Here is a 144,179-nt window from a genome sequence, read left to right as displayed (position 1 = left end):
ATCGTCGGTGAGGCCAGTTGGGGATGTGAGGCGAGGAAGTGCGAGCCCATGGGTCACAGTGAATGCAGCAGCTCATCATAGTGTCATGTGGCAATGTCAGGGAGACCAGGATTGTGGTGCAATGTGGGGCAATGCTCTCTGTAGTGATTTTAGGTCTTGGAGCTGGCAGCGCCGTCATTGATGGCTTAATAGTGTTTTTTCTTATGTTGTAGCACCATCACACAAGTCACAGTGCTCTTGCCATGTGAACTTGACGTCTCTGATGTTCCTGAGACTTCTAACAGAAGGCAAGCTCTGCTTCAAGTCCTTGGAGACACTTACTGAATACGTTGCAGAAAGTTCAGTCCAGTCCTTTCACTGCCCAAGACAGAAGCAGCAACTTAAGGCCAACACAACAAAGCATCACACAGCAAAGGGGCGGTACTCCTCCTGGTAGCTCTTCCAGCTCTTCTTCGTGGCAGGTCCCTTAGTACAAAGTTCTGGAGTTTTCAGTTTAATACTTATTCCCCTTTTTCCCTTTGAAGTCTTTGATCAGAGAGTCTCTCTGGCTCAGCAAAACCAGTTATGCCCTCCTTGGTCCAGGCACACAAGGGGTGGAGCCAGCATTGTGCAGAGCAGCCACAGCCTATTCAGGTATCAGAGACAACTCCTCCCACCACTCCGGCCCAGGATGGCCCATCAGCATATGCACCGCACACCTTAACTCCCTTTTGTGTGAGTGTCTGGAGTGAATGCGCAAACAGCCCCTGTCAGTCTAAAACCAGACAGTAAATCCACAAAAAGACAGGGGGCCTTATTTATGAAGGCCTTGCGTCGCCGGTGCGTCACTTTTTCCCATTTTAAAAGTGACGCACCGGCGGCGCAAAGCCTTCATAAATAAGGCCCAGGATGGTTGCCAATTCTCTAAAAGTGGCATTTTCAAACACACAATTTTAAAAACCATCTTCTCCTAAAGGTGTATTATTAAATTGTGAGTTCAGCGATCCCAAACTCTAACTTTCCACCATCTTCCTTTGGTAATCTGCACTTAAAAGATGTTTCAAGGCAGACCCCATGTTAACCTATGGAAGAGATAGCCTTTCAATAGTGAAAAATAAAATGTATTGTGTTGGACTTGGCCCTTTTGGCAGGTTCACCCCGAAACTTTTTGCATTCTCCTAGCCTTTTTCTGTAACCTGGTGTTGGTGATTTTAGGCCTCTGAGCACTTTAGCACTGTGGCCCAGTGTAAAGTATGTGCGCTCTCTGTGTGCGTGTGGTGAGATTGGCCTGCCCTCCCATAGGAATGCATTGGGGATAAGTGTGTCCGTGGTAATTCCTGGTATGAGAGGAGCGGCAGGGGAGAGATTAGTATGTATGAACTCGTGAGAATAAATGCTGCGCATTGGTGTGTGCAGATTTATGTTGACTGGTGGAGAAATGCCACTTTTAGAAGTTGCCCTCTCTGTGTGCTTTGTGACTGCTTGCCTGATGTGAAATGCATGTCTGGCTTGTGAGTGACAGGGGCTGGGAGGTGTGGATGGCTCCAGAAGGGGCAGAGTGAGTCAGTGCTAGGCTGAGTGGTACTCCTGGGCTAAGAGTAGTGGGAGGGGTAATCCCCTGACTCTGAATAGGATTGTGCCTGCCCTAGTGAATGCTGGCTCCGCCCCCCTGTGGTTTGTCTGATGGCAAGCCCCCACCTGACAAATGGGAAGAGGAGCTTGGAAAACTAAGTGCTCCAATTGCCCCCTGAACCAGTTGCATCTGGTTACCCCATGAAGGTTGTGCAGTTCTTGTGCTGTTCCTGACTGAGGGGCGGGCTGCTGCTGGGGCACAGGAGGAACTGCCATGGGGGCCTACCTCCCTGCTGGAGGGCCCTGTGTGCTGGTCTGGCCCCAGCTTTGCCCCTTCATCCCTCGACTTTGGACTCTAGCGCATTGCTTTCATTTTGAGGAGCGCTTGGCTTATTTGGAAGAGCGCTTTATTTTTATTCTAAGAGGGGCGCGTGGGCTTGGCAGCGCGAAGCTGCAAAGTGTGGGATTCCCCCTACTGCCCTTTATTTTGCGGGAGCCCACCCTGTGTTTCGGTAGCCTTTGGTGCTCATTTTACCCAGCGGGTGCCCACCCCGCAGTATTGCCGTCTTGAATTTAATTTTAAGACTGGCGGTTGCCCACCTTACATTGGTGCCCAGAGAAGAAGAATCCTTGTCGTGGCCCGGGGAGAAGAAGTGCTGCAGATGCGACGTTAGCCAATCCCAAGCGGGGCTCCCGTGAGCTGAGGGAAGCCCCTTGTGTGTTGAAATTGAAGGGGAGAAGTGCTGCCGTCGTTAGCAGAGCTCCCTGGCGTAGAGGGGAGCCCTGCGAGAGGTAGAAGCCTGACAAGAGCCTACCCCGCACTGGCGAGCAGCCAAGAGGAGCCCAAGAGGAGAAGAGCCCGACCGGAGCCGATTTTCCCCAGCGTGAAGGGAAGAGACTGCCAGGTGAGTACAGGCCTGGGTGAAGTCCGGAGACGCCTCAAAAAGCCTACGTCCTTGTGGGAGCCCACCCCGCCTTCCTCGAGAGCCGGGTGAGTGGGGCTCAGTTTCTGGTGGTTGGGGGGGTGTCGGGGCACATTGCTGGTGCCTGTCCCCTGTGACCGTGCCTAGGGCGCCCTGGTGCCCGGCTGATTTTCCAGCTGCCTCACCTGACAGTGGGCAGATGCAATGTTTGGCATACTTTTACTTGGAGTCCCAGTGGGGCTCGTGGGCATAGTGAGTGCCCGCCTAGATGGTGCCTTTACCCAGCTGCTTTGCTTGACAGTGGGCAGCTGCAATGTATGGGGCAAAGCATTTACAGAGTCCCAGTGGGGGCTCAGTAGGCACGTTGGTGCCAGGGTGATTCCTCAGCTGCACCGTGAGAGCACGGGCAGCTGCAATGAAGGGGGTCACTTCTTTTGGATAATTAGGAAGGGGTGAGTGCACTCCATGCCCCAGAGCACTTGCACACTTTTTGTTTGCTGCATTGGCAGCCAGAGGGCCAGTAGACGGTCCTGTAGATCCCTGACACTTCTGGACAATGGGTATTGGAGCTCTAGAAAAGGCCAGTTAGCCTGCGGGTCAGTTTGAGAGGGTTGGTAGGGTGCAAGGCCCTATGGTAATGTCCGTAAAGGTGATTTCTGCACAATGTGATTTAGGCGTATTGTGATGATGCATCCGATGTTTAGGCTGATGGTCTATGCCTAAAATGTTTATTCCTAATGTTATGCCTCTTGTGCTTGCATAATGTGATATATGTGATGTGAGTTATGTGCCATGATTTATTCGCCTCCAATGATGTTTAGGCTCATGAGGTTATTGCATAATGTGTTTATGCTAGTGAGGCCTAATGCGTAATACGTTTATGCTTAGGAGGGTGTCTAACGCTAATGTGGGTCTGCCTAATGCCATGGTATGATGAGTTGGGATGGTGTCTAATGCTAGTGTGATAATGCTTAGGTCATTATGGTACCAGTAGTTACTAGTTGTGTTTTGCATTTACTTACCTGTTCTGTTGGTTCTGACCGTGGCCCAATTGGCCTGGTCCTGTATATAATTCCCTTGTAGATGTTACCTAGTGCCAGGTGGCACAATGTATATTATGTGATTACTATTCTAATGTGTTATGAGAATACAAAGGCTATTTTTTTAAATAACCTTGTGTGGAGGTCCTTTTGTGGTGTGCCTAGTGTGTTGCTGCTGTATGTGTGTGCTGTGCAAACGCTTTACACATTGCCTCTGGGATAAGCCTGACTGCTCGTGCCAAGCTACCAAGGGAGTGAGCAGGGGTTATACTCAGCATGTAGCTCCCTTGCCCTGACTACAGTGGTGGTTTCTGCCTGGCTTTGGCGCAAGCCTTAGCCAACCAGAAATCCCATTTCTAACACATAGTATTTTACTATCCGGACATGTAAAACCCCTCAGCACATGTCTTACTTTTCACATACACTGCACCCTCCCCATGGGGCTACCTTGGCCCTACCTTAGGGGTGACTTATATGTAATTAGAGGGAAGGGTTATGCCTGGCAAGTGGATGCACTTGCCAGGTTGACATGGAAGTTTAAAACTGTGTGCGCAGATACTGCGGCGGCAGGTCTGAGACACCTTTGAAAGTCGACATGTGTGGGTGGAAGAATTAGTGCTGCAGACCCACTAGTAGCATTTGATATACAGGCCCTGGGCACACTTGTGAACTTTACTAGAGATGTATTAGTAAATCAAATACGCCAATCATGGATACACCAATCAATAATGCAATTTACACAGAGAGCATGTGCACTTTAGCACTGATTAGCAGTGGTAAAGTGCCCAGAGTTTGAAAAACAATGAAAAAATAGTCAAAAACAGGAGGCCGAAAAGCAAACAGACTGCGAGTAAGTAAACCCACTAAAAAGGCCAGGTCATACAGATAGATATTTTGAGTTTTGTTCCTTTGGATTCACAATTTAAAATCACAGCTTATGGTAAAGTTGGATTGTAATTTGCAAGACTGAAAATAACACTTTTAGAAAGTTGCCATTTTCTTACTTTACCCATTCTATGCCTTCTGCCTGTCTTTGAATACACGTCTGGGTTGGGTGACAGCTGGGCCTTGTGCATTCCCTCTAGACAGCCAAACCCAATGGGAGATTAAGTGTGTCTTGATGGGCCTTAATGGGCCATTAACTCACTTGATAGTGGGCTGGTGCTAAGCACAGCCCCACTTGTACCTGAATAGTATAGTCTATACACTGTCTCCACACAAGTAGGCCTAACAATGCTGTATTGTCACTCTAGCCAACATGGAGCCAGGTCAGGAGAGGAAGGAGATTCCCTGCACTTCAATGCCACACAAAAGTACCAAAATCCATCAGCAGCCATAAACCCTTGGTGTTGACCAGAAGACACTACTGGGATATTTTCATCAAAGACCACGTTTCCTCAGAATTGATACATCCATGGGCCTAACAAGGCATACCACCCATACATTTCAACAATAACATTCTGCTTCATCATTTCAGCTCTGCATTCCTTTCTACCCTGGCTGAAAGAATTCCAGCCTGGGAACAAAAACCTGCTTGTAATCAAACCAGAAATTATCCTTGGTTTTCAGGCAAGCTACATAACCTGCACTAGAACATTTGAGAGTGAAAAGGGAATGGAGGAGAGACTTCTCCACGTCAGATAAGGAATAATGCCACTGTGTTATGCCCTCATATAAAGCAAAAATTATAGCTGAGAAAATGTTCTTCTTTCCTATAAGGAATCATAAGTTCACATATCTTTGAAAAAAACTCAGTTTTTTTATCTCTTCAAAACCCTGCAGCTATATAAAGAGAAAGTGTTTTTGTTATCTGGGATTCCAACATTAAGTATTTAGTTACCTTGCCAGCTTCACCATTGAAAATATATTTTGCAGACAGGAAGCCATCTACACTCCTTCACACAAATTACACCAGATAATCTCTTATAGACGATAAGTAGCATTAATAGAAATGTCAGGAAGTCAATGTTGCTACTGTACAGAAACATACAAAAACTGAAACATTCCAACCTAACATTAAGTCTAAAATATCAGCAAAGCATGGATACCCTAATTTAAGGTTGGCATCCAAAGGGGAATCAGAGAAAAGCCAGCCTCACCAGGGGCAAACAAAGGGATACAAGTGCTTAACAGTATGCAGGATTAGTTCACAAATAAACAAAGCAGAAATAATGTAGAGGCTGATTCTAGCAATATTATCAGGTTCTAACCTTATCTTAAATTAAATATACACATTAAAAGGACTGGTGGTGTCTGGATGTGAGAGTAACATTCAAACACACTTTTTGGACCCTGCTCCTCAGAGTAAAAGAGGACCAGCATTGAATCCCTTATACAAAGAAAAACAAACAACCCATAAGCTACATACCCATAAGTCCAATTGAGGTTGAGCCGAAGTCCTTCACCAAAGTGCTGCCTTCCAAAGTGGCATTGTGGCTGGTGGAAAGGGGCCTGGTAGTCCCACCAAAATGAGGTTTTAGACCAGGGCTATCAATCACAGAACGGGAGTGTATCCTCCAACCTCCGGTACTAACGTCTTCAGAAACAAAATAATGCTTGTTTATTCTGCCTTCTATAAGTGGCAGATTGTAAGTTGTGAGAAGGATGATATTTCAAAGCTTTCTAGCAGGAGCTGCAGGTTTGTTAGTATACCATACTTGGTGATGATCATAACTTTGTGTAGAAAATAGGGGAATGTAACTCTCTTTCTCAGAGATTTTGAATGAAGAAAGCAGCTGCTAACTACAAAGGGTACATGGAGGTACAGCAAAATGTCATTGTCAACTTGCACTCCTATATTGTGGATAACGTGTGTGGGAGTAGGGCAGGATCCCAAGGATGTAGACCAGGCTAGATAGACCATGGTAACAGGAGAGGCACGAGTGAGCATATGTTGAGATAGATACACTCATACACACACTCATTCAAACTCATATCAAGTTAAGAGCTTAAGTGAGGTTTTCAGTTCCTAATACACTCTCATCTCCAATGTTTCACAAAATCGAATCTGTGTGTGTGCATCATATAAAGAAAGCAGGAAAGAACCAAGCCATGTAACAACACTTTCACAGGCCAAAGATGTAGGTTGTATAGAAGGGCTGAGAGGTCAGTGCCCTCTGGTAAGTTTGACACCTGTCGTCTTGCTTAAAAAGTATAATCAGTTGGACTCCATATATTACAGAAACCCCTCTCCTTCCACCAAAGAAAAAGAGAGGAGGACAAGCTCTAAACTTTTGGCCAGTTTCCCATTGGAAGAATCTTGGGTTCATGAGAATGGCGATTTGTTCCTGAATACAGGGCCCGATTCACAGAACTAACTAAAGGCAAAATCCTAAACTTACTACCATTTTCGTATTCACAGAAGGCACTTACTCATTTTGGTATTCACTCTAGACACTTACCCCTTTCGGTATTCACAGAAGTTAGGAGTCCTAACTTTAGGACTCCTAAATGCCTTCTGTGAATACCGAAAGTCCTAAAGTTAGGATTTTTCTCAGTTTAGGAGTAGTAAAGTTAGGACTCCTAACTTTAGAACTCCTAAATGACTTCTGTGAATACCGAAAGTCTTAAAATTAGGATTTCTCTCCGTTTCGGAGTAATAAAGTTAGGACTACTAACTTTAGGACTCCTAAATGCCTTCTGTGAATACCGAAAGTCTTAAAATTAGGATTTCTCTCCGTTTCGGAGTAGTAAAGTTAGGACTACTAACTTTAGGACTCCTAAATGCCTTCTGTGAATACCGAAAGTCTTAAAATTAGTAGTGCTAACTTTACTATTACTAAATTGAGAAACATCCTAACTTTAAGAATTTCGGTATTCACAGAAGGCCTTTAGGAGTCCTAAAGTTAGGAGTCCTAACTTCTGTGAATACCGAAATGAGTAAGTGCCTTCTGTGAATACCAAAATGAGTAAGTGCCTTCTGTGAATACCAAAATGGTAGTACGTTTAGGATTTTGTCTTAAGTTAGTTCTGTGAATCGGGCCCACAGACATTATAGTGGGTTGCTGTATTTGCTTTCATAGTGATGATTTCACGCAAGTAAACTCTGTGGACTAGATTGGCTGCTTGGACTCTTGAGGGTGGCCACGGTCCACATCTTTTCCTTTTACCAAGCTGAGGTTGTTGCAAGTTGTGACGAGGGGTGTGCAAAATTAGCATAATTTGCTTTCAAATAATCACGCAAAATGTTTGGAAAATTACATAAAATGTGAATACATTATTAAGAGCTATATTCAGTCTAAAAGGTGGCCTCGGACACATTTGTGACACAAAGAAGCATTTTGTACAAAAAAAAAGTGAAAATCAAAATTGCTGTTAGCAACAACCGCTCTATTGTTTGTATTGTTCCTGCACTCCTGTGCTATAATATCAAATGATGGCATAGTTATCTGACATGGCGTAGCGGCATAATTTCTGAAATTTTGCGTAATCAGTGTAACATGAAATTTCCTAAATTATGCAAATTACGGTGTTGTAATTTACATTTCGCCCAGACTTAATAATGACTGCCTACTATGTGTGAAAGGGATGCTTTGCATGACAACATCCTCTTCATTATTACATCTTCTCCTTTCTTTTCAACTTTAAATTCCTCTCTCTCAGCTGTAGCCATCATATTGTAGTGCTGTTCCCACACGATTGCATGTTGATTTTTCTCATGACAGAGTAGACCCCTGGCACCATAGTTCCCACAAATGCACTGTTTTTTAGCAAAATTTACAGTCTGCAATATGGTCCTAAGTGTAAAGAAGCCCCAAACTTGGTAAGAGAGCTTCTTTACAATGCCAAAGCCTGAGGGTGTTGTCGGAGAGCTAGGTGGTTCTATTTGCTTCTCCCTAGAACTGGCTGTGATAGCAGTGGTGATGGATGTTGGTGAAGATTTTAAAAAGTTGAAAGCAGGTGCCATTGATGGTTCTATAGGACTAAGAGCAGGTCAAAAGAAGTGACCTGCACTTCCTCTATGCCATTATTGATATGAACAAATGTGGTTCTGCTTCCTCATTTCCAGTTAGGTTTTTTGAAACCTTCCTTTTCCCTTGACTACCACAGCGTGACAAAGAGGTCCACTCCATTTCAACATCATATGAAGGGAAACTTACAGAAGATGGAGAAGGGGTCTTTGTTTTCCTCTGAGAAAGTGGTGAAGACTATGGGGTCCATTAGGATGGCGGGCGGATTGCCCCCGCCAGGCTGGCGGTAGCCACCGCCAGCCTGGCGGGGGCAATCCGCCCGCCATCCTTCCCTGTATTCCCCCCCGCCATATTAGAATGGCGGGGGGGACCACGGCCGAGCAAAACACCGCCCACCACTTTTCCGCCCCGGTCGCATTGCGGCCGGGGCGGAAAATGATTAATATGGTGGCGGTGTCAAGCAGACACCGCCAGCCATATTATGATAGGCATTTTGGCAAGCCTTTCCGTGGCGGCATTGGCGGCAATGCCGCCAAGGAAAGGCAGGCGGTCATCACTCTGGGGGCCCACTGCGGGCCCCCAGAGTGAAGGCCCAAAGGGGGTGACATACGGGGAGTACCTGTGTTACCCCCCTGCATTTGCATAATCAAAGCCGCAGGCACCGCGCGGTGCCTGCCGCTTTGTTTATGTAAATGATGCAAAGCATTTTTAGTATTGTGGCGGGCGGAGCAGAGAGCTCCGCCCGCCACAATACTATAAATACAGGATGTGCCCGCCACTGTGAGGGGCACATCCTAATGGTGCGTGCGGGACCCCCGCCCTTAGGGAGGGCGGTCCCGATTTCCGATAGGATGGCAGGCGGGCAAAGCCCGCCCGCCATCCTAATGAGCCCCTATGTGTCCAGTGGAAAAGCAATCACAAAATCCTGCTCTGCTCCTCCCTCCAGAAAGTTACTTATATCAGACTCTTGTTGTGTTGAGTTTCTTTGGAAGATTAGGTTTGCTGTGACACTTTGATTTCAGAGTCACTGGCCTCAGCAACAACTGCAGTCACTACAGCAGTGAGAGAAACTTGCTTTTGATTTGATTGTGGTATTATCGTTGATGAGCCTGGGTGATCCTTTTCCCAATGTCTTCCTGCCCAGAAGATGGTGCATCAGGTATGCCATGTTGAACACCGAGGGCGTCAACTGCAAGAACAATAAGGTGATCAATGTAATGCTTGAATTAATGTCAGCCACTGACAATCACTCGAGGCTGCTTCCCGATCCATCGTTTTTTGCCCACCATGCCACCTCAGTTTGGACCTAGCCATGTGCAAATGCATCTTGATCCTGCTCCAATTGGAGCAGTCCAGTCTGAACTGCCAAACTGAGGTAGCATGGTGTGCAAAATAAGGATGGATTGTGATGTGGCACAAGTAATTACCATTGGCTGAGACTAATTCAAGCATTCCAATCATCACTTTTTGTATACTTTAGTACATTGAACACCTAGGCAGGAAAAAGATGAGGTGTTGATGCCCGTTGTGGCAACATACTTTTTTGAAAGGCTGCCTTCTTGGCAAGAGAATCTTTCTTTGGGGTCATTTTCTTTACTTCTTGTTTGTTAGCTACATATGTAGTAGCACTTAGCAGAGATTTCACTGGACTTTGTTATCACTTAATTTACAGACTTCTCTCCATTTGTTTGTTCTTTTTTTTTAAATTGATGAAACTGTATGAATTTCTGTAATACTGTGTAATGGTGCATGTTTTTAATGAATTTTTAATGAATATTATGTTTTGATTTGTTTTGAATTATGATATACAAGGTATAATCAGCAAGCTCTGCTGGTTTTTTTAAACAAAACAATAACTCTAATAAATTGATGACATTTTAACACTCATGTCTGAATACACTTATGTTGATTATTGCTGTTTTATATAAGCCCTGTAAATTTGGTAACTCACGCATAGACCAGATCCAACATTATTGACCCATATTCTGTTTTGAGATAGAGGCCCTTCAGGACCATATCCTTTTGAGCAAAATGCTGGAAAAGGAAATTTGTTGTTTTTGATTATAGACCCATTCCTTTTCCGGGTGAAAGGGTAACTCCCTCCTTATTGTGGTTCTCTCCATCTGAGTCGCAGTCTCATCTTGTGCACCTGCAGGCAATAAAAGATAAGAAGGAAGTCAATGAGTTTGTTTCTAGACAGTACAGTAATACAGCCACATGTAAGCTAACTTTTTTGTTAGACAAGTCACAGCTTCTATTCAGGAAGGCTATAAAATAATATGTGGTGTGCTTCCAGGTTCCTTGGGACTCCACTGGAAGGCATCAAGGCTGGCTAAAAATCAATTAAATTAATAAATGCCTAGTGCATTTCCGAGGCCCAGGAGACCCCAATGAAATACAATTCTGAGTTGATATCTGGCGACCCATATTAAACAACAGCCACTCGCTAGGTTTGTTTGTGTTATTCTTGTGCTCCTGTGATGAGATTTGTACCTGAATGAAAATATAATTTAAGCAGCATGGCATAATGGTGTAATCTTGGGCATTAAGGATCACTTCCGTACTACAAAATGCTGGAGATTAGGCAAAATTACTATGGCGTAAACAAAATTCCTCCAGTACTTATTTGAGCATTACCCGATCATGGCCCATCTCTCTTCTGTATCTTATCAAGATGGAGCAACTTAAGAGGAGCTCCAGTTATGAGCGGGAAAAGTAACATGATCTTAATTATATTCTATTTAACTTGAGTCCAAGGGAAGAATTTAGGTCTCAGTGTCTCACAAAATGTAATTTATGGCTCCAAAAGAGAGATTTGTGGGTTAATGTACATTTCATAGTAATCTAACCCATTTGCAAACAAGGAGAACTCTCAATTTCTATACGCATAATTTAATGCCAAGACAAGTTCTCCTTATCTTGAAATGGGTATGTGCAGAACGCTAGATTGACCTACATGTCGTTCTGACTAAGCATCCTAATTTTTTGGGGGTAAATCATGGGAACCTATTCGGGTAGGAGCAGTTAGATAAAAAAAAACTGTTGACCACGTGACAGCACTATTGAATTGATCCACCATTTAGTTAGGTCATGCAAGGTAATCAATTTTTTTTACATCCGTCACAAATACTTGACATGCCATAAAAAAAGTTTTGTGAATATGGAGGTTTGACAAGATTGATAAGACAGTATTAAATTGATGTGGTTACTCAATAATGTCTTATGGCACAGTAAAGTTGGAATAGCCGAAGCAGGCTTGTAAAAACCTAAATATATAGAACTTTGTTAAAATGGAACTGTGCCAGTTAAAATTGCATTTATAAATCATTGCAGTGGCTAGGTGAAAAGCATAAAGTGGTTACTTAAATGTAACCTGTTCTATGTATAAGACAGAGGAATACGTTTTGCTTTTCCTTCGTTTTTGGGTATTTCTAAGGTTTTAATAAACACCTGTCAAATTTACTAGAGAAATATTAAAGATGGGGAGCATGCATGGTTTTCTGTAGACAGCAGAGTGCAGTGTCACTTTAACTAGCATGCCTGTTTCCCTTCTTACCAGGGGCAAAGCTTGGTCATTAAGACTGGAGGTGTGAGCTTCAGATTTTACGAACATCACACTGGCATATCAAGTTAATCAATACATGAGAAGCAGCGCATGAGGGGGGCTTAACGGCCAGTGGAAAGGGAAAGGAGTGTGGATTGTGAGGGGTACTTAAAACACAGTCTTTTGCAAAATAATATTTTACGGCCTTCAAAATAGAGATAAGAATGAATGTGTGTGTGTTTTTCTCTGAGTGCATATTTAAAAATCCCAGGTGAAATCAGGCAGACACCTTATCATACCCAACTGAAAACTCCTGTACTCAACTATTTATTGAATAATACATTTATTAGGACGGTGTAACACCCCAAACATCCCCCCTGAAGCTATATCCCTACTTCTTACTCTCTTTGCCCGAGCTTGGCTTCGTTTTCATAATAACCCACTAGCCACAGAGTTATGCCCGAGTAGACTGCAGCACTAATCATGAGCAGAGTATTTACCATCTCCAAATTTTCTCAATGAGGGCACAACCTGGGAGCAATGCAGACACTGGCATGGAGAGGTGGCCATTAAAGGTTGGATGGGAAGATTGGGTGAAGGAACTGCTCTCTACGAAAAGGGAAATGTTGTCCGCATCTGTCCCTATGAACTCATATAACTGTTGTAGTAATGAAATGGCTATTTGTTGGCAAACAAATATGAACGTAAAGAGCCATATGTCATTAATGAGCATTGCAATAAACGAATGGATGGCGAATGTCGATTGCTCAATATTCGATTTACACTAACAATAAACTATAGTCAAGAGGACAAAATTGTTGCCTTTGTTTCTCTACATGTATTGTATTACTTTAGAGGCCCCTTTCTATTTTACTAGCCACACCTAAAAACTGTGGGGCATATTCGCAAGGACACATCCTCGATTTAGCGGCCCTTTTCTGCCACGAAAGTGGCAATAGATTTATCGCCCCATTCAGAAGCCTGCACTAACAGCCGACATCGCCAGTTTACCTGTGATAGCTGCCGCTAAAAAACATCACCAAGGCTGGAAGCGACAACTAATGCTAATCATATGCAGAGCAGGCGTTCCCGTCCAAAAACTCATGATAACACCACTTCCTGATATTCTCAAAGACCAGCCAGATCGGTGATGCGGTCCAAAAATAGGCAATAAGGCACGTTAGCAGCAGGGACTTAAGACCTGTTTTTTTCTGGTCTGAAGTCGGACGAAAACCTGCAGTATAAAGGAAGCCCAGCCCAGAGCCACATCTGAAGACCAACAGATGCCTTGGAGCTACTAATCATGCAGCTTGCAGACCCAAGAGGGCCATAACACCCACCGCCACCACCCCCAGGACCACCCCCACCCCCAGGACCACACCCCCCGGAGTACCACAGAGGCAGCGCTGAACAAGACAGCGGACCGTCTGAGTGTGTCTCTGTATCCACCATATCATGGCCATAGAACTACATACACGTGGCCGACCATCTTCAATGGCCAATTTTACACCGGTGACAAGGTGGCTACGTCATAAGCCACCCGGCGTACATCTCAACATCCCCTAAAGGGGCGTGTCTTCCAAGGCGGCACCCCTCACCATGCCACGAGGCTGCCGCTGTGACCGGTTGTGCCTGCGTGATCCTGTGCACCTGCTGGACCCCAGCTCGCTGGGGTCCAGACCCATCGGTGATTGCCCTCCCCTGTGCACCCAGGCCTCACTGCTCACATGCCACCACCGGCGTGTCTCAAAGAGGGCCCGCCACGTGCTGGAGCAATCTTCAAGCCTGAGGCCTGCAAACCTAGCAGCCTCCTCAGCCGATTGCTGGCTTCTGCTCAACAGGCCCCCTGCGCATCTTGTGGCACCACACAGCGGAGTTCTGTGTGTGCTGACTGCTCCCTTCGGCCTACACTGTTGTCCAGCAGGTCTCAGACAAATCCATTCCAGTCTGGCTCAACAGGCCTACTGCATAATTGCAGGCTGCACACCCACTCAGCTCTTCAGGTGGGCCTACCTCAGTGCATCGCAAGTCATCACCACGTGGCGGTAGGCCCATGCCGGACACAGTGCATCCGGTGCCAATACCTCTGTGCACCACAAGTCACTGTCCAACCTCCAGGTCACTAAATCATCGCAGGCTTGACACCCACTCAGCTCTTCCGGTGGCCCTACCTCAGTGCAGCGCAAGTCATCGCCACATGGTGATAGGCCAGTGCCGGACGCAGAGCCTCAGGTGCCACTACCTCTGTGCACCACAAGTCACTATCCAGCCTCCAGTCCACTGCATCCTCACAGGCTGCACACCCGTTCAGCTCTTCAGATGGGACTAACTCATTGCACTGCAAGTCATCGTCCCGTAGGGCTACCCCACAAGTCTGCCTCCAGTAGCCAACAGCAGGCCCTCTATAATGCCAAAGGAGACCTTCACAGTCATGCGGCCACCCCATCCCAGGCAGGCAGCTGGAAAGGTTGGGTGGAACGTCTGGAGACGTACTCCGAAGCGCACAACATCCCAGTGCCGCGGCAGCGGCCCACGCGTAGGCGTGTGAAGTGTATGAAGAAATGGCCCAGGGCTCTGGGCGTGGTTTAGTTCTGGGCTCTGGGCATGGTTCAGTTCTGGGTTGGCCACAAAAATAACTATGGCGTGTGTCTCTGTTATAGTGTCGGCACCACCTGGACCTTAATCGACCATGTTGCAATGTAGCATGCACCCCGAGGGCATGCTCATCCAAATGGAAAAATAAAGGAACGCGAGACCGCTCGGGGTCTTGGCTCATACATGGCAACTGTTGTGTGTCTATCTTCATTGCCGCAGCATAAGCCAAAGCCCTAGCCTCAATCGCATACTTGCTTGATCATAGACATGACACAACTGTGTGAATTAGAATGTTTTAATCACATTCGGTGAAATGTTGTAGCTGGACCAGTACACGGCCATGCAAACCCCACTTTTACATTGTTGGCACATGAAGGACCAGCCAGAGTCCTTTAGGGATTGACAACTTTATCGAAAGATGAAGAGTTCAGTCTGCAGTCTGAATGCTGTGTCATTGTTAACCAAACCAAATATGGCAGGACATGTCGAGGGCAAAGGTGAGTCTCGCAGAGTGTATCAGGGGACACTGGAAGGTGTTATTCCAGGCCATGTAGCAGAGGGTAGAATCAAGCTGAAACAGGCCATATGGCGGAGATGAATGCTACCCCTTCCTTCTCACCAGAATGGCAGAATGATCCACATCATTGTCCTCTGATGTGTGATGTGTCTCACATGTGAGTGGTAGTGTTTTGTCTGCAGTACTGTGTGGCACATCAGGGGCCAGAGGTGGAATGTCTGCTGCACTGTGTGGCAGTGCCACATCAAGGGCAGGAGGTGGAATGTCTGCCAAACTGTGTGGCAGGCCACATCAGGGGCCAGAGGTGGAATGTTTGTCGCACTGTGAGACACTGACACATCAGGGAGCAAAGATGTGGATGGAGTAGTAGCAGCAGAATTCATCTGTGCCAGGCCTTGTGGCAGCAATGCCAGGTTGAGGATGATCAGGGCATGGAAGTTCCCAGCTACATCTTGCTGGTGTGCAGCCTTGGCAGCCATTATTTCCACCTGCATCCGCTCCATGTTCTCCATGATCCTTCGTATGTGTCCCAACTCCCGGGTGACATCGCTGGCGCCACTCTGACTAGACAGTTGTTCTTGTCTCAGAGTCATGACTCCAGCGATGTCAGCCATGGCTTGTTGGAGAGCATGGAACTGACTGTGGGTGTCTGTTAGGGACTGTAAGTGGTCCCTGATGGAACTTAGGCACCCACGTATGGCATCTAGTTTGGCTGCCACAGGGTCGAACCCCACCCGCACCTGATCAGCTATCTCCTTTTGGCCCTCTAACACACGGCGTTGGAATGCCATGTGTTGGTCGTGGGGTCCTGGCAGACAGCCATGGTGGTTGGTGCTTCCTGCTGTGTGGTCTGTGCAGGGGGTGGGGTTTCCTCAATGCAGCTGGGCTGCTCTGCTCCTGGGGCTGGTGTGCTGAGGGTGTCCATGAGCTGTTGGAGGGCATCGGTGTCGATGGTATGGAGGTCCTCTTCATCACCAGTGAAGAGATGTACGGTCAGCTCTGCAGGAGAGGTTGATTCTCCCTCTGCAACGTAAAGGGGAGATGCAGTTTAACAGTGTGTTCCATGTATGTAAACACATTTGACAAATTTAGAACACAGACTGCACGACAATATACATTGTGACTGTTTGGGAGGAGATGCCTATTTGATGCGGGACAGTGGACATTTCTGCACCTTCATGGATCTGAGTTTGTACTTGTGCATTATCATCTCACAGTTTCCCGCTATGCCAAATGTGATTGGACAGTTTCTACACACAAGCGGCAGCAGTTGTGTCCTCTGTTCTGTTGTGAAAGTTTTGTAGTTTTTGCCACATTGTTGTCAATGTTGGTGTGCTCTGATTCTTATGTGTGTGTGCTGCATTGTGGGAGAGTCGCCCTGCAGCTCTGATTTTACGGGCCCTTATCCCTTTCAGGCAGTGAGCCTTTCACTTCTGTGCTCATACAGTGCTGAGATGTTGCAGACTTGGGTAAATTGGGCTCTTGGTTGGAGTTGGGACTCTTGGGCATGGTTTGTCCGCTTGTTGACGTCAGCGGTTGTTTGTGCACGTGGATGTGTCAGGGTGTGACCTGCTCCTTTACGGATGTGGTCAACACTCAGTCACCTCAGTGTCATGGTGTGCAGCATGTCATGATAATTGGACTGCAGCCATGCTAATCGTCATGCAGTGTCACTTGCATTGTCAGTGTGGCTTATGGACCCGCAGCCTTGCTGGGTTCAGGACATGTGCATCGGTTTGTTGTGAAATTAGTAATGTGTGGGGAGGGCCCCCTCTGAGCACATTGTCGACGGGGGCCTACTTGCTGTGTCTATGTGTGCTGCAGTATGCCAAGGAGATCAGGGACATGATCCAGAGTCATTGTGGGTGTGCACTGTGCTCTGCTTAATTGTGCATGTGTGCCATTTTACCCATCTCCCCCGTCAACCCAGTCCCTGTTCGTTACTCACCCTGTTGGTGTTAGGTCAGGTCATGTTGAGCAGTTTCGGGTCCCCCACCTCCTGCCACCGTCTCCCCACTGATGACTGTAGACACCATTTCCTGCAGCTCATCCAGCTCCTGCTGTGGTGCTGGACTCCCACCTCCAGTCTGCATTGCGGCTTTCCGGTTGTTGGCAAGTTTTAGTTTGGTTTCACGCTTCACATCATTCCAGCGCTTCATGCAGTCTTCCACTTCCCTTCTCTTCACTCTAACTGCATTCACCTTGGCCAAGACGGACTGCCATATGGCATTTTTAGTTTCCAATGGCACAGTGGAGGTGATGAACAGTTTTTGGTGGTGTTCAAACACCTCCGTAATCAGGATCTTGTGTTCCTGCGGACAGAATCGTGGGTTTCTCTTCTTCTTCTCCTTGCCCTTCTCCTTCCCCAAGAGCCCTGGCTGGCTCTCCGGGAAGTTTGTGGGGTTCTGGTTGGCCTCTGTAGTTGCTCCAGCTTCCCCCATGGTGCTTCTCAGTGGTTTGGGCTTCTTTTTTTTTCGCAACCTTTATGTTGATTTTTCTCTCCTGACGTGGGAATTGCAAGCCTGGCGATGCTTATCGCTGATGTTTTGAGAGTATGCTGTTAACACGGCGTTAATTTTCCACGATAGACGCCATTATATAAAATTGAGTTAACCTGGGTTGCTGATAATTATCGCCCGTTCTTGAGAATATCCCCCTGTGTGTCAACATTGCTCAATAAATTATGTAGACATTCATTATTTTCCATTGCAATGCAACTCCCTGTACTACAGAGGTGTGGCACTAATGCAAGATAAATGTAGCAGTAAACGAGTGCTATCACGTTTGATAGCTGTACTGTTTTGACAAAAACCATAAAAATACAAGGATTGGCGAAGCCAGTAGGTTTGCCTGCCAGCATTGTGGCTTTTAAGAGCTTGTTTTGTGTGCCATGGTTTTGCAAAACGTTGTTGTTTGGAAAGCCCTCACCAATCTAAAAACAATGAAGCAAAAATGTTTTTTCTGGGGTGTCAAAGAACACACATTGCCGTAGTAATCCCTGGCACAGAAGAGAAGTACTCTGCTTGTGGATGTGCTCCTTGCGACATGGTGGAATGTGGTAACACAGTGAAGTTAGCTAAAGACTAAAGTGGGCTGACCCACTGCTCCATGCTGTATGGCACAGTCGCTGGAAATAAAACGTGAATGATACAACAGACCAATGGATGCAGAAGACTGGCCACATGGAAGTATATTAAACATATCATTTTAGTAAAATCAAAAGCATAGTTTTGCTCATAGGAGTGAAATGAAAATGTACAGGAGAGTTTGTATGTATAAACGGTGGTAAAAATGCTCGCAATACTCATTATAACTTATTCGCTCACAAAAAAAACATTTATGGAAATGCAGAGTAAACAAAAACGTATGTTGTAGCTGTACTGGTGATATATTGAGTAAGTGAATGTCAGTCCTCAGAATTCAGTTCAAGATCATCCACTACTGAGAAGAAAGAACGGATTTATCTCCTACTGGCCTCTTCGCTCCAAGAACAGAAGCCCATCAGTTTCTAGTCTCTTGGCTAGCCTCTTTGTAATAAACGGAGGCTTGGGTCATAATGAAAACCATCTGAGTGGTTCTCGAGGTACATATGCCTTCTTTTCTTCTGATTCCAGCCATGTATGTTCATGCTCCTCATAATCCCCCACAGCTGCCAAAAATCCATCTTATCTTTGCATGAGGTGAAGTTTCCATTAACAGCAATTATGGTAGCCGGGGTCAGATGTCCAATGTCATAGGGGCTGGTAAAAAAAAGAAAAGAAATAAACAGTAATAAAATAGTATGCAAGGCGAAAACACGAGAAAAAAAAGATTTATACTGCTATTATTGAGAATAGTTGTATATGTGCAGTTCCCGGCTGAAATAGATTTCTTACAAAATCATTTTGAAGGCTTTCTCTAATGGAGGTCAGAGGTGGGATGGAAAAACACAGCGAATTTGTACCCATTTCGCTGATTCTAGAGGAATGAAAATGTCTTTTAATTAGGCTTAATCAATCCATTTGCCTGCACGGGCTTCTCAAACTCTAATTGAAGAAAACGTTAAATGTATACATTGTTTGCAGTTTCAACACTCCAGATGAGGTTACTTGGGCCTAGCCATAACAAACTAATAAAAACAAGCACGAGCACCCCGCAGTTCTCAATTACACCGAGGGAAGGCAAAGATGTATCGAAAAAGAAAGAAAACATCATTTGTTGGAGTTTATTTATAAAGGTTCTGCTGTCGCTCCAAGATAACGTTTTATGTGCTGGGGTAAACATGGGATTCCTTCCTGAGATACGCACCACTTATTTAGCTCTACTTTGTAAACAAACACGACAAAAGAGCCATGTAAGGATGAAAAATATAACTTGCATGGTTTTCATTTATCTCCCCCAGTTCTGTTGTCAGTGCGGATAACCTTTTTCAGTGAAACGCTTATCTACTAGCAAAGGCAGTTTAACACTCTCAAATATGTTTTTAGAACGGGCCTGATGTTATTGCCTGTAAAACAAAGCGAGAAATAGCCACCCACGCTGGTGTGCAGTAGAAAAGAGATATCTTCGTGTTTATTATTCACACACGTACTTTCTAAAAACTATGAGGCCAGAATGCCAGGGTGACGGTTTGCATCTGCAAAAAAGTGGGGTTCAGAAGCCCGGAAAATTGTCATGATCTAACTGCGCCGCTAAGTACTTTAATTAAATTCAGCAATCAGTGCGCATTAATTCCTCAATATGATGCTTTGAGATAAATGAAGCGAATATAAATGAAATGCATTCCGTTCCGAGTCAACAAGAGAAACAAAAGCTTTTATTCTAATATGAAGTAAATAAGATTGTATTACTATAGGATTGCCCAACACTGGATGTGGAAGGGATCACTCACGGGCTGAGGACATTGTAAAATTTACAGAGTAACCATTGGCTGTGTAAAGATTTTCCATCAACATATGTTGGTTCCATATTACAAATTGCCAAACAGAAGTTGTTTACACACCGCCTACGCCCATCATACACATCAAGATTAATTCACAAACACTCATATCCACTCAAGTCATACTACTAGAAGGCCAGCATTACAGAAATCCAGCTATTAAGAATCACACTAATTGCAAGCTACTCAGGATTACTGAAAAGAATACTCTCTAATACCACAAATACATGAGTTTTCACATAAAAAAGTAGTGAATGAAAGACATCACAAGCAGGCACAAAAGTGAAATAACACATTCCAAACACATTAACAGTGAACAAACTCTTCCCAAATAATAAAGAAAGTAGTACAAGTTTCAGGACCACCAGCCTTTTCATGGAGATACCACCATGAAAAGGCAGGCAGTGCTAAAACCAAGCTGCATCAGCCTGGGGTTGCAGACAGGGTGCACAACATGTGCCCTCCTGTGTTCATGCACACCAGTTCCTGCATGGCATGTGCTTTACAGTCCATAGCATTTCAGAAACCTGTGTGGCATTCCCATTATGGTGCCTTTTTCAAAGGCACTGCTGCCTATGAAAGAGGCACCACCATGAGAACTGCCATACCACCTGCCTGCCGGACCACAATATGACTATCAATCTGGCAGGTGCACGGCAGTGACTCTTGGTGGTGTGGGGGCATGGCAGTGGCTGGCTGCCCACTCCTGCACCACCAAAAGTCATAATTAGGCCCTTACTGTTCTACCTTTTCTGGCAAGTACGAGATTGAAGAAGACTGCCGACATCAAAAGAGGCATCGTCTTGCCATTTGACTTCAAGTTCAAATGCAAGGAATTGTGGCACCAAAATCTCTAGTAGCTCAGTCAGAGGATCAGCACACTTGAGTTTCAGCAGAGTAAGCAGAATGTGATATGGCAGTTCTTAGCTGCAGCCCATTTTCCAGTTCTTCTAGAATCACCATAATATAGCTTCCAAAAATATAGATCAACACAAATATTCTGTCAAAATAATTGTGAAGTCAAGAATATTGTAGACCAGAATGTTGTGGTAAGAATATTGTTTAAGTACTCTAGATCTTTTAAATGTAGGTGTATATTATTTTGTGAAATGTTTTATTGTGCTTTATTAGTTTATGTGTTATATGTGGTTACTATTTTATTGTTCAATACTTGTGATTCTTTTTTTACATTCTTTATTTTTCTTTGATTTCGCGATATATTTAAAAAAATATTTTAATTTAATGTTTTACTATATTTATTGGTGGGTTATTGGGTTTGTAAGGAAAAAGGGAGGGGAATTATTAGTAATATTTATTTTTAAATTGCCCCTAAATAGTTTATTTCATAACTTTTAATGTGTTACTTAATTCATTATGTAATTGATTTTATTTGTAAATTATTTAATAGATCATTTAGAAATAAAAAGCATCATAATTGTTTTATCAATTGGGTAATGCAATAATTGATTTTGTAAATTATCTAAAACGTAATCAGAATTTATATACTACTTGCTTCATGTTTTAGGTTTTTTAATGTAATAATTAAATGTATAGAATTTTTTAGATTTATTGTGTATGATTATTTCGTTTCTAGTAATATTTTGATTTGTTTTTGTGGCCATTTATATTTATGGTAATAGGATGGTAAGAGTTTTAAATTGATTTTTTAAGGATATTAATTGTTAAAGTGTTTTAATATATTATTAATTTAGTGATTTTGGTATTTGATTATTTATATAAATTATTTAATATTTAATATTTTTTATATTTTTCAAATATATTTTATGTTTATTTTATATTTACATTTTTTCCACTTAGAAGTATGGAAATCGTCTCTGCTGTTGATCACGCTGGCATGAGAATAGTAAATCTTGTTCTTCCAAAGCTAAGCACTTTCCCTACTTTGTCAGGTTGGAGTGGTAATAGTAAATATGACCCATTCAAACTCCTACACTTTCCCTACTGTTGGCTACAATTTAGTTGGACTACTAAAACTGACACCTCCACAAACGTCCAATAAGTTTTGTACTGTTGCTCAAATTGGAGTGGGAATAGAAAATATGACCCCCTTCAAAATCCAAAATTATCCCTACTGTTGCTTATGTTGGAGTAGGAATAGTAAATATGACACCTTCAAAGTCCAACTCTTTCCATACTGGTCAGGTTTGTGCAGGAACAGTAAATCTGACCCCTCCAGAGTCCAACGTTTTCACAATTTTTGCTGACACTGGAGAGGAATAGTAAATATGACCGATGCAAAATCCAACACTTTCTATATTGTTCATTCTGTGATATTGTGAATAGTAAATATGGCCCCTCTAAGAAATTCCTACACTTTCTCTACTTCTGGTTATGTTGGAGTGGGAACAGTAAATGTATCCCCTCCCGTTAGAAATTGTGGTTTCTGGTTATCAGTGGCTTGCACCCTATCTAAGTAGGTACCTTTATTCTAGTCAGGGTAAGGGAGTTACACGCATCCAAGTTAATCCCAGCTCACCCTCTTGCTATCTTGGCACGAGCAGTCAGACTTATCTCTGAGGCAAAGTGCGAAGCATTTGTACATACACAAACAGTAATAACAATGATAAAACTAGAAAAAGTTACTACACCAGATTAGAAAAATAACCAATATTTATCTGAATAAAACAAGACCAAAATGACAAAAATGCAACGCAGAAAAGCAAAGATATCACTTTTAAAAGGTTCTAATTACTTCAGTCCATAGGAAACTATTGATGCGTCACTTTATCACAAAGTAGCTGGGAAAATAAAGAACGAAAACAGGCACAGGGGCGATGAAGTGCCAGAAAACAAATAGATGCATCGATTCCCAACTCACAAGGGAGGTGATGCGCAGATTTCTTACTGTCACAGGAGGTATTTGTTGATTGCTTACTGCCACGCATTGGGAGGTGCTGCATCGATTCCTTTCTACCACGGGAGGTAATGCATCAATTCCTTACTGCTAGGGAAGGTTAATCATCGGTTTCTGGATATGCATCCTAGGCTCCTTAATACTGGCCAACGTAGATGAAGAACTTGCCACACAGGTGCGATGCATCGAAAACACAGACACACTTGGTTGATGCAGCGGTGGTGAAACAGGAGCTGTGTCGATTTTCCAGCTGCTAGCAGGTGATGCATTAATTTCTTCAGCCACACATCAGGGCCTGTGTCAGAGTTGGAGCGGGTGTCTCGGAAGTCAGAGACAAGATGCCCAGGACTCGAGCCGCGGCCATCTTTTCAGCCGCCCGGCAGGTCCAGCGTCGATTCTTTGGCTGCACTGCAGTGATGTGTTGGTTTTTCAACCACACTGCAAGACTGTGGTGTGAAAAATAGACGCTGAAGGATGATGCATACATTTTCAGGATTCATGCAGCAAAATCACCTCCAAGTGCCCAGAACTGGAATTGGCACCACTCTGCAGGTCAGACCTCCCAGCAAAGGAGTCCGGAGGCTGCAGGTGAGGTCTTTGATGTCTCTGAGACTTCTTACAGGAGGCAAGCAAACACAAGCCCTTGGAGAATCTTGGCAAACAGGATACAGAAAGCAAAGTCCAGTCCTTTCACCTTCTAAGACAGAAGTAGCAAGCTGCAGGCCAGTGCAATACAGCAACACGCAGAGTGGCAGTTCCCCTCCTACAGCTTCTGCAGCTATTTTTCGAGGCAGAATCTCCTCTTAGTCCAGACGTGTTCTGACGTTATTGTGTCACAGTTCCAGTGCTTATACCTATATTCTTTGTGGTGCACAAGACCCTGCCTTTTCCTGTCCTGGCTCCAGAGAAACTACTGGGTGGTGGAGACAATGTTGTGTGAGGACAGGCACAGGTCAATTCAGATGTCAGTGACAACTTATCCCACCACTCTGGCTCAGGAACATCCATCAGTCTGGTGATGGGCCATCAGGATACGCAGGGCACACCTCATCTCCCTCTGTGTGACTGTCTAGAGCAGGGCTCTTCAAACTGGGGGGCTGGCCTCAAGTTACTCCAGGGGGGTGCCAGGCTCTGGTCAAAAAAAGCATTATGCTTCTTTGTTTTAGGCAGAGAAAATATGAGCGTCAGTAAGCTGCTCTGTAATGGGCCATCAGGAACATCTTTTGTCATTTTTATCCTAGCTGGGAGTATGTGTCAAAAGGGAAGGGACTACAACTCTTCTTCACAACCCCCACCCCACATCTAATATTCCAAACTGTGGATACTTTTACACATTAGTAAGGCATGTCTAACCAGAATAGTATGTTTAACAATAATGCATTTAATTGCATTTTTAAAACGGTAACATAACTGCACTGTTTAAATAAGACTAGGTATATTTAAACATTGTCAATTTAATAGAATACTTGTGAAAAATTCTGAATCCCCAATGATTTCTTTTTCTACTGGGGGTGTGGGGGGTGGCATTCAAAGGTTTGAAGATCACTGGTCTAGAGTGAAATCACAAATAGCCCAACTGTCACCCTCCCTCAGATGACGTGGATTCCACAGGCAGGCAAAGGCACATAATGGTAAATCAAGAAAATAACCACTATCTAAAAGTGGCATTTTTAAATCCTCAATTTAAAAAACAACTTCATTAAAAATTGTACTTTTATACATTGAGTTTAGGTATCCCAAACTCCAAATCTCTATCTCTTCCCCATTGGAATTGGAACTTCTAAGAGATTGTATTGTAGTTCCAGTAATAACCTATGGAGGAGATACTCCTTGCAATAGTGAACAATGAAATTAGCATTATTTCAGATGCACAAGCACACACAGAACATGGACCTAATAACAATGAAGAGGAGTCTAAAATTCAAAGGGAAGGATTCAGACATGGTGACCCCTCAGTGCATCAGGCAAGCACATCATATGGTCAGAGCTCTTTGACATGGTGAATGCCATAGGGTTGAAAAATCAGATTGGGAGGTTATGTAGAAATGTCACGATAAGAATAAACTAAATAGGGGGGCGGAGCTTGCCGGCGCCGATGGCGGACGTGTGAGAGCTGTGCTCCGCGCCATTGCCCCGACTATCCTGTTAACTAATCCTACATCGCTAGAGCCTACAACCCCCTGGAGCGAGGAATCGCCCGCCGATAATGGCTAGAGTACTCCGGTGAGCAGACAGCGGGAAACTGTGGCGAGCGTAGGAAGCGACTGCTGCCCGAGCCCTTTGGCGGACCAGGCCTCTGACCCCGGGCTTGCCTAGTGGAAGAGCCGGCCTGCGTAACCCTGCGTGCGGCACGGGAGTGGCCGACTGTCCCGGGACCATTGAAGAGCCGCCGGACCCCGAACCAACCCGACGACGTTGAGCGTTGAGGCGGAGAACAGGAGGGGAACGGCCCGGGGCAGCTTCGCGAGCAGGCAGAGGGCTGTGGTCGGCCGCGGATACAGAGGGAGAAGAGCGCGACTCGGGTCGTGGGTTGTGCGCCCGGCATCGTCCACGACATCGGGAGCTCCCTTAATGCTGGAGTTGCGGTACGGGAGGCGGGACGGCAGTGCGGCGCAATACCTGGCAACGATACAGAACTGATAGAACTGCCCTGGTGCTCACACGCATAATATTCCACCGACACTGCGGCCGCCCCTCCCCCCCCATTCCCCCTGAGGGTCTGCAATATTAGGCTGGACTCTGTAGGGTAAAGGAAACGCAGGACTTGATCAGGTGAAGGGTGTACAAACATTGCCCCCCCCCTCTGCTTGACCTTGGGAGGCCTGGAGTAGGGTCAGCCCTTTGAGAGCACACAGCGGTCAGAAATCGGTGAGGAGTGAGTGTGGGGAGTGTGGGCCTTCGCAGTTGGCAGTTGCCCCTCCCCCCACTGCCGCTATCTTGTTGAACAGTTATTTAGCGTTGGGCAGGCCGTCATCAGTGCTTGACTGCTTGACTGCGGTACCACTACTTGGATCACGTCTACTATGGCCCTGACCTGGTACTGAGCTGGGAGGTGCACCCAGGTATGGCACGATCCTGAGAAGACACAGCCACGCTTAGCGAGGTGGCGGTGCCGTTAGGCGAATCCGAGAACACGGCGATCATTACCATATATATACCCCCTGGAGACGGTAGGTGCAGGGTCTGGTGGGGCGGTTGGGAGCTCCAGTGCGGACATACCTGGCCTGTCAAGTCACTTGCACCAACCTTTCTGGAGAAAGCCCTGAACTACTTCGGAGGGAGATCGGCTCGGTGACTCTGCCTTTCCGACGGCATCTGCAGTGCGACAGGTATCGAAGGTATCGAAGGAGTGGGCAGCGCCCCTGCCCTGTGTGGACTGGCCGTCGACCATCCTGGTGGAAGTACAGATGAACAGCAGCGCGGTAGCTGACTGGCCGGGTACAACAGCTGTACCGACCCCTCCTTGAACTGTGCAGCGGTGTGCTATCTGGAAGCTGAGGAGGCAGGATACTAGACTAATTGGGTGACACAGACGGTACTCGTATAGCTATCAGGAAGACACAGCAAAGTAGAGTCCGCGTTGGTACAAGCGAGCAGAGGGTCGCTGGCCTGATAGTCGGAGTGTCTGACCGGAATTAGATATGGCTCTGGTACTGTGAAAGTAGCGACGTCTATGTCCAGCAGCTCCGCCATGGGTAAAGGGGACAGGACTCAGACCAAATTGTCATTCGATCAACGACGGGTGAAGGGGCCTGACGCACCGGCACCGGAGGCATCCCCGCGCCGTGCAACACCTGAGAGCTCATTGTGCGCGGATATTAGAGAAATGCTGGTGCCCATGGAAAAAGGCCTGCAAGATAGTATGGCGTCGATTGGTACCAAGATTGACGCACTCACGTACCGCATGGACCGCATGTCGGAGCGCGTGGATAAGCATGCCGAGCGCCTTGACATGGCAGAACGGAGACTCACGGAGGCGGAAGAAGCACAAACGGAGTGGGATAAAGACCGCAGACAATTCGCCAGACTGCTACAGGTCATACAAGATAAGTCAGAGGACTTGGAAGCCCGCTCGAGGCGTTCGAACATCCGCATAACGGGTGTGGCAGAGACGACGCAAACCGGCAGGATGGAGCTCTTTGTAGAAAAACTTTTGCATACCCTTTTGGGGGAGGATGTTTTCTCTCTAATAATGTTCATTGTGGAAAGAGCACACCGTACGCTGGGGTCTCGTCCAAAACCGGGTGCGCCCCCGAGACCAATTATAGCAAAGCTATTGAACTACAGGGACAGAGACATGGCTCTGCGGGTGGCACGAGAAAAAGGGAAACTGCAATTTGAAGGAATGGATATATCTCTATACCCGGACTTCACCGCAAAAATTCAAGAGGAAAGACGGCATTTTGCACCATACAAGAAGCAATTACGTGAACTAGGCCTGGACTATGCGATGCTGTACCCGGCAAAACTCCGGATCAACAGGCAGGGCCATTCACATTTCTTCACCGACCCAAGGGAACTGCAGAAATCTTTGAAGGAATGGTCCAAGGAACAAAGAAACAGCTCACGAAGCCAACCTGGAGACCTGGCTGATGCTTCACATCTGGATGAGCAGGAATAATAGGCCCGCGGGGGTCCGGCCCTCCTAACTGTTGTATGGCCGGAGAACGATGATGGGGCTGAGAGTGGGGCACGCTTCGACGTTGGCTCCGGGGAGTCGAGATGTCCTGATGCCTGCGGACTGTAAGACCTCACGAGAAAAAACTGTTAACAGGCCACTGGGTGAGATCCTCCCGTTATATATTTGTTAAGCAGCGATTGTATTAATGGTTTTCTTGCTACATTGATGATTGCAGAGTATTTACTATATCTGTCTACTGTTACATGTTGCTGTTGATATGGATGCAACTGGGCGAGACTTCCCCCTCTCTTTTTTAAGCAAAGCTGGTGGCTCACGCTGATAGACTATCTTGGGGCAATGAGGTAGGGGCAAGCCCATAATGCAGGATGTTGATCTGTGGTTCTTTGCTTTTACTGGTAACCTCTGCCCTAGTGCTTTTGGCTCGAAAGGTCCCCAAGGGGACTAGTTTGGGGATTGTTACAGGTGTTTACTATGAAGTGAGGGTGGGGGGTGGTACTGGGAACTGTCTGACCAGGTAGGGGGTGGTCGGCTGTGGGTGGGGGGGAATGGTACTGGGGAATTGTTCAAGTTCTGAAAGGGGGAGCACACACATCACACTAAGCAGCATATCTCCTGGTTTTGGTCTCTACGTCCTGATTAGACACTATGGAGGTCGACAGCGTATGGCACGCTGGATTTGGAAAATTCTGTCTGAAGACTATAAGACTCTGCAGCGGGGATGACAGACCCCAGGGTAACGAATGTAGAATGTGGTCCTGAAACACTGAGAGCGTTGACTTGGAATGTGAGGGGGCTGAATGATTATCGCAAGCTGAGAAAAGTGCTAAATTATTTATACAGACACCACATTGATCTCGCCCTCATACAAGAATCCCACCTCCCCCTTACGAGTAAAATGCTATCTGCTAAAGGCTTAGAAGGTAATAGTATAGCGGCAGGGTTTACTACCCACTCCAGAGGGGTGGTCACATGGGTGAATCCCCGATCCAAATTAAAATTAACGCTGATGGAAGCTGACTCGGAAGGCCGCTACCTAATCACCAGGTGTGTCGGTAAAGGCCACGAACTAGTGGTGGTTAATATATATGGCCCCAACTATGATAACCCTGAGTTCTACGCTGCCCTAGCTGCCCTTTGTAGGACCCAAGTGGATACTAGAATGTTGTGGGGGGGCGACTTTAATTTTATATTTAATCCGGACATAGATCGTTCCTCGGGGCCTGCCCGTCGCCCAGCGGCTGCGGCCTTGCGCATGCAAACAGAATTGATAAAATTAGACTTGGTAGATGTTTGGAGACATGAACACCCTGGGAAAGGAGGATATACACATTACTCGGCATATCATGATGTGCACACTAGAATTGACCACTGGCTACTGTCTCACTCAATGTTCAACGATACTAGGGGGTGTGTGATATTGCCACGTACACTTTCGGACCATTCTCCTCTCCTTTTGATGTTAGACACGCCGGTCAGGAGAATTCCTCCATTTATTTGGCGGTTCCCACCATACTCATTACTGGATGAAGTATTCAGGGGTGAACTGGCTGAGGACATAGATACTTTCTTCAAAAATAACTTGGGTTCCGTTGACAGCTTTCAGAAGGTGTGGGACACGTTCAACGCATACATCCGGGGTATGGCAATGGCTAAGCACTCTAGTGTACTCAAATCCATAAGGCAGAGATTAAAAAGCTTAGAATCACAATTGATGGACATAGAGAAGCAACACCGGAACTCCACTGACCCCGCCATTGAAGCCCAGATCAAAATGTTGGTCTCTGAATTTAATGAGGAGGCTGATAGAGAAGTACAGCACATGGGCAAATACGCCACGGCACGCACATATGGAGAGGGGGAGCACCCGGGCTCATTACTAGCTAGACTAATTCGTATTAACAGGCGACCTCTGGTAATCGATGAACTGGTCACATCTGCAGGGGAGGTGATTACTGGAGAGATGGAGATTCTCGAAGAGTTTAGGGGTTATTACGCTGGGCTTTATACGTCCAAATCTTTCCAGATGGAAGAGGAAATAGATGACTACCTCAGCTATATTAAAATGCCCTTTCTTTCAAACTTCCAGAGGGAATTTCTGATGACGCCCATACAAAAGGAAGAAATTCTGGAGGCGTTGGAGGGGATGCGATCTAGCAGTGCTCCAGGGGCTGATGGACTGACGGTTGCCTTCTATAAGGCGTTTAAGGATAAGCTTATACCACACTTGATGACCCTCTTCGCTGACATATGCGAGGAGGGTAGCATGCCCGATTCGATGAGAGAGGCTCTACTCGTCACCATATTAAAGCCGGGAAAACCCCCTAATATGTGTGGATCTTATAGACCACTCTCCCTGATTAATGTGGACACCAAGTTGTATGCCAAGGTTTTAGCTACGCGTCTGGCGTTGCTCGTCCTGGAACTAGTTGCCCCGGAACAGGCGGGGTTCATACCGGCCAGAAACCTCACGTATAACATTCGACCCGTCCTAGGCACCATGCAACATATGTGTCAGGAAAATAAAGCCTTAGCGATATTCCTTGACATGAAGAAGGCTTTCGACTCTGTGGAGTGGCCCTTCATGCTGAGGGTGTTGAGGAAATTGGGACTGGGTGAACCCTTTTTGCAGATGATAGGTGCATTATATTATAGACAAACAGCAAGACTGAGAATAGGAGATCACGTCACGTGTGCATTTGAAATCAGCAGAGGAACAAGACAAGGCTGCCCCCTGTCACCCCTCTTGTATGCTCTGGTTGCGGAACCCTTAGCCTGCGCAATTCGGGAATACCATAGGTCTGAGGGTATTAATTTTCCCACTTATAAGATTGGTATCTCTACATATGCAGACGATACCCTACTGTATATTCGTGACCCTGAGGCGAACCTCTCATCTGTGCTGAGAGAAGTGGTTAAATTTGGGGCCCTCTCAGGGCTGAAGGTGAACTGGAACAAGTCTGTGGCGTTCCCGTTAACTCCTGTCACCCTGCCCTTTGAAACGGAATTTCCTTTGCAGTGGACGACTGACTCAATCAGGTATTTGTGGATCCAGCTCCACACGGATCCAGACGTACTAATTCGAGAGAACTATGGGGTAGCATACACCAAGCTGGTTGAGGATGTGGATAAGTGGTGCGCGCTTCCCTTATCCCTCATGGGAAGGATAGCCATCATGAAGATGGTGGTTTTACCTTGATTCCTGTTCTTATTCTATAACATTCCGGTGGTGCTCTCCAAGGTCTTTTTTAAACAATTGACTCAAATCCTTATTAAGTTAGCCTGGGGAGGAAAACAACCTAGAATCCAGTGGAAGATTCTAATACTCCCATATGAACTGGGGGGGCTGGGAGCTCCAGACCTAGAAAGATATTACAGAGTAGCGCAGTCGGCTCATTTGCATACATGGATTCATGGAAGCTCTACTGTCCCGCATGTGATCTTAGAACGATTGTTTGCAGAACCGCTCCCCTTGCCTGCCATTGTCTTTAAACAGGTAGACCGCAGAGTAGGTAGGCTGGACTCCCTTAAAGCCACAACACATGCCTGGAATGCGCTGATGCGAGCGCAGGACTGCGAACTACTATACTCCCCGCTAATGAAGATAGAGTGGGCGGTCTGGCTCTCCCCAATGACAGAGAAAGGAGTAACTAACGCACTGTATAAGCTAGGTATCACAAAGATGGGGGACCTATTTTTGGATGGGGTAGCGAAAACGTGGGATCAGATCAACCAGGCGCAACCCGACTGTACTTTATTGCAACGTTTCCAGTTCCATCGGGTTCGTAGCGCTCTATTAGAATTGCTAGGCCCAGAATTGACTGAACCCCCGGATATTCCGGAGCTAACATACGTCATTAAGACGGAGTCATCTTCCAAACTGGTTACACATCTCAATAAAATCGGGAATCAACACAAAAAGCACCAATACTCCAAGGCAAGGACTGAATGGCAACGTGACCTCCAAATCCCAATCACTGATGAGATGTGGGAATACTGTTGTGCTAGTACTAGGACGCTGTCGCTGAATGGACGACATAGATTGATACACTTTAAATATTTGCAACGTGTTTATTACACACCAGAGAGGCTACACAGGTATGGGCTTAGGCACACAACGGAGTGTGAACGCTGTCGCTTTCAAGTAGCTGACTTCATGCATATGGCTTGGCAATGCCCGGGAGTATATAAGTTCTGGACGGAGGTGGTTCAGGAACTGAGCATGATGCTGGAAACGGAGATATCAGCCAGTCCGTCGCTAGCACTGCTGGGATATTCCAAGTCGCTTCAGGCGTCACTACGGCGCCTGGCGGACATAGCCTTGCTAACAGCTCGGAGGGTGCTGGCGACGTGCTGGATGAGGGGACCACTCCCAACTAAGAAGCGGTGGGCCAGGGATATGCTATACTGCAACACGCAATCGGAAATATACAGTGAATTGCTCCCCCCGAAGAGTCGGCCCAAGAATTTCTGGGGGTTATATAGGACATATTTAAATGCAGGGGATACCGAGGGAGCTGACCAGGGTGAAGCACAGGGTGAGGAGCTTGACACACAAGACTTGGTCGAATGGGACGCTGGGCAAGATTAGGTCCTTACAGATCCCCAGCAGAGAAGGCGAACCAGATGGGAGACGGGACAAATGTCTACATACTTAAAGTGCTGAGGCGGGTTGTACTGACTTAGCTCTCATACGAAGAGGTTCCCTACTGGGAGATTGGAATAGTAATACAAGACTGAATCAGGGTTGAATATAGGATTTGCCTGATAGTTGATAGGAAGTGAGGTGTGATGTCAAGTGTGGAAGGAGTGGAGAGGGAGGGTGAGCGGCTGGTGTATAGTGGGTGGGAGGGGGTTGTTGGGGTTAGAGTTCTTGTTTGACACGTCCTAAACACTGCTACAGGTCTACAGCCTGCAGGAGACAACACAACGATTGTAGACCTACACACGAATGTGCGTTACACAGGCGGGGGCGGGGGAAAAGGTGCGTCATCACCATAGCACGTGATCGCGGAAACGCTACTATGAAACCTCCTTGATACGCCGCCGGACCTCCGGGTTGTCGGCTAAATGACTGTGTAAGATGAGACTGGGCAAATCAGCAGAGTTGCAAAGGCCCGCCACCGAACGCCGTGTAGTACGCTGTATATCCTGTGGATTGCCTGATAAGTTAATAAAGGTTTTTGAACTTAAAAAAAAAAAAAAAAAAGAATAAACTAAATAAGGTGAAGAACACTCGGAAACACGTAGCATCTGCAAAAGCTTGCTGGTGAACCTGGATTGCTATTCTGTCTCACCAATATGATGTAGCCTATGATCACTAAAGGAAAACTCTGCAAGTCGCCTGTTTATTCCAAAAATCATGGTTATTGGGCCAGATAAATACCATTACAAACGTCTACTACATTGTACACTGTATTCCATTACATTGCCAAAGCTCCACAGCACTCAATTAACTACACAGTCTGTCATGCCTATGTTCAATTTATTTACTTGAGAAACATGTCTAAAGACTGAACAATTTTTTAACCTGTCACAATGAAATCAGCAGGTTAGAGTATGACTGGTGGTGGGTGAACCAAATTTGTGGAGCTGGACTTCATAAGACCTTAATTCTGCTTAATTATGCTTTTTGTTGTCTGTCTGCTCTAGTGTACTTTATATGGGGTGCAATGATGGAAAGAAGGAGGGAAGTCAGTCAACACAAAAAAAGAGAATATGAAGTTTGTTGGAGTGCTGTGATAGCGTGATTTGCCAAAGGAAGGGAGTCAGACAATGAGAAGAGAAAGTAGTCAATGAAGTCCACCTTTGTGCAGACTAGGCATTGGGAAGAGTAAAGCATACAGAACAAGTGAAGCATGCATAATGGCACTTACATTTCACTGTGAGTCACCGGCACCCAGTACAAGACAAATAAAATATAAAGCTGTCATACATGGGTCCACATACAAAAAGTGCTAACTAATTTGATGCACCCCCTTGCACAGTGGACTTGCACATGTATTGGGTGGCATAAGAAATTAGCCTTATTCACAAAGGTAAACTTGCACTCTTGGACTAAGTTTACTATTTGTTTTCTGTTCACAAACAATGAGTGTAGTTTTACATTTAGTGTCTATAACTTCAGTGACTGTCATATCTATTTTTGTGATGAGTTCTCTGCAGTCGTAAAGATACTACACACAAAACTACACTCATAGATTGTGAATTGTTAAAAAATAGTAAGGGTATACTAAAAGTGTAAGCTTACCATTGTTTATAAGGACCAACAATTGTAATGCAAATACGCTTCCAGCTCAGATGGCTGTGGCACAACATGTGTACACACAATAGCTTCAAGAGCACATAGAAGGAACACTGGCTACAGGAAAAATTGGCTATGCTACAACAGTTCTCTGACTTGCTGGGCCTATGAAATTTTAAGGCACTACTCTGTGTGTTTACAAAGTGAGAGTGATATTAAATAGATGAGGACAAGTGCTAGTTATGCAGTATACAAAAACTATTCTCAGCTATGGACAAAGTTTCATTTTACCTATAAATTAATGGAGCTTGTTGCATGAAGGATTCAATTATTTTGTATTGTCACTGTAAATCAATTATAGTCATTCATACTTGTACACTTATTTAACTATGCCAGTAGAAGAGTCCATGTGACTCATACCTTATAAGAGAGAGGCTCTTCTACACCAAGCATATACAAATAGAACTACGCCAGATTTAGCAATTGCAAATAGTGAAGACTAATGGAAACATGACTGCATGAGAATATAGAAAGTCATATTAAACTTTGGAAGCATAGCATGTGGTTGTCTAGTCTGGTGTCGATTAGTAGAAGCAGAGATCCTTGTACATGTTGTTCAGAGGAGGCTGCTAATCCCATCTAAGACTGAAACCCTGTCAACATTTATATTAGGCACGGACAGAAAACTCCACTCTGCTTGCGGGTTTTTGGGGACTTTGGGCACCCTGCCCTCCTTGGCGGAGTGCGGAGTTCCTGGGTTCCAGCTTCTGTGCCCGATGCAGAGTTTTTGTTTCCGTTCCCGCACTCAACTTTGTTTTGGCACTCGCTTTCGTCATGTTATTCTCAGGCTGCAAGCTAGCATTGCTTCCGGCCATGATGGCGCCAATGTAGTGTCATTCACGAACCCACCACTTGAGTAGCTTTTGTGCTCAAGAAGTAGGTTTTTGAGTGGATTTTCTTCTCCAATGGGCCATTAGAATAGTTTGTTTGTGCACTGGAAATTTCTTTAACTTTTTTTCCAACAGGAAGCAAGTGCCCCAGAGACTCAAGCTTCCTGTTCCTGTCCAGCAGGCTCCTCCCAGTGCTTTGTCCATATCCTGGTAATTTCCCATTTAGATTTGGAGCTGGAAGGAGCACTCTCTTTGTCTGCTGCACATGCACCGTTGGATTTAGGACTTTGAGATTTTACAAGTACGTTTAAAACCTTTTTTATACAAGATCCAAAGCTATGATTTCCTTTTTTGTTTATTTGCATGGCAGTGGTGCGTGCATGTATTACGAAGGATTGGATTAACCCTAATCCCCCGTCATTTACGAGTTGGCAGGCAAGATTACTTGCGATGTATAATTTGGAAACAGCTATATATAAGACTAAAGGGAGAAGGAAGAGTGCAATGGGAGCTAAGATCTGGGCTGCCGTCACTGACTGGATTTAAGGCATAAAAAGCTGAAAGTTCATGTTGATTTTTAGTTATTTTTTTTCTCTTGGATGCCCTCGCCTGCTGCCTTATTTGCATATGTACTCATATTATGTTTATTGACCTTATTTTATCTGTGTTCGTATAAAATGACTACTTATTCCTTGCACAAAATGGGAAAACCAATAAAAATGAATTAAAAAAACTCTTGTATAAGGGTGTTGTTTGTGTCACGGAGGGCATGCACCAGTATTTGTTTGTGTTTAACCAAATGTTTAACTTGTTTGTGGTAGGTGGCCTGCAGTTTCAGTAGAGATCTTGTGATTTTTTGCATTTAATTTAGCTTCTTTTGTAAAGGAACAATGTTGCACAGTTCTGTACATTTTCTCCCTGTCACAGGGAGGTGTAACCACCTCCCATACAGGATTCTGTGTATTGGGGCTGGGTGGGTGTACTCTAAGAGTGCTTTGAAGTCAGCACCGGGGGCACAATTTGTGTCCCTCTACATAGCCCAGTTCAAACCGGTTTCAGGGGCTACCAGCCCCTGCTCTGGTGCAAAACGCGACAAAGGAAATGGGTGTAACCACCCCTCTTTCGAAACCCACCCATAGGTGGGTCCCCAGAGTATATCCAACCCCTTTTCTTAGTGTAAGTAAGGGACCGCTGGCAACAGGACTTTAGATTACACCTGGACGAAACTCTGAAACTGAATCCTGGAACTTTGACGCTCTACTAACGATTAGAGGATGGAAAAATCTCCCTTGGGGTCAAGGAGTGACGCCCCTGTTCAAACATGCACCAACAAAGCATTTGCCAGTCTGCATCTCTGAAGCTTCTGCTGCACTGAAATATTTACTGTGCAGGAAGAATATTTCCAGACTCCTCAAAGGCCGACCCGAGTCCAAAGGCTGAGACCCGCAGCACTCACGAGTGGTGTGGAACCGGAGCTCCTGTAACCGTGCACATTTGCAAGTGCACTGACTTCCCGATCTTTTGGGAAGTTGTGCTTTGGGTTTTTTGTAGCCCAAGCCCCAAGCACCATTTGCACCGAAGATTATGGGCCTACATTCCAGGAGTGTTCAGTGAGCCCGCTTCTTGCATTTACGCTTGAGGTTCCATTGCAAGTCCTGTTCCATTGACTGGTGGGTCCCTTGAAGGTAACTCTACTTTTCCTTGGCTTTCCTGGTTGCTACAGATTTGCCCTGACTCTCCACTGCATAGTAAGATCAGATCTTGCTGGTCAGCACCGAAGCCTATCTCTGCTTTCTGCGTAGGTTGCTGTTGCCAAGGCTTGTTGGGTCCAATACAGGAACCGACACGGCAGCACTTGACATCCTTAGAGGGACAGCTCAAATTTGGAACCTGGTCATCGTCGACACCTCTTGGTCCTTGTGGCTGAAGACAAGCTTCACTTTCTTCACCTGAAATCACCCGACAACAGTGGGCATCCGCCTATCGTTCTCCTGGTCACTGGCAAGTGACCCAGACTCTGTCCCCTCTGCTTTCAGGTTCCTCTCATTGTTTATCCAGGCTTGGATCACACCGGGCACTTTCCACCTGAACGCCAGCAGCACTTTGCAGCAGATCACCATTGAAAACGACGACGAAACCCGACACGGAAAGACACCTATGCGCCCGGCTTCCCAGGGTGAGGTAACTCGAGTACTCCGGTGCTCCCGTGGGTGTTGACTCTAGAACCTCCTAGTTCTAAAGGGGTTTGCTCCAAGTTCTCTTCTAAGTGTCCTTTAACTTTAAAACTCCAACTGTGACTTTCCCCATAGAAGTTAATGGTGATTCGCGGCTGTGTTCACACACTGCACGCATCCCCTGTGGGTTCCCTGTGTCACTACCTTGGGTGGTTCCTGGTGGCCCCAGCGGTTGAGAAGGCTCTAGGCATTGTGTCTATGCAAGTCGTGGTTCTTATACCACTTTCTTAATAAATGGTTTTTGTACGTCTCTATGGCTCAACATATATAGTGCTAATTTACTGTGTGCTATTAAGTTTATTGAATGTACTTTTGCCTCTAGCCTCATAAAGAGACTAGTGGGATGTGTTTAGAATAAATACATATATTTTATATATACCTGGTATGGTTCTCCTTTCATATGGTCATTCACAAGATTATAGACTGGTAAAACAATCTGCTTTACATTCCTTCAAGACATAGCCTGAAGGCTGCTCTCCACAGCTACCACTAGGATAGCTTTCTATTGCGGTTGTCTTTAACCTACCATCAATAGGGGTCATTTGGACTGGTGCAAGTTGCCCACTAGAATAGTGGACAGCATATGCCAGGCCAACTTCTCATAAGGAGCACCATAAACAAATTGCTGAGCGAGGTCATTTTGATGAAGGTGAGAAGAGCCAGGGAACATCAGCTACAAGTTCAATCACGGTGGAAGGTGATGCTGAGGAAGAAGAGGGTGACAGTCTCACACAAAGCAGCCCTGTCCCCAGCAGTGCACCAGCAGAATCACCCGCCTCTGTGACTTCATAATGGCAAAAGAAGACACTGTGTCAGATGGAGACACCACAGCATACAGTGACTGTCCCACCACAATCCACACTGAGTCCACCACCACCTACTTCTCAAAAGTAACCTGCGCCAGTGACCCCACAAAAGATGAAAATCCAAGCCTCTATTATGGACATCTTTAGTCAGGAGGGGTCCTATGACCGCAACCACCTGATGGCAATTTTGTACAAAGGGAAGCTGGCAAAAATGTTGGTGCTGGGCCTCCTCCCTTTTCTTTTATGGAAGGTGTGGGAGTCTTAAAATTTGTGGCAGCCATCTACCCAGAATGTAAGGTTCTAATTCAGACCTATTTTGCCAAAGTTGGAGCAATTGTTTGGACAAGCTTTGCAGCAAAGTGTTGTTCACACTATCTACCTGAAAACAGACATGTAGACCAGTTGTCAGGCAACTGATTGTATGTGCATCGCTGCACACTGGATCTCTTTTGCGGGGGTAAAGCAAAAGCTACCTGTAGGCCTTGGACCTGGAAAAAGTTTTAAGAACATTTGGCAGCATGCAACTGTAGCCATGTTCGACATGGAGAAATTACATACACCTGCAACCATTCTGGGTGAGCTTAACAGCAAGGTGTCTGAATGGCTGCTGCCCAGAGGTCTCAGAATTGGATTTGTAACCACGCACAATGGTATTAACATAGTCAAGGCCATGGCAGGCATTGGCTATTTCAGGGTCCTGTGTTTGGCGTATTGCATCAACCTGGTTGGAGAAGACATAGTCAGCGGCATATTGACCACCAGCAGAAGAATCTGCACCCGTTTCAGCCAGTATTACAAAGTCCAGAAGCAGTTGCAAATTATTCAGCCTGCTAATAGAGTACCAGGTAAAGCCTTGATACATGAGGTGCCAACACATTGGTAGTTGACCTATTATATATTGCAATGTCTGTTTGAGCAGTACAAACAGATCAATGACTATGTCATTCAAAGAGGAGTTGATGCAATTGGGACAGCTATGACCATGGATGCAGACAAATGGGGCTTAGTCAAATGCCTGACTCAGATGCTACTCCCTTTTGAGGTTTTCACACAGGAAGTTAGCAAGGAAGACAGTACAATGAGCCAAGCTATCCTATTGTTTGATATGTTCATACTCGCAGGTGTGAATGAAAACACAGAAGCACATGCCTTGGTTGAGAGCTAAATATTTTGCTTAGCTTGAAGTGCAAGGCTGCAAAATGGCACCATCTTGTTCAAAGAGTATATCTGTGCCACACTACTTGATCCACAGTACAAAATAATTCTACCCACTTTTCTGGCGGGAATGTTTCAAAATACAAGAGGTGGATTGTTGAGCAAGCCAGAGACCTGGAAGAAGAATGGCTGCAACTTAGAGTCCCACTCCACAGTTCTAGTGTGCCTCCCTCAACTTCCAGAGAGGGCAGACTTGTCTCAAGCAGCCAACACCAGCAACCAGAACACCGTTAATAACAGCAACAGAAAGATCGAACTGAACCTCTGCAGGTTCTGGGAGTATTTGGATGATCTAACATAGATCTATGTGGAACAAAACCCATTGATGTATTGTTATGGGAAGATCCACCAATGATCAGAGATCAGCTGGCTGGCAATAAAGTATCTGGGTTGTGCTGTAGCCAGGTGTCTGCTGAGCATGTGTTCAGTGCAGCTGGCATAGTTGTTACAGTGAGAATGGCCAGTACTCGCCTCAAAACGTGGAGCAATTGACTATGATCAAAATGAACCAACATTTCATACCACACGATTACATCAAACCTGTAACAGCACAGGATGAGGATTAGTCAGTATCAAGTCTACTTACCGAACTGAGTATGGCAGTGCCAGTGAGTATGCCAGTTCTACCATGGACCTTTTTAATTACTTCTCATTGAACTTCTTTCTTTGCAAAAAAAACAATGTAGCATTATGTTTGTGTTAGATTTATCCTGACAAACATTTTTTACCGAAAGGGGAAAACAACTGAACCCTACTCACCACGGAAACAGGGTAGTTAGTTTATAAAAGGAAAACAATGGTTCCTGTGGAATAGTATATAACTATATATAATTAAATGTGTGCGCAATCACGATTTAAAGGATTATATTGATGTCATAGAAAGAGGGACCAGACACACTAAGGATTTCGTTTATGCACATATGTTTCTAATATTTACACAATATATATCAACAATTTTAAGCAAAAAAGAAGTAAAACACAGCTGTGAATAGGTGTCCCAAGTGAAGCATGAACCTAACAGTTTAGTGACAAAGAGTGATGGTATTTACAAGGTTCAACATAGTTTTTCACAGAAAACAACCATATTTATAATTTCCTCACTGTACACAATAATAAGTGCTGTGACAGGGGTTCGCTTTCAAAAAAGTGTTGACGGCGTTTCAACCCTCTCTAGAATGTAGGGTCTCATCAGGACCTATGGTACTGGGGACATCTGGGAAAGAGAGTGATGATAGTGTAAGAAAAATACAGGGACCTTATGACAACGCACTAGTAATAACTAGGGGTATTTCCGTTACCTGAAATGTTAACTGCACAGTATACGTGATGAAGAAGAAGTGCCAACCATGAAAAATGAAAGAAGAATTTACTTACAGGGAAACTCAGCTGGATTCTGTGGTGCAAAGAGAATAAATAAAGAATAGTTAGGGATATATGGAAAGAAGAGTGCTCAGATAAATATCCATTCATCGAGTTGTGAGGCACTTACCTCTGTGTAAACAGTAAACTGACGATCTCGATGAGGGTGCGAAATGTAGGTCAAGATCTGGTGCGGATTTCTGTGAGAAAGGGAGGGATAGTAAATGGTCTAGCTATTGTAGCTGGGTTAAAAGCTAATGGTGAATGGCCTATAATCTTACCGAATAGAAGGCCACTCAATCGTGCCTAATGGGGGGAGCAGGACAGCATTGGCAGGATGTCCGCCTAATTGTCTCAAAAATTATCCGAAATGAGAGGAACTAGTTTGGTTAGCTGGAGAAGGGGCCTGTATATGTGAAGAAATGTCTGTAACCACTAGTCAACGCAAACCATGATAGGTGCGTGTTGACGGAAAGGCTGCAAGGTCTGTGTGCCATGGTACAATGACGCTGAACCGGTGTGCACGTGGGCTTTAGTAATGCACAAAACGAAGAGGCGTGCGCAGGCAATTAGAGGATTGCCGCAAATGAGATCATCGATTTTCTGTAATGTTACGGGAAAATGGTGGTCTGCATGATTAGAAGGGGAGGAGGACAAGGTACTGTCCAGGATAGAAAAGTAAAAAGAGAAAAATGAGCTGCTGGCACTTCGGGTGTATAGTTTTGCTGGGAGCACAAATATGTTCACGACAGCTCGAAGGCAAGGGCATGGGTCAATTCACCACGTATAAGGAACCATATTTAGAATGACCAATTCAAGATACAATATGCAAAAATAGCGACGTGTTAAAGGAAATTCAGGTATGCATATGGTGAAATTCAATTACATAATTATCACACCAGTTCAGTCACAATACTGTTCTATACATGTTAGTGATTTACTCAAAATTAGTGCATGAGAAGGCTGTTGAAACATTATTGGTGAACTAGAAAATCATACATGATTACAGTCCTAGATTTATTGCTGTAGGTCGTGGTAACATATAAAGAATTACAGAGAAAGGTTAGTTTTGTACCGGCTCATTGAAGGGGGTATTAAAAGTGGGATTCAATATGATGTTGGGCAATGGGTACAATCAATTTAGTGTTGCGACAAAACCGCGCCACTCCTCCGCGGAGTTCAAACCTTGGTTTATAGAGTCAATTCTATCTATTCAATGGCTTTCTCGTCTTTGCAAAATATGTGTAATGTTCCCACCTCTGTCAGGGACTTTATCAATGTCAATCACCTGCCACCTGATGTCATCTGCTGTATGTTGTTTCTCATTGAAGTGTGACACAAGTGGGGCATTCGCAACTGATCGTCTTATCCGACTGCAATGCTGTCCAATGCGGGCTTTTACTGGTTGTTGTGTTTGATCATTGTATGGTAGTCCTTAAGGACACCAGATGCAGTATACCACATTATGTGTATTGCAATTTGAGAACAATTCCAGGGTATATGTGCAGTTGCAGTGTTTGAAGGAGTTAGTGTTGTCAGTATAGGGGCATGTCACATAATTGCCACATTTGTGATGGCCTTTTAGCTCTGGTAACCCCTAGGCGGATTCAAGGGTATTAGTCTTTCCTTTGCTGGTTTCAGTGGAGGATCTAATAAGATGGTCTTTTATGTTTCTTTCCCGCTTGTATGGACCTCAATTTCAGGGTCAATGCTTTTGATTAAGTTCCAATTTTTTGTAATGAAATTACGAGCTTTATTAGTATGTACACCAAAGGTGGTAACACAGACCAATCTGTTGGGTGGTGCTTTTTTCTAGTGGTGAGAAGCTCTTCTCTTGGGCAGTACCACGCACGTTTCATGGATTTTCTGCTAATCCTATTAGGATACCCTCTAGCTACCAGTTTTGCTTTCAGTACTCCAGCCTCATGCATATAACCCTCTTTGCGGTAACAGTTCCTGAGAACCCTTAAGAACTGTCCCAATGGTAACCCGTACCTGAGTGCCCGAGGGTGATGGCTTTTATATGCTAACAGCGTGTTCCTTTCAGTGGGTTTCCTATGAAGTGATATATAAAGTTTTTCTTCTGAATGTTGGATGTTGAGGTCTAAGAAGGATATTGTGGATTTGTGTATTGTGGCAGTGAAGGTGAGGTATGGTTGGATGTTGTTAAGATACATTACGAAGTCATTGATTTCTGTCTCAGTACCACACCAGATGAGAAAGATGTTGTCTAAATATCTGTTCCAGCATTTAATGTTGGCGCGTTGAGGGTTTGTATTTATTTTTGATAGCATATGTGCGTTCTATGTGATCCATATAGATGTTGGCTAGACTTGGTGCTAAAACTGCTCCCATGCTGGTGCCGGAGCATTGTTGGTAATAATACCCTCCTGACACAAAATAGTTAGACTGTAATGCCACTTTTAATAGAGAGATTATAAACAATGTGGGTAACTGGAAGGGTCTCATTCTGGTTTCTAGTAGCTGCTCCATGACCAGGATACTATCATTTTGAGGGATGTTTGTGTGAAGGGACGTTATGTCTAATGTTGACAGCCAGTCTGTGTTGATGTTATAGGGCATCCCATCTATCAAGTTGATCATGTGCATGGTGTCTCTGATGTAGCTTTCCTGTATGGGCACAAATTATTTCATACAAAAATATACATATCTCCCAATAGGTTCCAAAATAGAACCACATCCTGATAGGATGGGTCTTCCTGGGGGGTGGTAGTGCTTTTATGTACTTTTGGTAAAGTATAAAGTAGTGGAGTTCTGGGATTGTCTGTATTAAGGAATTCAAATTCTTTTTTGGTAGGATAGCCTTCCTCAAGACCTTCCGTCGTTATGCAGAGTATCTCTTCCCTGATCTCTGAGAGTGGATTATGATTCCATTTTTTGTAGTGTTTGATTTCATTGATTTGTTTGTTAATTTCTCTGTCGTAATCTACACATTCTTGGATCACAATACTACACCCTTTACCAGCCGGTTTCAATGTTATTGACTTGTCATTTTTCAAAGCATTGAGGGCATGTTGTTCCTGAAGTGTAGTATTGCATGGTATAAATTGTCTGGTATGTTTAAGGACATCTATGCTGGTAAGAAGTATTTTCTCAAAAGTGAGAAGCTCAAGTGGTATCATACGGTGGTCTAAGGCCTGTCACTGATTCTTGTGTTGTATAGTCTCTGTCCTTAAAGAAAAGTTGTAGGCATATTTTTCTGAAGAACTGGAACAGTTCTGCTTTTAAAGTAAAGACATTTGTTCTCTCTGTGATCATTAAAGATAATCCCTTGCTCATTAGAGATATTTCAGGGGAAGACAGTACATGTTTGGACAGATTGAAAAAGGGATGATCTCCATAGTACATAAGGTGGGTTCTAAAATGGTTGTGGGCCCCACTAATATTACTTGTTTCTCTCCCCTGGATACTGCTACCATGTATTTCTCTTTGCTTTGCCTCCTCGGTCTAAAAAAGGGTGATTATCGAGGTGGCTAGTGCCTTGTTGTAGGTCCAAATCACTTGACCCACCTGAGGATTCAGAAAAGGTAATTGGTTGGTTTCTCCTGAATCTACCTCAGGTATTCTGTCTGTTTTGATATGTAGCTGTCGTGTAACAGTCCTCCCTAAGGTAGTGTCATATAGATATGCTTTGACTACACACTGTGTTAAGTTAGCATGAGCTTATTAGGAGTTTAAATGCCATTTTACCTTTCTGCTGCTTCTGCACACGACACATAATTGTTACTTTAGCTTTGAGCCTAGTAGAATGTTTTGCTTCACACGAGAATAATATGTTGTTGCTCTGATATCAGCTTTGCTTAGTGAGCTGCGTCTGTACAGTGAGTGCCGAGGCCTTCAAGGATATCTCAACACAGTGGTTGTTGTGAGGTCTGATCTTCGCACGTTCTAGACATAACATACATGCAGCTGCAGCCAAATTCTGGCTTTAGGCGCGTTTTATATTGCACTGCACAGAGCATACACACACACTTGATGGTGCTTCGCATGCAGAGAGCTGGTGTGATCCCTTACCACTAGGGCCTGAGGTAAGGGGCCGCCCTGCTAAAACCCAAAGAGACCTTCTTAGATATAATATGATATACTAGCAAGGGAGTATGAGGATTAGGTGTCTTTTTGCCTTCTACTCTCTAGCATTTTAACATGCTTTCACCCTTTGTATTCTATGGACTAGTAACTATGCTGATTACTTTGTTTCTTATAATATGTTTGCTTGTATTAGCTAAGATACTGCGCTTGAGAACACTGCATTAGAAAATAAACATTTCAAATGTGCACACGTCCTCATTTACTCCTTGTTCTGGATTGGAATGATTGTATAGCCAAAGAGTGTTCATGTGTTCCACGTTACCTGAGGTGTTCGAAGTCCATGTTCTGGTTTGTCTAAACATTGGGAGTTTATAAGAACCAATGAGACACTGTTGCTAGTCTGGTAGGGGATTTTGGGTACTAAGGTGAGTTTTGGCACACCCTAATGCACTGAGGTTCCAAGTCTCTATGCACAGTTCTGTATGAGAACTGAATCCCTGCGACATGGCGCCCAACCGTTGGTGGTCTTATTACATGACACTTGAGTAGTGCAGAATTTCGTCCTTAACCCCTTCACTATTGTTTCCGGTTAACTGTGGTGTCGGACAAACTGACCAATATTTACATAGGTCTTTTCAAGCTTGATTCTTTCAAAACGGTTTCCTTGAATTACTACCCAGTTGTGTTCCAGAGTTTACTTTGTACCTCTTTCTGTGTAACTAGGGCCGTGGTGGACATTCCGCAACATAGTCGCATTGCGGTGCGCAATCATTTGCAGACTTATAATGTCCCCGTGGATGGCATGGCCGTACTAATGGTGGTGAGTGCAGAGGTGGCTTACCCATACGAAATGTTTTACTCGTGGGTGACCTTTCCGGCTGTGAACGCAAATACTACTGTGTTCGACACGTACACTGCCACTGCTGTGCCGCAGGAATATGCTCCGTATAGGGCACAGGAAGTTCCTATTGATGCTTGGCAGCACCGAGTTTGGTTTGATGGCGCCCTACCCCACTCATTGACAGCTCCGAGGTTAGGTCCTTTGTCCATTCCGGGCGCGGCTTGGCCTGTTTTGGCAGGATTTACACCACATCCTCAACACGGAGTGTGTAACGTTGCTGACTTAAGATGACTACATGTGGTCGCAATTAGTGTGATTATGTCGTTAGTGCAATACATAACTCGTAATGTCCCTGGCGGGGCCCCAGGTTGTGCGGCGCTTCCTGCAGGACAGGGCGGAATGAAGCTTAGTCCTGTAATGGTCAATGCTGTGATGGGCAAGCGCCCCCAGGATAAGGATGATTTTCCTTTCTGGCTTGGCGAAAAGTTTGACCAACTGGAAGCTGTATTTCCTAACACGACTCCTGGTGAAAAACACAGGATTCGGACAATTAGCATGCCAAAAGACTTGACCCCAGAGATTGGGGACTGTGAGACATGGGGAAAGACCTTTGCGGCAGTAAATGCGAGGTGCTACGGCACTCCGTCTATGACTGTCCTTCCGACGGTCCTTAAATGCGTTCAGGATGAGCATGGGCCTGAGGCTGCTCTTGAATTGGGTATGCGCCTATGTGGCTCCTTTGATGTGGTTTCCGATCTCATACTTGCGAATGTCAAGGGAGATGCGGTGAACTTTCAGGTGTCCAATGCTTTGCAGGCGATTCCCGACAAACCCCGACAGCAAGAATTATTGTGGCGGCTTATAAGACCTTGGGCCGCAATAGTGTGGGTCTCAAGCCATTTTCTACTAAAGAGAAAAAACAACCCCAACGGCAGAAGTCAGAAGCTGACGAACAGCCCAAGACCAAAAAACAAAATTGGCCGAAAAAAACAAAAAACAACAACAGAAACAGGAGTTTCGTCCTGCGTCTCCATTGTCTGCACCTCCAGAACGTATTTATGACTTACGCGATCGCGCGACGATAAAATCACCTGATCGTTTTCAGGTTTCTGATCAACGCTCTCCTCATTCTTTTCAGGACTCATCGGCCTCATCGACCGGTAGTGGAGGTGGCGGCAGGGGTCGGGGTGGCCTTATAAAGGACGCGACCAGCCCCGCCCGAAAGACGGTAAAGGCAAGCGAAAGACTCCAGTTTCAGAAAAAGAAAGTCGCCGCTTTAACAGCGAGATATGCCACAGATAGTGAGAACGCAGCTTCGGAATCAGACATGGGCTCTGACCTTGCTGGACAGTGCAGCGGAGATTACCATAGTGCGAGAGGCCCTGCGTCCGCTACTGAAGGTGACAGCGACTGCATGTTATGTTGTTGTGGAGACAGCTGACACTAGAGTAGCTCCCCCTGATGGACTCTGTGAAATAGTTCTGTTTATTGAAGGTGACATACAACGTACCATTAAAGGGGTAGTTTGGTACAATCTTACGACTACCTATGATATTTTGTTAGCGGAGGCTGACTGGCCACCACCGTTTTGTGCTCGCGGCTCCAAGAGGGGAGTAGGTAATCCTCCCTAGTTTTGCGCACACAGTCTCGAAGGAGCATGCGCTGAATTTTGCAGAAGAGTGGGCTAAAGCCCTTGCGCCGGCTCTGTACCGTATGCACTGTGGTTGGGATACATTTTCCCCACACCACAAGATTCCTTTGCGGTCTAAGCCACAGCCTTAACCACAATATCCCATTAGACGCGAGGCTAAGGCTTCCGTTGCGGAAATCCTTGAACAATTGGAATATCAAGGAGTGATTGAAACATGTATGTCACCGATGAATAACCCTCTTTTTACTGTGACCAAGCCTGACGGATCATATTGGTTGGTATTGGATTACCGGCATTTGAACTCGCATTGCCGTACCTGTGCAGTACAGAATACTCCCGGCTCTGCCTTAGTGGATAGTCTTGTCCGTAAGCGGTTTAAAACCACGCTTGACATATCCAACGGTTTTTATGCCCACCATTTGGATGGTCTAAGTTCCCAATGGACCAGTTTTACATGCAGTGGCGAACAAAAACAGTTCAAACGTTTACCAATGGGCTATAAGAATAGTCCTGGGGTATTTGCTGCCCGCATAGTCTCTCTCTTGGAGAGAGTAGACCCAGATGCTTGTTCGTATGTGGATGACATTTATCTCACGGACGACGAACTTTGGGAGCATCTGTGTCGAGTTGACCGCATAATTTGTAGCTTTGCGAACTTCGGTTACAAATTCAACTTTGCAAAATCGCACATTGCAGAGTATAGAGTGTTGTTCCTGGGCTCCGAGCTCAACAATGAAGGCCGAGGATTGGCTCCTCACTTCTTGGAGAAATGCGCCAACTGCGCGCTCCGACAACTCTGAAAAAATTACAGTCTTTGCTGGGATTTTTGAATTTCGGGAGGACATACATTCCTGAATATGCCCAGCGTATCAAGCCTTTGTATGCTTTGATACAACCTAATTTTACCAAATCGTGCTGGCTGCCAGAACACTCAGCTATTCTGCAATCTTTGCAGGCTGATCTGCTCGAATCTAAATATTTACTGACTCGTGATTACCACACCAACCTGGTGATAAGAATCATCCCTGGGGCGGTGGGTTTCACTTACCTTACTTTTAACGAAGGAGACACAGTACCTATTGCCTACAAGTCACACTTGTACACTTCGGCTGAAATGCGATTTTCCACTGTGGAGAAGGTTTTAACGGCAGTGCAGATGGCGATTCTTAAGGAACGTGCTCTGTCACAGGGAAAACGCATGTTGGTTGTTACCCCGTTTCCTGCATTAGAAGCAGTTACGAAAGCCATTGTACCTAATTCTAAAGCTTTGCACCTTCGGTGGATACAATGGGCAGCATCATTCACATCTCCGGATATCACCTTTATTTTTGATGCCTCCTTACAGTCGCAAGAGTATTTGCAATATGAATTCGTTCATCCTGCACCTTTGGCTATGCGGCCTTTAGAGGATTTCCATTGCATCATATACACTGTTGGTTTGGCGCAGGTTGTGCATGGGTCTAAACACGCCTATGTTTCCGCTTGCGCCATTGTAGTAGGTGCCATGGTGAACGATGAGTTCAAGTCAAGAGTCTTGCACACGCAGACTCTAGGGGACTGCACCGCACAATTGGCAGAGCTTCGTGCTCTGATGCTTGCATTGGAGTACGCTGATCCTAGTGTAACAACTCTTATTGTGAGTGATTCTTACTACTGTGTCCAGTCTTACAATGAAAACGTGTTCTTTTGGATTCAGAATGATTTTCGTGATTCCAAGGGAAGCACATTAAAACATAAAATGATCTCGGTCCGAGTGGCTGAGCTTAAGGAGCAGTTGCCACTCATGTTTGCAATTCATACTCTTGGTCATCAGCGCATGGGAGTCCACGCTGTTGGAAATTCGCTTGCCGATGAGGCAGCAAAATCAGCAGTATCAACATATTTAGTTGCAGCAATTACACGGTCCAAAAGTAAGATTGATGATGATATCTTGGCAGCTGTTGCTGCCACTGAGAAGGGAGGTAAATATCCTAAGGGGTTCCCTTCGAAGTATTCATACCACTTATGTCCCGATAAGGTTCCTTATGTGAAAATACCTGACTTCGGGGAGAGATTGATTCCCAACTCGGATCGCAGAAATACATTGATCCCAGCGGCCCATGAAGGAGTTGGGTCTGCGCGTGCAGGCGTTTCAGCCACTGTGGCTCAGTTACAACATCGTTTTTGGTGGCGGGTACTGTGCAAACATACACGTGATTATTTCCTTCAATGTGACATTTGCCAGCAGATTAAGCCTTCTACTGCTGCGCGTCCACCCCAAACACAGTAGTTCATTTCTAATAAACCACTTGGTTGTGTTTATTTAGATCACTGCGGTCCTTTTTCTTCTGATACTGCGTATAAGTTTATCTTAGTAGCAGTTGATTCATGCACACGCTTTGTGTGGGTATGGCCTCACCGCAGCGCTGATTCACAGACTGTCATAAGGGATTTGCGTGTCTTTGTAGGGATTTTTGCCTGTGGTACCTTCCATTCGGATCAGGGTCCTGCTTTCGCCTCTAAGGCGTATAAGGATGCCATGGCTTCGTTGGGGGTCCAAGTCAAGTTTTTGTCTCCATACAGACCTGAGGGTAATAGTGTTGTGGAACGAATGAACCGTGACTTAAAGCAATCATTGACAGCTCGAGTTATAGGCACTGGCAGGAACTGGCTGGCCCACCTCAATGGCGTGCAGCGTGCTCTTAATAATCTCCCTAGAAGGTCTCTGGGTGGGCGGACCCCATACAAAATGCTCTTTGGTATCAAGATGTATGTTCCGGACCTTGACGGTCTAGACTCAGTGGCTGTTGCTGCCTCCTTTGACGTTGATGAACATTGCAATTTTTTACAGAATCTACAAGAGACGAGAGACAGTCTTGCAAAGGAACATTTGCCCTCCACCTCGGATGATGCGTTGCAGATCCCGGTAGTTGGCTGGCTACCCCAAGTTGGAGAATTGGTTCGAGAGAAGATCGAAAACAAGAAAGAATTTGGCCCCTCTTATTGAGCTCCAGTTCCAGTGCTTGGTGTGAAGGGCACAAGAACAGTCATTTTACCACCACTTCCTGGTCGTAAGGAAAACAGGTATATCTCCATTGACAATGTAAAGATACACAGAGTGGCCGATTCTTCTTAGTATGACAACGGCAGTCTCATGTTCTTCGATTGTGAGAAATTCTGTATTGGCCACGGCTTCGAATCCTGAGCCTGAGGTTGCCATTGAGATGCCTGCAATTTCTAGTCCTTTATTGAGTACATTGCATGGTACTCAACTTGATGAAACTGACTACACTTACCCAACTGACTTATCAATGCCTGATTTACAAACTCGCTTGGCCACAGAATCTAGATTATCATTTGACACTGTTTCACACACATCAAGAAAGCCTTCACGGATTACTGTTTATACACAATTATTTAAAAAAAAAATGTTGATTCACCCTTGGACATATATTTGGCTGGTGCTTTTTTCAAATTACCTTTTCATGTCAATTGGTTTTGTGTTTTATTTTTTCCGTATCGTCAATGGACACTATGTCAAAGAGAGAACATGCATTTGACATCTCAATGGAACATTGGTACCCCATTCCTCCTCGCATACTGCACACAGAAAGAAGAGAGACTTGGCTTTTGTTAACAACACTGCTTGGCCTGTCCTGGATGGGATTGTATGGGATGCTGTTAAATTTCAAATCCATGGCCCCACTGACGTTATCAATGTCCCTAATGTGCTTAGAGTTAACATGGGAGATGTAGTTAAATAAAACATACGTTCTGATGATTGGGATGTTCAGGCCGTAGAAGCATTGTTTTCTGATTTGAAATATTATGCTGCCTTTGATGCTGAAGATTTGTATTTAGAATTTGTTAATTATGGTGATTTATTTTGTTAATAACATTTTGGTAACCACTACCTACATAAAACTAATTCCAGGAGGAGCACTGTGAATTATACACAATGGGAACATTGTCCAGCTCCTGTACAAGGCAGTTCGAGTACCTTTCTGAAAAAGTACACTTATTTTACTGATTTTAATCAGTCCAATTCCACGTCTTTTTATTTTAAGATGACAGAAAATTCCATGTCCAAGGTTAGACTTAGCGATACTAAATTATTGTACTCGAAGTCCTTTCTAGACCAGTTAGTAGTTGGGGGCTACGAGTTGTGGAAGGAAACAGTTGACCTTAAATCTGTTTGGGGTTCTAAAAATTGGCAGGTACAAGGCACTGAGGCTTTGCACCGTGCATGCCTCATCCCGAATCATATGTTGTTTTTTAATTCTACCATTTCACACACAACATGCTTTGGATCGGATACTTCTAAAAAGTTAAATGCTCCTTCTTTTCCTGATTTGGAAGAATATTCAGGTTGGGGTAATACTACAAAATTTTCGATCAGAGAGTTGCAAACTCTGTTGCTATATTCGTCCTTTAACATATCCAGTTTGGATCCCAATGGCTGGTTGCTCTGGCACAGAAGTGCTGACTCGTGCCAACATTGTTTTCTGGGTTTAGCAGAAGGCTTTACACAGGTCAGAGTCGATCGCCGTTTTGAGAGTGACCATTCTGTGACTACCTATTCAGTAGTCGAATTATGTCAGAATTGGCTCAAACATTCTACCTTGGCGTCAGTTAAACTGCATTTATCTAAACTGACTGACGATGTTGATCTGAATGATTTCATAAAAGGCCCGGCTAAAGGTAGATCTAAAAGATGGATATATGCTATTTATGACGAACTCTGGAAAACATCACAGATTGAGGCGGCTACCCGCCTTAGGGCTATAGATCAGGCTAATTTAGAAAAAGTGCTTGCTGTGGTAGATAATAGCATTAACACGCTTTCTTCCCGCATTTACACATTAGATAATATTGTGTCATCTGTTGTTGATATTGTGCAAGATGAAGTGTCTGTATTGTACCATGGTCAAAATCAATTGCGTTTTGTTATGCAGTTTGCTTGGACCCTGCAGACACTCAAGGCCAGAAAAGTTCCATGGCATTACATGAATACCTCTTCTCTATTTGCCCCGTTTAATGTGACTGATAAGCAATATTTACTTTCAATGAAGGGTGCTTCTTTTTCCATGTTACATATTGAACGTTTGGAATCTTTACCATTTTCTGTGGCAGAGGCCACTACTGCAACGTGGCTTATCCACGGATTAATAATTCTACTGTTTGCTCTGTTCGAATTTAAAAATTGTATGAAGTATTTTGCCATTGGTAGGTACAAGCCTCTTGGTAGCTCCTATCTCCATGAAGCCTGGTCGCTTCCTTTTACATATAGATGCCTTAGGGAGGGCAAGTAAGTTTATCTGAAATGTGAAGAATGCACTGAAACACCGGATCACTCATTAATGTATAGACATATCCAATTACACGGCTTTTGTAATCAAAACAAGCCTAATTTAGCCTGTGTTTTGAAAGGTACCCCCGTGCCCGCTATCGTTCCCACATTCACATTACTGGCAAATGGGAGTTATTTACTATTAAACAATGAGGATTGCTGTGGGTTAATAAAAGGCATTGCTTATGTCGTTACAGTCAGTGAGCGTGTGGTTTGCTGTAAAAATTTGATGTATCCACCCATGCATGGGAAACTGGATGTTTCAATCTGGCCGAGGATTCCGACCTTGAAAGCAGAGTTCAATAAGATGAGCCGCATAAGAGCGCTATTGTCCCCAAAAAAGTTGCCCTCACATCTGCTCGTGAAACATTTGTCCTTCCCGTAGCTAACACCCGCACAGAGGTGCATGCTTTATTAAATACTGACCTACCATTGCATTTCGGTGAACTGATTCACACAATCTTCAATGCATCCTCCACAACGGGGCTGGCGCGCTTTTTTAAAGTAGTTAGCAGCGGTATTGTGACTTCATTTCAAAATATATTTGGGGTCATTCCTGCTTTCTTCCATTCGATCTTTTCCAACTTATTTGGTGGATTTCCCGTTTTACTGGCGCTGGCTGCAGGCGTTCTTTTTCTGTTTTGTTTCATTCAAAATGGATGCACATCGTGTGTTCCAAGACGAGCAGTCGAGGCTGGCACTGTTTCGCAACAGGATGCTTGAATACTGTGGAGCGCTGCCGCTCGCCACCTTAAGAGCAGCTTATGGATTTTCGTTTCGATTTTCCTATTTTACATGTGTCCAGCCTGTCTTTCATTGCCTGAGTTGCGATTTCAACTGGGCCTTGGATTTGTGTCTCTGCAATGTGGTGTCTCCTGAAGTGGATTATAACCAGCTCATGAGTCCCTTAGTAGCTCATGAATTGCTTTGTTCTGACGGAGGGATTATGGCCTTTGCAGCGATGCATGGAATTGTCGGTCGTTGGAATATATTCGCAGCGGCGCAAGACTTCTTGGCACACAGCTTCATCGAGAACCCACCGAGCTGTCCTCTGATGATGCTAGAGGCTCCGGTAATTGAAGAGCATGTATGTTCTTTCCCGCTATTGAATTGGATGGCTGAATTATTTTCGGATGCGAACAGTGACTTCCTTTTGGAAGCTGTTGCTGCTTATTTTGTATATTCGGTGCTAGGCTGAGGTCTGTCGATGCCTTTATTGGCATTGAACATTTTTTATTATTTTTTGTATGAGCTATGAAAAACATTTGTAAGCCCCAGACCTATTGACTTTGATTCCGGCGAACACTAAACTATCATGATTATGAGATTTTGTTTTTTTTGGGTGACAACATTATTTTTCCACTTACTCAAATTTGAACTGACTATCGTTCTTGAACTCTGCATTTCAAAATGTGCCCCTTATCTTATCTTATCTTATCTTATCTTATCTTATCCGTGCTCGGAATAATGAAGGGTGTCATATAGATATGCTTTGCCTACACACTGTGTTAAGTTAGCATGAGCTTATTAGGAGTTTTAATGCCATTTTATCTTTCTGCTGCTTCTGCACACGACACATAATTGTTTCTTTAGCTTTGAGCCTACTAGAATGTTTTGCTTCACACAAGAATAATATGTCTTTGCTCTGATATCAGCTTTGCTTAGTGCAGCTGTGTCTGTACAGTGAGTGCCGAGGCCTTCAAGGATATCTCAACACAGTGGTTGTTGTGAGGTTTGATCTTCACACGTTCTAGACATAACATACATGCAGCTGCGGCCAAGTTCTGGCTTTAGGCGCATTTTATATTGCACTGCACAGAGCATACACACACACTTGATGGTGCTTCGCATGCAGAGAGCTGGTGGAAGATGATGTGATCCCTTACCACTAGGATCTGAGGTATGGGGCCGCCCTGCTAAAACCCAAAGATACCTTCTTAGATATAATATAATATACTAGCAAGGGAGGGTCAGGATTAGGTGTCTTTTAGCCTTCTACCCTCTAGCATTTTAACATGCTTTCACCCTTTGTATTCTATGGACTAGTAACTATGCTGATTACTTTGTTTCTTATAATATGTTTGCTTGTATTAGCTAAGATACTGCGCTTGAGAACACAGCATTAGAAAAGAAACATTTCAAATGTGCACGCGTCCTCATTTACTCCTTGTTCTGGATTGAAATGATTGTATAGCGAAAGAGTGTTCATATGTTCCACGTTACCTGAGGTGTTCTAAGTCCATGTTCTGGGTTGCCTAAACATTGGGAGTTTGTAAGAACACTGTTGCTAGTCTGGTAGGGGATTTTGGGTACTAAGGTGAGTTTTGGCACACCCTAATTCACTGAGGTTCCAAGTCTCTATGCACAGTTCTGTATGAGAACGGAATCCTTGCGACAGTAGGGATAAGCTCTTTCCTTTGAAAAGTTCTTTATATCTTTTGATACATTATCAGCTTTCTTTTTTAATTCAAAGGAATTAAATTCTTCCATAGTTTTGTTGAGCTTGTCTAGTAATATTCTAGCCTCTGTTACCCTGTCTCCTCCTAGAAGTTCTTTTCTAAGTCTTCAATTTATTTTAACTCAGCTTTAACGTGCTCTATTGCTGTCTTGACGCCCAACACATTCCAGGGGCATGAGCAAGTAGTTGAGATCCCACCAAAACTCCCTTTAAATTTAGGGTCCTCACGGACAATCCTTGGGACTTTCCTTATTTGTAAGCCTTGATGAATAATCCTCCACTAAAACCAGCAAAGGAAAGACTAATACCCTTGAATCCGCCTGGGGCTTACCAGAGCCTAAAAGGCCATCACAAATGTGGCGGGGCAATTGTGTGGAATGAACCTATACTGACAACACTAACTCATTCAAACACGGCAACTGCACATATACCCTGGAATTTTCTCAAATTGCAATACACGTAATGTGAAATACTGCACTCCACTACAACGTCAGCACCCTCCAAGCACTCAACGCTGGCCGAAACCACACCTGCTTCCAGGCCGCCCCGAAACGGACCCATGGACCCTTCTCCTGCTGCACCTGCAGCTTCACCTGCGACAGAGCCACCAAACCTCCAAGAACTGGACCCAACCACCTCCACTGCATACTCCTTAACACCCGCTCTGCACGCAAACACACCGTCGAGCTCTGGGATCTGCTCAACACCTCCGTCCCAGACGTGGCCTTCCTGACTGAGACCTGGTGGAACGACTCCTCGGGGCCCGACATCGCCATAGCCATCCCGGACGGCTACAAGATCACCCGCAGGGATCGTGCCAACGGAATCGGAGGAGGAATAGCCATCGTCCACCCACGCAGACGACACCCTGAACACCGCCGAACACCTCCACTTCCGGATCCACAACGACCCCAACATCACCCTCAGAGGAGCACTCATCTACAGACCCCCCGGACCCTGGGCTCAGTTCAGCGACTTGATCGACGACCTCGCCAGCACCCACGCACTCGCCTCCACGGACTACATCCTCCTCGGGGACCTGAACTTCCACCTCGAGAACAACAACGACGCCAACTCCGCCTCCCTGATCGACAACCTCACTAACCTTGGCCTTAGACAACTCGTCACCGCACCCACCCACGCCACCGGCCACATGCTGGACCCCGTCTTCTCCACAGGCACCCATGTCGCCTTTGACCACACCACCGAACTCCACTGGACCGACCACCGCTGCATCCATTTCACCTTCAAGAAACCAACCACGCACCACCGCACCCAACAGCTGCCTCATCGCTGCTGGAGCAAAGTCATCGAAGACCAGTTGATCACCACCCTCGCCCAGAACCCACCCGCCGACCCCACCAATCCAGACGCCACAGCCTGCAACCTCAGACAGTAGAACGACGACTGCGCCAACACCCTTGCCCCGCTCAAGAAACCCTCCAACAACCACGCCAGCAAGAGAGCCACCTGGTTCACCGATGAGCTCCAGACCTCCAAACGCGCATGCCGGAAACTGGAGAAGATATGGCTCCACGAACGCACACCGGAAAACCACGCAGCCCACAAGGACTCCACCCGCAGACATCACCACCTCATCAGATTAGCCAAGAGATCCTCCTTCAAAGATCGCTTGGATAACAATGCACACGACAGCAAGGAGCTCTTCAGCATCGTAAAGGAACTCTCCAATCCCAGCACTAACGCCAGCGATATCCCGCCCTCACAAGAACTGTGCGACTAACTAGCCATCTTCTTCCACCGCAAGATTGCTGACATCCACGACAGCTTCAACACCACGACCACCCCGACTATGCCAGACTCCACCTCCCCTGTGAACACTACCAGCGCCAACCGCCTGACCTCCTGGTCCAACGTCAACGATGACGAGACACGCAAGGTCATGAACTCCATCCACTCAGGATCTCCGTCAGACCCATGCCCACACCACGTATTCAACAAAGCAGATGCAGCCATCGCACCCCAACTACGGAAGGTTATCAACATCTCCTTCGAAACAGCGACATTCCCGGAAAGCTGGAAGCACGCCGAAATCAACGCCCTCCTCAAGAAGCCCAATGCGGACCCCAAGGACCTCAAGATCTTCCGGCCCATCTCCCTGCTCCCGTTCCCGGCAAAGGTCATCGAGAAAATCGTCAACATGCAATTGGCCCGCCACCTGGAAGACAACAACATCTTGGACCCGTCCCAGTCCGGATTCAGACGAAACCACAGCACCGAGACAGCCCTCATCGCCGCCACAGACGACATCAGGCGGCAACTAGACAACGGCGAAACATCAGCCCTCATCCTCCTGGACCTGTCAGCCACCTTCGACACGGTCTGCCATCGCACTCTAAAGACAAGCCTCCTAGAAGCCGGAATCCAAGAGAAGGCCCTTGACTGGACCACGTCCTTCCTCTCCGACAGAACCCAGAGCATCCGCCTCCCACCCTTCCGATCTGAAGCCACCAACATCTGCGGCATCCCCCAGGGCTCATCTCTCCGCCTGACGCTGTTAAACATCTACATGGCCCCCCTCACACAAGTGGCCCGCCATCACAACCTCAACATCATCTCCTACGCCGACGACACCCAGCTCATCCTCTCTCTCACCAAGGACCCACACACCGCCAAAACCAACCTCCACAAGGGAATGAAGGCCGTCGCCGACTGGATGAGGAGCAGCCGTCTGAAGCTGAACTCGGACAAGACGGAGGTCCTCTTCCTCGGACCCACCCCCTCAGCCTGGGCTGACTCTTGGTGGCCGACCACACTGGGAACAGCACCAACAGCCCCTGACCATGCACGCAACCTAGGATTCATCCTCGACTCCTCCCTATCCATGTCTAAGCAGGTCAATGCCGTCTCCTCCTCCTGCTACAACACCCTCTGCATGCTTTGCAGGATCTACAAGAGGATCCCGACCGAAACAAGAAGAATGGTGACACAGGCCGTCGTCAGCACAAGACTGGACTACGGCAAAACACTCTACGCAGTAATCCCAGCCAAACACCTACGACGACTACAACGCATCCAAAACGCCTCCGCCCGACTGATCGTCAACATCCCCCACCGCAGACACATCATGCCCCACCTGAGAGACCTACATTGGCTCCCCATCGACAAGAGGATCACCTTCAAGCTCCTCACCCACGCACACAAAGCACTCCACAATGCCGGACCAGCCTACCTGAACAGCAAACTCAGCTTCTACACTCCCACCCGCCAACTCCGCTCTGCCAGCCTTGCCCTCGCCGCTGTCCCCCGCATCCAACGAACGACCTACGGTGGCAGATCCTTCTCCTACCTCACCGCCAAGACCTGGAACACCCTTCCTACCCACATACGGCAGACCCAAGACCTACTCGCCTTCAGAAGACTCCTCAAGACCTCGCTCTTCGAGCAGTAGCAGCACCCCTCTCCCCTCCCCATAGCGCCTTGAGACCCTCACGGGTAAGTAGCGCGCTTTACAAGTACTCTGATTGGTTGATTGATTGATGGCCGTTTTCCCGTAACATTACAGAGAACCGGATAATCTCATTCGCGGACAATCCTCTCATTGCCTGCGCACGCCTCTAGGTTTTGTTCGTTACTAAAACCCACCTGTATGCCGGTTCGGCATCATTGTAATACAGCACACAGACCTTGCAGCCTTGCCGTCAACACGAACTTATCGTGGTTTGCGTTTTCATCATCAACTTAGGTAAGACACTGACCAGTGATTACGGACATTTCTTCATATATATGAGCCCCTTCTCCAGCTAACTAAACCGGTTCCTCTCTGTTCAGATAAGTTCTGAGACAATTCAGCGGACATCCTACCAATGCTGGCCCGCTCCCCCCATTAGGCATGATCGAGTGGTCTCCTATTCGGTAAGATTATAGGCCATTCACCATTAGTTTTTAATCCAGCTACAATAGCACCACCATCCCTCCCTTTCTCACAGAAATCCGCACCTGATCTTGACATACATTTCGCTCCCTCATCGAGACCGTCAATTTTCTGTACACACTGGGGTAAGTGCCCCACAACTCTATGAATGGTTATTTATCTGAGCACTCTTCTTTCCATATATCCCTAACTAATCTTTCTTTGTTCTCCTTACAACACAGAACCTGGCTGGGTTTCCCTGTAAGTAAATTCTTCTTTAATTTTTCAGGGTTGGCACTTCTTCTTCATCACGTATACTGTGCGGTTAACATTCCAGGTAACGGAAATACCCCTAGTTATCATAAGGTCCCCGTATTTTTCTTACACTATTCTAACTCTCTTTCCCAGATGTCCCCAGTACCATAGGTCATGATGAGACCCCACATCCTAGAGAGGGTTGAAACGCCAACAACACTTTTTTGAAAGCGAACCACTGTCACAGCTCTTATTATTGTGTAAAGGTGCTGTATATATTTGAGGAAATTATAAATATGGTCGTTTTCAGTGAAAATCTATGTAAACCTTGTAAATACTGTCACTCTTTGTCACTAAACTGTTATGTTCATGCTTCACTTGGGACACCTATTCACAACTGTGTTTTACTTCTTTTTTGCTTAAAATTGTTGATATATAATGTGTAAATAATACAAACATATCTGTATAAACGAAATCCTTAGTGTGTCTGGTCCCTCTTTCTGTGACATCAATATAATCCTTTAAATCGCGATTGCGCACAAATATAATTATATATAGTTGTACACTATTCCACAAGAACAATTGTTTCCCGGTTATAGACCACTATTCTCACTCTCTTTCCCAGATGTCCCCAGTACCATAGGTCATGATGAGACACCACATCCTAGAGAGGGTTGAAACGCCAACAACACTTTTTTGAAAGCGAACCACTGTCACAGCTCTTATTATTGTGTAAAGGTGCTGTATATATTTGAGGAAATTATAAATATGGTCGTTTTCAGTGAAAAACTTTGTAAACCTTGTAAATACTGTCACTCTTTGTAACTAAACTGTTATGTTCATGCTTCACTTGGGACACCTATTCACAACTGTGTTTTACTTCTTTTTTGCTTAAAATTGTTGATATATAATGTGTAAATAATACAAACATATCTGTATAAACGAAATCCTTAGTGTGTCTGGTCCCTCTTTCTGTGACATCGATTTAATCCTTTAAATCGCGATTGTGCACAAATATAATTATATATAGTTGTACACTATTCCACAAGAACAATTGTTTCCCGGTTATAGACCACCATTTTTTAGTCACATGTATGGCCGGATTGCAGTTGGACCAGTGTAGTGAAGAAAAATCCACAAATCCTTCATGAAATTGGAGACAATTCCTGACTCCCTTACATGCCTATCCTTTTTTGCATCACTTAGCAGGGCTTCCCCAGAAGATCATTGATTTACAAGAGTGCCCATACCAAATCTTTGTTGCCTCAAAGATACAATTGTGCACCTACTACCTGAGCTACGATGAATGGATTGGAAGAGGGAACTACAAATATTGCAACAATAAGTGGGTGTTTGTGAGTGTAGATTAATGCTTTATTTGGTGGCAGACACTGAGGGAGGGTGTTCAATTAATAGTAAACTTGATTTTGCTGAATTACAATGTTTGTTTCCTGATGGGTGATCATTTTTCCTGAAGGTGATTGGCCTTTACAATTTTACTTAGCAAACATTTACCTGTACGGGCGACTCCTATCCTTCTTTCTTTCATCACTTAGAAGGGCTGCTCCAGAAGATCAATTGATTTAGAAGACTGACAAATTCTTTTTTTTTTTAATTCATACATTTCAGGAAAGTTACACTGATTCCAAAGAAATATAATCATACGACTTAGTACAGTGGCTAATACAAAAAGAAAAACAACAGCAAAAAGAAAAGCAAAGAGAAAGAAAAGGGAAAAAAGAAAAAAGAGGGAAAGATCAAAAAAGAGTCAGGAAAAGGGCAAGGAGAAAAAAAAAAAAGGCCAGGGGGAACCAATGGAGACAGCCATTCGTAAGCTCAAAAACAACAAATATTATATCATACATTTTCTTTAAGCTTGATGACGGAGGTCACCCCTACCCTTGCTGCTCCACCAGATGCCCCCAGATTTGCAACCCTTTTTTCCTGGCTCTGCACTTATATAATGCCATCTCCAAATTAAATATATGGAAAAGTCTGGCGTCCCAAGCCTAAAATGTTGGGGGATTTTCATCCTTCCATTTTGAAGCAATCAATATGCGTAGGGTTGCTGTCACCATAAAACAAAAATAAACTTGGGATATTTCTAGCTGCAAGCACTCATCCCAACCAACAATAAATAAAGTTGGAGTTAATAGGGCCACTCGCCCTGTAACCTTATACAAGAAGGTATCAATCCCCTGCTTTATCGCGCCCAGTTTACAACACTCCACAAACATATGGGCCATATCAGCCGGACCTTGCCCACATCTTGGGCATTTATTGGTCTCCCATTTCCCCCATGCACAAAGTTTAGCTGGTGTGAAGTATAATCTGAATATTGTTTTTAAATGTTGAGCCTTTAGGTTGGCAGGTAAGAGAACCTTCTTAGACAGTTCTAAGGTCCTACATGGATCCACATCTTGATTTCCTAGTTTAACTGCCCATCCACTTTCTATTTTAACTATATCGTCATCACTAGATTCCATCATCATAGCATATACTTCCTTCACTTGAGGTTGTTTATGAACTAAGATATCTAAAAGTGGGAAGCGGGACTGGGTAGTGAGTTGTGTAGTAACTGATTTAATTGTTTGCCTAACCTGTAGATATTTAAATAAGCATCAGGGATCTATCCCGAATCGGTCCTGAATCTCTACAAATGGCATGATGCCCTGTGAATTAACAATGTCTCCAACATAGTTAATTCCCGCCTGCTCCTACTTGCTACCAATTTTATCATGCAGGGAGGCTGAGAAGAATGATGAGCGCCATAGTAGCAGGTAGCGTTGGATTTTCGGAATTTTTAACAGTTTACTAGTTCTCTGCCAAACACTCTAAGCTGCTCTAAGAGGTTTAAAATGAGTCTTCTTGTAGTAACTACTCTCCAATTGTCTGAGTAATAACCCTGGTGCTAATTTGCCCAAAGCTAATTCAAAGATGGAAGGTGGTGTCTCCATATCCTGAGCTGTTGCTATTGACTTCAGTCTAAATAAGATAGTCATCTGTTGAAACATAATAGCCCAGTAGTAATATAAAATCTTTGGGACAGCCAACGCCCCTTGGTTTTGTGGTAGGGTCATTAATTTCAGAGATCTCCTAACTTTCTTGTATCCCCAGATAAACTGCAATAAGATCGCCTCATTTAAAAAAAAAAAAGAGATTCGGAGGTTTCTGTGTTATACAACGTAACAAATATAATATTTTAGGGAACATTGTCATTTTTATGACGTTCACCCTACCACTAACAGATAAATGCAGATTGTCCATTCTTTATAAGTCTGCCCCTATTTTACTAACGAGAGGGTCGGAATTAATATTCCAGATTGTCCCGACATCTGCTGCATTAGAGATCCCTAAGTAGGTGGCTACCTCTATCCCCCTAGAATTCTGCCAGGTAACTGACTTAGAGCAAACAATCTTAGTTTTATCGGCATTTAGCCCATACCCAGATTGCTTCCCAAACTCCCGAGCCAAGTTTTCAATTCTTCCTATCGCCATCTGAGGGTCAGGGGTGACAACGGCGATGTCACTGCGTAAGCTAAAACCTTAGTACTGTACCCCCCGACCACAACCGGCTTCATTACCGGATCATTTAATATTGCTCTGATAAGCGGGTCTATATATAGTGCAAAGAGGATAGGGGAGCATGGGCAACCTGCCTTGTCTCCCTGGCGATCTTAACCTGCCCCGACTCCCGCCCCATCAGTTGTATTTTTGCATATGATTGAACATACATAGTTCTTAGGGCGGTTACAATATGTGGTCCAAAACCATTTGACCTTAAGTTCTGCCAAAGATAAACCCACTCCACTTGATCGAACACTTTTCGGGCGTCCAATAATATTAAGGACATCTGTTGCCCTTGAGATTTCTGCAATATTAAATAGTGATATTACCCTATGAATGTGGTCGGCTGTGCCTCTGCCCGGGATAAAACCGTGTTGCCACGGACTTACCAGAGAATGAATTATCTTAGATAGCCTCCGCGCTAGGATTTTAGAATAAAGCTTCTCATCAGCATTTATCAGCGCGATTGGTCTACAGGAGGCTGGTTCTTCCGCAGCCTTCCCCTTCTTCAAGAATATGACTAGACTAGTCTCCTGCCATGGTTTGGGTGGAATCCCTTTCTGCTGTACTGCTAAAAACTGATCTAACAGGAGAGGGGCTAGTTCCCTGTACAAAGCTTTGTATATCTCTATTGGAAACCCATCTGGGCCTTCCGCCTTCCCTGAAGCCTTTAACAATATTGCCTCGTTAACCTCCTCTAATGTAATGTCTGCTTCTAGTTCTTGAGTCAGAGGCGATATTCCGAAACCAGCGCCCGCTGCTGCTGAGGTGCTAAGCTTAGACTTATAAAGGTCTTGATAAAAGTCTTGAAATATTTCAACTATCTCTTGAGGTTCATTAGAAATTGTACCATCCTTCGTTTTCAGCTTCGTGATACAACTTGCAGCTGCCCTTTGTCTAATCCGAAGTGTGAGATGCTCTCCTGTCATTTCTCCATATTCATAATGATCTTGCCGACAAGTTTGAAACCTTTCAGCTAATATTTTATTATACACCCCATTTATTTTAGCCTTAGTACTAATTACTTTTAATTCAACATCCGATTGCAGCTGAGTCTGTTTTTGTGCGATAGTTGCCATATGTTCTGTCTAGTATCTACTCAGCTCCTGCAAAAGTGTACATATAACCTCTTGCTGTTCTTTCCTATGGAACTCTACGAAGCTAATTACCTCCCCCCTAAGCCCTGCTTTATAAGCGTCCCATAGATTTTCACTTGAAGTACTATACCTATTGGCATCAAAAAATTGGGTAGTCCAGCCCCTGATATGATCCATTAGTAGCTAATAGTTTCCTGTTGAAGGTCCATTTTGCAGTGGTTTTTATATACCCCGGAATTTTGATATCCAAAACCAAAGGATTGCGGTTCGAAAGAACCTTAGGTAGCTTCCTGATCTGTGCGTTTTTTACTAGCGAAATGGGAATAAAGAAGTAATCTAGCCTTACATGTTTTCTGTGTGGGCATGAATAATATGTGTATCCTGGGTCTCCAATTTTTTTAATAGGCCATATGTCTACCAGCCCATGACTATCATCTAATACCTGTAAGGCTTGAAAGACTCATGGCTTCCTACCTTGGTACCTACCCCTACCCACCCTGTTTGCATCAATATGAATATTAAAAAACCCGCATATAATCAGTGGGGCTGGCCAGGAGGGGAGCTCAATTTCTAGTTCTGCCAGCAAATCTGCATCATCTAAATTTGACCCATAAATAGTGCAAAGTGTACCAAAGTTGGAAATTAGAGCAATTGCCCACCTGCCCCATTTGTCAGATAATGTCCATTTGATGGGTGGCAGCCGATTAAATATATGAATTGCAACCCCTCTAGTATTAGAGGTCTGTGATGAGCAAATTGCTTGTGTAAAACCTGGAATATTATAATTAAGACCTCTCTTCTGCCAAGGAATATGAGTCTCCTGCTGACATATAAAGTCGGAACCCAAAGTTCGCAATACTTCACCAGTCCTACCTCTCTTCACTCGATCATTCAGCCCTCGATGTTAATCGTGCAAAAGGTTAGCTTACCCATCCTGGCATTTTCCTTGGTACCTACTTTGCCTACTTTGATTCTTAAACCATTCCTTCGGATTACGTGAAGCCCAGATCTTATTTGTAATAACGTGTTTTACTTTCCTGAATTTTTTTATATTTTTTCCTCCCCTGCCCCCCTCCCACTCCCCCTCCCAAATCCACCCTCCCCCCTCTCCCCTCCCTGTGTTGTGAAGCAACAGACCTGACTCGGTCTGTGGGTGATGATTGGTGGTATTTCCTCACTAGGGTGACATATAAACAGAAAAGAAAAAAAAACAAATATTTTCCCCCCACTTCTCTCCACCCTCCCACATTTTATTCCTACACATTTACTAGAACCCCCCACAGCATTTTACAACCCAGTAGTAAAAAGGAAAAAACTTAGACAGTCTTGCGACCAGAGGATGGTGTTCTATGGGGTCCTGGTTAATCTTGATTAGATACTGTCCCCTAGCTTCCGTCAATCCGACACGCATCTTGTCAGCCGACATCCCTCGAGAGTCATCTGCCCCCGCAGTCTAAAAACTCCTTAGCCTTGATCTCTGATGTGAAGACTCTGACACAATCATTCCATACAACTTTCAACCGGGCCGGATTTAGTAAGAAGGCTTGTGCCCCCTTTTCCTGAAACTAAGTAATCGTTTGGCGTAAGCGCCATCTTCGTTCCACTGTGATGTGGCAAAAGTCTGGCCTGGTGAAGAAAGAAAACTCATGAGTCGCCCGTTGTGCATCGGGTCTGGCCTTCTCGAGCACGTTTTGCCTCAAAAGGAAGTTTCCGAAATAAACTAATATTGCCCGAGGTTTGGCATCGGGACGAATTGGCTAACGTATATTGAATGGAACTCGGTGCGTCCTCTGGATTTCCTGGGACCACCTCCAACTTTCTAAATCTGGGAAGGATTTTTGCAACAGCAGTACCATAAATTATCCTACGTCTGATCCCTCCTTCTCTTCCGGGGTCCCGAGGAATCGTAAGTTTTTCCTTCTTTGACGATTCTCACTCTCTTCGAGCTTCCATTGGATGTCTACAATTTTTGCCTCATGCACCTCCACTTGCCCCTTTGATCCAGCGAGATCCACCTCTAACGTACCTGTTCTTGACTCTACTTCGGTCATCCGGTCGAATATGTTATTACAAGTTCTTCTAATTTTTTCTAACAGCCCCCTGAAGTTTCCGTGCTACATTTTGTGCGCGTTTGCTCTCCATTCAGGCTTCCTCCTGGTGTGCTACAACGCACTGTAGAATTGATTACAATGTGGGGGGTGCCTGGGTTACCTCTGCTTCCTTGATTGGTTGTTTTTGGATCCCCACCAGTTGATCCCAGAGGGAATAGTCCCACCTCAGCCCGTACGGTCTAGTATTCTCTACTCTGGGGGCTCTGGAGTTTGTCTTTTGGGTAGCCGGAGTGTTTTGCCTACCACTAGTTCCTTTGTCAGAGCCACTGTCCTCCTCGCTTGATTCTATATTAGATCCCGTATCTGATTCCAGACCTGCCAAGTGGCATCTGACAGGGAGTAAAAATCATTTGCTTCTGAGTCAATGTCCTTCTCCCCTGGCAGCCTATGTACCCTTGTAGACCCTAAAGGTTCTTTCTCCGTCCCTGTCTCAAGCTGGGGACTGAGACCAATGGCTGAGGGTTCGAAGCAAGATGGCGGTCGTGTGAGACATCCGTAGGTGGCTCCCGCAGGGGGTGACATGATTATGGCTTCCTGATTTAACCCCCGCTTTCAACCACCCCAGAATGCAAGCCTCCCAAGCTGGGGAATACTAAGTCCCAGTACCTGGTATCAAGGAGTGGATATCTGCGCTGACAGGGATAGCGGAGGTGCTGATCACAGGCTGCAGGGGGTTTGAGAGAGGGCTGTCTCGGACCGCGATTCGAGGTTTGGCGTGCAGTGGGGTTCAGACCCTCTCTACGATGCCACCTAAATTCAGCACGAGAGGAAGAGGGGCGACTTTACAGACTGGACCGCTCGATTCACCCGGGAGGGATGCAGCTGAGGCAGAGACGACTCCTGTGGCAGCCCAAGAACGCAGACGGAGACCCTGCTCTGAGAATCCCTTGGACGGGAAGGACAGGGGCGGGGGCTTACAGTCCCAGCCACCGCGTCATTGACTTGCTCCAGGGGCCTGGCGCTCAAGCAACGTGGATGGAGGAGCAGCCAGGAACTGGTGGTCAGAGACGAAAGTCATCAGTAAGCCACCATTGGGGCCGGAGGAGGCGGTGAATAATGTTGAGACATTCCGTGGGATACCACAGGGGGCAATACTCAAGACTATGCCTGCATTATCCCCAGAGCCAAAGAGGGATGTGGGAGTCATAGGAGAGATAGGTACCCCAGAAGAAACCCAGGGGAATTCCATAGAGGTTTCCACTGTTGAGCCTGTTATAGGTGAAATTAGTGTTTTTGCCTCAAATGCCTCTAATGCGCTTCATGTAGGGAGCTCTGGGGGCAGTGAGTTACAACAGGTTGGAGCAAATCCATCCCAAGCGGATCCTGCAGCTCTGGGAGACCCCACAAATGAGGGGGAGGCCCTAGGAGATGCCGGGGGAGCCTGATTGAGCAAACTCGTGGGACCAGGCAAAATACTAAAGAGCAAGAGTCAAGGATAGAAGACTGACGAATTTCAATGTATTGCTTACATCAAAGAGGAGATACAATTGTGAACCTACCACCATAATTGGATTGCAACAAGTAACTATTGCACCAATGAGTGATACATTATTGAGTAATTGTGAATAATGATTGATGAATCATGTGGTGGCAGACAGTGAGGGAGGGTCTTCAACTATTTTGTAAACTTGATTTCTAAAGTTTGGGGCCTGATGGGTGATAATTTTTCCTGAAGGTGATTGGCCTGTACAAACTTACTTTGTGAAAAGTTACTTGATGGTCCACTTCTATCCTTCTTATGCAAGGTAAATCAAAAACGTGCTTAGCAAACATTTACCTGTACAGTCGACTCCTATCCTTCTTTCTTTCATCACCTAGAAGGGCTGCCCCAGAAGATCATTTGATTTACAAAACTGCCAAATTCCAATGTGTTGCTTCCATCAAAGATACAATTGTGTTCCTACCACCGTGCTTGGATTGGAACAGGTAACTATGGCTCCAATGAGTGATATATTATTGAGTGATGATTGATGATTCATGGGGTGGCAGACAGTGAGGGAGGGTATTCAACTAATTTGTAAACTTGATTTTCATGCTTTGCAATGTTTGGTGCCTGATGTGTGATCACTGTTCCTAAAGGTGATTCCGTTTCTCTACTTTTTCTTGAACAGCAGTTTACAATACATCTATCTTGCACCGGTCGGACTTGGACAGAGTTATGCAGGGTCAGGAGGAGGATGGAAGGACTCAGGGTGAGACTACCTCATCAACATCTAGAAGAAGGAAGAAATTGATTTCAAACGGAAACCATGACTCTAAGGCCTAGAACTGAGATATGTGGAATGGAGAGAGGTGCGTTTATTTGGGATATGCTGGCCTCACCCTCAAACAAAAAGTATTTAAATCAAATGCATTCGCTTGATAGTAAGGAAGTAAACTTGACTTAGAGACTCAATTTTAGAGTTTGGTAGAGGGGTTACTCCATTAAAAACATGACAGATATACCAAGCACTGAATAATGGTTCATAATGGGCTATGGGTTGTACTTTATATTTGGGATAGACTAACTCTCTCCGCCAAACACTAAAAGTCAGGCTTTCAGACTGCTGCTACAGAGTAAGGTATAAGTAAAAGGCCGCGTAGGTACAGTAGAGGTTTGCTACAGAAAAGTGGGGGGGAGGGGGTTGGTTCACTGAGGATTTAGCTTAGGCAGTCACTGTAGATGAAACTGAAAGTTGATGAATGTCACATTTGAACTGGGGTAAATCCATTAAGGAAGCCAAATGAACCACTTTTTTCGTAACATGTGTCGCATGCCATAAATGTTTTTTTCTAATGTTTCTGGTAGGGTGGGACAGAAGAACTAAGAAATGAATAAAGGAGTACAGTACTAAGAAGTGAGTGACTGAGCGGGCACTGGGAAGGAAGAGAAAGATACCTTGTTTTCATTTCGGTTTGCAATCCATTGTAATCTAGTAAGTGCTACACTAACAGAAGTAAACGCACATTGCACAGCCAACATTGCAGTGCCCGATTGAACCATCCTCCAGCTGGAAAAGTTCATAGCCCATGTGTGGCTACCCGTGAGGTGCCAGCGGCTGGGAGGTCGCTTTGCAAATACAGTGAGTATACTAGTAATTGTCAATAACCAAGCAATGTGGCTTACCATTGCCCATCCTGGCCACCACAGAGACTCCCCCTTCACCTCCTGCTGGCACATTGGTGCTGCAGGCCCCATCACTGGTGGTCTGTGCATCTACAAAAAACATTACACATTTTAGATGCCAGATACACCATCCCCTTAATATTTTTTGAACAAAATACAAAAGCAACACATGACTGAGGTTGAGTTCTCAGTATCTCCTCTCCCATCTAAAATATTACTTTGGGCAATTTGGCATTGAAACTCCTAGGATCCTAAATAATAATACATACAACACAGCACTGGGAGTCACCATAACCATGGCCACTCTCTCGTCATTTGAGCATGAGCAAGAAATAGAAAGCCTTCTCAACAAACAAGAGTAGAAGAGCTTGCTTGGATCTGCAAACTCAGCAATCTTCACAGTATACTACCTAAATTAGTGTCTTAGTCTTCCAGCAGCAGTCCACATGGTATAAAGTTAGGGGAGAGAAGCAGCATAACCAAGCAGAAGATAGCTTAAGCTAAAGATTAGTGCACAGGAAGAAGTCTGCGACAGAAACAAAAAATATAGAAAATAGGATAATGCAGGGAGGAATAAGTACCACAAATAAACATAAAAAATAAAATTAAAGTTAATTACATAAATATTATTAACAAGAACTTACTGGGACCAGCAGAGACATCCGCGCAGCTGTGGCGCTGGTGGTGGTGGTGGAGCTTCGAACCACAAGGGCACTGTTGGTGGCACACTTCTATGCCTTTTTTTCCTTTGGGTGCAGAAGAAGATACCAAAAATAGATTAGTGGTACAGTTAATCTCCTACAACATATTTTTACAAGCAAATGCAGTAACATATTGACTTTATACTTTTCTAAAACAGAATGCCTATATTATACGGATGACCTATTTCTAATTTCCAAAACCTTATCAAAGACCTATTATTAATGTCCTAAACTTATTTAGTAAATACTTGATCTTTGCTTCACGAATCTAACCCCCTGTGATAGGCCAACTCAGTCAGTTTCCCTTTTTAATCCGAAGATGCACATTTTGTATACTACATCACTAGAAGATTTCTTGGAACTGTACATACTAGAACAAAAGAAAGACACAGAGAATGCTAACTCATCAATAATATATTACTACTACCACAGTACCACTATCTTAGTGCCAGGAGGACAAAGGGGCCAGCATGACCTCTTACATAAATCAGCCCAAGCGAGCACCTACAGCAATGAGCAGAATTAGGTATCACTGAGCAAAATTGAGTCGCAAAAAATTCATAATTTTAGGTTGTGTGAACGTAACTTACCTCTGAGTGTGAATAGCATGCTATTTGGAATTAAAATTAGCATTATTGAATACGACACAACAAGTTATTAATAATTAATGACTAGTACTCACCAAGACCCACAGCGGGGAGGCCCAGCAGGTCAGGTAAGCCCCTCTCCCGGTCCAAGATTTCAGCCCAGTAGCGCATCAGCTGTTGCTGGGTTCTTAGAACCCCAGTGCATTGGCGAACGTAACAGCACACCCTCCCCCACAGCAGCTGAAGTTTCCAAAGGCCATACCCACTCACAGCTCTGCTCTGCTGCCAGCATGGAGGGGTGGTGGCTCTAATCCCAAAAACATGAGTGTCTTCACCTCCTCCTTGCTAAACAATGTTGCAAGGTTACACATTCTGGTGGCACTGATGCCCATGGGGGGGGGGGTTCGCTGTACCCCCTGCAATGGTGCTGCCTTTCCCATGCTCTGGCATGGTGCTGGATGATTATGAAAAAAAAGACATGAGGAAGTTAGGGGCAAAGTAATACAGGGGCAAAAAAGTCACAGAAAATAAAAAAAAGAAGCAAAAACTTAAAATACACATAGGGAAATACACACTAAAAAAGTACATGTAAAACAGGGGAAGATAAGTTAAATAAAGTTAGGATGGCAAAGACATTGTTAGGATTCAGAAGAAGGCCCAGAGCCATGCACAAAATAGGAAAATAAAATGGGAGCGCATGCAGGCGACCACAAAATTGCCCTAAATTGTAAATTAAAAGACCAGGACTGACACATCAGAGAAATGTTTTTACTATTACTATGGTTGACAGTAGAAAAATATAGTATTTGATTAGCAAGCAAGTGGAGCAGAGCCATCTAGCGCATTTTGCACAGCCCCTGGGCACCTTCAGCCGCACTTGCACTTTGGTTACGGTCCCTGGCGGAGCCCTTATCACCAGCGACGAGGTCATGAAGCGCGGGAGACCTCCGTGGAGCTGAGCCATCTAGCGCATTTTGCACAGCCCCTGGGCACCTTCAGCCACACTTGCACTTTGGTTACGGCCCCTGGCGGAACCCTTATCACCAGCGACGAGGTCCCGCAGTGTGGGAGACCTCCGTGGAGCGGAGCCATCGAGCGCATTTTGCACAGCCCCTTGGCACCTTCAGCCACACTTGCATTTTGGTTACGGTCCCTGGCGGAGCCCTTATCACCAGCGACAAGGTCCCGCAGCGCTGGAGACCTCCGTGGAGCTGAGCCATCTAGCGCATTTTGCACAGCCCCTGGGCACCTTCAGCCGCACTTGCACTTTGGTTACGGCCCCTGGCGGAACCCTTATCACCAGCGACGAGGTCCCGCAGTGCGGGAGACCTCCGTGGAGCGGAGCCATCGAGCGCATTTTGCACAGCCCCTGGGCACCTTCAGCCGCACTCGCATTTTGGTTACGGTCCCTGGCGGAGCCCTTATCACCAGCGACGAGGTCATGAAGCACGGGAGACCTCCGTGGAGCTGAGCCATCTAGTGCATTTTGCACAGCCCCTGGGCACCTTCAGCCACACTTGCACTTTGGTTACGGCCCCTGGCGGAACCCTTAACACCAGCGACGAGGTCCCGCAGTGCGGGACACGCGTGGGGCATGCCAGGGCTCGGCCAGGGCGAAGACTGGGCCAAGATGGGCCCGTCTTAGCCCGTTGTAGCCAGGAGTAGACTGGACTGGGCCACAGACTTTGGCATTTTAGCTCGACAACTTGGACTGGTGTCCTTTAAGGTACTATTGTTCAAGCATACCAACTCATTTGACATTTGACATTTGATATTTTACTGGAATTGTAGGCCGCGGTGGACTTGTTTGCTTCTGATATTTTTGATTATTGAGTTTAGACTTTATGGTACGGGTTATTGATAACTATCCTGGCAATTGAATAGGCAACACTTGGGCACCACTCAAGTATCAAGAATCCTTTTGAGTGGATTAGTTTTTGCTGTTCACTGTAGCGGTGTTGACCTCAAGTTACTGTGTAAATCTTTACAATGGTGAAAAGAAAGGCATCTAGCTCACAGCCAAAGAAGGCGCCTAAATCGGGGGAGGGTCCCTGTGTTTCTATATTGAATTATTTAACAGGGGCAATGGGCGCCATGGAAGAGCAAATTGTGTCAGTGAAAGAAGCCATCTCCCGCGAAAACATGGCGGTCACCGTTGGCACAGGTGACCTCCCCCCGAACACGACTAAACAAAGAGTATATGATTTAAATGTAGAAAATAATGGATGTGTGTTGAATATTTCAGACCATGTTTCCTTTACCGACCAGGATGTAGAGTTACAACCACCTACTAAACGTACGAGAAATCCTGATCCTGATCAAGATACACGGGTAGGAAACACTGTGAGGGCTAAGGAAGTTACACAGAAGGTACCAAAAAAGAGTACTAAGAAGCCTACCGTGAGTTCGAAAAAACTAATCGAGGAACTGAATTAACTCCTATTCAGGCACCTATACAGAAAGAATTGGAGATTCTAAAAGCCAAAATTGATGTGGTGGACAAATTCCTTAGAGATTCTATATGTAGCATTATGAACAGACTCGGAGTGATTGAAGAGTCATTACTAAACTATTCTAAAACTCTTAAACCTTCTGAGGTTCCAAGATTACTTCGTAGCTCAACTTCTTCCAGGACTAATAATGATCAGATAAAGGTTACATCAAATTTGGGGTTTTCACATGTGAATTCTATGCATACCGGTCATCATGTTTTAACCCCCAGATAATACTATTAATCATATAAATTGTAGGCACACTATGAGGGGTAATCAAATAGATGGCATTGAAGGTATATATCAGAGTAATGTCGATCCAGCCAGAAACCGAGATCAAGAACAGTCCGCCCCTACATTAGACTTACCACCTGCCGCCACCCCATATACAGTGATTTTAACTAACGTACCAAAATTGCGCCTTGGTTCCCATGAACCATGGCACACGCTGAGAAATAAGGCATTAGCTTGGTTAGGGACTAGGACAGGAGAAACGTATAGACTCTTTGCCGAGTTCAAAATGGCAAGAAGTGTTAGTTGGGTGGGGAGAGGTGTAAAAGATGTACCAGGGGATTGCGTGACCTTGAATTTCCAGACACTGCGGCTAGTACACTGGATACTGAGTAAAATGGAATATCATCCCATGACCCCGGGTAGTACTGGTGTGGTCCCTTTGTGTTTTTTTCTATAAACCAAGCACGGTGAAAAAAAGGGCTTTAAAGGGAGGAACATGATTATAGATATTCTGTCCTGACACATAATCGTTATGAGCCTCTACCTTCTCTTGAGGAGGTATATTGACTTAGTAACATGGATAGTATAGGGGGAAATTTAATTTATGCCACTGGGGTGTCATTATATGACAGCAATAATATGACCCATGTGGCAGATATCATAAAAGACTCTACCCTAAATCATATCTATAGTAAGTCTGGGAACAAGCGAATAAGTAAGGTTGTTATTATGCCTCGTCCCTTTAACATATTTGACCAACTCAGTTATAAACAGGTGACTCCATTAATGCCCCTAGAGGTAACTGTAATTAACATCGAACCTTTAGTTCAGCTGGAGTCCCATCTTGTCAGTGTAGATATTATATCAACTACTGGCACAGGTTGTAGACCAATCCCACACATTAATCCTTCCCAGTTGATACCAACATGTATTATAGAGGCCTCATATGGGGGTGAAAATACTGGAACCAGGCCAGAGGGATGTCAAATTGTTTACTGGAATATCGCGGGTCTGGCTTCAAAGGTGTCAAATGGTATATGGTCGGATTTTGTAAGGAACTTCAAAATTCTTTGCTTTCAGGAGACATGGTCAGTGGAGGCTAATCACTTGGAAGGATTTAGAACCTTCCATACTCCAGCAGTTCCTTCTCCCCATGGGAGAGCGAAGGGGGGTATATGTATATACATCTCGAACCTGTCAAACTATGACAAATGTAACTTTTATGATGATCCCTTTTAACAAGTCATATGTTTATCTTGTGATTCTTCTCCAACGTTGATCATAGTTAATTTTTATAATAATGTTCCGCCCTTAGAATTTGAATGTATCCTAAGGTCTTTGACGGGTAGACTAGTTTGGCTACAGGACTCAATGAGCAAGGATGTAGTTACATTGTGGGGGGGAGATTTTAATTGTTCATTATGCCAATATGTAGGAAAGGAGGCCTGTGGCTTAACGTTTGATGACAATAACAATGACGAAGAAGGTGTACCACATTTTGTGCATACTATAGAAGGGGAGCTCCTTAATGACGTGATGCTGACACAGGACATGGGCTTTGGTAATATGCTGAGTACCCCAATGAGCCCATTTTGTCCAACTTTCAACGGCCGAGGAGTTTTCTCCACAATAGATTTTATTTTGTTATCTAACAGACACTCTTCTAGGGCGATGAATTTTCAAACACATGATCTAGTTTTAAGTGACCATTTCCCACTAAGTATGAGTCTGCTGGTGCAACCCCAACACACTAGTAAGAAGGATAGAAATATTAATAATGTTGATAATATTACACTTACCAGGCAAAACGGATACGCTTTAAGCTGGGGTAAGGTGAACCAAGAAGAAGTTATGACTAAATGATCACAGATTGTTATGCTAATATTGTACATTGTCTTACTGAGTCGAATGATCAGAGTGATGTAGTGGATACCTTTGCAGTAATTGCAGCGACTGTAAAGAAGGCACTCTTTGTTGAAGTCAATAGAATAAAGTTCCAAAGTCAGGGTGGTTTGATCATCACTGTACCAAAGCCTACTCAAAATTGAAACTTGTACCCCACGCCAGATATAAAAGCCAGTACTATATCAAAAAAGCAAGGAAGGAGTATAAATTGGCATTGACAAACAGGAAAAAGGAACTAAAAAGGGAGATGTGGTCAGCTTTACATGACGCTGCCGTGTCACGTGACCCTTCAGCTTTTTGGAAAGCCGTGAACGCTCCCTTTCTGGCTGACATAGATAAGGCCAAAATAGAGATAGGAATTCCTGAACATGATTGGATTAGGCACTTTACAAACCTCAATGGTTGTACGACTCCAGAGCCAGAAACACCAGGGTCACCTTTACAGGAGCCACTAGTTCAGGGGACAGAAGGAAAGGATCATTTAGTTTTTGAGCTGCATGAAGTAATCGAAGCCATTCTAGCCAATAACGGGGGAAAGGCTCCGGCGCCGGAAGGCATTCCTGTAGATTTTTTTAAATATAATATTGAGTTTTGGGCAAACCCGGCTTGTTATTGCCCCATTTCCCTGTTAGACTCCACCGTGAAAATAGTTGGAAGAGTCATCCATCACAGGCTACAAGATTGGGCTGAGGATAGGGGAACAATTTGCGATACCCAATACGGTTTTCGCAAGGGTATGGAGACAGTGGACCAGGGTCTTAAATGAAATCTTTTAATTAATAAGTGCACTGAGGCAAAAAGGGGTGATATATTTTTAAATTTTGTCGATTTGTCATCAGCATTTGACTGCGTTGTCCATGCCAAGTTGTGGAAAATTTTAGAGGATCTGGGGGCGGAAACTATAATAATCTCTTTTCTTAAACAGCTGTAGGCAGGGGCTAGGGCAAGGGTACGCTATGGGGCAGGGGGCCAATGTACTACAGATTTTAAGATAGGAAAAGGAGTGAGACAGGGTTGCGTTCTCGCTCCTTTTCTTTTTACTTTATATATTAATAGATAAGTGGGCCAACGAGCTACAAGCCACGGCACCATCTATTAACGCAGATCCCTTGGTAGCTAATGATGAATTCAACAATTGTATAACCAAATCACTGAACATCATACTCCCCGTTAAGAAAACCTTGGTAAAGAGATCTAGGATCCTGGCTCCCTGGTACTCGGAGGAGCTCGGGGATATTAAACGTAAGTGCAAAAGGCTAGAGAGGAAATGGCGTCTGGGTTATACAGACCCAGATAAAACCTTGTATAGAAAATCCATCAGGGACTACAAGAAGGAAATAAAGAAAGCACAAGCCCTGTACTATACACAAAAAATTTCCGAAGCCAGTTCTAACTCTAAGGAGATCTACCTGATTGTAAAAAGTCTCACTAAACTTCCCCAGTCCCCCGTAAATAGTGAAGACTTACAAGCTCGCTGTAATGATCTAGCGGACTTCTTTTATAACAAAGTGGATCTCATCTACTCATCTTTTTCAACCACCACTCCAAACGCTCCAGCAGACATCTTGGCAAACTCTAAGCAGGACACAATATTCAATTTGTCATCTGTGCTGGCTGACTTCCCGTTGCTACACTTGAATCTACTGGCCACTTTAATGACGCAAGTTAAATCAGGCTCTCCATGTGATCCTGCTCCTCCGAGCTCTTTAAAGGCCGTTGGCCACACTATCCTTCCTGTTATGTTGGAGGTACTTAATGCCTCAATCTCCACTAACACGGTCCCACCAGCATGGAAAGAGGCTAGGGTGAGGGCACTCATGAAGAAACCCAACATGGACATTAACAACTTCAGTAACTACCGTCCCATTTCCCTGCTCCCTTGGGTCAGCAAGATATTGGAGAAATACATCAACAGTCTTTTGACTAATTTCTTAGAAAATAATCAGTTGCTTGACCCTTCACAAACGGGTTTCCGCCCCAAACATGGGACGGAATCTGCTTTGCTGGCAGTTCTGGAAGAAACTAGAGGTATCTTAGATCGGGGAGGATCGGTGGCAGTCATCCTCCTCGATCTAAGTGCCGCTTTTGACACTGTAAATCATGAAATCTTATTGCAGCGTCTCTATGATATCGGGATTCAAGGAGGAGTGCTGAAATGGCTCAGGTCATTCCTGAGCGATAGAACCTTTCACGTCTTTGAGGGAAATACCATCTCCACCAGCAGACCTTTGGGCTGTGGAGTCCCGCAGGACTCCTCGCTTAGCCCGACATTGTTTAACGTTTATATGAGGCCGCTGGCGGGGATCGTCCATCCATATGGTATTAAGATCGTTACCTATGCGGACGATACCCAACTGGTGGTCTCTCTGACGCGGGCCGAGGGCTCTGCGGCCATGGTAAACCTGGCGGGCTGCATGAGCGAAGTGAACAGCTGGATGACCCTGTCTTGTCTCAAACTTAATGGGGACAAGACAGAGGTCATGCTGTTGGGACGCTCGGCTCCATCCTCGGTGGGCTCGATTTGGCCAGTCTATCTGGGTCCCCCTCCAACTCCCAAGAATGTCATTAAGAGCTTGGGCATTTGGCTGGATAGGTCCCTAACGTTAGATTACCAGGCTGTAAAGCTATCTGCCACCTGTTTTGGCCTCCTCAGAATGTTAAGGAGGATACTCCCCCTGCCCATTCAAGGCCAAACAAACTGTAGTACAGGGATTGATCCATTCTAGGCTGGATTTTGGAAATGCACTCTATCTTGGAGCCCCTGACTTCACACTGCGGAAACTGCAAGTCATTCAAAACTGTGCGGCCCGCACCCTACTGCAAATTCCCCGTAGGCTCTCTGCCAAACCTGGACTAATAACATTGCACTTGCTCCCTGTCAGGGACAGGATTAGCTTCAAGTCCCTCTGTATTGCCCATCAGTCATTCTGGGAAACTGGTCCAGCAATTAATCGTCCTTTAATCACCCCTTACCTCCCTAGCAGACAGCTGCGTTCCGCTAACGCATTTCTTGCTGTCATGCCCAAGGTTAAACGGACCAGATTGGGAGGCCGTTCTTTCACCCTGAATGTTGCCAGGCTGTGGAACACTCTCCCCCTTCACCTAAGGTCCAATCCCAACCTAACTTCCTTCAGGAAACATTTGAAAACTTTTTTGATCAATAAATAGGTCCTTTTATCCTCCGTGTCATCCGCCCAACTGTAAGAACACCTTTTAGTCACAGCGCTTGGACGCCTCCGGGCAACTATTCGCGCTTTACAAAACGCATTTTCATTTCATTTTCATTTCATTAACGGCCTGGGAAAATACTTAGTACAAAATTGCAGAGATCTACCCCAGATAGACACCACACCTATTCCGGCTCTCTTATATGCCGACGATGCCGTCCTAATGGCTCGTACTCCTATTGCTTTGCAAACGTTAATGACCTTCTTTGAGAACTTTATGTCAAACCTGGGCCTGACCATAAATGTTTCCAAAATATTTGCTATGACCAGTTATAAAAGAAAGAACATGAGGCCAAAAACTCTGTTTGTGTATAATAAGCCAATTGAGTACATTAAAACGTTCTCTTATTTGGGCATATTGTTTGACCAAACCTCTAACTGGCAACAAGCAGTAAAAGCTAGGAGGATTCTGTTTGGTAGGACTCTGCTCTTCGTAACTTTAGCAAGAAATTGAGCAGAAGACCTCCCCTCGATCTACTAAAAAAATACAATGCCAAATGTGTGTCCTGCCTCTTATGGAGCCGGCCTATGGGGGATCACTGATGTTTCATCATTACAGGTCATGGAAAATACATTTTTAAGGTTTTTATTGTCGGTCCCCTACTCCACTTCAACATATATATGTCATGTAGAATTGGGCATTGTTTATTTGGAGGATACTATAAAAAGAATTTGGACCTCGGAAAAATTGTCTTTAAATCGCCTTATCATTTTAATCTTATGAAGTTAGAAGGGGTGTCGAGAATTAGTTGGTTAGCATACATTAAATCCTTTTTTCAGAATTTGGATAATCAGGAGTATGATAATGATCCTACCACCTTATGTACCATCTCGAGAAGAGAACTGAAAAAGTTGTGTATGGGCTATCTAAATGAGAAAAGACTTGAAATTGAATGCAGGAAGACCTCTGTCTAGGCTCATCAGTTGACACTCATTTGCACAACGATTCAACCCTATCTTAAAACTGTACAGGGCGATTTTGAAAGATTTTTGTTAGTTCGTTTCCGCTTGGGAATCATTTATAGATTACTAAGTTATCCGGAACAGAACGATTGGTACAAATCCTTAAGTAATTGCCCATGTGATGAATTATTGACCCAATCTACCTTACATGTTATGTTCTCGTGTAAATTTTATTCTGTTTCTAGGAAAAGGTGGAATCTGTTAGTGCATTTTTAAAGTCTATTTATAAAATTAGGAAATCAATTGTATTGTAATTGTGCTTATTGCTCAATGTATTGTGTCTTTCTGCTTTTATGATTAATCATTTTTTTAATCGAATAAAGCTGTTTCTGATTCTGATTAGCAAATTCTGATGAATAAAAGACATCAATTTTTCTAATGATATTAAGTAATCTAAAAGTAAGGTAAGACTGCATTTAAAAAATAAAATGCAGAGATAAGATCTTTGCTTGGGATGACTTCATGAATTTGTAAGTAGAATGAAAATGTACCCTACCTGAGATTTAGTTTTTTGCATACTACATGTGGTTTGTATAAATATCACGACCTGGTGCATGCACCTAGATTATCTGGGCTTGAGATGGATGAAACAACTGCTAGCCAAGAAATGCAGTGTATCAGGTACATTTGCATTGGAGTGTGTTGTCTGTGTAATTTCATTTAAATGCCTGACTCCAATATGGAATGTTAGAGATTTAAAAAGTAGAATGTGTGAGATCATAGGCATTGCAATGAGGAGACTGCTGTGTCAAAAATTAAGGATCTTTCATGTACATTGTTGTGTAGAGAGTTGTTACTACACTCTTTTGGTGAGCTTACCTGTGACTGGGTAAAGGAATATTTTCCACATGTATTTCGCCATGCTGCCTTCTGTTAGCACAGCTGTTGATCCTGTTGATCTGCTTCTTTCAATACGTCTGTGATTTGCATCAATTACACTGAAAGTGTCTGCCCTTTCGCGTGGTCTGCAGCAAGTTGTTTAAGCACCAGGAGTGTGTGATTTTTGGGCAGAGTGTTGTATAATAGGTTTTGCAGTAATTTGACAGTTAGCTGTTGGGTGCTCAAGAAGGATCCTCCGGCACCTGTTTTGATCGAACGCTAACTGCAGAGACACAAGTAGAAGTCTTGGAGTTCTAAACTTAAAGAGTCAGACATTGCCCCTGAAAGCTAAAGAGGGGAAACATTTAAAATGTTGGGTTATAGTGGTCTTATTTTTAGGTTCATGAAAAGCCATTGGCAAACATTAAATTGCAAAGAAAGGACCAATGGGTTTGGATGGTTAGACTAGTACAAAGAATCTTGCAGTGGTTCTTATGCAAACGTTGAGACCTATTGTGTAAATTTCCAGGTCCTTGTGGGGCAGAAATGAAAAATTGGTCATTGAAAGAGAGGCTCTGGGTGTGTATTTGTGGTCAGGAAGTTTAAGAATTATGTGTGGGATAAACAGTCTACTGTCTTTACTGACCACAAACCATTGTTAGAGGACTGGACATATCAATGAGAATTTGTAAGTGGATTGTTGAGTTGAATGAGTTCAGCTATAAAGTGTGTTAAGTTCCAGGTCAGAGGAACAAAGTCAGTGACTGTCTTTCTAGACTGAGCTCTGTAGTTGAGAAAGGGAGTCAGAATGATGAGGAAGAAGTGAAAGTTTGCAGTTTCACAGGCGGGAAGTATATCTCAGGAAGAATGGGTTGGGGCTGTTGCTGCTGACCCGATTTTGCAGAATGTTTCCAATGCCATGTGTAATGGTTGGAGCTATGACGTGAGGACGAATACTGAGATAGGAAGCTATTGGAAGGTAAGTGAATGGATTTGATGATAGAGCAGAAAATTAGAGAATGTCCAGATTGTATGCAGAGTGATAAGGTGTGTATATTTTGGGATCCCCTGATGAGCTGTAGACAATTTCCATAGAAACCATGGGAAGTAGTGGCAGTTGATATTGTTGGACTGCTGCACTCGAGGGGGTCCTCCAATTATCTGCTGGTGGTGATTGATCAGTTTTCTCGTTGGGCAGAAATTGTCATTGCCAATGGTGTTGAGACCAAGAGAATTCCAAATGTTTTTAGTGCAATCTTTAATTATGAGGTTTTGCCTAATGCCATTTTAACTTACAGCTGTCCCCAATTTGTGTCAGCTGAAATGGAGGAATTCTTACCACAAAGAGGTATTAGATACAGGAAGTGTTCTCTGTATCATGCAGAAGGGAATGGTACTGTGGAAAAATTAAACAGAGCAATAAAGGAATTTTTTCAGTTTGAAGTGAGTGTGGGAAGAAATTGAAATTAAGGACTCAAGAAGTTCCTATGTGCATACTGGTTTTCTCCATCTACCACTACAGGAGAAGTCCCTTTTCAATTGTTCTGAGGGAGAAAGGAGAATACTACGTTATCTCCTGGTGGCTACATTAGGGGAAAAGTGAAAGTGTGTTGTGGGGAACTTTGCAGAATGATGGTGACAATGAGTTGAGATGTGTTGAAAAGCAGAAGGGGAATTATGATATTAGGAAAGGTGTGAAAAATGTGATCTCTCAGTGGGAGACCTAGTAATGAAAAGATAATAAAAACCTGATTTGGCATAAGGGGGGTTTCAAGTTCACAGGTCCTCTTCCATAACAAAATCAAAGTGGAAGACAGAAGAATCTTAACAGGGTAGTGCTATACAAGTGAGACATTCTGGTCTAAGTCAATGCAGTAGTTTTATAAGCTTATTGATGGAACATTTGGTAATTCCCTTTTTACCAGTTTTCTGTTGTACAGATAGTAATTTTCTTTTGATTCATTTGCATTGTTTCTCTGTTTCAAGGAGGGTGGTGTGTGGTAATTAAGCATTGTATTTGTATTAAAAGGAATCTAGAATGTAAGGGCATTCCAGCCCAGCTATGACATATTGGATGTTATATGGTTAGCTGCAACTAAACTTTAGTTGCTGCTTGACCTTTGTGTGAGATGCTCTTCAATTAAGATCCTACCTACACCCAGTAGCGGCCCGTGGTGGGAGGGCTGCTGGGCGCTGACGTGGGGTGGGGTAGGGGTGGGGGGTAGTAAACTACAGATTATGGCCGATTAGAGGTAAGTATACATATAAATAAATAAAACAAATTCCGTTGCACGTGCTGCATTGCCAAATGTGATGCAGTGCACGCAAGTAAATTTGTATCATTTATTTATATGTTTACTTACTTCTAATCGGCCGTAATCCATAGTTTTCTACCTTCCGCCCCACGGCAGCGCCCCGCAGCACTCCCACCACAGGCTGTTACTGCCTAGACCCTATCTGGTATTGAGTGCTTTATTACAAATTGGTATGAAGATTTTTTCCACAATCAATTCATCAGCTGTCTACCACTAGGTTACTCTCCACAAGGAGAGTAAAAAAATATGCTGACTTTATCACCCAGGTTATGTTGTTTCAGTTTAAAAGAATGCCTTTCAGCCTAGCTTCTGCGCTGAGTTTTTTCAAACACTCATCTTTAAATCTTTTTGGAAATATTTAAAATGTAATATTTTTCCAAGATTATCTTTTAGTGAAGGGTAAAAGCAAAGCTGATCATGACCATAGATTCGAGAAAGTTCTTAGCATTCTGAATAAGCATGGATTGACTCATGAATATTCTAAGTGCAAGTTATCACAAGATCAAATCATTTACTTAAGTCTTGAGAATAGTGTTAATGGCATCCAACTTAAGTGAGCGCTCTTAATCAGAGGAGCCTCATATCAGCAAAACAAAGAGGACAAATAATTCCTTCTAGAATTAGAAGACTTTTACACCAAATGTTTAAAGAATTTCTCAGTGACATAAAGGTATTTTCCACTACACTACACTGCTTTTAATCTCAGCGGAAAGGGTATTGTAGCACACTGTAATAGGGTTTTGAAGGGAGCTGTTCAATTAGCATACAAGCACAATTTGAATTGGGAAATGCACGTATTGAAAACTGAGTGGTCTTACAGAATCATTGAAGTAGCAGCCACTGGTTTGTAACCCTTTGAAATTATGAGAGGAAAGAAAACAAGGTTGAATTTGAACCCCTTTTTATTAGGTATTCCCAAAGATGGTAAATGGTTTACAAATATATATAGGAAATTGAATACTGAACAAACATTAACAATAGTAGTATTTTGATAAAAAAACGTAGTGTTAAGATCACCAAAATCAAAATTGGGCACTGAGTCAAAATCAGGAAACCTGGCAAAGTACCTAAAGGTGCTAGTACATTTTTTTAAATCACAATAATTTATTCAAGTGTTAATTAATTTAATGAGAGTTGATGATGGGAGGTGTGACAAATGAGAAGGGTGGCTCATTGTGTCAATTCTTCCTCAAAGCGCAAAGCAAGTAGAAAACTGCAAGGTTGGGATGGGTTAGAAGTATTAATAAAGAGTACATCACCTGAGCTGATTTTCACAAGTCCTACCAGTACATCAGTGGAGTTAACTCCCACAAATTCTACCAGCGGCAATGGAGAGCTCAGTTGCTCTTGTGGCATGAAAAGAAGTAGAGCTTTCTCATCAGATGAAATGGTACCTACATGAGAATAGCAGGTTGCAAGTGAGTAAGCAATAAAGGTTTGGAAGAGTTTGAATGTGATTTATTTCACGTGTTGTCCATCCTTATATTTTTGTTTATTCTTTTGGACATCTCCTAGTGTTTTAGTCATGAAAAAAAATATTCCTACAATTTTTCTTTACAATAAATATATTCACCCACTGTCCTCACATTATTCCTTGTTTATTGATTAGCAGCCAGATTCATCAAGCCAAAATCGGCTCGCAAAGGGCCAGATTCTGAGAATCTGGCCCTTTGCGAGCGCTATTTTTGAATTTGGGATTCATCATCCCAAATGCAAAAATCGCAATTTTAGAAATCACTAAATTGCGAATAATTGCATTTAAGGAATCTCAAATTGAGATTTCTTAAATGCAATTCATGAACCATTTTAAAATTGTGATTTCTCAATCTGGGGCCGCTAGTTACCCCGAAGTCTAACTACGTGGTAAATAGCGAAAACGTAGAAAAATGCACTTTAGTGCATTTTTCTAAGTTGTATGTTAAACACACACATGTCCTTTGGACATGTGTCTGTGCAACACCAGTGTACATTACCATTTCAGGGGTGCTACAGGGCGTTCTTTGGACACCCTGGCACCCTTGAAATCGCTTCCTTATTTGCGATTCGCTAATTGCTAATCGCAAATAAGGAATGACTCCGCATTCATTCCTATGGGCCTTTAGCCCCATAGGAATGAATAGGAAAGCCATTCCTTATTTGCGATTAGCAATTAGCAAATCGCAAATAAGGAAGCAGTAGAAATCGCAAAAAATATTGCGATTTCTACATGCATCCCGTTTTGCGAGTCTTTATAGCGATTCCTTAAAAATCGCTAATAAGGACTCGCAAAACAGGACTTTGATGAATCTGGGGGTAAATGTATTATGTATCTTGTGTTCGATATTAGTCTTGTAAATTTTACAAGCTTCCATGCAACTTACATTTAGCTAGTGCTCTAGGGAAGAAAACTGTATTTTATGTATGATGGGAAAGAAGTAATGCATTGTACACATAATAACATGTCAATGCCTGATTCCAATATGGAATTTTAGAGTTGTCAAATGTAGAATGTGTGGATGTCACCAGACCAGAGGTGTTGTAGTGAGGAGGATAACTGGTCACAAATAATGGAGCTTTGTTATATATTGTGTAGAGAATCATTACTACTCAGTGGTCTATAGGTGATGATGGTTACAGCTTCGACTCTCTTGTCCAGGAGTACTTGTTGAGGGAAGAGATACATCCTTGACTTCTCCTTGTCAGCTATTCCAAAGGATGTGAACTTTTGCACATTCTCTATCTCTTCACCCAATTGTTTCTGATAATCATGACCTTTGCTATGTATCCTACCCTTCACATTTTCTAAATGAGTTTGATTAGTGGGTGGCTTACTAGTGGTTTACACCACTATTTATTTGGGCACTGGCCTGATATGGTGTTTTTCAAATGCCCTGCATCAGCTGCATCCTCGTTTTTTTCCAATTTATACTTCAGTGCTAGCTCTGTGACCTTAATGTCAGAAATGCTTGCAATTTGCATGTTGGTGGTGGCATAATGAGATTTGTACCTATGTGTCAATAATGTTTTTTGCAAAATGTTATTGTGACATTTGACAAGTGTAATGTAGTTACCTTTTGATGACCAGAGTGAACATGACAAGTCACTTCATGTCTGTGTGAGATGTGAATGCATTTTGTTGTTATATGTGTGTAGCACTATACTATTATTTAAATGATGTGATGCTAACACAATTGGTTTCAAGCAATGCTTTGACAATTCAACATTCGGCTTGCTGGCCTTCATTTTCATCTATTCTTTGTGTCACTATCCACCCATGTATCCATTGCCATATGTTTACCTTCTTTGCTATTCCACTAACTGTTCTGTACATGGATTACTTTCAGGATGGATTCATGTAATGAGCAATTGTGTATGTTTTCCACTATGAATCAGCCTACCTTTTTGCTGGTTTCCACATTTATGGGTGTACCACTTGATCTGCATTGCTCTCCCTGAAATACTTTTTCATCTGCACCAGTAACTGGATATCTCATAGGAGCATTTCCAACCATGAAATCACTTATGATTTCAAGAATATGCAAGGTGGTTTTACAGACAGTTGCATCTGTTACTTTAAATCCCTTCAGATCCAAGCTCTGCAAATCTGGTGCAGCCTGGGCACAACATGTGTCTGACTGCTTTCTATCACCACCCTGATCTGGCAGTTTTGCAATAGCTAGGGCATAAATGAATCCCTGCCTTAGCTGACAAACTACATGCCGCCTCATTCCTCTATCATCATAGTACTAAAAAGTTTTATACATGTTAATACTGCCTCTGTAACATAACTTAAAGTGTTGTCAAGTACACTGTGGTCTTCCTAGAATAACATTAGTTCTTGATCAGCATAGTTGACTTGCGGTAGTTGACAACATTTTTAACCTCAAATAACTTTGTCTTCTAGTACTTTCAACTAATTGTTAATAAAGAACAAGGGTATGTGACAGTCCTATCATTTTATGTGCGGAGACTTAGCAGTCGTAAAGATACTTCTAGTAAAATACCTTTGTTAATAGCAAAAAAAAAGGGTACATTTACCTTTGCGAATCAGGCCCACTGAGTCTAGACAATCAGGATGTTGCTTGGTGAACAGCACAGAGACACTGGAACAGAGACACACTTTAAGAGGATTAATGTATCAGTCATGTTTGGAGATGTTAGCAGTGGGATGGCACAACAAGGGCAATGTAATAGAAAGACACACATTGACATGGGAACCAGGACACATATGAACAGTGTTGGTGAAACTCTGACAATGGAAGAAAATGATATAACACAGAGCTTTTTACACAAGGAAATTGGAAACAGATAGAGATCCCACAATCCACCAAATAGACCCACACCAAAGTACAGGAGGTTTCCAAGTGGAAATGCCTTTACTTGTCTCTGCAAACTGTAAATCAATAATGAACGAGAACATGACCCACTGAGTACATTAATACCTGACTGGACTCTCTATGGACCCCTGTCATAGGGAAATCCGCAATGAAAAATGCATCACACTTTGAACATTTAAATAAGTGTACCGAAAGTCATTTTGACCAATTGATGGAGTTCAACTATAGGGAAACCCCTAACTTGCAGACATCTCCTGCTCTCAGGGCACCAAAATAAAGATATGTAAATTACTGTTACCTAACACTAAACCTCTTCTGTCTACTAGTCAATTTAAATATATTTATACTGTACTCAAGGAAATCTTGCGAGCCCTCCTCTAATGTGGAGTGACAAAGCTATTTGACTCTGGGTCAGTGTGATATGATTAATAGTCCTGTTAATGTGATTGCAAATGATTGAAGATAGGGAAGCGCACTCTAGAAAGATCTGGCCACCCTCTCTTCAAGTCTCATTTAATCAATGGATTAGCTACTCTTTCTCGCACTCACTCATACAGGCACTCATGTAGTCACAAATTTACTTCCTCTGATACTTCCTAATTCACTGTTAGTCCTTCATGATGAACAATTGCCTCTGTGATTTGGTTGTGGTGATTCTGAGTTACAATGTAGGAGACAGCCAGTCAGGGGTATTTATAATGACAACATTTTGTATAAATGTACTGCTGAATTGAGGGTGATTGTGGCACGTTGTGTATTTTAGCGTAATATTTTAAAATCGCCGAATTTTGTTTGTTTAAACTGTTGCTCGATAATTGCCCCTCACTTGCACCATAAAAATAATCAACTCCCCGCTGTTTGGCGGGTCCCGTGAATCCCCTTCGAACCTTTAGGAGGCGCCATTTTGGATTGGGCTGGCTGGGTTGATTGGCGGTCGCCATCTTGGGGCAGCATAGGAGGAGGTAGGCGGGCTCCTACGAAGCCTACTTAAACCTGCCTCATGCTAGCGTGCCGCGTTTGCGCGCAGCGCGCGCACAGTGGGCGCGCCGGAGGCTCGCCAGAGGCGAGCCCATCTACGCCCATCCACGCCCTGACGGGACCCGGGGCCAGACCCCCTGGTTCCACCACCAGGTATAGCAGGAAGGAACTGATGGCCCTACATAGAGGTAACCTGCAGCCAGGACATGATTGTTTACAAAGGTTACGAAAGGAGGGGTTGCTGAACCTTTCGTTGACACAGGAGGAGAGGAGAAACAGGAAAACAGAAACAGAAATCCCTTTCGGTCTTCTAAATACTCGGTCACTTCAGAAACATAACCTGGAAGTTTTCACTTTGCTACAGGAGGGTGAGTTAGACATCCTAGGGCTAACGGAGACGTGGTTAGAAGAGTCATCCACGCCAGATGTTGTGGCCTCTCTCCCCCCCAACTACCTGGCTTTTTGCCAGAACCGGCCACAGGACAAGAGAGGTGGAGGGGTGGCGCTTTTGTTTAACAGTCGCTGGAAATCTGAAAGAATCTGCGCCGAGTGTTATGGGGGCGCAGACATCCTAGGGGCTAAATTTGAGCTAGGCACCGAGTGTTTGGTCATCCTGTTGGTCTATCGGCCTCCGCGGGCCACACCAGATTTTATGGATAGCTTTGTTGAGCTGATATAGGACCTTAGATCCCGTTACAAGGATATGTTGGGGATGGGAGATTTTAACTTGCATTGGGAGACCATCCCCAAAGAAGGACAGGCTCTCGTTCTAGAGGAAGCCTTAACTGCGTTGGGGATGATACAACAGGTGGCTGGGCCAACGCATGTAAAGGGCCACACCCTGGACTTGGTATGGTCAACTGAGCCAGGCTCAAGTGTGGTAGTTGGGAGCCCCTGTGCATGGTCCGATCACTACCTTATTAGGGGCCAGAGAGTGGTGTCTAAAGGTGGAGGGAAACCCATGGCTACCTGGAAAATGGTAAGGAAATGGAACTCAATAAATGAGGTGGAATTGGTTACTAATCTACGAAATGCAGAATCCCAACCAGTTCAAGATGCCGTCATAGAAACAGTCTGTCATAAGGTAGTTGATAAATTGAAAGCTGCCATTGAAATGGTGCCACCAGCTAGAAAGGTGAAAATGGTGGGCAAAGGAGCAGGAGTGCCTTGGTTTAACCACTCACTGAGGGCTAGGAAACAAGTTCTTCGGAAGGCGGAGAGGGCCTGGCGAAGGGACTACAATGCGGTGGCACATTTATTGTATGTGCAGGAGCTTGCTATATATAAGAGAGCGATCCTTGTACGCAAGGCAGACTTCTTCGAGACAAGGATTGCAACAGCCCAAAACCCCCAGAAAGAAATTTTTAAAGTGCTCTCTGAACTAAGGAAGAACAGGGAACAGAGGCCCGAGTTTTCTCTTGAGGACTGTCATAAATTCCTTGAATTTTTCACCAACAAAATTGAGGAGCTCTTACTTGAAATCTCGCGCTCCCCTGTGTTAGAATGCCCATTGCAAATTATCCCATGCAGGCCTAAAATTCAGGACCCCATGAATAGTATACCCCTAGTTAAGAAGGAGATGCTATTTAACTTAGTGGGGAAGGTGAAGTCGGGCTCCAAGGTAGACCCTTGTCCCCCTAGCGTGTTTAAGCAAGCCATGCCAGGGATGGAGGAGGATGTGCTAAACCTCTTAAACAAGTCATTGGAAATGGGACGGGTCCCGACCATGCTCAAAGAGGCGCGGTTGATTCCATTGCTTAAGAAGCCCGGAGCGGATGTTAAGATTTTAAAGAACTTCAGGCCCATCTCCCAGTTGCCGTTCTTGGCGAAGGTACTAGAACAGCATGTATTGACACACCTCTCTAGGCACCTGGAGATCAATGATCTGTTAGAGGGAAATCAAGCTGGTTTTAGAGTACATCACAGTACGGAGCTGGTGATGGTTTCCATTTTGGACGAATTGAGATGTAGAGCTGATAAAAAGATCCCCGGGGCCCTGGTGCTGCTTGATCTCTCCGCGGCATTTGACACTGTGTGTCACAGTCAACTGCTGTCGCGTGTGAGAGATCTAGGCATCGGGGGAACCGCACTAGGTTGGCTTACTTCTTTCCTGCAGGATAGATCGCAGAAAGTACAGCTTGCAGACCTAGTATCAGCAGCAGCCGCCATCACCTGTGGAGTGCCGCAAGGGTCGGCGCTCTCTCCGCTTCTTTTTAATATTTATCTCCAGCCTCTGATTTCAGCGCTCAATCAGATGGATTGTCAGATCTATAATTACGCTGACGACACACAGATCATCATTCAAATAGAGGACACTCCTGGAGCTCAGGCACGCTTGCATAACATCCTGAGATACACAGTAAACTGGATGACTGCCAACTCCCTGAAGATCAATCCTGACAAAACAGAGGTGCTGCCAATTACCACCGCTGGCAGCCCCTGGCATGATGGATTTTGGCCCAGGGAGTTGGGCAGGACGCCGGTTCCAGCTACCGTGGTAAAAAGCCTGGCCATCCTCATTGATGGCAATTTGACCATGAGAAAGCAGGTGTCCACAGTGGTGGGTACATGCATAGGCCTCCTTAGGCAACTTAGCAAAATCTCCAATTTACTGTCCTTTTCTACTCTAAGGAGCGCAGTGACAGCCATGATTCTGGGGCGACTGGACTACGGGAATGCGTTGTATTTGGGTCTGCCCCAGCAACAACTGTCGAGGCTTCAAACAGTGATGAACGATGCAGCAAGACTAATCTATAGGAAGCCCAGGAAGGCGCATGCATCTCCTCTTTTGCGCCAGCTGCATTGGCTTCCTGTTAGACAGAGGGCATTGTTCAAAGGCCTGTGTATCTCCCATAAGGCTATTTGTGGCAACGCACCAAACTACATAAAAAGTAGACTATCGAGCTACATTCCAGGTAGGGCACTGAGGTCTTCAGAGGCCACGCTCCTGACTAACCCACGCTATCGTCTGTCGACCCAGGGCGGTCGAGCTTTCTCCACTCTGCTCCCAGCAGCATGGAATAAACTTCCACCAGATCTCCGTAAGGAACCAAAGCTGCTGCCTTTCCGACGGATGCTAAAAACAATACTGTTCCGAGAAGCCTGGGGAGAGTTGTAGGGTAGCTGTCGGTTCTATGGAGTTGTCTGTTTGCCTGGTACAAGCGCTTAGAGACCCCCGGGTGATAATGCGCTATATAAATTGAAATAAATAAAAATAAAATAAAAATAAAATAAATAAATAAACATGCAAAAATAAAACTGTGAGGTGTAGAATGTAAGATGCTGTTAGAAGACTAGGAAACTTACCACCATGTAACTTCATATCTTAGCGTTCAATTATGCGACATATTATAGTAAATGGCTAACTGAAATTAAACAATATATGCTGGAAATGGAACTATGAGATTTCTGCAATAAAGGGGTCCCCAAAAATTATCTGATGTGGTAAGAGACAAAAGGGAAAGCCTCAGTAAATGGGAAAAGCGTGTGTGTGTGCACAACAAAGATAACCACTAAAGCTTAAAAATCTGCCACAGAGTGTAATAGTTCAGAAAGAAGGAATGTTTATTTAAATGCAAATGAGGGGGTGGATGTGGCCTAACGGCTAGAGCGGTGGACCTCAAAGCGGGAGACCGGATTCGAGTCTCGGCAGGGATACTCAACATCCCGTAACTCTGGGCAAATCGCTTCATCTCCCTGTGCCTAACAAAAATGAATGTGTCCATCTGTAATGTAACTGGTGCTCATATAAAACACTCTGATACCTTTGTGCCAAGTTTGAGATATATAAAACTCGCCCCCCCAAACAAAAACAAAGCACAGCAGTCAAATATTGTGGATTAGATGGGTCTTGTGTATTCGCTCCATTGCCAAGATACATTTCAGATCTATACAATGTGCTTAGGGAGGAAATTTTTAAGATATGTAATACTGCCTTTGAATGGCTCTGGTTTCAATAAGCGGATTTTTCATATTTTCTATGACACTCTTAACTTGCTGTTTAGCATGTTTATTTTTAAATGAACCCCTGTAAATTGTGACATAAACAATTGAACGATTTCAACTACTTATTTCTATTGACCGCTGATTAAACAAAAAAAATGAATGTTTTATTTGGCATAACATTCAGTAACTAATTATAGACTAGCTATTGAGTCATGTCAAGTATGTGATTGCTAATGCAATAACGAGGAGATGTTTGAATAGTCTTCCATAGCAAAGAACCACATAAATAACTAAATGTGGTTTATATAGCTGCACCTGATATGCACAACCATCGTATTTTTGGATCTCAGTAATGGCACTAATTCAGTGTAGGGTACTTGGGAGGAGTAAGACTCCAAACATCTGGCTGATAAACAAGATGAGTTATTTAGGGAGATAAAAACAAACAGACCTTAGATTAAGATGGTCCCTTTGTGAAATAATATTTTTTGTTGATAAAAAATTAACAAGTGGATATTACAAGACATACTGATAATGTTTATTGTAATTTCAGAGGCACCTATACATATATGTGAATACGGAAAACCGTTCGAGTCAAACCCCCAGATGCATCAAGAACCCATTTTGCTTTTCCTTAATAGCGAAAAATAACGATTCGCTATTAAGGAATAGCAAAATGCAATGCATGAAGAAATCACTAAAAAAATAGTGATTTCATAAAATTCCTTAATTGCGACTCACAAATTAAGGAATACCTCCCCTTTCATTCCTATGGGCCTAGAGGCCCATAGGAATGAATGGGAAGACATTCTCAATTTTTGAATCGCAATTAACGAATCGGATTGAGAATGCGATTTCAAGGGTGCAGGGGTGTCCAAAGGACACCCTGTTGCACCCCTGAAATTGATCTGTGCACATATGTTGCGCACACACATGCCCTTAGGGCATGTGTGTGCGCAACATGAAACTTTGTGCATTTTTCAAAGTTTTTGCAAATTACCATGAAGTTCAACTTCATGGTAATTTGCGATCCCTATTAGCGAAATCGCTATTTTTTAAACTTTAATGCATTGCATTTAAGGAATCTCAATTTGAGATTCCTTAAATGCAAGTAATCACAATTTTGCGATTTCTTAATTTGCGATTTTTGCATTTGGGATGATGCATCCCAAATGCTAAAATACCGGTCGCAAAGGGGCAGATTCTGAGAATCTGCCCCTTTGCGAGCGCATTTTACCTTGATGCATCTATGCCAAAGTATCGTGAGTTATTCTGATGAAGGCTAAAAACAGAAACTATGTGTCAATAAATGTGGAAATATTGGCTGTGAGAAGAGGGCTTGATATAATAAGAGCACATACTGTAAACAGATTAAAAGGGGAATAACATGCTGCATTTGTGTCAAGAGTTTCCCTTCAACAATTGGAATTCACAGTGAATGAATAGTTACTCTGCTTGGATATGCTTTTGAGTATTTTAAATAATTATTAGATGTATCATCTAAATAAATTAAATATTTCTGATGCCATATTTTTGATAAAGAATAGAGTGTGTTTTTAATTTGTGATTTGTAAAAATAATAAAGACTATTAAGAGATTCTTGTGAGTTTCTTATTTCCCGTTCAATTTCATTTTTGAAACTTGGGTATTCATTTAACTCTACCGGCCACATGCATCAATCTAGGATTTTGCATTTCCTAAATAGCGAAAATTAAGGAATCGCTATTTAGGAAATGCAAAATCCTATGCATCAAGAAATCCCAAAAGTTTTTAGGATTTCTTAATTTTCGGAAATTGCGATTACTTAATTGCGAATCGCAATTAAGGAATGGCATTACATTGATTCCTATGGGCCTAGAGGCCCATAGGAATCAATGCCGTTTTGCATTTTTTTTTTTGCACTCGCAATTTGTTGATGCATTGCAAGGGTGCAGAGGGGGGTCCAAAGGACCCCCCCCTGCACCCCTGAAATGTATTTTAAAGTGCATGTTTCACACACACATGTCCTAAGGACATGTGTGTCTGTAACATGCACATTTAAAAATGCATTTTTTTGCTTTTGTAAAAATTTTCGCAAATTAACACGAGGGTCAACCTCGTGTTAATTTGCACTTCCAATTTCAAAATTCGCAATTTTTAAAAAAAATGATGCATTGCATTTAAGGAATCGCACAAATGCGATTCCTTAATTGCATTTGCATTTTTAAGAAATGCAAAAAATAGCGAATTTTGACACTCAGTTTCATGCATCCCAAAAACGTATTTAGGAAGTGCAAACGGCCGAATTTACCGATTCGCACCGTTTGCACTTCCTAAATAGGTTGATGCATGTGGGGGAAAGTCTGTTATATAGTGCATACACACCTGTACTTCAAAGGCCAACCCTACTTTCATTGGAGATAAGCCTGCAGTATGCCTATCTTGCTCATGAATTTTGTGAGTAAGCAAGCAGTACCACAGCAGTACTACCAGAGTAACTGCACTTACTTCTACAACAACCCTTCTAAGTCAAGCCTTGGGAAGTCAACGTTTAGGAACAGATTCACTAAGAGCTTGCTGTGACTTTCTCTTGTAGTTCTGCTGAAGTCTTGTACTAAGGAAGGAGTATGTCAAGAACTTGTGGCCAGGGCTGGCTTTAGGGTGGTGTGATTGGTGTAGCTACACCTGGTCCTGATTTTGGAGTGGAGGGGGATGCTGTATTTAAAAATAAAATATGGGTTTAAAAGCACGTGAACCTCTTTGTGTGTCCAGCAGTTTCAGGCCACAATAAAAATGTCGAGATAATTCTGGTTCGTAATGTTACCGCTGGTGAGAGATCGGAATTTTGTCTAGTGGCAGTTTTGACTCAGCATAAAACAGCGCAGTGCGATAATACCCCTGCTGCAAAGAAAGTGTACCATGCAGATCACAAAACTAAGGGGCATATTATCAAGAACTGTGATACAATTATCGGCGCTTTAGCGGTAGGAAACATCCGCTAAAACAGCGATAATGAGCTTCATAATATGCCCTTGTGAATTCCCATAGCAGCCAAGGTTAACACCAGAACCTGGGCTGCTATGGGAATTCACAAGAACATATTATCAAGTCTATTATCGCCGTTTTAGCGGCAGTTTCCTGCTGCTAAAGCGGCGATAACTTGATAATATGCCCCTAAGTGTGGGTGAACTATGAGTAGCGCTTTTAAAGAAATTAAATGTTAGAGAGGGACTATGGAGAGATTAGGGGCACTGTTGGAGAGCGGTATTTAGGACATTTGTGGATATTGAGGTAATGGGACGGAGGCACCAAAAAAGACTGTTGCACCGAGTGCCACCAACGCTAAAATCGGTCCTGCTAGTTGCTTCCTCATCAAAGGCATGACTAAGCTAGGAGGACAACAAGAATAAAGCACACTTACTTATACAGTAATCATTGTGAATTTCTTCTGCGGGAAATACATTTTATCATGCTATTTCCAAGAACTGAAATGTGCTTCCATACAAAATTCCTATTATGCAGTCTCCATTTACAGATCATACTGATGAGCCTGAGGGCAGGGAGTGTGAAGTATTTCTTTCCGTCTCAATGGCATTTACTCTCATAATCAAGAATATGTCAGATGTTTGCGTTTTGCAGTTCTCTACATTTTAAGTAAAAATGTTCATATTACTTGGAAAAATGTAATCTGATATTAATAGCTGAAGAATTCTCATTAGCCTAAATATTAACATGCAAAGTTGCATAGACAAAAAAGTGCACTACAATATTTTGTTCCCTTAAAACATTTTTTGCAATCGTTTTTTTTTTACCATTACTAAATGAATGGTATGAGATTAGTTTCAATGCTATCATGCAGTTTAAGTATTGAATGACAGAATATTACTATGCTTGTAGCATATATTTATTTAGCTTTTAAATGCTGGGTTTACAAAGACAATACACTTCTTGTTAGCCACTATAAAGTGCCTAATGAAAGCAGAAAAGGGTTAATAAATTGAAGGTATGGCCTTTCCCAAGTAGAGATTCAGGTCAGAGGGAAGTCAAATTAATAGCCACGATACTGTGAGGGCCAAAACAGTTTAGGGAAGATGCCCCTTAATGGCCCATGCTTCTATCTTCTGCCTCTCAGCCTGCACCAAGATAACCAGTGTCTGAAGCCTTGAGTGGTTACAATAACAGATTGAACCAAAAACACCTCAGGGCATATTCTCAAAGATTTATTGCCTAGTTATCGGCACTTCATCGCAGCCAAAGTGGCAATAAATGTATCGCCCCATTCACCCCTGGTGCCAACAGCCAATATCACCAGTTTACAGCCGCAATAAACATCGCCACAGATGACACCGGAAACTATCGCTAATGAGATTGCAGAGTAAGCGTTCCCGTGCAAAAAACAGCAAACACACCACTTCACAACATTCACAACAACAAGCGAGATCTACGATAAGAACTCAAAACCGGTGATAATGCGCATTAGCAGCAAGAATTTAACACCTGCTCTGAAATGGTGTAAAGTCGGACAGCAACCTGTACGACAAAAAGAAGCCCAGACCAGAGCCACACCAGAAGAACAACAGATGCCATGGAGCCAACGAACATGCAGGTCGGACTCCTAAGAGTGCCACAACATCCATCGCTGATGGAGCACGGACTTGTAGAAAAGAGACTTGCTTGGACGCAATCCTCTCACGTAACTTCTGACCTCATACTAACCCTGTATTGTGTAAATTAATATGCACAACAGAAAATACAAAAGAAAGAGAAGCTTGCCTATGTGTTTTACTAAAGAGTAAATCGAGTGAGATCCTAAAATGGCCGCAAACTGCAAAACTTTAGTGCGCATGCATATACTGCATCTATGTAGTATGATGTGCTGTCGCTTGGAGGGAATTTCTTGTGCTTGTGACGTTGCTAATAAAATGGCTGCTTTGAAACTCACATGCTTGGCATCTGCTTTCGATGAAACTAAACAAGCTATTTTTTTAATGCTAATGCGGGGAAAGCATTATTAACCGCATGCGTGCGGGCGGAATTCCGCCCGTACGCTGAGATTTTCAAAAGCGCATGTTACGTGACGAGCTGGGCTCGTCATGAGCGTGCGAGGAGGCTACCTCATGACGAGCCCAGCTCGTCATCAGCGTCGAAGGGGTTAAATCAATGGGGTTGAAGTAGAGATAGGTGGTATACAGTGAAACCATTTATTTTTGATTTTAACATTTGTCTTTTTGAATCTTTCAATAGTACGTATTATGGGCCTTTTTATGAGAACCATAGTCTGTTCCCTCCTGATTGCTGCACATGCATAGTGCAACTGAGCCGGAAGAAGTGATGTGACTCTTGAACACTGTCCAAGGACGAAAAGGATACATACCCTGGAAAACTGTACTACAGTCCATTGACACGGATGGGAACCCATGAAGTTTATACTTTTGTGTCTAATAAGACGTGAATGCGGGTGGGAATAAAGAATTGTGAATAAAAGTTAAGGGGTGGGAATTTAGAACAAAGATCCGAAAGTCTATATTGAAAAAAAGCATGGTGTAATGATCACCTCGCCTTGCCTGCCCAGAGTTAGTATTTTTGTGAGTTTGAAACATTAATGGGTGGTACATGAATATCGAAGAGTATAATTGAGGTAGTTCTTAGTTAGTTCATTAGATGGAGATTTGTGGAATGCTGCATCGCTCGGGATGCTGTCGGAGTGACAAGAAATGCTGAAGAAGAATCGAATTGCAGAACCATTTACCTTAAGCTAATTAATTTAGAAGAAGATTGGGGAAGAATCTTGAGGAGGAAGAGTGTCAGAGAGGGGTGCTACGCAATTGTCGGTGGTAGAGGGGTCATCTATCCTGGCCTGATAACTGTCCTGAAGCCTTTGTTCGCCAGATCCTTCCTCTGGACACTTCCCAGCTTCTTGGCCAGGGGGTTGGTTTTCACACCATACGTGGTAACAATAATTATATATCTGCGTATGTGCCTATGTTCTTTTGTCTATATCCTATCCTTTCTGAACATAAGTCATTGCGAAGTATAAATGAATGCTTTTAATGATTGTTTAATTGAATCTTCCTTCCTATGAGAGACGGAGACTGTTCTGTACTTTGTAAGTGGTTCACATGAAGTTAATCTTGGAAAAAGATTTAAAATATTTCCAGTCTATGTTATCATTTAACGCTTTGCTGTTTGTGCCTTATCTGTGGATCAACTAATCTCCCTGCTACTGCTCGCGGTACCCGCTCCGCGGGTCCCGCTTCGCAGGGGTGTGCAACGCTGGACTTTTGACTCTGTTTTGGGAGCTGGTGGGTTTCTCGCGTCAGGGAGAAGAACTGTAGGCAGGGCTGCGAGCGTGCAGCGAGCGTGGGACTTCATCTCCCAGGAGCGCTCGCTGACCAGCCCAAATCGCCAGCACCTGGGCCGCTCTCCCCGCCTACGCCTTCCCATCGTCATTTCTAATTTAAACAACCCCAGCCCTTTACCAATGTGGGACGCTTTGCTGTTTGTGCCTTATCTGTGGATCAACTAATCTCCCTGCTACTGCTCGCGGTACCCGCTCCGCGGGTCCCGCTTCGCAGGGGTGTGCAACGCTGGACTTTTGACTCTGTTTTGGGAGCTGGTGGGTTTCTCGCTTCAGGGAGAAGAACTGTAGGCAGGGCTGCGAGCGCGCAGCGAGCGTGGGACTTCATCTCCCAGGAGCGCTCGCTGACCAGCCCAAATCGCCAGCACCTGGGCCGCTCTCCCCGCCTACGCCTTCCCATCGTCATTTCTAATTTAAACAACCCCAGCCCTTTACCAATGTGGGACGCTTTGCTGTTTGTGCCTTATCTGTGGATCAACTAATCTCCCTGCTACTGCTCGCGGTACCCGCTCCGCGGGTCCCGCTTCGCAGGGGTGTGCAACGCTGGACTTTTGACTCTGTTTTGGGAGCTGGTGGGTTTCTCGCTTCAGGGAGAAGAACTGTAGGCAGGGCTGCGAGCGCGCAGCGAGCGTGGGACTTCATCTCCCAGGAGCGCTCGCTGACCAGCCCAAATCGCCAGCACCTGGGCCGCTCTCCCCGCCTACGCCTTCCCATCGTCATTTCTAATTTAAACAAACCCAGCCCTTTACCAATCTGGGACGCTTTGCTGTTTGTGCCTTATCTGTGGATCAACTAATCTCCCTGCTACTGCTCGCGGTACCGCTCCGCGGGTCCCGCTTCGCAGGGGTGTGCAACGCTGGACTTTTGACTCTGTTTTGGGAGCTGGTGGGTTTCTCGCTTCAGGGAGAAGAACTGTAGGCAGGGCTGCGAGCGCGCAGCGAGCATGGGACTTCATCTCCCAGGAGCGCTCGCTGACCAGCCCAAATCGCCAGCACCTGGGCCGCTCTCCCCGCCTACGCCTTCCCATCGTCATTTCTAATTTAAACAACCCCAGCCCTTTACCAATGTGGGACGCTTTGCTGTTTGTGCCTTATCTGTGGATCAACTAATCTCCCTGCTACTGCTCGCGGTACCCGCTCCGCGGGTCCCGCTTCGCAGGGGTGTGCAACACTGGACTTTTGACTCTGTTTTGGGAGCTGGTGGGTTTCTCGCTTCAGGGAGAAGAACTGTAGGCAGGGCTGCGAGCGCGCAGCGAGCGTGGGACTTCATCTCCCAGGAGCGCTCGCTGACCAGCCCAAATCGCCAGCACCTGGGCCGCTCTCCCCGCCTACGCCTTCCCATCGTCATTTCTAATTTAAACAAACCCAGCCCTTTACCAATGTGGGACGCTTTGCTGTTTGTGCCTTATCTGTGGATCAACTAATCTCCCTGCTACTGCTCGCGGTACCCGCTCCGCGGGTCCCGCTTCGCAGGGGTGTGCAACGCTGGACTTTTGACTCTGTTTTGGGAGCTGGTGGGTTTCTCGCTTCAGGGAGAAGAACTGTAGGCAGGGCTGCGAGCATGCAGCGAGCGTGGAACTTCATCTCCCAGGAGCGCTCGCTGACCAGCCCAAATCGCCAGCACCTGGGCCGCTCTCCCCGCCTACACCTTCCCTTTAGCTTAATACCTTAAAAGTCTCCTTCTGGCCCACTGCGTGGGAGCGCGCGGGAGCGACCGGGAGAAGCCCGGGACAAGGGCGGGGCCGTCTGTGGCCATCAGGGGCCGAAGGAGGCCGGGCTGGGACAGGTCTCTGACACTTATTGTTTGTTTACTGTTTTTCGTCGTACCCCTTTGGTGTTGTCATATCGTGGACACATGAATAGACTGTTACTTTCTGTCCAGCCGTTGAGATGTCTAGCTCACTCCCCTTTGGTGTGGGTGGTTCAATCCTTGGGCCTCTTGACAAATATTTCATGAAGGCACACAAGGAGATAGATAAGGAGCTCCTTTTAGCTGAGAGACGCGCTGAGCGTCGTCGTTCTATTGAACATCTTAAGAAATTATCACTGTCCACTCAACCAGATCCAAATAACACGCAGGAGATGGCTGTTCAAGGGGTGACGGCCAGTGAATCGGATATGGTTAGTATGGACCAAATTCCCAGCATATTTCGGGCTCCTAATACTTCCCCTGCACGTTCCATTGTCAATAGTGAGGCCCACATAAATAGCCCTTCTTCTGCTTCTGCTTCTATTAGCCTTATAGATCTTAATACTCCTGTCGCTCAGACTGTGGCTCAGACTATCGTTCCCAACCTGCACCCAACCCTTACTAATCGCTCCTTTGACAGTGCTGGTCCTTGCAAGAACATTCTGTCACATATTAATAATGACACCGGTTCTAAGCCCACTAAAACTAGAAGGGCTGTGTGCTCCCCACCTAGGTAAAAAAGAAAAAAGGGTGGTGTTAAAAGAAAAGGTACTAGTCAACAAATCCCTTCTCCCTTTATAGCTAACCCTATTAACGACTTTATGGTGCTTCCCGTGGTTGAGACCCCCATAGGTACTCCCCATAATCAGACTTTATCTGAGGATGTTGCTACTGGGTTTAATAAGGAGTGTTTCGATATTTTTGAGAAACTCCTAAAATCATATATGTTACCTCTATTGGAGCGTGTAAGGATACTGGGTGAAAAAGTGGATTGCCTTCTGGCTCCCGATGCTATACGCCACCCTACGAGCTCTGATAGGCAGCCTATTCCACCTTCTAAGCCTAGTGTCTCCACTATTGCTTCTAGCAATCATTCTATAAATAAAAACACAAATAATATTAATATTGAAGGCAATACACAACCTAAAGCCTTGGATTTGGCATCCAAACACTCTTGTGTAACTAACTCTGTTAAAGAGAAGCCTATGGTGGTCTTGAACAAGCCATCTTCTGATGGAACAACGCCATCGGCAAAACAAGGGGCTGTTAAATCTGTCAATCCCGCTTACAGACATTCTTTAAATCGTAGGAATATTGTAGAACTCCCCCCTGATTCAGCCAATTTTGTCATCATCATGACGGGTGTGCCCCCAATCTCTAATGGGAACCGGGAAAATAACGCTAATCTAAAAAATAAAGTCATCTTCTGGCTGAAAACTAATAGACCCCTTCCTGCCCATCTAAATGGGGATATTATTTCAGTTAGAAGATGCAAGTGGGTGGGTCTTCGCCCAAACGATATAGAGGGTGATACCGTGATCATTAATTTTAGGGATCATAGAGTCGTTCCCCACCTTACCAATTGGTATGTGGGAAACTATGAGGGTGGGATTTCCACGCGGAATCTTAGCTATTTTTACCCCGAGACCTTGCTCAAACCACCTGGCCAAATCCGTTCCAAAAGAGAACACCAGCCCCTTAAATGGACCAATTTTACTCCTAGTTTTTATGGTCCACCTATAAACCCGGAGACCCTGTTTCGATCCTATGCACAATCTATCTATAATAGCTCTTCATTTACCCCGAACTGGGTTAACCCTAAGCCCCAGTTTTCTGGTTTTCCCTCTACACCAGTTTCTTCACATTTTAGCCAGCCCCAAAGCTTTTATCCTGCCCTAAACAAACAAAGTAAATATATCCAGCCCAATGAGTATTGGAATATCCCGTTGAGGAACTTTTATGAGCCCTTATCGGGGCTGGAGTATAATGATTGACCAGCTATCTTATCCAGGGTTAAAGAGGGTAATACAAATTGTGCGGATATTGTAGATGCCCTAGATAACTCACTTTGTTATGTTAAAACTCCAAAGGGCCAATTAGCCCAAAGTGCTAAGGGGGGCTCTGCTTATCTGTGCGGGACGGGTGATATGGATTTGGTACCTGAAACAGTGTTATTTGTTGATTTATCTGCTGAGAGCGTTATAACGGTGCCAGGTATTCAAGGTGGGCTTCCCTGTACTCATACTGATGACATAAGGAGGGATATTGTTTCTACATTTGGAGACGCCCCTCTGCAAGAAGAAGTCGCTCCTTTCTGTGAGGATGCTCTTTCCACTGCCAAAGTCTTTACTGGTGTTCCAGCAGTCAGAAATGGTACCATCCTGGGTAGTTGGAACATAGCTGGTCTTGAGTCGCGCATGTGCATTCCTGATTGGATCAACTTTATACGTCAAGGTGACGTTTGGTCCTTTCAGGAAACCTGAGCACTCTTACCAATATTCCTCTCTGGCTACCTGAACTTTAGTAAACCAGCTATTAGAGGTCAAAGAGGTCGAGCTATGGGTGGCTTGTCAGTTTGGGTTCGTCAGTATGAGGGTGTGACTGCCGAGGAAGTTTTTATTGATAGCCCTGACATACTAATGGTTAGTATCAAATCTACCAGTGGGTTGAACATTATGTTGATTAATATATATGCTAGGGGTATCCAGGGTGGCAGGGTTTCACCAACCCTCCTCCGTCTGGTTGACTTCTTATATGATGCTCCGGTAGTCAGTCATATGGTTGTAATGGGCGACTTAAACACCTGTTTTGAACCATTGAGTTTGGATGATGGCCTTTTAACTGAGGGCGAGGATTTGGCTTGGGGGATTCCAACACTGGACTTAGCCCCGATTAAAAAATGGTCCCAGGCGGCTATTCTTATTAAGGGTTTGTGTCAGGATCAGGGTCTACGTGCCCTAAATGGTAGAGTGCGCTCTGATAGGTTGGGCAAACACACCTTTAGCAATGGCAGACATAGCAACCGCATTGATTATGTACTAGTGGATGTTAAACTGTGGTCTGTGGTAGTGGATATGGAAGTAAAATCACGCCCGGAAAGTGATCATGATCCATTGGTGGTGGAATTAAGGGATTTCAGCTTCTCTGGGCCAGTCAAATGCGTGTCCAATTTAGTCCAGGATGAAGTTGTACTCACCAATGATATGAGGAGGGTACGTTGGCCAAAGATCTCTGTCGATGTTGAAGCACGTAAAAAGATCAGATCTTTGGTCTCTAATTCCCTGGCTGAAATCTCCAAATGTGATTCACAGGAGGTGATTAACACAATTATTACTGACACACATAACAGTTTGTTTACGTCCTTAAAAAAACTGTTTATAAAGTCCATTTCTAAAAGGGGTAACAGGGGGAATATAAAAACCTCCAACTGGTTTAATGATGAGTGCAGACGGACCCATGTAGAATTGTTTAAAGCTTTAAAACTTAAGAACCCAACTTTAATTAGGTTGTGTAGGAAGGCATTTAATGTTGCCAAATGTTCTGCCAAGGCCAACTGGGATGAAGAACGGTGGTCAACACTAACAGAAGCATGTAGTTCCAGGAACATGCAACGGTTTTGGCATCTTCTTAAATGGGGTTTGCCGCAGGATGACCGTCCAAGCCCAGCCTCGGTGGATCAACAACAATGGGTTCGCTACTTTGAGGAACAATTTAGGTGCCTCAGTAGCATGCAGGATAATATTTGCTGGCCACTGTCGGTTGATTCTCTAGAGTTTACGGTTAGAGATCTTGAATTAGTCTTGAAATCTATTCCAAGGGGAAAGGCACCTGGTCCTGACTGCATTCCAGCGGATTTATTCCAACAAGATCATGATCTTTGGGTACCATACTTAGTCCAGCTGGCTAATGCCTTGGCCACAGTGCTAGGGTTCCCGAGTCCTGGGCAGGTGCAGAAATCCTGCCTATATACAAGAAAGGTGATCGGTCGGTCCCATCCAACTACCGGCCGATCAGCCTCATAGACGCGGTGCAAAAAATCACAGCCCGTCTTGTTCTTGCCAGGATCCAGGAATGGATTGATGAGCACAATATTTTAACCCCTCTTCAAGCTGGTTTTAGGTCTCATGTAAGTACCCTAGACCAGGCCTTCCATTTTATGCTTCTTTACTGGAAGACAGTTCTTTTGGGCAAGGGTAACCTCTACGCAGCCTTCGTGGACTTGAGGTCTGCTTTTGACCTCGTTCCGAGGGCTGGGTTGTGGAAGGGTTTACTAGAACTGGGTATGCCAGCCCCCCTTGTACGCCTTCTGGTGAATTTACATTCACATACCTATGCCCAAGTCCGCTGGGGAAAACCAGGGGAGGTGACGGATAGGTTCCCTGTGACCAAAGGCGTTAGACAGGGGTGTGTTTTAGCCCCCACCCTTTTTTCCCTATACATTAATAAGGTTACTAATTATTTTGATAATTATCCCACAGACGCCCCGTCCTTAGCTGGAATGAAAATCCCCTTGCTCATGTTCGCTGACGACACTCTCCTGATTTCAAAAACCAGACAGGGTCTTCAACAGGCCCTGTCGAGGTTTGAGTTTTTCTGCAGCGAACATGAGCTTGAGGTGAATGTGACCAAGACTAAATTTATGGTCCTAAGAGGACATAATCAGATCACTGCAAGGGTTACTTTGGGGGGTATCCCCCTGGAACAAACCAAGTTTTTCACTTATTTGGGAGTTACATTTAGCAAAACCCTAAGTTGGTCCCACCAGGTTGAGCTTATGGCTTTAAAGCACCTACAGATAGGTGGTGCTTTGATCAAAGAGCACAAAGGCTCTTTTACCCGGCCAATCTCACCACTAGTTAAGATTTATGGTTCAAAGGTTCTACCCTCAGTCCTATACGGGGCGGAATTATGGGGCTTTAGCAAATTGGACCCCTTGAGAACAGCCCAAAATAAATTTCTCAGGGTGGCAACGGGTCTGCCTCAGTCAACTCCGCGGATCCCGCTTTTGTACGACCTCAAGTGCCAACCTGTGGAGGACCAAGCGAGATTCCGTCAATTGGCATTCTGGCGACGTCTGTGGACAACGCCGGAACTCCATTTTTATGCTAGGGCCTGCATGGAGGTCAAATATCTGCCTGGTTCTTTAAACATAGGCTGGTTTAAGGATTTAAGATCAACCCTAATTGCCCTGGGATATGGTGATCTGTGGTCAGATCCCGAATTTGCAATCTTTCCCTCTAAAAAAGATCTAAAATTGCACTATTGGGACTGGGTGGTTCATAATAGACATTTGCGTTTGTGCTCTAGCAATCTTACCAGTCTATTTATCGTCTTTAAAGACGTTCCCAAGCTTGAAAAATACTGGGATATGATAACAAAGCCCCTGGATCGTAAACTATTCCTCTGAGAAAAACAATACCTAGGCAGTATTTCAATATATCAGACAGTATTATAAGGACCAACAATGGCTACAGAACAGTTTCTAAGTCGTAACAATTTTTATTACAGTCACATTAAAAAATTATACATGTATCTAGCATCAATAGTTAAAAATATACCATCCTTAGAAAGTATATATACATAAAAAATACGTGAACATAAATGAATGAGTTGTGTGTCGACGCGTTTCGGCGGCCAGCGCCTTTCTCAAGACAGTTAACAACTACCTGAAAATAAAAACAATAATCAATATATAAAGTATAGTCATACATTATAATTTTAACTACACAGTACAAGCATATTAAAAAATCGCGTATATACATAATTCAATTTCTAACCTAGAAACACATGTTCCGCCAGCCGGGTCCTAAATTAATATAATGTGAACAGAACCAATGATATGACATAATTAGCATAACGTACATGCTCATGATATAACCTCTATTGTAGCTTTCTTATACTAAGAACATTACTTCGATCTCTAAATAACTTTCAGACATAGATATTATAAATGATACAATATGTGGCTGTTTCCTACGTCAATCTTCTGATGGCCACTATTGACCAATGAATTCTTTGCACAACATTGCCACTGTATTGGCTTTGCACTTATCGACCTAGGTCTTTAGATAGCTAAACAGCATAACTGTTATGGATATTACAGACGCTCATATTCTGATGCAAATAATTGAACGTATATCAACCATAAAAGTTAGATACTTGTTTCTGGTGCTGGACTCGCTCTGTCAATCGATTACCAGGTTATTGATGTTCTATTCGTTATAATTCTCATACTAATCTAGGCCTCTAATGAACAATGAATACAGTGATGTCTCCCAATTAGATCCATCTAAACCACCTAGGTTCAGGGAGAGTAGAATGACAGAAAAGGAAGTAAAAAATAGAGTGAGATAGACAGCAGAGGGTCTGTTAATTCCCTACTACATGTGTGCTCGCTTTACTATTGGAAAGGCCAAGCTATTAGGGGTCTCTTATATTATTGCCACATATACAGACACTTCCAGTAATTACTCGAGTCTCATTTTTAGATATTTTTATAGATATGAAGGGTCGTTTTTAATTTGCAGGGATAGATATCTCAGGACATGGTTCCACTTACCTAACAAAGTGAAATAAAACTACGATTCACTCCACAGTGGTTAGCACTTCACACTATGGGGATCCATATGCTGGTTTAAAATAGAATTGCTGCGTCAATTCGTGCACAATTCTATAATCAATAATGACAAAATAATTTTTGTTAGTCCCACATCTCATAGCTGATACTCGTTTTATCTTCCCAACAATTTTTTATTAAATTCAAAGACAATATAATTGACCTAAAATGCTAAATTTGCAATTTGTGTTGTAGTAGACAAATGTGCAAAGGCCTCAGCACTATGGCACTTCGGCTTCTATTGCCCAGATACACGAACTTCCTATATGAAATGAAAAAAAACCTATTATGTATGTACAAAGAAGGCTTATCGGAACCTAAGTACTCCTATGTAAGCTCCTTACCTGCACACGGAGCTTGTAAATTGCGGCGCCTCCACAGACTGATTCAAACTTTCAAGTTAAAAATTATCTGAAATAGGATAAGTGAGATACAGATTTTAGGAAATTAGCCGAGGGGAAGAGCGATAAATTAGCTAGTGCTACCTTCTACGTTCTTACCAGGTAGTTTTGAGAGTCTCAAACGTTTATTGTTGTGGGGTAAACTATTCCACCAGTTCAGATGTAGTTCGTTGCCGTTAAGGGACTTCACTAAAAATTGGGGGTCTGGAGGGACCGGGCACTGTCCAAACTGCCTTGGTCAGGGTGAAAGATTAAACCATTTTTTGTTTGTCTGTCCCTTGTATATTGCCCCTAGAGCCAAGTGGTTAAGTCCGGTCTGTAGAAGCCTAGGTACTCGCTCGGCTGTTGAAGCAAGCAGAATTTTAAAAACTAATCTGTCCCCATTAATTGTTGTGGGTGTAGCAAAATTTTTGGGGTGGGCCTGGATTCTTAGAATCAGGTTCATTAAAAACAATCAACTAGGGGTTCAATAATGTTTGTTTTTTTTTTTTGTTTTTTTTTTAGCTTACCTGTTTATGAGTAGCTCACTACATTTTATGTTTTCTGGTAATTTTTATGTCAATGCTAACTTTGTATTCATTCACAAGAAGCAAGTATAAGTGATTTAATATGGTTTTAGATGTTTTTATCTAGTTTATATAAAATTGTTATTGATGTATATTGTAACGTTTGTCTTTTATGATCCATCAATCGAATAAAGACTTCTTAAAATTGAATTGAGTTATCATTTAATAGTGCAAGTAGATTGATTTAAGTCATTTCACCATCAACTATTTCAACTAATGGTCCATTGACCAGATTATCATTTTGCTGGTAAGCTGCTGGATCACTGCCACCACACCCAAGGGTGCCCTCCCCCCCTGGACCACGACCCCGACCACCACAGAGGCAGCACAGACAAAGACAGCGGACCCTCAGAAAACACACCAGACTCACAGACCTAACAGCAGAGGATGTCATTGCCTACTACAGGTTCAAAAGGACAACCATTCTCCGCATCCTGAACATCATTGCCTACAGGCTGATGGTACCAACACAGCAGACAACTAACGTCACACCTCAGACAAAGCTGCTGGCTGTGCTGCACCTGTTGGCCACTGGTACCTTCCAACCAACAACTGCCTGAGTTGGAGGAGTCTCACAGCCAGCACATCAAAGTTCTACACAACTATCTTGAATGCCAACATCAGCTTGGTAACCCAGCACCTTCACGTCCCACACAATGCGCAGGAACAGCTTGAGACCAAGCAAGGCTTCCACGCCGTAGCTGGCTTCCCGCATGTGTTGGGCCAATAGACTGCACACATATCCTACTTGTGCCCCCTGCCGAAACTGCACCCAATTACCGCAACAGAAAGCACACACATTCCATCAATGTGCAGGTGATAGTGGACCACCGGGGTCTCTTCACGCCTGCCAACTACCCAGGCAGTGTGCATGAATCCACATCTACCCACAGTCCATCTTCAACCAGCGTTTCCATGATGGCACCTATGGAAATGCTCTGCTCATTGGCAAGAACAAAATGAACACACCACACACCCCAACTCCACAATCATGCAATTCACAACTCTGGGAAAGCACATGTTACAAACTCACATACAACATGCCAGACAATATGCCCATCCACCAGACACGACAGCACAACTTACTGTGGTAACCTGGGCTAGCCATGTACATGAGCCATACATGGCATGGCACTGCAGTCACACAATAACAGATTGTGGGGAGAGATGGGAACCAGGCATGTGACCCATGAATGAGAATGTACACAATGCCAAGTGTGGCATGGATGTGCAGGCCAGACTGCAGTATGCAGACCACACACATATCCATGTTGACACAACTGCTGGTGTTTGGAATTCACTGGGCAGTGGTCGCAACCATGTCATCCCAGCCAGTGAGGAAGATTACGGTAATGTAGCATGTTAGGTCCCCCCTGTAAGCGTGTGCGGAGTGGGTTGGCCCGGCGTACGCCAGGCCAGCGTAGAGGTGTGAATAAAAAGCATGTAGCTCTGGGCCAACGTCTCTGCCAGGGTAGCGCCTTTCACCCCGCCACAAGGACAACGCCATGTGTGGTGGTGCCTGCGATCATGTGCGTCTGCTGCACCCCAGGCCGCTGGTCCCGGACCCGTCTTGCCCGCCCCTGCGCATCCAAGCCTCACTGCTCACCTGCCAACACCGGCGTGTGTCAAAGTGGGCCTACCACATGCCGGTGCAAGTTCCAAGCCTGAGGCCCATGACCTTGTCAGCCTCCTCAGACCAACACAGCCTCCGCAACACAGGCCAGCAGTACTCCTCTCTTGCTGACGTACTCCACCGGCAGACACAGCGGACAAGTAGGTCACACATTTGGAACCGAGTCTTAATTATACAATGGACGAGGACACATTTCATGGCTGAGTTTATGTCACTATACTCCCTTCGATGTGGTGCCACCAGGTCTGTGCATAGCATTCCAGCCACACGTGTTTGTGGGCCCTTTCTGACCCCTACTTTCTGCCTAACCTGCGTGCTAGCAGACCCCACACCAATCCGATACAGTCCGTACCAGGCAGGACACACCATTGTCGCTACCAGAGCACCTGCTCAGCTCTGGTGCCTCTGTCTCCGACAACCACAAATCATCTCCACATACCATTCCATCATCATGTGTTAGAGTACCAGTAGGAGCAGGCTGAACAGCGGTTGACCCGCGCTGACTGCTGCCTCCGGCCCACACTGCAGTTGAGTAGGTCACACATTTGGAACTGTGTCTTGATTTCATCATGGCAGAGTTCATATCATTGTATCGGCCTCATCGCAGACTGCATCCCCTCTCAGCCCCGGTGCCACTAAGTCTGTTTCCCGACATCCATGCACACTCTCTGGTTGAACTTCGGTGGCGTCTGAGTCAGTGGACTGGGGGTTGTCTTCGTCCTCATGTAGCTGATATCGACTTGGGGGCAAGAACAAGGCAGTAGCATTCCACTCCTCCATTTGCCACTTCCGATAGCTTCTGCCCTCCACATCATGCCCTGGAGGATACCTTCCACTGTCCCCCACAATCCTCCACCACATTCACCTTCGACAACGATGAGGACCTGCTCAGTCCGCGTGGCCCTACCTCAGTGCACCGCAAGTCACCGTCCCATGACGGTGTGCCTCTGCCGGCCGCAGTGCATCATGGGCCACTAACTCTGTGCAGCTCAAGTCTGGGACTCTGTCTGATGGATATTGGATGGCATCTGGGTCAGTGGCCTTGGCGTCATCAATGCCTTGTGTCTGTGGCCCTGCGATGACCTCTGCCTCCGGCCTCAACTGCGGTCCACTAGGGCACACACATCAAATTGAGTCCTGACCGGCCCGGAAGTACCATAACCGCAAAAGGCACATGTCACCACCACCAGGACCAACTCCATACAACAGTTGCCAGAGTTGAAACATAAGTATTGGCAGACTAACAGAGTTGCTGACACCTGTCGTGGATGCCAGCATCTGCCTGATACCCAGCTCAGCACTCCAGATGCCACTAACTCAGTGCACCACAACCCATGGACCGTTACTGATGGAGTTTTGTGCTGTGGAGAGGTTACGCAGCAATGTCACCTCAGGCAGTGCGGGAGACCTGGGACGATGATGAGGAAGATGATGCAGGTGTAACACACCCCACTGCAGCTGCATCAGAAATCTCAGGAAGGGACACAATCCTAGACAATTCCTACACATGAGCACGCTCAACTCTAGTGCCCCAATCTCAGTGCACTGCAACTCACGGACACTTTAGTTTGCATATTGGGTGACCTCTGTACTTGCTCCGGCTACCACCATGATGCTCCGTGTTTGCTGTTTCAGTGTTAATAGTGTTCACAGTTCAAGTTGTTGCCAGCACCAACCACTCTGTAAGGGCTGGCTTACACTCACCCCACACACATCCAGCACAGGCATCACTGTACATGTGGCCCTGCCAATAAAGAGGCCGGGCGCACGTACCCGTAGCCAGCTCCAAAAACTATCTGTGTGTGTCCGTGTGGTCATAATGTATGCAAGAGGGCCCCGGGCCCTACAACATTACATTGTGCTGTGTACAGTGGACGTAACCATGTCAACTCAGGCAGCAGGTAAGGCCTTGGACATGTAGCTTTGTCATCACCCAATCAATACATTAGAGGAGTAGCCCGGGCAGGTCCAGTGTGGGTGTGTGAATGATAATTGCGGGGCTCTGGGCATGGTTCAGTACAGGACATGTGCAAATGCATGTGCCTCTGTCGCAGTGTGGGTCTCTTTTGTGGAGTGTAGGTGGTCCCTGGTGGGAATTAGACACCCAAAATATGTGATATAGTTTGGCTTCCATTAGCTCTGACCCCACCCGCGCCTGTTCGACCACATCTTTTTGGCATTCTGACACCTGGCATTGGAATGCCATCTGTGCCTCGGTGAAGTGGTGGGAGCCAGAGGCTGGGGTCTCCTCTATGTAGCTTGGCTGCCCTGCTCCTGGCAGTGGGTTGCCTATGATGTCCATGAGCTGGTGTAGGGCATTGGTGTCGAAGGTGTGGTGGTCCTCTCCAGAATCACTCCTAAGTTGTCTGGTCTGCTCTGCTGGCGGTGTTGTGTGTCCCTCTGCAATGTGAAGGGGAGATGCATGTTGACATTGTGTAGACATGTATGTTGGCACATTGTTCTTGGTAAAATGCAGACTGTATGACAATGTACATTGTGACTGTGCTGGATTTTGATGCGGGACGGTGGACATTTGAACTGCATGACGGATGTGAGGTTGTACGTGTACATTTCCATCTCACAGTTTACTGCTATGTTAGATGTAATTGGCCTGTTTCTGTGCATGAGCGGACCCAGTTGTGTCCTCTGTTCTGCAGTGTCGGGGTTGCACATTGTACCACATTGTCGTCTATGTGAATGTGCTGTTATTGCTATGTGTGTGTGCTGCAGTGTGCCAAGGGGTACAGGGACATGATCCAGGGTCATTGTGGGTGTGCAGAGTGCTGCACATTGTTGTGCATGTGTGCCATTGTGTCCATCTCCCCCGTCCCCCAGTCCCTGGTCGTTACTCACCCTGTTGATGTTGTGTCAGGTCCTATTGAGCTGTGTACGGACTCCCAACTCCTTGCACCGTCTGCACACCGATGATTGTGGCCACCATTTCCTCCAGCTCCTCTGGTGGTGCAGGACTCCCACCTCATGTCGCCGTTGCTGCCTTCCTATTGGCAGTGGGTTTGTGCTTGGTTTGGCTTTTCACATCATGCCAGTGCCTCTTGGCCTCCTCCATTGGCCTCCTCGACACTCCAACTGCATTCACGTTTGTCTAATTGTAGTTCAGTTGATGGTAGTGATCTGTCACCTCCGTGACGCTGATCTGGTTTTCCTGCGGACTGCACCCCGTCTTCCTCTCCCTCTTCTCCATGGCTTTCCCCGACCCGTTGTTCCTTGTTGGTCGTCTGTGGGGTTTGTGGGATTCGCATTAACCTCTGCACTCAGTCCGGGTGCATCCATTGTGTTCTGCCATTTCTTTTTGTTTCCTTTTGTTTTTGTTCTGCTTTTATGGTACCTTTTCCCGCTTGACACGTGGAGATTGCAGACCTGTTGCTGGTTTTCACTGCTTTTGTATCCTGATTGGCCTCATTGCGAGTTTTTTTGCGTTTGTGTTTCACATTTTTGCTGCTTTGCGTTGTCTTTATCACGGACATTTGATGCGTTATCGTTAGTCTATTGCATGGGACTGCCGGGTTGAGAATACGACGTTGACAGGTATTTTCCATGATAGACTGCGATGTGATGAGTTGCATTAAGCTAATTTTGTGGTAATTATCACGCGTTCTTGAGAATATGCCCCCAGTTATTTAAAATAGCACTGGAACAGACATACTACAGGTCAAACATTGCTACATCAACCCAAAGTGGACTGCACATGATTGTGAATCCTCATATAAACACAAACCAAAAACTGTTAAAGTGTGCTTAAACAGGCCGCTTCTACTGAGCAAACCTCCAACCAAAAAGGGTCTAGTCCATTATTTTAAGTTCAGGAACACAGGAGAAACAAAATATCAAACATTATTAATGTTGATAAGTTGAGCTGGAATGTTTATTTCATGTTTGAACACCATGATCGTGGTACATTTTTTAATTTATACAGTAGGCTAGAAAAAGTCAGTAAGTCACAATACTTAGAAACCAGAGGCGCAAAAGCAATAAAAAGTCAGCGTCAGCATTCTCTTTTCCAACTAGTCTTTAAATATCAAAAATCTCTGGAATAAACATAGGCTTCTCTTTTTTAAATATTCGTTAAAAAAAATTATTCTTTGAGCAGAAACATAGATATAATGAATGCAATAAATTTGAAAAAAATAAAATAAATATACGTCACTGTATACATATTAAATTAGATACAACTGATATGTATAAAGTGAAGCATGCCGAATTTCGCAATTAAATACGACTATATCAAATTACCGTAAGCTTCTATGTGTGGATCTTTCCATAAAGTGAAACATGCTTATTTATCATTTGAATAAGGTACGAGAGAATTATCCGTGACACAGACTACTGAAGTGCAAGCAGTTACAATTTAATAAAGTGCAGTGCTTTTCAACCCATGTAATACTAAAGTGCGGTCCTTAAGTGCATTTTCTTTCTTTTTAAAAAATGTATTTATTTATTTCCTTTTTTTTTCATTTTAAAAAAAATAAATCTTTTTTTTGGGTTCTGGTTGAAACTTTGTATTACTTTACGGCACTAGTTTTCTGGAATGATCTCCAACCTCTCCATGAATTTCTATACAGTAGTAAATCTTTTAATGGCATCTACTTTCTTAGCATATGTTTCCTCAAAAATTCCTAGTGCTTATCATTTTATTAAACCATTCCTGATAAGTAGGTCCTTTTTGGGGCTGCCAATTCTGAAGTATCAGAGAACGTGCAACAAGGGAAGCAATTGCTATAAATGACTCCTCCCCCCTTAGCGTTGCTAGGTTTTGTCTCTGGCTAGCGATACCAAAAAGTGCTATAGCTTCCTCAGGATCCAGTCTTTTCTGTAATCCACAGGTTAGAGCAGAAAAGATCCTTTCCCAAAATTGTCCTAGCTTTGGGCAGGTGAAAAAAGTGAGGAGCCATCCTCCCTCACCTGCCAACTGTCAGCGAAAACATCTACTCTCAATTTCCGGACGTATCTTATGAAGAGCATTGGGAGTATAATACCCATCCAGCATGACAAAAAAGCCATTCTTTTAAAATTTGCTGCTCTTCAGGCATTACATCCTAATTGTGAAATGGCTTGCCAATCCCTATTTGGGAGCATACATTGTGTCTCCTGAGTCACTTTTTCTAGGAATTTATTAACCACCATTGGCTCCCCTTGGAACCGTAAAAGACAATACCAATTCCCCACCCCTCTTAACTTTCCTCCAAATAGCGCAGCCACTAGTGAAGTTGGGCCAGAAATAGATGGGACACTGCACTTAATTAACAGCTCTATAATCTGTACAAATCCCAAAAAAAGGAGTTGCTCCAGTCTCCACACCTATCTTGGACCTCTAGCCAGGTAATAACTCTGCCACCAACTAAAAAGTGCCCTAACTCCTTCAAACCACAGATGTTTCAAAAACCTTAGATGGCTGCTCTGTATTTGGAGCCCCAAGCTATTACATTCTGCTAGTTTTAAATATTCAAACGCAATGGAACAAACCTGCTTGGAATAAAACGTTTGAAGTCTAGAAGTGCATTCCTACAAAGTCTTATACCTTGTTTTTTGGGGGAGTTTAGCTGTTTTAATAAGTACCAGAATTTGCGATCCAGCTTCCTGCACCATTTTGTCCAAAAGGAAGTTATCAACTGCTCCCTTACAGTCGACTAAATGGACTATTAGATCTAGAATGTACTCATTTGGGGAAGTGCAAGCCCACACTGAATAATGTCAAGTTGGAGCACTGCGCATTTGACCCTCGGCGCCTTCTTACTCTAAACAAATTTTCTGTACATTGTTTCCAACTTTTTAAAATAGCTCATATTCATTTTTATAGGGACATTTGTACAACGAAATACAAGTAAGGGTAAAATTGATTTTTTTTTAAGCGCAACACAACCTATCAATGTGAGTGGTAGTAACGACCACTCTTCCAACAACCTCTTGATTTTTTCCCCGCATAACTTCACAATTCAGTTTATATATTTGATGTACTGGTTAGTGACGTGTATCCCTAAATATTGGATTGGACTAGGAGTAAGGGCTTGGCGTTTAAGATTATTGGGGAGAAAATCACTCGAGTATTTAATTGTTAAAATTGTAGACTTTTTGCTATTAATTATATACCCTCCAATAATTCAATTGTGCAAATTCTGCTAATGTTAATTCCATATTCTGTCTTTCCGGACTACAATAGATGATAATGTCATCCACAAACAACTCTAGTTTGGCCATTCCAAGAATTGGTGCTTTTATCACCCCAATATTACGAATTCTGGTGGCCAGGGGTTTGATTAAAACATGTGAAGAGCACGGGGGACAGAGGGTACCCCTGCCAAGTCCCCCGATTAATGCTCACTATCCCAGCCAGGTTAGAGTTAATAAACACCTGTGCCCCTTGATAAATATTACATTGCATATTTATAATCTGGGGGAATCCCATACCTTCCCAGGCCATAACACAGAGCATCCCAATTTACCAAATCAAACGCATATTCTGCGCCAACCATCATAATAAGTGCTGGAGTTTGATTGCTATTAAAAAAATCAAATGCCTGGACTAAAAACCCTGTATTTGTGGACATTATCAGCCCTGCAACAAACTCTGTCTGATCATTGTGGATCACTTTTTGTGCCAGAGGAGTAAAGCACGGCGCCCAGATTTTCCTTAGAATGTTATAGTCCAAGGTAAGTAAACTGATCGGTCTATATGAATTGAAGTCTCTAGGGTTTTTACCCTTCTTTACAAAACTGACAATAATTGATTCTTTAAAAGCTGTAAGTACCAAACCACTCGATTTCACATAGTTAAAAAGCTCTACTAAAAAGGGTTTTAATTCCTCGGCAAACACTGTATAAAATTCTACTGGCAGCCTATCATTTCCGCACACTTTTCCTCCTGACATTTTGCCCAGGGCTAACTGAATTTTGGCTTTTGAAATATCTACTTGGATCTCTTCTACCTGGGTATTCGATAAATGCGGGAGGTTACTGTCGTGAAAGTATAGGCTGATTGCCTCCTGCCCCACCCTATATTTGGAGGCATATAACTGATCATAGTGCTCCACAAACACTTGGGCAATCCTTTCCTTGTCATTCAACTGAACTCATGAACCCAGTTCCAATACCTCGGTAATTAATGCTGCTTCCTGTTTCACTTTAGTCGACCAGGCCAGGAGTTTGCCTACCATTTGGCACTTTTCATAAACTCGCTACTGGAATGTCCGAAAGCTATTAATTCCTTCTATAATAAAAAACTCTTGTAACTCCTGCTTTGCTTCATCCAGCTGCCTCTCGACTCCCTTAATGAGGCATTCTTCTGCAATAACGCAGTATCTACTGCCAGCTGAAGTTCAACTATGAGAGTCCTACGAATTTTAGACTGTGCGAACATAAGGGCCACCATCTGCACGCGGACTGAGGCCTTGAAGGCTGTTCAGACTGAAAAAGTTCAGCTGTGCCCATATTGTCCTTAAAAATTCTTGAATCCATTTTCTCATGGCAATTACCCATTGTTGGTTTGAGAGAAGGAGTCGATCCATCAGCCACCTGGACCTTATCCTCCTGCCCTCCTCTATTTCTATTTCTAATTTGACCAAACAATGCACTGAAAATGAATTAGCCCCCATACCTGAGCCAGAATATTTCAAAGAATGAGAAATTAAAAATAAATCAATATGGGAAGTTGACTGAAATTGTCAGTAGTAGCAGGTATATTCTAGTTCTTCCCGACAGGCTCTACACCATGGATCCAGCAATTTTAATTTTGCTTTATGACATCTATTACCTTTTTAGTTTATGGCTTGAGTTGTATTTAATTTTTGTTCGAAGCATCCTTAGTCAGGTCTTGAATATAGGAATAAAAAGTTTTGGAGTGTTTGTTTTCAAGTGGGTTTCTTGAAGAAAAAGAACTTGTGGTGAAAAAGCAGCTAACCATCTTATCATCCCTTCATACTTTTGTTTGTTCAATACTCCATGTACATTGATCGATATTATCTGAAATTTAAACGCCATCTCTGTGATTCATGCCCAGATATTGCAATATTCCAATCAATAATCTAATTTCCCAAACCCTCTTCACCATGATTCTGCAAATTTTTTTCCTCTTTGCACCCCAACCCCACACCCTCCCTGCAGCATACCCCTCCCTTGAGATGGGAATAAGTCTGCAGAACCATTCTCCACCCTCCCCGGATTGACTCCCTTGTGGGGTACCATGGAACCGCACCCTAAGTGACCCATCCCCCTCCCTCAAACAGCCTTTCACCTTACACTTAATAATATTTTCTATTCTTGAGTTGAGATTTCTCTCAGAAAGATCCTGAGCTTCCTCTATATTCGCGAACATATGGAGCTTCCCTTTCCCTAATACCCTTAACTTTGATTGTTGAGCTATTGCGGCCTGGGTGCCCTATGCCTTAAAAAGAGCTAACAATTTAACAACCTCTTTTCACTGTTGTGCAGCAACTGCAGACATATCAGCATAAATCGGACCACTAGAAACATCATTGATCGAAAATTGTCTCTTCTGGATTGCTTTAGTTAATATTTGCTCTTTGATGCATTAATCTGCAAAGTTGATCAAAATTGTTTGTGGTACCTTAGAGTTCGGAAAAGGGTGTGTGGGCACCCGATGCGCTCTTGTTATAGTGAGATCGCCAGCGAATTCTGGTGGCACACTCTTCTCGATAAAAGTCTCGACCCATTGGAGAGTTTGGGACCCTTTGCTCCCTTCTGGGACCCCCACTATACGCAGGTTAGTGCACCTCAAATGATTCTCGAGCTCCTCGAGTTTACTCCAGAGTAAAATATTTTCTTTTTTAACAAGGTTCACCTGCTGCTGCATAATTTTCATTTGGTCTTCTAGGTGTGGGATCCTTGTTTCTGCTTCTTGTATCCTTACAAGAAAACTGCCCACTGCCTCCTCGATCTTTGAGAGGCACTGATGAAGAGAAACTATCTCATTAGCTTGATTCATCCTGAGCTCTCTTATCTCTTCTAAAATAAGGTTCAACATGGTTTTTATGTCACATTGTAAGAGAGTTTTCTCTTCTTGAGATTGTTTTGAGGACCCTCCAATTACTTTTTGAACTCATGCTTGCTGTCCTGCAGCAGCTGGCCCTACTTTACTTAACGAGTGGGACTGACGGTGTGGTGGTGGTTACAGGAGTGGCAAAGCCTGCAGGGACAACTGTGATGATAACTGTACCAGAAAAGGTTGAGGTAGCTGAGCCTGTTTTCCTTTCGAAGGGAGCTATGTTCACCCTCCCATTCCTGGATGTCCTGTTGACCCAAGGAGGAATGATCACTTAGAGAAGAACTAGCTTGCGTCTCATCAGGGCCCCCTTGTAGTATCGCAGACACAGCCGGAGTGGCCAAGGCTGCTTTGCCTTTAGAGAATAGCGGATACTCCTTGGTGTTTTAGTGACTCAGATTAATAATTTTCTCCTTTGTTGGTTCTTGTGAAGGAGGAGGAGGAGAGTCTTCTTTTACTTTTCTGCCTTCCTGTGCCCACTCAATTTAATCGAGATTTTCTGGTGTTTTATCATGTGGGCCCGGCCCTTCCTCTGGTCTCTTTCTTTCATCTAACCCTCCTTGAGTTATGCTCTCCATAGCTGGGACCCCTGATTCAAAGTCCTTTCTGGATTCTGGTGGCTCCTCTTCTAAGCTCACTGAACTTCAGTTTATATTTGAACCAGACCGTGCTCTTTGGCTGTGCTCTGCTCTTGTTGCAGCTGATGCTGCCTTCAAGTGAGCTGCTCGCGTTTTTGCTTTGAGGCTCACGGCTTAGGATTCTAACTTCTACCTACTAAACCTACAGGTTTTTGAATGTGGGATAAGTGGGTTTTCAAGCTCTCAGCAAAAACAATGCAATGCTATCCAAAGATGGGCATTACAAGATACTTTTTCTGTGGCATTGATTTTAACACAAGCTTTCTATAGAATTTTCTAATCTGTTGCTACGGATGTCAATACACTGGAAAAAAATTAATCCACTGCAATTTAGAAGATTTGAATGTAATCAGAAATGTGGGAATTCACTAACCAGCGACTGCTCATTTGTTGGAAAAACATAATAACATTTCTAAAGTCATACTATTGATGGCTTTCTGTGCCATGCACAATACTTCTTGTAGTGAATTATTATTGAGATAACTAGAGTTGAAAGTCATAATCTCTTTTTGTAATCAAATATTTAGAGTTGAAGGGACGTGGATAAAGCACATAAAACCATTATTCAAAATGTACACCTACATATGCTTAGAAAGCAAGAAAGATATAGGAGTATTGAGAAGTAGAATGGAAAACTAGTTATAATTCGCCTTCTGACAAAACTCCCACTATGTTGAGGGAAGCTGTTCTTCAGGCCTGCAAAAGCCATGAATAATTAGGCAGAAATAATCATGGTGTAACCTTTCAGTGATTATGAGTTCAGCATCATTTGATTTTCTACTTGTCATATATTCAATTGCGAATTCCACCTTATGTTGACTCATTAATTGATTCCTGTCCTGATTTAACATTTCCAGATATGAATAGATATTTATGGTACAATTATTATTATAACTCTATTTATATTGTGTGGACCTCACCACATGGGTAGGGCATCACTTTGCATTTAACAACAGATTACACAGAACTGGTTAGCCACACAGAGAGCTCTAGCTACAGGTGTAGAAGAGACTAGAAGTAACTACTAGAAAAACTGAACAAAGAACGCATTTAATAGCGAAAATGAGAGTCCATTCATTGCCCAATTTACGATGTAGTCTGAATAGGTGATTTCTAGCAATTATGGGAGGCTAGGATGTTTGAACTGAGTCTGAGTTCTACTTGGATATTGTTCTTTGTTCCGGGATCTTTGCAAGAGCAGGCTCGGTTCAGAGGTTTGATTTGTTGTCATCAGGAATTTAAGAAGTGTTAATTTGCCTCTAATATTTCTCTTGTGGTGTGGAGTTTTCTTTTTAGTTAAGGTACTTTGAAATCAACCATTGCCTTTAGTGCCAGCCATCGGAGGGCTCTTAGAATGGGTGTGGTGTTGTCTGATGTTTATGCTCCCTTGACCAGCCATGAAGTGGGATGCTGAATGTTTTCGAGAGACACCGCAGAGATATTGGGAATGCCACCTAAGATGGTGTTGCTGGTGGAAGTTTTGAGTTTCTTAGCGTGTGAAGTTGGAATAATGCAGTTTTGGCTAGCTTAGAAATGTGAGGTTGCATGGTTATTTTTTGGTTGATGATAAATTCATGTGATTTTGCTGATGGAACCAGAGTGTGAGAGATAGCAACAAAAGAGAGCGTGTGAAGGAAATATTGTACTGGGGAGAAGGTTCTCGTTAACTATAGTAATGTAAGCTCAGTTTCAGTGAGTTTAATTTAAAAGAACATGTTTATCCAGTCTGTTAGTTTTACCAGGAAATAATTATTCTAGGGTATACAATATTTTAATGTGAATGGAAAATAGTTGCTGCCTCTCTCCATCTGGTCTGATTTTTCTTTGCTTTCGATCTCATTCACTAACCTTTCCCCCTTGTATTTCTTACCCACAGACTTTCAGCTGTCTTATGGAAAACAGACCTATTGAACCCAATATAGACTTCGGCCCAGGTTTCTAAAATCTCTGTTGTGACTTTGTGCATTTAGAATGTTAGTGCTGCATCTTATTTAGAATGGGTTGCGGTGCAATGATGGGCAAATGTGAAAAATGTTTTGAAATGCAACACAAAACCCCAACGTATGCCAGAAGTGTTGAAAAAGCTACACAAAGTATTGCTAAACATACACAACGACTAAGGAAAGGAGTACCACGAAAAATCTACGTCTCGAGGGTACCTCATGAGCACTGGAGGTACTTCAGGATCCAACCCCGAAGGGACCCCTGGAAGGAAGACTGTGGGGAAGAATAAAAAAAATAACACACGAAAAGTTTGAGATTTTAATTTTAGCGGTGGCAAGAATTGAGAATTAGCTCTTTGTTATTCCTAAATTTCCTTAAGCTAAGAATGCTGAGTTACTGAAAGGCACAGTTGGCAAAATAAATGCATCTGGTACCTACAGCCAGGACTGTAGAAGAGTGTAAAAAGTGGTAGTACGACTATAAATGTAGATCAAAGTAATATTCAGTTGTGAACCGTCATGCTACCATTGCAACAGAGGGTGGCCCAGAGTTACATATACTGCTAACAATTCTGGAGGAGCAAATTGCACATGTAATTGGACAATTGATGGTTGATTGTCTTGAAGAGCCAGACACCGCTGACCTTGAGGAAACTGTAAGCTAAACAAAATGAGAAACCAAGACAAATCAGAAGTTCAGCTAATAATTATGTAATATGTGAATATTAAGAAGTGCTTTTATTCATAATGCCTTCATTGTAATTATGGGCTTCAGTCAGCAACAGATAGTTTAAATAAATACTGTCACAAACTTTATTCAGGATAAAAAGGTTTACTTAGCAAAAGGCAATGTGCTAAAAAATGTATTAATATTTTAGAATAAAGTACGTCTCAATTGTCTTCCTGTCATGTTGACATAAACAATTTACTAATAAATATGAGGTATTACTTCATGTATTTGGGTTGATGCTCTAGCACAAATAGCATTCATTGACCGGCTATACTTACATGTATTGGTTTATGGAAAGACTAGTGATAGCAAACATTCTCAAACAAGTTGCCTTCAAACACGTTCAAAATGAATGTGAATTCATAAAAGAATTTGTGTGAGAAATAGTCTATGTTAAGAAGAATTGAGATTTTCTTAGCTAGATTAATTTATTGTATTTTATATTTAGATCCAGTCTTCAGAATATTTAAGACTTAAACATTTCACAGCCATTGACTGTCAATGCTGTATGTATGTCTCTAGCAGGCCTACAACCCTGCTTTTCAAAGCATAAAGTAATGGTTGAATTCGTCTTTGTTGAACAGAACTGGAGTGGGGAGCTATCAAGAGAAGAGCAGACACTCTTTATTGACGCTTCGATGGGGGAGGACTGGGAGTTTCCGACTCCGAATGTTACTATTTGGCCACCCAACTCCAGAATGCGGGTGAATGGTTCAGCCCAGGTGCCTCCTTTGAGCTCACCTATTTGAAGGGCGGACTGACCCTTATGATGCTTGAAGAATGCACACTAGATAAGAAATGCAGCCCCAACATGTCTCTTTCCTATTGTGGGTAGCACAACATAACTGCCACCTCTACTTGCGATGGAGGTCCGAGGTGGCCCCATATTCATTTGAGTCAGTGGTGTGCAAGCTCCAGCACTTCTCCCAACTGGCTGAAAAGGCTCGACGGATCTCAGTGGGCCTAAACATTAATAAACACACTAAGAGACCGAAATGACACTGGTCCCCTCATGCCTTTTAATTAAATATTACAAGTGCATGTCCTTCTTTCCTGGGCAATTCCAGACCCATGCAGCTTTGACTAAAGCTATAGCACTTACATGGGGAAGTGGGAGGGAGGTGGGATATCCACCAATTAAGGCATTTATGTTAATGCTATGGATGATGGGAAACTCAGGTAGACATTTAACTACACTGGATTACATAGCCATAAGGACCACTACATCCAAAACACTGACCTCCATAAGAGCCAATAGGACCTGGGTGAAAGACCTACTGCTGCAGAATTGAGTCGGGCCCTTCAGCATGTATACCACATCTAAATAAATGCCCATCTTAAACTATTTCCATGTAATTATATCTATACAACATACCTAACGCCTACTGAAATGCATGTCATGTACCTGTTGTGACCTCGATGCGACCAAGATAGGGCTACATTCGGGCACATGGTCTGGTCTTGCAGGGTCATAAGACGCTGGGGAGAAGAGGTCTCTATCCAATTAGCTGAGAGGACGAGGAAAAATTGATTGGGTTGACAGAAATCTGTTTGCTGAAGCTTATGAAAAGAACTAAAGCCGAAGGACCACTATTAAGTTCATAGGTGTGGCCCTGACCCTCGCCAAATAGCCATGAACTGGAGATCTCCATTGACTCTGGACTTGAGGCAATACAGAACAGACCTATATGAATTTGCCAAGGTGCAGTCAGGCTTAATCTCTCGCTGGCGATAGAGCTAGACCCACAGAGATGCTTGACTGGAAGCCGTCCTCAAGGCCATCAAACTCAAATGTGACACTCTACCATCCTAAAAGAAAACATCAACACACATTTCAGCCAAAGATAAGATAGCTGAGCAAAGATCAAATTTGATGGAACTGGATCTCCCCCTGCTCCTTCCAATGAATTAAAGACATGTTGGGCACCGGGGCACCCACCACAAAACAAAACTTGTCTGGCTCCTGCAAGTAAGCCTTCAAGGGCCACAATGGCCCTGGCATTCTCCCCGCAGCTCCAATTGATTAACGATGTGCCGGTGCCCAGGTGGGCACCAAGGCCCCCACCACAAAACAAAAATTAGCTGGCCTACGCTGGGGAGCTAGCAGTACTGGGGGGGCCTGGGTGTCCCCATGTAGCACTAATGTATTTGCTATATGTGGGTGCTCCAGATGGGCACTGAGGCACCCACCAAAAAGAGTGACTGGTGCTTGCCAGTGTGCCGGGAAAGGACACAGAGGCCCTCCGGTTCCACCCACAGTGCCTAACAAAAAAAAGCTGTGGGTGTTCTGGGTGTGACCGTGACACCCACAAATATAATAAAAAATAGATACTGAGAGAGATATAACAAATGATAAATGAGCAACTGGAGCCGTTAATTTATGATTCACTGCTCTGCCAGGAACACCCCAAAATGCCTCAATTGTCTAATTTAGAGATATATTTTCATGCATGGTGGTGCACTAAACTGACCAGAGGAACTGCCAGCATTTTCTTAAGTATTGTGGTAGGCTGCAGGAGTACAGTAGCCTTCCCTCCAGAAATACTTACAAAATTCACCCTATGTTTCCTGGGGTAGCTATAAGACAATCCCAGGAAAAGTTGTTTATTTTTTTGAGCGTTTCAATAGATTGAGTTTTTGCTCTTCTGCTTTTGAATACAGGGACCCCTAGAAGTTGGTCATATGGCCCCATTTTGTGACTTGATGAGTGTAAAAGATAAAGTCTCACACTTGTATAATATCGTTTTGAATAAAAATGCTTTATTTAAGTGTTTGTTGAATGAAATACAATCACCCCTTTTTGCAAAATTTAAATCACTTAGTATGCAAGGATTATTTGCTTTTTGGAACCTCCAGTTTTGGACTTTTTACTGTGGGATAGTCTCACTACATGTGTCTCACCCACGGTAATCACTTGGCAAATAGACTGCATGTATTTACCACCAGTGCCTTCCTTTGAATATAAGAAAGCTGCAATGCAGCAAGGGTAAGAGGCACTTGGATGGTTATAAGTGAACATGTGTGCATACATGTGTGCATACATGTGTCGCCATGTGTGTGGGCTGCACATGTGAGACTACTGTCATGTGCAGCACAGTAATTACACAAAGATAAGGTATCCTAGCGTGGGTGAGGTTTGCAAAAAGTTCCTGTAGCACTCTACAGAAGTACACTTGAAAGTTGTTGTGAACTTATTTATGTGCAGTGTTTTGAGGTGGAGAGATCACCCACTCCCCATTTGGATGACCTAAATCACCCAGTTTGTACAAAGAATGTGTTTCCCCAGCACACACTAATGTCAACATGTATCACCAACAATTCTTGTCTTTCGTTGTATTTGTTAGGTTTATTCTCATATGTTCTTGTTTAGTTGTTTTGTTTGCCTATTTTTAGCCAACACGTGTTTTGTCACCCATGGCAAGTGGCTGAGACTTCCTCAGGGCTGTTTCATCAGTATGCTTACTGTTGTCTTTTAACCGGTTGTAATTACGTCCCGGTTTCCCCAAATAGCTCTTTGTCTTCATTAGTTTTTATCTCCCAATCATATCAGTATTATCCCTTATTATTTGTGGTCATCCGTTTTATGAATATGTAATGTTACATCGCATTCGATACATAGCATGCTATTACAACACGGTCGTTACAACGACCGATTTGTTACATTGCATACCATTACACCGCAAATCGTTACAAAGATTCGCTGTCGGGGGCGCTGGATGTTGGAAACGTATAATTTACTATTCCACCTCCAGTCTGTGCAACAGTAGTGAAGGTGTTGGATTTTAAATCCAACACCTTCCGCCCCCTACAGCAAGTAATTGTAATGACTTGCGTTGTAATGGTTTACTATGTAACAATGCGATCATTGTAATGACTGCATTGTAATGCCATGCGATGTATCGCATGTGATGTAAAGGATGTCTCCCTCGTTTTACCACCTTCCGAATGTTTGCTCATGCAGCCTTCCTGCATCCCAGCGAGTACCCTTTGACCAAGCCTACTCACTGGGACGACGGAGGGCTGCACAAGCAAACACTTGGAAGGCGGTAAAACGGATGACAACCAATAATAAGGGATAGTACTGATACATACTGTGCCGAAGGGTTGGGGTGTGGTGGAGAGGTCATGTGGCACAGTAAGATTCACCAGGGGTCTGGGATTCTAGAACCTTCCACCCCCTTCTAAAAATGTTGCACAAGGAAGAGAATTAGCTCTTTGTGCTGTTTGTGCTTTTTGCTGCTGGACACTGGGACTGCGACAGCCATGGACAACTAGAAGGAGAAACCTCAAAGGACCAAGGACTCTACCCCAGATAAACCCAGGACCAGTGGGCTCTCTAAAGGTCTAAGGGTGGTTGAACACTCTGAGGACCTGTTGGGGGAAAGTTCTGGGCTTCTGTGTCCAGAGGCCAAGACAAAGAGGAAAACTGCCAGAGTTTGCCACCAGGGGTAGAATGAGCACAAGAACATTGAAATTGGCCCATTATGCCTGGGTTTTGGCCATTTAAAGCGTGGTGATCTTTGGCGCATGATGCTCCACCAATTTTACTAAAATTACCCCTGGTGTGGTTCAGCACCCGAGGGTTGCATATTGAGCATTTTTTAAATTTAAACCCCAGAGTTCCACAGGCCCTTGAATGCTAACACCTGGGCCAGGCTGGTGTTTGTACCAGGGAGGCTCATCTCCTGGCCCGCCAGTTGATGGAGAAGTGGGAGTGCTGCTGTACTCTTTCCAATGGTGGTTGACCTGACTCCTGCTCTCTGTTGCCAGTGTCTGGAGGGAGCGAGGCGGCCACCACAAAGGAACTCCCTACCCACAGAAGCAGGTGGGAGATCAGAGCACTAAGGAAACTTCTAGCCCTGTGTGGAGTTGGCCGTGCAGCCAGGGGTGGACTCGCCAGCTGCCCCCAAAAAATAAAGACATGCTAGGTGCCTGGGTGGGACCGGGCACACCCAAGAATTCTTTTTAGAAAAGGGCAAAAGAAAAGTCCCATAGCACAAGGCTGTGTGGCAGTTTGAAAGGAATGCATCCAGAGCTGCTAATTCAATATTCACCACTTATTTGGCAGGAGCGTCCCATAATAGGGCTAATTTGGATATGTTTTTCCACCTCTTGTGGTAGTTCCAGGAATACAGGGGCACCACCAACTACCTTACACAGTGTTGTGGGGACGATAGGAGTTACAGCAGCCCTCCCCGAAGTAATTTCATAACTGACCCTATGGTTGTGGGCTCCAGAAAGTTATTACCCCTACTAGGATTTGCATATTTATTTAAGCACTTCTAATTCTGGAGCTTTTGTGTTGCAGTTGAGAGTGCAGAGCAGCCTATTCAGGTCTAATTTAAGGGTTGTAGTTAGTTTATGTGGTCTAAAAATATACAAAGAAACCACAGACATGTTATGTTTAAATTCAATGCTTTGTTAGTCATTTATGCTGATAATGATTGTTGAAATCTTTTATTAACAATAATTATTTCATTTACTGATGGTTACTATTGATTAAAGTGATTTGGACTATTTGTCTTTCACTGCAAATCCCTTGATATATCCTGTAGGGCTTTTTTATTCCAAGTGATACCCCCCTTACAGTGTGATGTCCATCTGCTATAAGTACTTATATAAGTATAAGTACGGCGATTTTGGAGGTTATGACCCTTTAGATGTCAAATTGGTTTTCATAATGAAATTAAGGTATTTAAATCTACCTTAAGTAGATATATTTGTAACTTGAGGTGCAGTATTTAGTAATGTGTGTGTAATAAATGTACTTTTCAATTGTTAAAGAAAAACACTGACTGGACAATCATCAGTTATTACTGCATGCCAGTGAATGGTGATTACTAGCCCACACCACCTCCCCTGAGTTGGCCTTGGACTGCATTGCTTCTCCACCCTGAGAGAGTCAAGCACTGCTTCGGGGTACTTGGTTTCCAGTATGAGGAAATTGTGCACCTATTGCTTGCACAGGTCTCACATCCTGCATAACTGATAAACGAATTTCCTACACACCTTGACAAAGCCATAAAGCCTGTCTTTTAAATATGTACAGTAGCTACCATTAAGAAAAACTTTAGAAATTCACTGAAAAAAACAAAGGTAAAAGTAACAGTTATACATAGGTATTGATAAAACCTTAGAAATTCACTGAAAAAAAACAAATGTTAAAGTGATGTTATAGTTAGGTGGAAATGTCAGCCTGAACATTACATTTTAAACAGGAAAAAAAGCACTGACATTCACCAGTTATAGTTAACTGAAGTAACTATAGCTCGAGCCCTGAAGTAACTATAACTTGTGCTCTTGCCATGCACTGCTTCTACCCTTATATATTACATCACACATGATGTGTTCAATGACATCCTCAATGACAACATCACTGCTGATATCTTAAATGACAAAACACCACCACTGGGTTTGGGCTCCCAACAGCAAGGCCAAGCAACTGGCCAATAGAAAACAAAACAAATGCCAATACTGTTAAACTGAATCCTTCTCTTTTCTCAACACATTGGAATTGAACACACTGTAGGTGCACAACTTTTAGTCTGAATTAATCTCTTTTGTTTATGCTTTACTTTGAATACATGAATTTGTTCAATTTCACCAAATTTACATTTCCAACTTCAGTACCACAGATACAAAAATTGTTCTGACTTTTCAGAAAACATTGACCTCTACACATTCATCATCATTCTATACTCACAGTCTCTCCACTTGTCAGACATTCAATCACTCACAAACACAGCCACAGCCAATTATTTACAATGAATCCTAATTACACTATTATACAAACAACCATAGACAATTGGTTTGTCACAACTTTAAAATTTGGAGCAATCTTTTTTTAATTTGATGGTCTTATGGCTCAACAAATATGGTCTATGCGTTTCAAACTCCTATTAAGTATGGAGTTCTCATCAGGACCCAATAAAGCTTTACTGAAGAAAGCTTAGCGTTGTTTCACCCGACGCTCAACATTATCAGACAGCAAACATGCATAAGCTTCTGGCTTTATAATTTGTGCCAGGAACTTGTTTCGTGAATTCGCACTGTTTAAAAGACGGGTAGATTCTGGAGCTCTGAAGCGGCCTCAATGTTCCGCTGTCGGACACGAATTAATTTCGGACGGCGCGTTCATTTGAATGGCAAACCAGTTCGCCATTGAAACGAACGCCCCGTCCGAAATGCTTGCTGTCTGATAGTGTTGAGCGTCTCCTTTTAGAGTATGTTATGTCCACTGCGAGACCCGTTCAGAAACCTCAACTAGAAATATTAAGTGTGCTCTTTTCCATTAAATGTTTGCTTTTGGATTTGTAGTTACAAATCTTCACTGTTTGGGAAATAGGGTGGCTCATAGAAGAGCTGTTGTGTTCAATGTGTGTATGTGATGACTACATTTACAGGTGGATACAGAGTTTCAAGTTCCTCAGAAACACTCTCTTGCCTTTGTCGGAAAGTGAGCACCAACTGTCCTGTGTATTCCACATTGAAGTGCAGATTATTATTGTAGAAAGAGCCTATGTTATGATCTCTGAGGAATGCTTAAACAGTTTTATTAACATGTTTCATGGCTTTCTCTATCTGTTGACAAAATTCAGCAGACTGCTTCCATTTCTGCATCTGGCATAGGTTAGAGGACACCACACACTTACTTCTACACATCCTGAAGCAATGTAGGACTCCCCAATGCATACACTGACACACCTGTGAACTCACTGATGTTCTAACTGACATACTCACTCACTCAGTCTTACACACACTCTCGGACTCACTAATGCATACATGAACACACCCATGGGCACACTGATGTATTAACTGACATATTCAATCATTCATACACACTCTAACACTCCCTAGGCCTCTCTAATACATACACTAACATGCACATTGACACACGGAGGCATTCTCTGTTGAAATCTCCAACTCACTCATATACACACTGAGACACTGTGGGACTGACTGATACATACATTGACAAACCCATGGACACACCAATCCATTCATTAACACATTCAAACAGTTAGTCATACACACCCTGAGACACTCTAGGACTAACTGATACATACACTGTCACACGCATGTATTCACCAATGCATTCAGTAACACACTCACATACGTACTTCTATACACCCTGAGTAAACCTAAGACTCCCTAATATATACACTTGGATAACCATGAACACACTAATATGTTAAATAACATACTCACATACTCACTCGTACACACTCTGACACATCCTAAGACAACATGATACATACACTGATGCACACATGCATACACTAATGAATTCACTAACATAACTCACACACTTACCAATTCACACCCTGAAATACCCTAGGACTCACTAACACATAGACTGACACTCCCTTTGACACACTAATACACTCACTGAGTTATTTAGACACTCGCTTATACCCACACAAACAAACCCCAACACTGACTGATACCTATACTAGCACACACTTATATACCATATATACAATAAATAAATAAAACAAAAAACACAGCTCTTTTTTGATTAAGTGGTTGTAAAAATAACTTTTTTTCTTAAACTGTTTTTATAAATTCGTTTTTTAAAGGATTATTGTACCCCGCAAAAAACTTGGTACTGAGCCATTCCAAAACCAGTTCCATGCCAATGGACATGATATCAAGGACAAAAATAGAGGACAAATGTGGATAGTAATAAAAAAAGTAAGCAAGGGTGAGTATTAACAGCGTGTAAATACTCAGCAACAGACGTATTTAGTCCAACATGCAAATGACAATGTGAACAATGGGTTGTTATGTGCTCCAAATTGGGGGTTAAGGTTGCCGCTGTTATTGAAATGGATGGTGCCACAACAGTCGGAGATGAAGCAGAAAGATGGTAAGCAGCTTCTTTCTCATGTAGCATCTTGTGGTTAATTTTCTCATGAATTGTTTTAATATGCTTCCGCATGAAGAGGTGCAGTGACTGTACTTTTTGCTGTTCCTCATGAAAGTTCTTTGCCACAGATGTTTTATTTGATAATTCTCACAGAAACATTGTTTTCACCTAATGGTATACTGATGTATCATCAGACATTGCTTTCTCTGTAGTGCTGCATGTTCTTCATCGTCCTCATCTTCTAATAGAACAGGATCTTCTGGAGGAACAGGTGTTGATGCTGCAGTTATTGTAAATAGTTTTTGACTGTTACAAGAGTGAAAACAGCAGATCATCCAAGTTATCTCCTCCTTTCTTTCTTTCCTAGTAAAGTTTTAAGTTTTAAGTAGCGTTAAATGGGAAAAAAGGTGTCGCTCCTATGTGTCCAATGAAATGAGGACATTTGGCTGGGTTTTTGAGTGAATCCAGGGTGTCGATTGGCAGATTTGTGGTGCATTAAAATAGTAATTCAAGTGAGTTATAGTTAAAAATAAATATATTATCATACATTGTACACCTCTAATATGCCTATCCTATTGACTAAATCAGAAATAGTGTTCTATATAGGAAGAATTTCATTTTATAAATGTTCGTCAAATCCGCAGTTCTGGCACTGCAATTAAATTGCAATCACATGATTGGAGTAGAAAACCATAGAGTTCTGGCTGACTAACGTGTCTCACGGAAACCGTGGAGGTACCACAGACAAAAATAAATAAATAAATAAAGATACCAACATATTTTAAATTTAAAAATATTACCAAAACCTTTTATTTGAAACAACGGTTTAGAAATGTATTATATCTAAATTCACACAAAAAACAAAGGTTACAGGAATGTTATAGTTAGGAGATAACATTAAAAAAACTTGGAAATTCACTGAAAAGACAAAGGTTACAGGGACATTATCATTAGGAAATAGCAATTTTTTAAAACCTTAGAAATTCACAAAAAAAAACAAAGGTTACAGGGGCATTAGAGTTAGGAAATAGAAAATAAAACGTAGAAATTCACTTAAAAAAACAAAGGTTACAGAGACGCTATATTTAGGCTCACATTTCGCTCGTACAAAACCATAGAAATTCTGCATTTATAGTTACCATAGATAACTATAACTTACACCCCCAATGCACTGCTTATGACATCACATATAACATCACTCATAATATGGTCATTGACATCACTGATGACATCTCAAATGACATCACTTTGGTCCCAAGGAACCCTCACAAATGCCGGGAAGGGCAGGGTATGCCCACCCTGCCTCTTTATATATTTGTGCTTTTATTTTCAGGACATGGTGACATAGTTCCCGAGTTCTAGAACGGCAGCAGCCAATCACAGGCCTCGGTCTTGTGATCCAGTATAGGTCCCACGATTTCAGCAGATTAGAATGCTTCATTTGCCATTAATACCTCGGTAAACCCCCAGCACTGCCTTGGGATGCTCAAAAAAAGCATCTACATGAATACATAAATATTGGCCTTTCCTGACCCCAGGGTGTATATGGGAGGAAGGTATCAATGTGCTATGAGTTTGCATAGCTGGTTGAATATTCTCATACTTTAATTGTATTCACGTCATTTACGAAAACTCAGATAAGCTGTAATGAACTTTTATTTGACAGTTATGAACACATATACAGCTGTTGCTTGAAATGTGAAGTGGTTTTATACTAAATGTATGCATATCCCCCCCCACCAATGGAGTGAATGAAGTTTGACAGTTCTACCAGATTCACAGACTCTGATATTATTGGCAGCAGAGATGGGAACTAATAAAGGAACCGACTAGGAAGAAGATCAATGTATTCATTTTCTGTAATTTATTAGTTCAGCTAAGGTCCAGAATGCAGTTTATATAGGTATTATCTACCAGCCAGGAAACCTTCAGTTCCAGCAAAGTACAGCTTAAGAGACCACCCCAGAGTTTATGACCCTAGAAGTGCTCTTATCCATTTAAAGAGCCAATAAAGCAGTTATCTAACATCATGGTTCCAAATTGATGTTAATCTGCAGTTACTTACCATTCTCTATGTGTCCTTGTTTTATATTATGATGGGTTTTGAAACACTAGGTTTACTCACACTAATCTAAGAACATTTCAACAGTTCGAAAATTTCGTTTAGATGTTTATGAGTGGGATGGAGAAAATAGCATGCAACTGTCATTTTAAGAAAAATATCATGAAACACGCAGTTTTATTTGGCATTGGTTCCTGCACGTAGCGTGCTGTGCTCTAATTTTAGAGCATTGCATTTCAATATACATTAAAAAGTACCTTAGAGCCAAATGGAGAGTTAGGTAAATATGCATTGTATGAAACTATGGGGCATATTACCAAGAATAAACGATAATTATCGCTAAGCTTGGATAGAGGCAAAAATGTTATCGCCGTGCTTCGCCTATTTTTATCGCTTAGGAACCTTGCAATTATCAAGGTTTATCTCCTAAGTGATAAAAATCGGCCGAAATGCATGAATATCGCTGTAAAGTCAGCGATATTCATGCATTACCGTGCAAATGCTCTTAGCCATGTTATCCACCTACCATTGGATAACATGGCTAAGAACTGCTCCGGGGAGGCGTTAGCTTTTGGAGATAATCGCGCTTAGCGCGATTATTTCCAAAAGTAGGTAATAGGAGATAGCGATGTTAGCGACTGTTTCCAGTCGCTAACATCTTGGCATGCCCACTTTGCATGTCATTAGCGGTAAATATCGCTGACATGCAAAGTGGGCCCCAAGATGATCGCTATCTCCTACTAGCTGTCGCTAACTGGTGTTAGCGACAGCTAGGTAATAGGGCGATAAAATTATCGCCGCTTTAGCGGGAAAAATTCCCGCTAAAGCGGCGATAAGGCCCTTGGTAATATGCCCCCCTTGTTGTGTGTATTAATAATGTTTCCTCTTCGATATGTTCTAGTCTGTTATGATGAATTTAGTTACGTCATCTGAGCTGCATTATTCTATTGTGCACAATCCGTCAATAGTAGGGTTTTGTTGTGCATTCGGTCGTTCGGGTTGCCATCTATTAAATTCATACTTTTCGACTGCAGGCGGGGTCTGAAAAATCACTCTGCGGTATGTATGTTTAGGTTGTTTTTCTCTGTCTGTGCGGCTGCATGACCTGACTTTTTTGTTATATATTCCATCATTGGGTCTTTGTGCAGAAAATCACCTGGAGTTCTGGTGGATTGAATGAAGATGGTGTGTGAACTAAAGGGGAATATCAATGGTGTTAAATAAAGCCGGGGAATTTAATGATTGTTTGTGTGACTCTTACACATACCAGTGCAGTTTCCACTAGTCTGTAATTGGTATGGTTTGCCCTTTAAAGAGATGGAGTTGTCATGTGATGCTTTTGCGTTTGATGCTTTATCTAGGGCTTCTTCTCTTAAGAGGTTGTGCAATTTTTAAAGGTGCCAATGGTTTGACTTTGTTGTGTAATAATTAGATGCAGGTGGAATGCTATGTCAACGTGTTGATGTTTATTACAAGCATATCAAAAAGGACAGTGCAGTAATCAGAAAGGTGATTCACCAAAATAGAATATTTTATATTCATTGCCATTAAATATTAATCTAGTATATTAAATGTATACGTTTCACTTAGATAATCCACTGTTTTTTAAACACACAACAAAGCGTTCCAGACTGCTAACAAGTAAATAAAACCTTTGTTCGCCAACGAAAAGAAAGCCTTGTCTATACTGGGACAAACTACTCTTTTCCTTGGTAGTAATGATTGCCGTTGAAATTCAACATATCATGGTCTTTTTACTCTATATGCTCAAAGCTGAAGGTGCGAATAATATTGTCGGGAATTTGGTGTGGAATTAAAATATATTGCGAATAGATTTCAATAATTAAACCAGAACAGCAAGGTGGGGATTGTGGTGAAAAAAGCAGACGTTCTCAAATCCTCGGTGTTCTCACATTCACAGATAATATGACATAAATGTGATCACCCCCTCCCTGGAGCAAATTGGGGCTTGGATTTGACATTGACTTCCACATCCACTCAAATTTCACACACTTAAATTCAACTTTCACAGGTAACATATCTTACTGCCACAAATGGAGGTGTCCAGCATACTTGGCTAGTTTTCAGCCTTAGTGTGTAGCAAAACTCATACTTTCCATACCCACTTAAAATGCGGTGGGTGAAAAAGGAAATTCTTACCTGCAGCCAATTATATGCATTTTGTGGCTTTTCCCCCATAGCTTAATTTGTAAACAATAAGTGCAGAGACACATGTAAGGAGGCCACTACAGTTTGCACCGCCCATTGGCCACTCCAACACTGTCAATGAGAGTACCAACACAGCTACTGTCACACTGTTTGACAATTTAGACTATTTCAGGCCCCAAAAGCTATAGGAATGGCTTGGGTGGCAGGTATTAGTGATTTTGAATGTATCATTACGTATATTTGCTCATAAACCACCGTTGTGGCGCTCATGCCTTAGCCACAAAATTTCAGCTTTTGGTTTCCGAAAGTAGACTCGCACTTGCACAAGTCCATTTTTAGTTCTTCTTCATGATTCAGGAGCCAGTCGATGTCCATAGCTGGATGCTGCTGCACATATATGCACATTCATGCATCATGCACATTGAAATATCGTCATGCACAATTTGAAAATAAGTAATTGTACATTTTCACATATGTAAAAATATGTGCACAGGTGTGCCAATCTTCAGGTATTTGTTTCTAAGTTTTCAAGCTGGCTGCTTATATGTGCATGTAGGTGTGGAGAATGCTTGAACTGTGCATTTTGACATTCATGTGAAACCATGTGCATAATTGTGGCAGCCTTGGGGAATGTGGTTCCAGGTTTACAAACAATTGTTTTCTTTATCAAATGAAATAAATGTTCCTAGACTATAGCTCCCAATGCGAAGAATCCCACCTAATGACTATTTGTAAAGTAAGGCTCCACAGAAGCTTGGTTACTACGTGAGAGGGAGAACCGCTGAAGGAGGAGTGCAGAAGCTAGCATTTTCAAGAGCTTAAGGGCATAGCTATGATTGGGGTTGCATCATGCTTGCACCTCACAACATGGTGTATGCACGACGAAAGCCCAAAATATGATTTATGAGGCCATGCAAGGCCACCTTGCTCTGCGCTGAATGGCTTCATAAATCCAGAGTACTCCCACACAACACCCATGGAAAGCCTCACTGATGAAGAGTAAGTCAATGCAGCCATTTGTGCTGCTTTGCGTTACTCTGCACCAGGGAGGTGTTCCACGAGTGTTGTGTGGGTGGCCCCACACACCATCCATGGATTTTGATGCATTCGCAGATTTACCAAAAAAGATAGTCCTTGAAATGCGCAAAAATGCTGCACCTTCCCAGGTGAGGCGTATTGTAGAGAATTATCTTTATATCTCCTTGTTAATTTCTCTTTCTAAGTGTGCTGCATCTGCCATAGGGGATGGGTTTTATGCAGAATTGTGCCCCTTCCTACACGAAAACAATCCTCCTCACAATGCACCTGCCTGCATTTGCGCTAAGCAGCCAAAACAGCGCCAGCGCACAGACAAAGGCAGTAATGCGCTGTATTCTATTAAATGTAGTACATTCCTGCCCTTCCTCTGTCACGCAGCGCAGGTGACTTGCTGCGCTGCGCCATATGACTTTGCCGTAAAAATGATCCTTAGCTTTTGAGATTTAAAATGTGCCACAAAGAGATTAACAAAGGCCGCTTTGTATAGCTTCCAACCTGTGTCTATAACTCTGAATAGATCCTATACTGAATGGTGGTAACGGATCTTTGTTTGCGTTATAGACCTGCAGTTACCTCCCAGATTATTCACTAAACTGCTACATTAGGAACGTCTGTATACCATAATTGTATTTGCAAAGCAAGTGCACCAGACATTGCTAATTCAAAGCCCTAATTTGTAATTCACGAAGGCAGTGCACATTTAAACATGTATTGGTTAAACCAGTAGGTCTGACCTTGGGCAGTGGGTAAATATTTCACATTTATTGTTGCATGCATTTATCTGGTCCAGATCTAGGCTAGTTACTACTTGCTTGTCGAACCTCTTGGTGAAAATGCAAAGACAATAGTTACCACAATACCTATTTCCAAATCTCTTTTTTTATCTGCACAAAAAACAAAATATTAAAAAAAACATGCAAAAAGTGGACATTTCATTTTGCACCTCGCCAAACCAGGGCGGTAATCTTTATATGGCGCACGTACTCTGTCTACCCTACAGCGCACCTTTCAAAAGGTAATACAAGCACAATCAAGGACATTCAACTTTATTACAAAGAAGGCGCTGCTCCCAGGGCAGCCACAAACTTATGACACACTCGGGGCAGCGCATTGAAGGGAAATCCTCTGTGTTTCACTGTACAGGGGGCAACCCGCCTGCAGTTTGAAGAGGAGATAGAGATCCTCTTGCAGGCAGATGCAGTGAGTGTCTGCACATGCCTGCAGAGGGATGTCTGGGTAGTCCATGGGACCTTCTTTCTTCCCTCAAAGGGGATGCCTTTTGGAGGTGCACCTTCTAAGGACATGTTTGCCTCTGTGCTCACATCTGGTGCACAGTCACAGAGGCAAAGTGATTCTTTCATTTGATTGGGGCCATGCCCCTATTCAAATGAGGGTGTGCACTCTTATGATAGCGCTGGTGCTACATATGCGACAGTGCTATCAGTATTACAGAAGGGGACACACTAGTATCTGCAGTGCCTTCTGTAATACCATTGTCCCCCGGTAGTGCACAAAGTAGGCGCACATGCGAAAAGATGCAATACATAAGAGATGGTCTATAATCACACTTCTTCAGTATCCATTCTACCTATGCACTTTAACCCCTTCGCTACTAGGCCTTCCCCCGTGCTACATTTGCATCCTTTTCTTCCAACATCATAGGGATTTTTATAGGTACCAAGAGTTTGTTAATTCCCCTGGAGGGGACCCAAAAATTAGCCAAAATACCGCTAAATGTTGGTTTGTTTTGGAAAAATTGAAAAAAAGGGCTTCAGATGAAAGTGTCTGTCTTTTTCCCTGCAAATGGTTATCAACAAAAGGGTTGTGATGCTGAAATCACCATCTGCTCAGCTTTCAGGCCCAAACAGACTTTGGTAAAAAAAATCAACATTTTTTACACAGTTTTTGGCATTTTATTGGGACAAAGCCTATTTTTGCTATTTTTTGTGCTATCAACCTCATTGCAGTTAATGGTAAAAATGGGTATAAAAGCTATGATGGATCCTGGTAAACTATACATTTCTGAAAAGTAGACAACATTTTGAATCCAGCAAGAGGTAATTTGTGTAGATCCTTCAAGGTTTTCTTATAGAAACTAACAGTTGAACATAGAAAAAATTGAAAATGAGTTAATAAAAACAGCCATTTCTGCCAACATTTTCACATGTAACTTCTACTAAGTATGAAAGATGTTTGAAAGCCATATAGTGTTTTGTCCGCTGGACCCTTATGGTTGTGGGGATATATAGGACTTGTAGGTTCACCAAGAACCCGAGGAACCCAGAACCAATAACTGAGCAGCGTCTTGCAATGTTTTTTTATTGTGTACCGGGTATATAGCAATTAATTTGGGAAAATATAAACAGGGTAAAATTGTTATGAAAGACACCTATGTATTTCTGAAATGGGAACAGAATATAGAGTATAGAAACTGTAGCTATTTGCACATCTCCGAAATTGTGGGTACCCCTACTAGCATGTGAATTATAGGACATTTTTCGAAGTGATTTCTTTTTTACACATTGTCTTACATTTGGAACGCAGAAATGCATTGAAAGTCAATAGATAATAACAGTTGATCTACAATCCAGTGTTCTCCTAAGTCTCCCAATAAAAATGCGACCTCACTTGTGTGGGTAGGAGTAGTGTCCGTGACAGGGAATGGCCCAAAATGCAACGTGGACACACCACATTTATACAGTGAAAACTGACCCTTTTTTTTAAAGTGCCTAGCTGTTGATTTTGAATTCTAGCTCTGCCGGCACTTAGGGAAACCTAGCAAACCTATACATTTTTGAAAACTAGACATCCAGGGGAATTCATAATGGGGTGACTAGGGTGGCTCTCATCAGGTACTGTTACCCAAAATCCCCTGCAAACCTCAAACTTTGTAAAAAAAACACATTTTCCTCACATTTCTGTGGTGGAATGTTCTGGAATCTGCATGGATCCACAAAATTCCACCAACCCTACATTTCCCAAAGTCTGCCAAGAAAAATGGTACCTCATTTGTGTGGGTAGGCCTAGTGCCCATGACAGGAAACGGCCCAAAACGCAACATGGACACACCACATTTTCACAGTGAAAATGGATCTTTTTTTGCAAAGTGCCTAGCTGTAGATTTTTAACCCTAGCTCTGCCAGCACCTAGGAAAACCTAGCAAACCTATATCTTTTTTTAAAACTAGACACCAAGGGGAATCCAGGATGTGGTGACTTGTCTGGCTCTCACTGGGTTCTGTTACCCAAAATCCCCTGCAAACCTCAAACTTTGTAAAAAAAACACATTTTCCTAACATTTCTGTGGTGGAAAGTCCTGGAATCTGCGTGGATCTACCAAATTACATCCAGCTCGCTTTCCTCAAAGTCTTCCGACAAAAATGGTACCTCACTTATGTGGGAAGGCCTAGTGCCCACGACGGGAAATGGCCCAAAATGTAAAGTGGATACCCAACATTTTCACAGTGAAAATTGACCCTTTTTTTGCAAAGTACCTAGCTGTTGATTTTGAACCCTAGCTCTGCTGGCACCTAGGGAAACCTAGCAAACCTATACATTTTTGAAAAACAGACACCAGGGAGAATCCAGAATAGGGTGACTTGTCTGGCTTTTACCAGTCTCTGTTTTGCCAGAATCCCAGGCAAACCTTAAACTTTGTCAGAGAAACACATTTTCCTCACATTTCTGTCGTGGAAAGTTCTGGAACCTGTGTGGATCCACAAAATTTCACCCACCCCGCATTCCCCAAAGTCTTACGAGAAAAATGGTACTTCACCTGTGTGGGTAGGCACAGTGCCCACGGCAGGAAACGACCCAAAACTTAATATGGACACACCACATTTTCACAGTGAAAATTGACCCTATTTTGCAAAGTGCCTAGCTGTTGATTTTGAACCCTAGATCTGCCGGCACCTAGGGAAACCTAGCAAGCGTATACATTTTTGAAAACTAGACACCCATGGGAATCCAGGATTGGGTGACTTGACTGGCTCTCACCAGGTTCTATTACCCAGAATCCCTTTCAATCCTCAAATTTTGCTGAAAAAATCAAATTGTTCTCAAATTTTTGTGAAGGGAAAGTTGTAGGATTACTTGGCTGACACAAATTTCTTACTGCCCAGCATTCCCCCAGGTCCTGCGTTAAAAATTATACCTCACTTGTGTGGGTGGGTCAACTACCTGCAACAGGGAAGGGCCCTAAACTTATTGAGGAGACTTCAAAATGACCTATCACAAAACAACCTGGTTTTGCAAGGGGTGTCACCTGGTTCTTTGGCCCCGGGCTTGCAGCCATCTAGGGAAACCTATCAAACCCACACACTTCTGAAATCTAGACAGCCTGGGGAGTCCAATGAGGTATTGTTTGAGTGGATCCCCCAACGTTTCCCTACCTAAAATCCCCTGCAAATCTCAAATTTGGCTGGAAAAATCACTTTTTCCACACATTTTTGTGTGGGATCACTGTGCCGGCACAAGTGTTCAACCATCTAGCGCTCCCTTTGATCTCACGAGTAAAATGATACCTCACTTGTGTGGCTGTCCAATGCAGAATCAGCCAAAAATGTATATATATTTTTTTAATGGGTGGTGGGAAATTTGTGTCAACCCGGTGGTCTCAAAACGTTCGTACACAGAAAAGTGAGGAAAATGTGATTTACTTTTCATCTAAATTTGAGGTTTGCAGAGGAATCTGGATAGGGAAACATTGGGGGATCCACTCAAGTCATACCTCCATGAACTTCCCCGGGTCTCTAATTTTCAGAAATGTTTGGATTTAGTAAGTTTCCCTAGATGGCCGCTAAGTCCGGGACCAAAAACTCATGTGAACTCCCCTGGCAAAAGTAGATAGTTTTGTGATAGGTAATTTTCTTGTCTCCACAATACTTTTCAGGCACTTGCCTGTCACAAGTACCTGACCAACCCACACAAGTGAGGTACCATTTTTATCAGGAGTTCTGGGGGAACGCTGGGTGGTAGGACATTTTTGTCAGCCCGATGATCCTACAACTTTCCCACAGAGAAATTTGAGAAACATTTGATTTTAGACTGCAAAATTTGACGTTTGCTGGGGATTATGGGTAGGGAAACATTGGGGGACCCATGCAAGCTATACCTCCCTGGACTCCCCCGGTTGTCTATTTTTCAGAAATGTGTGGGTTTTGTAGGTTTCCCTAGATGTCTGCCGACCCTGGGACCAAAAACGCAGATGCCCCCTATGTATCCGAAAGTGACCTGGTTTTGCAAGGGGGGTCACATGAGTTTTTGGTCCTGGGCTTTTGGTGTGGGCATTGGCATGCCCTTTCTGGGCAGCTCCCAACACAAACTTTGAGGGAATTAAATCCCTGGCTCTTGCTCCATCTGCCTCCCATGGGGGGAAGACAGACTGTAGCATTTTTCTGTTGGTGTGGGGGCATTTGCATGCCAATCCTGGGCAGTCCCCACCCCTAAGTATATATATAAAAAATTCCAGGTGCCTTAAGGGCATACTGCCCCCACAAAGGCAGATCAGGGGCTTCTGCCCTCTCTGCCTCCTGGGGGGGGGGGGGCAGGAAGATGGAGGCATTTATTTGGGGGTGGGGGTATTGACATGCTTATTCTGGGCAGCCCCGCTCGAACTTTGGGGAAAATAATCCTTAGTGCCTAGTGGGCTTTCTGCCCCCCCCCACAGGGGGCAGATAATGGGTTATTGCCCCATCTGCCTCCCAGCGGGGGCTGACAGACTGTAGAATTTCTTTTGGGTGGGGCATTGGCATGCCCATTCTGGGCAGCCCCCACTCCTACGTATATATAAATAAAAAATCCCTGGGGCCTAATGGGCTTTCTGCCCCCTGTCGCGGGCAGATCAGGGGCTATAGTGCCCCCATCCTCCTTGTGGGGGTGACAGAAAGTCTTATACCTTCTTTGGGGAGGTAGGGTGGGGGTATTGGCATGACCATTCTGGGCAGCCCCCACCTTTGGCCTATAAAATAAATACCTGCCATCTAGGGTGCTTTCTACCCACCAGGGGTGGCAGAAAGGCTGGCTGGCAAAATGTAATAGGTGGGAGCAAAGGCCCTTGCCCAAGGGCCCGCTCCCCCCTCGCTGGTGGCTAGTGGGTGAATTCATACTTGGGTATAGCCCTCCTTGGGCGATCCTCAAGCAGGGATCCATTAGGAAGGGGTACCATTAGAAAGGGAAGATTCTCCTCTTTCCAACAATACCTCTCCCATATTTCTTTTTGCTCGAGGGGACAGAGATACCCCACAAGCACCGAAACTGTGATTTTGTTTTCATTTTAATGACGACAGCAAGCCATGCGCACGATCATCATTACAATGAAAACCCTTGCACTTGTGCTCATGACGGAACCATTCCATCATTAACATGGAAGGGGTTAAGAAGTTCATGTTTTTGGTATGTCCAGGGTAGTAACAATGATCAGTTAGCACTATCTGGCTCCTACCTTGGTTAAAACACAATAGCTGGAAATGCACAACCTCAAGATACAAGTAAATCTCTCCAGAACGTGGGTGGGCCCAATATGAATTCCTATTGGAGCTTATAAAGCTGCCCTGTTGTACAACAGCCTGCACAAAGAAGCTTGAGACAAAAAAAGTCTCAAAAGTGTCCTCCCTCAAACTAGGCTTGAATCTTTGCTTGGTGAAAATCGTGGTCCTTTGCTTGCTAAAAATCTGGGCCAGGATGCCTGAAAATATGAACATGGCTGCAATAACTTGCAAATCGAAAATCTATTTGTCTTGCTACGTACACGTTGTTTGCACATTTATAAAAAATCTGAACACTGATAATGTAGAACGTGATTCACCTGCTGTATTATAGCTGAATACTAGGGATATAAAGTCAGTAATAATTCAGGAACATTTTCTGGAAGACAATGTATCTGATAGGAGCATATCCTTAATATTACTTCTCTAAACTGGTAGGTCTGATTAAGGTGCCATGGAAAAGGAAATTCTATCTTACATGTATAAAATTGCCAGAGATAATGACTTCCTTCAAAAACCTATAATGCTCCATTCAGTTTTCTTAAAAGCCCTATTAATCAATTAAAGGAAGGAATTGGAGGCTATTTGATGGGGCAGCACAAATGCTTAGTACATACTGGGCACTCATATTTGTGGAGTTTGGACACTCTACTAGCTGGACATTTGGTGGCCGATTATGATGCCATAGAAAATGGCTCTGACCCTTGGTCAGAGATGTTCCTATGGCATCGGAATCTCCTGCTTGGATTCATATCCGACTGACACGCTTGAATGGAGTCGGTCGGAATGAATCCAAACTGGATTTCCGAATGGATTGCGATGGGATCGGAGAGCAATGTCTGCCATTCGGAAAGCCTCCTGTAATTCCAAGGACAGCTCTTTCAGCCCAAGGGATTACAATGGCAGATTCAGACAGCCTTTCTCTGCCGGCCTTTTCAGCACAGAAAGGCTGTCGTAAGTCTACTTTGGGGGCCCCTCAGCAGGGCCACCATGGGTGCAAGGCCTCAGGATGGCGGCAGAGGGGGAACCTGTGGTGCCCCCCTGTTTATTGATCCCTGCAGCCTGTAGCAGGTACCTTGAGGTGCCTGCCACGGCGTTCAGGGATGAACTGCACCTCTTCACTTGGTAGGGTGGTCCCATGAATTGTGCGTGGCATTTTGTGAACTGTTGCTTTCAGCAACAATTTTGTTTTAGTTTTAGATTAGGAAAACTGATTACAACTAAAATTCCTCTCCACTTAAGTGGAAGGGATGAATCAGGGACTATGCGAAGGTTTAATATCTGGATATTTTGGTGATGTTGTGGCAGTTCGTTTTGAAGGATAGAGAGCGATTTACTGTCTGTGTACTAAATGTACTTGCTCACTGAAACATTCAGAAGAAGAAAGCTGATTAAAACAAAGATTCCCTTCCACATAAGAGAAAGGGGGAAACAAAAACTAGCCAGTAGTTTAATCTATAGATATTTTGGTGATATTGTGAAATCAGTTTTGAAGGACAAATAGTAATTTGCTATCTGTGTGGTAAATGTACTTGCCCACTTCGGGAGGGTCTTCCCCAAATGTTTTGCCTTCACCCTCCCATTTTCTGAACGCATTCATTTGCCCTTTAGGACTCTGTGCACTTTACTACTGCTAAGCAATGCTAAATGCTTCAGCTCACTCCCCAAAACATGGTATAACTAACTTACACATGATTGCGCATTTAATTTACTTTTACGTCCCTAGTAAAGTGGTATACCATATACCCAGTACCTATAAATTAAATGCTACTAGAAGGCATGCAGCACTTATTGTGCCACCCACTGAAGTAGCTCTGTAAGACAGGTTTCAGGCTGCCACTGCTGCCTGCCAGCGGTTTTAATTTGCCCATTCAATTTAGCAAAGTAACCTGTTTGCCAAACCTAAAAGTCCAGTTTTAATACATATGTCACTCCTACATTACTCCCTAAACAGCCCAGAGGTCAGAGTGTATTGTAATTGAATAGTTAAACTTGTGACTTTGTACTAGCTGGGCTCGACCAGATAACCACAGCTTATGCTTTGTGCTTTTAAGCACTATTTGTACCTAAAATTGCATATCTCTGGTTTGACTGACTGAATTTTTGTTGTTTTGGTATCAAATAATTTATTTAAATGTTGTCTATTTTTCTCAACTGGTGTAGGATTTTCTTGTTTCTGTTTTCGCTTTATTGCTGGTTGTTTGCTGTGCTTCTAAATTAAGCCTAACTGCTTTTATGCCAAGCTACCAGAGGATTAAGCACAGGGGGCCTCATTTATGAGGCCTTGCGTGAGTTTTGCGCTTCCAATGCGTCACTTTTTGTGACGCATCGGCGGCGTAAAACATGCCTCCTGATGAGCACTATTTACAAAGTGACGCATCTAAGCAGATGCGTCACTTTGTAAACCCCTGCGCTACATTATACCTGCGTCAGGTATAATGTATGCAGAGGGGGCGTTCCCCCGCAAAAAGCCTCGTAATAGTGACGCAGTGAAATCTATGAGATTTCACAGCGTCACTTTTAGGACGCTGTTGCGTCAAAATCTTGCGCCTGCCTCACAGCAGGCGTAAGACTGACGCAGGCCCTTTCACATGGGGCTTTCCCCATGTGAAAGGACGCATTGCTGGAGTTGCGTCACTTTTGTGACACACTCCAGCAATGCGTCACTTTTGCGCCTACAGATACGTCAGAAATACTGACGTATCTGTGACTCCTTGCAACATGATGCGTCATATTATAAATATGACGCATCAATCATGTCGCAGGGAGAGCGCAGTGAAAAGTGACGCATCACTGTTTTCACGCAGCGATGCGTCACTTTTCATAAATGAGGCCCAGGGTACTTTAGTGACTTCTTGTGCTACATACACTCTGACAGGGATTCTGGCTGTTGCTTGAGAAGTGCTCACA

The 144,179-nt window shown here is 43.8% G+C and overlaps 1 long non-coding RNA gene across 1 annotated transcript; it reads left to right on the top strand.

The window, feature by feature from the left end:
* Positions 1-49,654: 49,654 nt before the first annotated feature.
* Positions 49,655-120,946, top strand: LOC144819971 (uncharacterized). Its single transcript, XR_013607648.1, has 4 exons — positions 49,655-49,865; positions 67,312-67,419; positions 67,605-67,785; positions 119,851-120,946. It is a non-coding gene; the product is annotated as an uncharacterized LOC144819971 (long non-coding RNA).
* The last annotated feature ends 23,233 nt before the right edge of the window (positions 120,947-144,179 follow it).

Source organism: Lissotriton helveticus, chromosome 2_1 (assembly GCF_964261635.1).
Source record: "Lissotriton helveticus chromosome 2_1, aLisHel1.1, whole genome shotgun sequence".
NCBI lineage: Eukaryota > Metazoa > Chordata > Amphibia > Caudata > Salamandridae > Lissotriton > Lissotriton helveticus.
The sequence above is the reverse complement of the archived record's forward strand: the minus strand, read 5'-3'. Positions and strand labels throughout refer to the sequence as shown.